The 144,179-nt window shown below is 42.6% G+C and overlaps 6 protein-coding genes across 12 annotated transcripts; 3 read left to right on the top strand and 3 right to left on the bottom strand.

The window, feature by feature from the left end:
* The first annotated feature begins 3,544 nt into the window (after positions 1–3,544).
* On the top strand, positions 3,545–11,875 carry LOC134864934 (syntaxin-10). The gene is made up of 9 exons (XM_063884279.1): positions 3,545–3,755; positions 4,394–4,469; positions 4,772–4,865; positions 5,445–5,539; positions 6,791–6,853; positions 6,943–7,044; positions 8,976–9,082; positions 9,226–9,320; positions 9,812–11,875. Exons 1-9 carry the CDS (start codon positions 3,721–3,723, stop codon positions 9,886–9,888), a joined length of 744 nt encoding a protein of 247 aa, XP_063740349.1. The 5' UTR covers positions 3,545–3,720; the 3' UTR covers positions 9,889–11,875.
* Positions 11,876–23,991: 12,116 nt separating this feature from the next.
* On the bottom strand, positions 23,992–40,957 carry nacc1b (nucleus accumbens associated 1, BEN and BTB (POZ) domain containing b). Of its 2 annotated transcripts, none has more exons than XM_063884369.1 (8): positions 40,554–40,957; positions 33,470–33,620; positions 31,853–32,095; positions 28,971–29,183; positions 27,649–28,126; positions 25,985–26,282; positions 24,757–24,854; positions 23,992–24,639 (listed from the first exon to the last, which is right to left on the bottom strand). In XM_063884369.1, the coding sequence occupies exons 2-8, from the start codon at positions 33,593–33,595 to the stop codon at positions 24,308–24,310; spliced, it is 1,788 nt and encodes a 595-aa protein (XP_063740439.1). In that variant the 5' UTR covers positions 33,596–33,620; positions 40,554–40,957; the 3' UTR covers positions 23,992–24,307. The 2 variants fall into 2 exon arrangements, with proteins under 2 accessions (XP_063740439.1, XP_063740440.1); XM_063884370.1 differs by having other exon boundaries at positions 27,649–28,123.
* Positions 40,958–45,894: 4,937 nt separating this feature from the next.
* Positions 45,895–55,256, top strand: trmt1 (tRNA methyltransferase 1). Its single transcript, XM_063882714.1, has 16 exons — positions 45,895–46,071; positions 47,047–47,403; positions 48,039–48,246; positions 49,999–50,186; positions 50,400–50,515; positions 50,668–50,780; positions 51,754–51,902; positions 52,032–52,115; positions 52,235–52,304; positions 52,662–52,796; positions 52,879–52,964; positions 53,059–53,167; positions 53,278–53,354; positions 53,496–53,615; positions 53,973–54,087; positions 54,970–55,256. The coding sequence occupies exons 2-16, from the start codon at positions 47,060–47,062 to the stop codon at positions 55,042–55,044; spliced, it is 1,989 nt and encodes a 662-aa protein (XP_063738784.1). The 5' UTR covers positions 45,895–46,071; positions 47,047–47,059; the 3' UTR covers positions 55,045–55,256.
* Positions 55,257–56,175: 919 nt separating this feature from the next.
* On the bottom strand, positions 56,176–70,356 carry man2b1 (mannosidase, alpha, class 2B, member 1). The gene is given in 25 exon segments (XM_063884587.1): positions 56,176–56,874; positions 57,818–57,920; positions 58,103–58,252; positions 58,478–58,702; positions 59,135–59,215; positions 59,551–59,638; positions 60,623–60,724; positions 60,814–60,932; positions 61,548–61,668; positions 61,775–61,872; positions 61,965–62,147; positions 62,581–62,697; positions 62,967–63,074; positions 63,175–63,281; positions 64,005–64,007; positions 64,368–64,388; positions 64,391–64,445; positions 64,806–64,926; positions 65,012–65,211; positions 66,287–66,432; positions 66,515–66,647; positions 66,960–67,153; positions 67,220–67,393; positions 68,500–68,602; positions 70,199–70,356. Coding segments are annotated over 25 exon segments (2,970 nt in total). The 5' UTR covers positions 70,319–70,356; the 3' UTR covers positions 56,176–56,776.
* A 954-nt stretch (positions 70,357–71,310) lies between these two features.
* On the bottom strand, positions 71,311–89,133 carry LOC134864168 (E3 ubiquitin/ISG15 ligase TRIM25-like). 6 transcript variants are annotated; one of them, XM_063882962.1, is made up of 13 exons: positions 88,734–89,132; positions 85,369–86,925; positions 85,166–85,265; positions 84,213–84,615; positions 82,472–82,849; positions 82,067–82,162; positions 81,265–81,345; positions 78,168–78,320; positions 77,107–77,266; positions 76,834–76,872; positions 76,317–76,361; positions 75,436–75,513; positions 71,311–74,504 (listed from the first exon to the last, which is right to left on the bottom strand). In XM_063882962.1, exons 4-13 carry the CDS (start codon positions 84,567–84,569, stop codon positions 73,945–73,947), a joined length of 1,947 nt encoding a protein of 648 aa, XP_063739032.1. In that variant the 5' UTR covers positions 84,570–84,615; positions 85,166–85,265; positions 85,369–86,925; positions 88,734–89,132; the 3' UTR covers positions 71,311–73,944. The 6 variants fall into 6 exon arrangements, with proteins under 6 accessions (XP_063739032.1, XP_063739033.1, XP_063739034.1 ...); XM_063882963.1 differs by having other exon boundaries at positions 86,730–86,925; XM_063882964.1 differs by having other exon boundaries at positions 75,436–75,510; positions 85,166–86,925; positions 88,734–89,133.
* On the top strand, positions 88,387–113,483 carry mfng (MFNG O-fucosylpeptide 3-beta-N-acetylglucosaminyltransferase). Its single transcript, XM_063882968.1, has 8 exons — positions 88,387–89,118; positions 97,621–97,666; positions 98,072–98,174; positions 102,222–102,375; positions 105,905–105,990; positions 107,880–108,045; positions 109,419–109,504; positions 112,554–113,483. The coding sequence occupies exons 1-8, from the start codon at positions 88,735–88,737 to the stop codon at positions 112,603–112,605; spliced, it is 1,077 nt and encodes a 358-aa protein (XP_063739038.1). The 5' UTR covers positions 88,387–88,734; the 3' UTR covers positions 112,606–113,483.
* Positions 113,484–144,179: the final 30,696 nt, after the last annotated feature.

Raw genomic sequence — 144,179 nt, 5'->3', positions numbered from 1 at the left:
TGTTCAGGTGTATATCAGTATGTAGAGTCTCTACTTTAAAGAGTCCTCTCCTGCTGATGTTCAGGTGTATATCAGTATGTAGAGTCTCTACTTTAAAGAGTCCTCTCCCGCTGATGTTCAGGTGTATATCAGTATGTAGTGTCTCTGCTTTAAAGAGTCCTCTCCTGCTGATGTTCAGGTGTATATCAGTATGTAGTGTCTCTACTTTAAAGAGTCCTCTCCTGCTGATGTTCAGGTGTATATCAGTATGTAGTGTACACAGGGACTTAAGTCTTTGCAGACACAAAAACCTATTTTAGAAACGACAGCAAGGGGAACCCCCGCCCCCAAAACAACCTTTAGGTAAAGAATGAAAATGCTTCCTCCACCCCTGTTGGTGAGGAAATGAGACTTTCAGAGTCTGTCATCTGGACAAATACTCTTCAATTAGTCAAACTATGATTGAGGAAAGAAGACAAATTGGCAGAAAAAGGTGCATTTCTAGAGAAACTAAAAAAAACAACACCAGATATTTAAAATCCTATGCTTTAAATAAAAGGTTGATGAACAGATGGATCAGAGTATATGATGCTATTTTTACAGTCACATGTCTGACTGCTACAGTGTGTGTGAGTGACATTTATAACACCGGCTGTAAATGTTCACAGGAGATGAAGGCAGGAAGTGCAGTGAGGGAGGAGGAGGGGAGGAAACAGGATGAGGACAGGAAGGAAGGAAGGAGCTGCTGACACATGGGAGGGAGAGGAAGCAGAGCCGTAAAGAGAGAACATACTGCAGGATTTGATGAATGTGCAGGATTGATTTTTTTCCCAGCAACACCCAGAACCACTCTGTGTATTAATGGGGATGCTTTATGTAATGAGATATAGTGTGGGGTGTGATTGTTCAACTCCTGTCAGTTTCCCATTTCCTCTGATTCACAAACTTTACATTCAAAAAGTTTAAAGGAAAGCCTGAGGGATGCATCAAATCGTATTCTTGGACAACTCATCATCACTGAACCCCGTCATGGTTGGCTGTGTGACAAAAAGTAAATGGTTGTCGACCAATCACAGGGTTGGTGGTTCGATCTCCAAAACATAGGTTATATGGAGAAAATGTGGAATAAGATTAAGATTATTTTACGCTTTGAGAATATTTCACTGTTTAATGAAAGGCTAAGTGTTTTGGTATTTAATTGCCCCACCACAATATAAACATGTCCATAACCACAGTTAAAAAACCTAGCGAAAGGTTTTAAATTCATTCAAATATTCTAGTCTATTTCAGGAGTTTGATAGGTAATGTAATTAAATGCACATATGTTGTAACTGTACGGTCATTAAAGCAGATTAAAATTGAACGTTACAGATGTCAATATCATGAAAAACAATCGTTCATTCATTAAGTCATCGTTGATTAAGTCAAGAATAAACTTCTACTGGTAATATCACATATTTTTGGAGCAAACCTTTTATTTTATACACTTTAAGGGGTTTGTATACAACACTGGAAGTGTATAAAACCCTCCTTTAGTCTCATTATGCATATTCTTTCACCATTAGATCATGCTCACAGCACCTGAGAAAACAATCTCAACATAACACGGATTTAGCAGCTGTTCTGCACATTTTTCAATCGTATTATATGAGCTTCTTGGGGGGAGATTTTGCACCGTTGTCAGAAAAGTGTACTTCAGAAGTTAAACTTTTTCGGTGTATGCTTTCAGGACCAGCTCCCCCCTCTGCTCCTACTGTGCTGCATCAAAGCTATATTTGGACAGTGTGTAAACAAACAGTTACAGCAGTGTGTTTCTCCCTCTCTGTGTAAACTGTTGTAGAGTCATTTACTACACACTCAGGCAGCGGGTGCAAACAGTAGATGTTACCGCGGCAACTAATCTCATACAGATGTGTTACAGGAACTCCTCTTCTGTCCTGACAAGCCCCAAGACCATTTCTCCAGACCTAGAGACAGATTATTTTTCCACAGTTGTTGGATTACTCTTTAACCCTCTTCAACATCAGACCATAATGAGCCAGCTACATCTGATTTATGAAGAGGGTTTGTAGACCAGTGGTGGAAATATTCACTCAATTACTGCACAGATTTCCCTTTTCTAAGCCTGCTTCTGCATGCAGGGTTCATTGAGTTACTTTACAAATGAAGATTTTTGCAAACAAAAAACGACAGAGAGAGAGACATAAAGAGAGAGAGAGAGACATAAAGAGAGAGAGAGAGACAGAGAGAGACATAAAGAGAGAAAGAGAGAGAGACATAAAGAGAGAGAGAGACAGACATAAAGAGAGAGAGACAGAGAGAGACATAAAGAGAGAAAGATAGAGAGAGACATAAAGAGAGAGAGAAAGACAGAGAGAGACATAAAGAGAGAGAAGGGGAGACATAAAGACAGAGAGAGAGACAGAGAGAGACATAAAGAGAGAGAGAGACATAAAGAGAGAAAGAGAGAGAGAGACATAAAGAGAGGGAGACATAAAGAGAGAAAGAGAGAGAGACATAAAGAGAGAAAGAGAGACATAAAGAGAGAGAGACAGACAGAGAGAGACATAAAGAGAGAAAGAGAGAGAGAGACATAAAGAGAGAGAGAGACATAAAGAGAGAGAGAGACATAAAGAGAGAGAGAGAGACAAAGAGAGAGAGACATAAAGAGAGAGAGAGAGACAAAGAGAGAGAGACATAAAGAGAGAGAGAGACAAAGAGAGAGAGAGACATAAAGAGAGAGAGAGACAAAGAGAGAGAGAGACATAAAGAGAGAGAGAAAAAATAAATAATAAAAAAACATGAAAATAATAAAAATTCCAAAAAATAAAAAACAAATATATTTTCAACATTTTAAATTAATTATTATTACAATAAAACGATTAAAAAAAGATATAAAGACATTTTAAATGAAATGTTTTTTTAAACAATTGTATTTAAACCTCGAAACCTCCTCTTCCTCCCCCTTTCAACACTATGTCTGCAAACATATATCTAGTGAAATAAGTAAATGAATTAATGTAGTAAAGCGACTTCCCATAGGGGTTAGAAGATGTATGCTTTACTTTATGACAGGGGAGTTATTTAATATCTTCGTTTCATAATTTGTCGGTGTTGCACTTTGTAGACTGTCCCTAAATACTCGACCCGCAGATAGAAGCTCGGAGGTCGGTGTGTGTCGGCTTTGTTTTTGAGAGAAATAAGAAATAAGCTGAACCTCCTCCTCTATCTTTCTACGGTTGTTATCAAACGTGGCTTGTGTGTTGGGAACGTTTTACGTTGGAGTGATTGATCCGTCAATATCTTTCAAAATAAACCGAACTATTGAATAGCCCCCTGTAAACGCTGGTCTTATCAGTATAGACTCTGAGAGGACATTCAATACTGTCTTTACTGTTTCTCTCTTGTAATTCCAACGATGTCTTAACATCTTGTTTGATCATCAAGTGTCGTTTGCTCTCTTTATACATCCATCCTTGAACAGACGAGGGCTTTTATTTTGAAATAACTCCCGGGAATTCCACCCCGCCCCTCGCGCCAATGATCCTCTGGCCATTTAGTATGTTGAAAACTAAAAAACAATGCAGTCACTTATCCATTTACTGGTTTAAGAAACAACAACAATTGAAACGAAGGTACATGGACCACTGTGTATTATGGTATTTTTAAAATAAATATAAAAATGCTCTTTCTACAGAACGCGCATGCGCATGCAGAGAACAGGAAATACGGCTCAGCATCATGTCGGTAGAAGACCCATTTTTCGTTGTGAAGGGGTAAGAAATGTTCAAATTAATACCTGTAACTCAACAAAACGCCAAGCTTACCCTTTTTATTACTTGCATATAGCTTAACTTGACAGCGGGTTTGTGTTTTCATTTAAATCAAAGTTTTATTAGCGAAGTTAAGGGTAATGCTAGCTGTAGCTAACTAGCAACAGAGCTACACGCTAATCAGTTTGTTTACGTTTGTTTAGACTAAAGAAGAATAGTGAGTAATCTTTGGGGTGTGTTTTTGTTACCTGGCTGTTAGTGAAAAGACGAAAGGAAGATGTGGGGTTGTTGTCAGGCAGTTTACAAAGAGCTGTGAAGTTAGAGAAGGATGCGAAGTGTTAGCTTCTGTTTGTTTTGGTTAAGAGGAGCAGGAGATCAGCCAGGTGTCTGAGAGGAGGATGAAGGACACTGCTAGTTCATACTGTAAATATGTCATGCATGCTTTGACTGTATGTGAATCTTCTTTAGTACACAGCAGAAGGACCTGTTCATCTTTAATGAATAATACTTCAACAAAATGATTATTAAATGTAACCCTGTGAAAAAGACAAACTGCTCTTTCTGTGTAAGAACAGATACAGAGCAGACATATGTAACACGTATAGTATTGTATCAGTAACTGTGTATGTGTGTGTGTTCAGAGAGGTGCAGAAGGCCCTCTCTCGTGCTCGGGGTCTGTTTGACAGATGGGAGGAACTTCTGCAGGAAGGGACTCAGGTGAGCCGCTCTCTCACACCTTTACAAAACTCCCTGACCTCAGGCTATGAAACACTGAGAGTCCTTCAGCCCTCCTTCCTAACATGTTTAACACACCGACAACCAGAGGGCAGGATCTACAGCCTGTGCATGTTCTTGTGTTATCTACTTATTCCTGCATTATTACATTGCTGTGCTTTAAAGGTCTCTTGGTATCTAAAATGTCTCATGATTCATTTACACCGTGCCCTCTTGATAGTACAGCATGATTGCAATATGAAGCACAAAAATAGTGAGTGTGTTTTGGTGTCTGTTGGTCCCAGGTCAGTCGTGATGAGCTCGACTGGAGCACCAATGAGCTGAGGAACTGTCTGAGGGCCATCGACTGGGACCTGGAGGACCTCAGTGAGACCATCAGTATCCTTTTCACTTTAAAGAAACTCTCTCCCCTTATTTACACGGCCCCCTATCTGCACCCTTATCTTTAAAACAACCAGCTGCTTTGTGTCACTCTCACCCTCTGCTCCCATTATCTCTACACTTATTTTAGACATTCATTAACCTTTAAACACCAGAACCACTTTTACAAACACGATAATAAAGACACTATTGATTTATCGTTGCAGACTGTCTTGTTATTGTCTCTTTTTATTATTAGTATGTCATTTTAAGGGATGAAAAAGATGCATTTTACTGCGATTTAATGTGCAACTGTACCTTTTTCTATACAATATATCACATTCTTATCAGAAAACTATCAGACATATTCAAGGTCCCTATCTGTAGTGACGACATAGTCTGCTTGTGACTGTAAATAAAGGTAGTCAGATTACATTATGGACAAACCTGTTATCAGTTTTGTCTTGTCAAACCGATTTTCTCCTCACTTTTAATTAGCTGCTGTTAAAACAAATTATATAAAAGTAAGTAGATGTAGGTGAGTGTGTATGTGTGTGTGTGTGTGTGTGTGTGTGTTCGGTCCTTAACTTGCCTCAGGCATCGTGGAGTCGAATCCGGGGAAGTTCAGACTGGGAGACAATGAGCTTCAGGAGAGGAGAGCCTTCGTGGAGCGCACCAAGAAATCTGTGCAGGTAAAACCCAAGTAATTTATCATGGTATATTTTTAAATGTTGAATGTGACATCTCATTTATTGGGATGTCAACACTAATACACTTTGTGATCTTTTGTCTGTGAGTATTGTAATTGTAATACTTCTACTAAAGTGTGACTCCTTCACATATATATTTTTAACTTTTGTTTTTCATTTATGTAATTCTAAAAGTCAACAACTTTCACAAAACCCTATTTCTGACGGATAAATCCACTGGACTGGTCACTATATATCCATATTGACCCATTTTCCTGCAGATAAATAATGAAGATACATCTCAATCCTTTAGAAAAAAGTAAACCCTTACATTGTTGGTCTAACAGAGAGCAATAATGTATATTTCTATTATAAAATGTAAGCCCTGAGTTCATCTTGGTCCCAATTCTTAAGTTCTTACATAATGGGATAAAGACGTTTCGATGGGTAATGTTTAAAAAAAAGGTGACCATGTTTGAACAGGGACAGTCACACACAGATTCCTTGGAAAGCCTCTGTTGTCGTTTTTATTTGAGCAACACAGGTTAAGAGAACAGGTCAGATTTGGAAGGTTAAAACACAACACTAAACAGGATTGTTCAAAATGCAATAAACCCTGCTGCTGCTGCTGCTGTTGCTGTTGTTGTTGTTGTTTATGAGCAATCAGGTCTCAGGTAAGAAGTAAAAGGACACTAGACTAAAAAGGCTCTTCTCTGAGAGCTAAAAGAAGCATCTACTCAAACATTTTTAAGAGTTTTAATTGATTTTTAAGGAATATTTGGGGATTTCTGTTGTGTTTTGTCAACTTAAGTGCTCTATGAAGCTCACGGGCTGTACGGGTCAAACATGAGTCGATGCTTTCATATCTGAAGCACAGAGTACTATGTGAATTAAATGTGTGTTTTTATGGAAAGGACACGTATAATTGACCACCCATCTGTACCTGTGGGCTGTTTTCCTCCTGAATAGATTCAGGCTGCCGGCCACATGGAAAATATGAGTCACTTTCTATTACCTCTCTTAATAGAGCTGAGCAGGAATCGAGTCATGAAGCCAAACAAAGGAGCTTTACCCAGAGCGCACAAAAGGCCTCATGGTATTTAGATTTGCTGCCTGGTGATTGTATTACTGCTGCACAAAATCTCATTAATAAATCCGCCTGCGCCGAGCCGGGATTTTAGAAATGATTTCCAGCTGTGATTGCGACACATTGTGGGGGGGAGAAATGTAAATAGTTGTCTTGTGTTTGTGCAGGAGATGAAGGATCATCTGTCCAGCCCTTCAGCTGTGGCTCAGGCTGAGAAGAAGAACAGAGAGGTTGGTCAAATCCAAACAAACTCAGATATTCTCTGTGTATTTGGTTTTTAGCTCTTCTAACCCCCCATGTGTTGTGTGTGTTTGTCCAGGCTCTGCTCACTACATCCGGTCAGGACAAGTCGACAGGACTGGAGGCTCATCTGGTGTCTGCAAACTCCAGATACATGCAGGAGCAACAGGAGCAGCAGCAGGTAAGGGGGGAGGGGGGGGGGGTATGTGGGTGCAATGCAAAAAAAAAAAGTAGGTTAGAGGAAGGAAATTAGTATTAGGACACAGAAGTGTGGCACAAGGATGACATATTTTTGAATGCTGACCCTGAAGGTAGCATCTACCTGGTTCCCATCCAATTAAATGGATTTTGGACTACAGTACGGTCACATGACTTCAGATCACCAGCACTAAGCTAAAGGCGGCTAATGTTGGGGTATAAAGGAACTACAGCACGGTCACATGACTTCAGATCACCACTGCTAAGCTAAAGGAGGCTAATGTTGGGGTATAAAGGAACTACAGCACGGTCACATGACTTCACGTCTCCACCGCTAAGCTAAAGGAGGCTAATGTTGGGCTATAAAGGAACTACAGCACGGTCACATGACTTCAGATCACCACTGCTAAGCTAAAGGAGGCTAATGTTGGGCTATAAAGGAACTACAGCACGGTCACATGACTTCACGTCACCACCGCTAAGCTAAAGGAGGCTAATGTTGGGCTATAAAAGAACTACAGCACGGTCACATGACTTCACGTCACCACCGCTAAGCTAAAGGTGGCTAATGTTGGGCTATAAAGGAACTACAGCACGGTCACATGACTTCAGGTCATCACCGCTAAGCTAAAGGAGGCTAATGTTGGGCTATAAAGGAACTACAGCACGGTCACATGACTTCAGGTCATCACCGCTAAGCTAAAGGAGGCTAATGTTGGGCTATAAAGGAACTACAGCATGGTCACATGACTTCACGTCGCCACCGCTAAGCTAAAGGAGGCTAATGTTGGGCGTGATGACGTTGAGTCGTCTCATTTAGACACTTGTTAGCAACGGCCATTTTTAAATCCACCAGTGGAGTATTTTATGTCCTAAAACAAAAAGTTAAAATCTCTTCAGACCTTATTTCAGGCTAACAACCCTAAACACACTCAGAAAAATCATTAACTTCAAGACCAGGGAACAGGAAGTGCTAGAATGCTGTCTCATTTATGGGTTCATGACTAACGCTTTTATAGGAAGAAACAAAAACAGGAAGAGATAAAATAAAGTTTTATTCAGAGAAAAGGGAAGTTTTTAGAGATGTCCCGCCCCTTAGCCTATCAGGTACAATGTGTTGGAGTGCTAGGCAGTAGAAGGGCGAGTGCTACATAGTGATTTCCCTAAAACCTTAAGAACAGGAAAGGGAAACCCTAAAGAGCCCAATGGGGTTCCTTTAAATTGTGTTGTGGGACTTTTTGCAGTTTTCAAACGGGACTTTTTATACACTGTCATACGAGAGCCTCCTGCCTGTCAGAGTGAAAGTGGAAAATGTTGCAGAGTGTTTTCATCAGCTGATGTAAACGGAAGATTTGATCAAAGAAACACAGCGTGAGAGAGAGAGGGATTCCCGCTGTTACGAAGTTAAGTCAGGTGTGTGTTTGACAGAGGATCCCGCAGTGAAGGAAGAGAGAGAGGATTAAATGGAGGGGTAAAGTTCAGCTTTAGTGTCAGAGTGTGTGAACTGCGGATGTCTATTTCCTGTCTGTGGTGTCAGGCGAAGAAAATATCCCTTTGCATCCTGTGGCAGGTTGTGGTTTCACTCAGAATTGAAGAACAAAAAACACCCTCTGTGAGAGCTGACATCACTGATTTACAGATAGAAGAGTGTGTTTCCATCAGGTTTAACAACAATATGGCCCTCTTAAGTTCATAAAAAGTGCTGAGTAGTCTATAAAACACACACGTTTGAGTGTTTTTAAGGGAAGAATAGACGGGAAATTACAGATCGACATACAAGTCAGGTTATTCACAAACAGTTTAAAAAGTACAGACAGTGGAGACAAATGGGACACCCTGATGAGGCATTTGAAGCTTAAAAATATATTACGTGTGTGTGTGCGTGTGTGTGCGTGTGTGTGTGTGCGTGTGCAGCTGATCATGCAGGAGCAGGATGAGCACCTGGAGTTGGTGACGGGCAGCATCAGAGTCCTCAAAGACATGTCGGGACGCATCGGGGATGAGCTGGATGAGCAGGCTGTGTGAGTGTATACACACACACACACAGACACAGACACACACACACACACACACACACACACACACACACACACACACACACACACTCTTGATAAAGAGTCTTTTATTCTGTACTTTAATAAGTGTTGCTCCTCTTGGTCTTCAGCATGTTGGGGGACTTTGGAGACGAGATGGACCAGACGTCTTCCCGGATGGACTCAGTCCTGAAGAAGCTGGAGAAGGTGTCTCACATGACCAGCAGTGAGTTCTCTCTACACACACTACTCTTTCATTAAATGAACCGTGATGCATTTGTGGTTTCGGGATCACTGTAAATACCTTCCTGAGAGATTTGAAAGCACGGTGTAGAAGCGATAAATAGAGCCTCACAAAGAACACACTGAAACCATGTTTTATTTATTCCTTTGTTTCTGCTGGGGAGCGTCATGAATAATTACCATGTTTTAGACCAAAAATGTAGAAAAGAAGGGATTCCAGTAAGATCTAGTGCCAATTTTGGAGCAGTTTTAGGCATTTGTTATTCATTGCAGGATAATACAGTGAGTTTCAGTTATTATTTGTAGGAAAATCAGGGATTAGTATTTATTTTTCATACCTTCTCTTGTCTAATCCATAGCCTACATAGAATAAAGTGTGTTGTTGCTTTAAAATAAGAAACAAACGTCTTAACTGTTGATGATTTAGTCACTATTCCCACTGTTTTGCTTTAATGACCTTTCTTTGTTCCTCAGGTCGGAGACAGTGGTGTGCCATCGGCGTGCTCGTCACCATCATGATCGTCGTCCTCATCCTCTTCTTCGCTCTCTGATGGCAGAGACCTCTGACCTCTCGGATACACTCCTCCCTGATAGGAAGGACAAGAAGGACAGAAATAAGAGGAAGGGTGTTTCCCTCCTCCTCCTCTTACTCCCCCATCATCCCTTCCTCTCCTCCCACTGAGGGGGAAACTGGTGACCTGTGACGATACCATCCTCCTCTCTGCTCTCAGTGATCTTAGTGGAATGGAAACAACTTGAGAAGGTGATTAACACCCTGGTGGTATTTCACATTGGTGCATTTCGGTTCTAATTGAGAATAACGGTACTTAATGGGGAGGGACAGGAAGCTGCTGCTGCCAGGTCAAAATACAAATCTGTTTAGTAAATTGAGATATTTTTATGTCAAGTACATCATGTTTTGAAATGAGGACTCTGTCCTAAAGCAGTACAATCAGTTTAGTGAACACCTTTGGCCCTGGCGGTAGGAAACAGCACTTACACACATCATTTTTAGTTCCTTTTTTATTGGAAAACTACAAAAAAAGTGTCTTGTGTTCGTCGTCATTCGTGAGCACCAAGTTTTTGTGGGCGGGGAGGAACATTTTCCAGAAAAGGAAAACAAAATCTGTCTTTTCTGAAACATTAATCTGGTGAGTTGTGATTCTTGGCAGCCAGAAAGTATTTTTAGACGGGGACGAATCAAGATGAATTAGCTGTTAAATCAATGAAGATGCCGTTCCTGCAGCGTGGGAGGTGGGGTTAGGGTTTTTCAGTGTTGCCTTAAATCTATTTTTATATATCGTGAAATGTGCAGTACGTTTATGTGCCTACGTGTGAATCAAGTACTAGTCATAATGCTAGAAATAAGTGACATTTTGCCCAGAATTGGAGAAATGAGATGCTGTCTGCTGGACTGGGAAGGTCCTTTTACTGTATCCAGTATACATCAGCTTCCTTAAAACTGATCAACATGTTTCACGCTTCAAATAAGCTGCTGTCTGCTGGACTGGGAAGGTCATTTGACTTCATATCCAGCAGAAAGCAGCTTCATCAATGATACTGATCACTATCCATGAGTCACTTCTGAAATGAGTTGCTGTCTGCTGGACTGGAAGCAGGAAATCATGCCAGTCCAGCAGACAGCATCTTAATTTAACAGCCTGATCAGCATATTTCAGTGAGTCATCTCTGAAATCAGCAGCAGTCAAAACCACAACATGTAGACTCATAGTAGCTCGAGGCGGCCCCTCCCTGAAACCAGACGCTCATGTTTTCTCACACACTTTCTCAGCTGACAGAAACGTTGTTACTTCCTGTCTGGATTAAGAAGGTGAAGGCTGGTCCTGCAGCACACGATTGGCTCAGGCTTTGTTCCTCTCAACCTTGGCTGGGAGCGAATGGGTTTGCTGTGTTTTATTGAAAAGCTTTAGCTAATGAGAGGAGGAACAGTTGCTGGGCAAGAAGCCTCGCAGGCAGCTCAGCTTTAGGCTCGCAGCGCCCTCTGCTGGACGCTGAGGGTCATGGTGGTTCTTTGTGTCATGTCAGGTAACTCTACCCACGCAAGGGTGTGTTGCAGTGCTGTACAATGCTTTCTGTAAGTGCACATTACTCCTGTACAAAGGCTTTATGCAGAAATGTACTTCTATATCCGGCTTGATTTATTTTACTTGTGTTTTTTTGCCTTAAATGAAATATAAGACGTTTAATGACATTTCGCTTGAAGCATTTCCTTTTTTTTTTACCAAAGCAGTCAGGGGTCAGATGCTCCTGGATTCAATGCAAGCTCTTGTAACCTTCATGTGTGTTTTTAATGTGCTTTTACATATTCAAGCCCCTTAAAGGCTTCAGAGGGTAAAATGTCTGCAGCATAAATGAAGCCTCATGTGGTTCCTGTTCATGAGTCACTCAGACCTCAGAGGGAAGAAGTCTGCAGGTAAAGGAGTCTTATGATGGAGGGATTTTTATTATATTTCCACGAGGATCAAGCTCTCTGTTTGCATTTGACTACATCTATATAAACTGTATGATACCGTTTCATCACGTCTCAGTGTTTTCTGTATGGGCTTCTTTCCACATCTGTCTAAAATCGAATCAAAAAAATGAATCCAAAAAGGATCTTCAATATTTATTGCATCTAGGCAGTGAAAAGTGAGACAAATATTCAATAATTTAGAAAATGTTATGAATATGTTTTGATGAATTTAAGACTCTTTCCACAAGCGAAGCCACCAACATCAAAACGAGTTCAGATGCATCTTAAGTCTTTTTTCTGACCTTTTTAAAGCACAAAATCACACGTTTTGATCAGATTTATAAAAATGTAATGAATCACCATCACTTTACGTTATCTAACATCTTTCCAAATCTTAAAAAAATCCATGTTTTTGTGACATATTCAATAATTTAGCAAATCTCTTGAATACGTTTCTCTGCATTTTAGACTCTTTTCAAAGGTCTGCTTTAAACGCCACAAATGGAGCAAAACAAGCGAAATTCCCTCCTGTTAAAAGTCATTTTTGAAGCACAAAATTGTACGTTTTTATCAGATTTTAAAGGATATGAACACTCAAAACGGGTGTCCAAAGTTTTTTCACCGAGGGCCACATACAGATAAATATACGGAGAGCTGGGCCACGTATAGAGGTGAATCTCGTCTCATAAGTTAAGTTATAAGTCAGCAAAACAAATCAAATGTAGGAGAATAATGTGGGATACTTTCAAATGGTCTAAGGAAAGAACAGCCTACATCCCGTCTGTCTTTAGGGGTTCATTCATTTTGTTGGCAGCTCATTCCTTAAAACAGAAGCCTCAGATTGCTGAGAATCAGAGTCAATATGAAGGTTACTTTTCAAGCTGGTTATAGAAAAGAGTTATTGGGGTTTTTGTTATCAACTAAGATTTATTAGAAAATAGTTAGAATTCTAAATGACTGAATTTATTTTAAATTGGGCTCATTAATATATCTGAACATATATATTGGAGAAGTACAATATAAGACAAGCAGAAGTTTAAATTGTGGGCCGTATTCCATTATACTTTTAGAATGTGCAGAGGGCCGATTACAAATGGCCTGCGGGCCGCATTTGGACACCCCTGACTTAAAAGGTGTACTTTTTAAAAACGTAGTAAATCACCATCGAATGCTTTTTGACGTGCTTTCTTTCTAAAGATTTAAAATCATGTTTATGCCAAATGACGGATTGAGAAAACTGAAGCTCATTTATTTTAGTTAAAGTAATCATGGACTTGTTTTATTGTAACGAGCTGAAGGTGGAACATGTCATAACGCTGTCCCTTAATGCCTTAAATAAGGATAACAACAAAACAATTCATAAAGAGTAAATAAATGCTGCTTTTACAACTCAATTGTGTTCTCCCTGGCAACTGTGCATTTGTGAAATTGCTCAGTTGGGTTTTATGTCTCATTAAACTCGTGAAAATAAAGTCAGTAAATGTGTTTTTTATTATTCAAATTGTTCCTCTGATCATTTAAATTTCAGGACTTGTTTAAGTGTTTTTTTAAAGAGACCACGTTGTGCTTTTGGGGGTTTCCCTTCCCTGTAATGTATAATATAGGTTTCAGTGCATGTAAATGGTCTGCAAAGGCTAACATCCCTGTGTTTCCTCCAGAGGGAGTTTCTCTCCCACAAGAGGGAGTTATGTATCGCTCTGTGGTTTATACTTTTGATGAAAGCTTCCAGCAGGTTGTGATTCTTAATTGAGAGGCACTCTTCAAAATGGAAACATCATTACTTCCTGTCCGGAGAGCAGAGGAGGCGACATCACTTTAGCTTCAGCTGTAATGAGCAGAGCGAGTCTCCGGCGGCTGCAGGGACTGAAGAGGCTCTGGAAATAAACAGTGAGAGGAGAGGTCCTGAGAACTCTGCAGGAACCCTACAGCCATAACAAGCTGTAGTGTTCCTGCTGATCTCCAGTCCTCTTCTGTCTGTGACAAACTTTCTGGGATTCTTCCACAAAAAAACAAAACCTATAAATGATCAAAATTAATTTCCTGTAGGAACCCTGTTTGAATCTAAATCAACCCCCCCCCCCCCTCCCTCCAGTTCTAAAGTCATACTATAGCATGTTGTGAAAAAAGTCAGCAAAAGTGATTGTATAGTATGTCATAAAATAGATAATAGAAAAGGAAATTCTAGAGCCACACTTTAATTAAACAAGACACCATTTAAAGGTTCCCTGCTGGGTGCATTCGGAGGTGTGAATAAGGAGCCCAGGCAGCGGTACGGTCAGTCCTGTTTGTTAAAAACATTTTATTAAGATATTCAGATTTTTCCTCATTTTTAATCAGTCTGGTTTTTCTCTTTACAGTAGTTAATGTGCAATAAGTCTTTATTACTGGGTCACAGTTAGGAATTCACAAAGTTATTGGCACTTGGAACACATGGGGGAAACACTGGCATGTACACGGGGCTGGGGGGGGGTGATTGGTTGGTTGGTTGGGGGGATGGGGTTAACACGGCAGGGCGCGGGGTCTGGTGTGTGTCGGGGTGAGGTCGGGTATTTTCTCTGACATCCGTCGAGCTACTGCATTGTTTTTTTTTAAATCCTCTTTTTGTCCAAAAAAGCTCTCGTGTTTTTATTTATTTTTCTGGGTTATGAAGGATAATAAAGAATAATACCTCATGCTGCGAGTGCACATCTAACAATCAAACTTCGATAGTGCTTCTATGTCATAATGTACAGTTTATATATTTATATATTTATAGTGAGAAAAACAGAAGAGTTCTGCAGAGGAAATCTCGCCCAACGACACCAGAGACAAGGAATAAAAAATAGTCATTCACGGCTGCTGTATGATCATATTTAAGCCCCTCCCCCCCGTTCTGTAGTATAACTCTGAGGTAAATCTGTTGATTCTCGCTGTGTATGTCCTGTTTTCTGTATAAACCCTGTGCTGGATGCATCCGATGATCCCGGAGCGCTCTGCTGAGGCTCCCGGGTTGAGTTCCTGAAAATCAAAAAGGAGTGTGTACCTGCTTTGTATCGGCGGCGGAGGAAAAGCTGCTCAGAGATCTGTGGCCTTATAGGTCTGCTATGGCTGCGAGCTCCCGAGGTAAACTGGTAAAACTGCATCAGTGACACGAAGACACACTCCGAGAGGTGTGTGTGAGCTTCTGTGTCTCAGAGGTTTGCCCGTTTTGTATCCATTTATACATATACAGTATATATATATATTTATATTTATTTATCTGTGAGTGTGTTGTCTCTGGTGTGTGGGGATCTGGGGAGAGTAAATGGTTCTGGATAAAAGACTACAGTCCTACAGGAAGAGAGGGGGGGGGGGGGGTGGAGGGGTGATGAGGTCACGCTGCAGCGCCGAGGAAGAGGAAGGGATGGAGAGGGAGAGATAAACGACGTGGATTCGGGATCTCCACTTCCCTCGCTCCTCCGATCTCAAGTGTAGCCAGTTTTTGCACAACACAAGTCGCGACATCCCTCCGGGTTTTCAGCAGGGTCCCTACACGAGAAGAATCCACCCTCCAAAAGTGTGGTAAAAAGAACGAATAGCTGCTGAACACACTGGGGCGTTTAGCAGCTAATAAGACAGATATTTCCCTCAGGAGTCGGTACAAACCGAGCCCCAAGGAGAGGGAGTAATGGACTCTGATACGTGGCCAAATGAATGCTTGTATTGATCTTTGCTGGATGTGCCCCGATGTTCCCAAAACATGAGCTGAAGTAGCTTGTTTGAGGGTGGATTTTTCTTATGATTGGATTCAAACATTTGATTTAAAAAAGGAAATATGACCGTCAACAAGATCATACACTTCTCCATGCAGTTCATATGACAATTACTTTTGACAGAGTTGACAGGACATTAAAGTCGTTCCTTCTTTGATTTTGACTCGAACGCCTGCCTGGTTATCAGCCGGAAGCAGTTTCTAAAGAGACAGCGACTTCCTGTCACACTGACACACTTGTGCTCGTTTGGATCTGAACTAATAAGAGAGTTGCAGGGATGACTTCATTTCGTAGGCCGACCCGGAAGTAAGCATCGCAGGGGCGCCGTTGCCAAAAACTAAGGGATTTTTCTGCTGATGTTGGGCTATAAAGGAACTACAGCACGGTCACGACTTCACGTCCCCACCGCTAAGCTAAAGGAGGCTAACGTTGGGCATGGTGGCGTTTAGTCGTCTCATTTAGACACTCGTTACCGCCGTTTCAGGCCAACAACCAAGAACACATTCAAATCTTCTCAAGACGGAAGGGGTAAAATGCTGACTCATTTCCGGTTTTTGGACTCATTCCTGCACCACTATTAAACTTTCTTAGCATTTTTTCTGGGATTCTTAAAAAAACAACATCCTAGAAATGATCAATTTCATTTCATGGAGGAACCCTGTTTGAATCTGAACTCCGACCCCTCACACACCTAAACTCCCCCCCTCCCCCCTTGGGGCACAACATCATCATCATCATCATCATCATCATCATCATCATCTACAGTAAACAAATGTCGTAAAGAGAGAGAGATAAGAGAAAACATACAAAATAAAAAAAGGGAATAATAGTACAACAAGATAAAAACAACAAAAATAAGGAACTTACAAAAAGAACCCTCACATTACATCTCTATTCCCCCCCCCCACACTAAAAGTCCACCAGCGTCCGGCCCACAGACAGGAAGTGACGTAGTGAGCGAGCTCAGAAAGGTGCAGAGGGCTCAGGCGCTCGCCCCAAGGTGCTTTTTAGTTTTAAAGATTATGTCTCTCTGTCACTGTGGTTCCTCTCTGTGGGTCGGCACTGAGATCAGGAGGGAGAACCGGACACGGATGGATGAGTCGAAGTTTAAAACGTCTGCGGATTTCTTTTTTTTTTGGGAGTCGGGTCAGCAACTTTCAATCTGCTGACAGCTTTATTTGGCATCTTGTCGGACATTTTTGTCGGGTCTTGTTTTTGTAATTATGAACAGCAGAAGCCTCCGGCGGCCGGCTGTTAAGGTGCTCCGATGAATACAGTGATCGAGACTCTTTCGGTACAATCGCGTAAGATCACCGTGTCGCCCCCCCTGGTGGTGACGGCAGGCACTGCAGCTACCGAGCCCCCCCTTCTCTGAGCTGCAGTAGCTACTTTAGGCCACCAGGGGGCGTCTAAACATAGAAAACATTCAAGCAGCAGTAGCTTATTCTTTGTGGAAAAGCTGGTCCGAGAACCAGGTCAAGTAATCTTACTTTGGGTCGATTTCTAATGGAAGTTAATGCGGAGAAACGTTTATCGTCACAAGACAAGAGGAAGATTTGATCCATGAAGAGATTTTTTTTGTAAACAGACATTCAGACTTGGAGTCTTAAAATGATGTGAGCCCGACAGCGTTTTGTCGCGTCGACCGTCCGTCCGTGTCTCTGCACTTCCTGACCCAGTTGCAGCACAGTAAAAACCAAAAATCTGGTCCAGCATTAAAAACCTCCAACCCCCCCCCTCCCCGTCCGCAGCATCACTCGTACAACAATCGCAATGCAAAAATATGTGGTTCTCTTTCTCTAAACTATTTTACAGCTAACCATGTCTCCTTCTCTTTTTGTCTTTTTCTTTTTTTAACACAACTTGGCAACTCTACGGGTGTTAATGTTGAATCATTATTAGTAGTAGCATTTGTCTCAAAATGTAAAAATAAGGACTACATTACACGACTAGCTGAAATGTAGAAAACATAAAACACAATAGCAACACAAAATGAAATTGTCAAACCATAAGAAATGTGTACAAAGCTCTTCTAGGAACGCGGCCAAAGTCGGATCGCTTTGAAAATAAAAAACAAATATGAAAAAATGCTCTGGCCCCGCTCAAGCTAAACTGTAAAAATGTGCTCAGGCATCCTGTCCTACGATGAGTGACGATATGCCACATAGAAGATATTTCTAGTACTGGATTTAGTTTCAGTCTTTGCTCTTTGCAGGCAGGAGTGATCAGAACTTCTCTATGAACATCAGCTTCTCCTCTTCGTACGAATTAGCTATCGGCTCTAGGCTATCCCTCTAAATCAGAGGAAATCAATCGCAGATACTAAAGAAAATATCCCTTTTGCTGTGCTCTTCGGAAGTTCACTCACTTCAACCCTAATGTCTCAAAACAATCCTCTTAAACACTCTGAACCAGTTCAAAGCACCGACACAGTGAGAGATCTGCACTAACCCTCAGAAACCACAACTTCTACAATCTTTGTGACAGAAAAACTGATAAAACCTTGAACTTCTTTCCTGATTTCCTGCCTCTCTTTAAGATTCAGATTTTAGACGGTAGAAAACAAACACTGTGGTCTGATAGGATTACTACAGTGGTTCCCTGCCTGCGAGACCCATGGGATTGTCAGATTTAATCCACATTATACACGCTTGCCTCTTATAGTTATGACATTCTGGATAAGTTATGAGGGCTTTATATCGTGTTAAATGTCTAAAACACAAAGGCAATTTCTACCAATTGCTCATCTTTTTTTGGACAATTATCAAAATCCAATCAATGAAATCAATTCAATCCAGATGAAGCATTTCATAATAACACAACTCGTATGAATTTCGGGACTTTTTTTTACTAGGTCTGGAAATAACGAGTGCCCTCTATGCTGACGACTCTGCGTCTTATATTTCTGACTTTCTCCTTACATTTTCCAAAATGTCCTCTTAGAAAAAGACGATGTCAACAAATTGCTTGTCTTCTTCAAGGCCCGTCTTAAGTTCAATTAATGATCACCAAAGACTGAGAAAAATAAGAACCATGTCGTCCTCTCAGCTCCTGTTTAAATCTTACCGTTTCTATATTTGTAATTATTCGCCAAGCGTACGTTTTTGGTCCATTCAGATTTACAGAAAATAACTTCTTGCACGATTGTCCTTTAAACTTGGGAGGAATGGTGAAGCATGGGCCAAGAAAAAACCCATTATTTTTAAAGTCCCTGTACGGGAAATGGCACCATTCAAGGGTGCACGTACAATGGACTGCATTCAGACCTGATTCTAATTTAGTAAGCGGTCACACGAAAGCACAAACCGTCGGGAACCACTGTAATACTAAACATGGTGTACACACACTATTAATATCTATCAGGGTTCATCCAAATTCTAAACAATCCATTGTTTTCCTGGTGTCCAACATCAAACACACAGCGACCGACAGCCAGACAAACTGACTTCCAACTCGGCCAAACCCCCCTCCCTCCAAATGTCTTCACATTATTATCATATCGCAGTGCTTAAAAACAGACAGTGGGGTAAAACGTTCAGCCAAATGTGTTTCTGGGACTGTCTTTCCACTCTTTTACAAATATTTAGTGCAATTTCAACTTCAAAACTCCTTTTAGAGACGTCCTTATTCCCCGTTATCGTCCCGGGGTCGTTTTGAGGGATTCAGGTAACTCTAATAGGGACCCCGCCCCTCTGCAAAATGCCATGCTGCATAAATAAATGAGCAGCCAGGTATTTAACTTGGTGGCACAGGGCCAGAGAGAGAGACGATCAACCCCTCCCTCTCCTCCCCCCCCCCCCTCCTCCTCCTCCTCCTCCTCCTCCTCTCCGTCATTAGCCTCTCACTCTTTGTCTGGATTGTGGCTTCGCTCATGTGACGGCAGACTGCCGCAATGCCTCATCTGTCCTGGGAGATTCTTAACAAACATCTCCTCCTCAGGAAGAATGAACCTCCTCCTCCTCCTCCTCCTCCTCCTGCTCCTGCTCAAGTCTGGGATGATTACAATTATTATTTAAAGCCCACTCGGTCACTTGGTTTAACAGTCTGCTCAATATTCGCCTCGTTTTTTTCCTGGGCGCTCATATTGACGTTTTGATTCGTGCAAGAACATAGTTTCCTCATTAACTCGTCTGATTATTAACAAGGTGCAGTAAACACAAAAATCACACAGTGTCCCATGAGAGGGGGCGGGCAGCACACACACACTCACACACACTCAAACAAACACACACGCATTCATTTGCCTGGTCAGATGTACCACTCATCTGCAAATATGCATGCATATTCCCACACATGCAGCTTCATGTTTGCCAATCGGTTGTTGTGTACACACACACACACACACACACACACACACACACACACACACACACACACACACACACACACACACACACACACACACACACACACACACACACACACACACACACACACACACACACACACACACACACACACACACACACACACACACACACACACACACACACACACACACACACACACACACACACACACACACACACACACACTGAAGAAAATGGAGTCGATTCAAATGAAGCAGCGGTGGATAGAAAATGGTTTACATAAGGAAGCAACAAGGGACTGACACTTTTTAGCTCCTTAGTGCGTGTGTGTGTGTGTGTGTGTTGGAGAGAGGGAAAGGGAGACAGTAAGGGAGGGCGGCAGGAATGCATACATACAGAGAGAGATGTATACAAAGACAAACAGGAACAGGCGAGGACAGACGGAGGGCATTAAAGGACATTTTAGGGGACGTCAGGTGATGTAGGTAAAAAAAAGTGTCCAGGCTGCAGCTGTCCCATGCAGGAGGACAGGGTGTGTGAGCAGGAAGAGAGAGAGAGGGGTGTTTAGGGAGGGAATAGACGTGATCTGTGAGAGCGGTTTAGCATTTAAATGGTTTATGTAAAAAGAAGCGTCCCAAAAACTGAAGAGGTGCAAATCATTCTGCACCTCATACTGCTCAGGATATGTGACTGCAGATGTGTGTGTGTGTGTGTGTGTGTGTGTGTGTGTGTGAGAGGAGAAAGAAGGTATGGCGCTCTGTGAAGCAGACAAAAACAAACAGCCACTCGTTTCAACCTCTCCGCAAATACCACCCACTCTCACATACATATACACTCTCACACACACAAACACACTCTCTCACACACAGACCTTGCAGAGCTGAGCACCCATACCACCCACACACACTGACAGACATGCGCAGTCTCAGCATAAAGCCAGACACACGTATGCAGCACATAGATCGAGACGCAGACACAGCCTGGCATGGGCATGCGCATTTTACACACACACACACACACACACACACACACAGTACCACTGTCAAAAGCTCTTTCGAGTGAGGCAGACATTAACATGCCATAAATGGAGATGGAGGGAAGCGAGAGGCAAGAAAAAAAAAAAGCTGCATACATACATTAATATGCGCACACACACACACACACACCCTTTACAAAACAGCTCCCCAAATCCACCACACACAAACACTCAAACTTGCACACACACAACAAACCCCCGCCCCCCAGGGAGACTGCCTGTCCTCCTCTTCCCTCTATCTTGAAATTTCTCTTTTAAGGCGGCGGTTTTAAACAAAGGAATACATTTTTTTTTAAACAAAACATGTGCAAACAGTCTCCTCTATCTCCCCCCCCCCATCCTTCCTCCCTTCCCTCCCCCCAAAATCCTTTCCTTCTGTCCTTCCTCCCTCATACTTCCTCTGTGGATGAACTTGGTTAAAGTCTCCACGGATCGTACCATGTGCTCCAGGAGAGAGGGTGGGGTCGCCTCGCCTCAGGACCAGCGTGTCTTTGACCGATAGCCTCGTTCTAAACAAACTTGATAAACATGTCAATATATATAAAAAACAAACAGTAAACATCACTCCTTAAAGGCCAGGATGTACAACGCATAACACCGGGTTCAGTTCAGGGAAGGTGAGACGACACCTTCAACAAGGTTTTGTTTTTTGGTTCTTCTTCGGGTGTTTCAGATTTTGTGTGTGTGTGTGTGTGGTGCCATGATGGCAATAAGGTGCTTACTTTCATTTCAAAAAGGGTTCAAAAAGGCCAAATATGCATAAAGAAATAGGATTATCGGTTGAGTAAGGGTCTAGTTTCATACAGACAAAGCTATACTATGTCTAGTCCTTTCATTTAAGAGGAAATCAAGATTATTACGCTTAAAAATAACTGTTTCGATTCGCTGTGAGGTTTTTCCGCAGTGGGAATTTCTTGCCAGTCCTGGCAGACATGCAGGTTAAACACACAGGAATTTAAAAGTCGGATTATCCTTCTAATTAAAACGCGTTCCTTTGTTAACCATCATGATGACTCCTCTGACTATAGGCTTTCTGCTGCCCCCTACAGCAGACACACACCTGATCCAACCTCCACTTCACAGGAAACACACTTTAGTTTGTGTTCAGTAATTGTTCGAGGAAATCTGATTTTCAGTTTCCACTTGGGAAAGACTGGGGTCTACATTTTGTACTCCGAGGTAACTCCCAAAAAAAGTCTCCATGACGTGTAAACAAATCAATATTTCCAAATATCTTTCAAGACTTTCCCAGGAACAAATTCTGATTCCAATCGGATCATTTTAGCTGTCAAACGGAGACAGAGCCACACATCTAGAGCTCCAGAGTGAGAGTCAGTGCCACCAAGAGAGACTCAAATCCAGTTGAATGTCGTTGCTTTAAACTCAAATGGCTGTTGTACATACATCAACCTTAAGCACCTCATTTTGGGACAAATGCAGTCCCTCTCCTGCAGTATTTATTCATTTTAAGACAAGATGTACAAAATTATAAACGAAGAGATATAATTAGAGGACTAAATCAAGATATCAGTGGCACTAAACTCAAAGTGAGTTCACCTGGAGCTTCTGGATTCAACGTTAGACAGAACGAGAGACACGAGCATCTCTCTCAGTGTGTGTGTGTGTTGTGGAGGTCAGTGTTTCTGTATTCTGAACACTTCCTTTCAACCACACAAAGTATGAAAGGAGAGTCAGACTTTCAGGGTTGTTTCTATGCCTACACGCCTGTGTGATTAGCATTATCCAGCAGCTCTCTCTCTGATGTCTCACTGAGAGCCGGGGGGGGCACTGACCTCTGAAGCCGACACACCGTTTCACTTTCTCCATCAGGTCCAATGAAAACAGTGAAGGTGTCACGTGTGACCACCATCATTTAGCGCAATTCCCCTTTAATTCCCATGATGCTCTGGTGTACTGTAGCTGATGCGGCTGACAGCGCCCAAATACGTATTAGCCAGTGTGTGTGTGTGTGTGTGTGAGCTCACCGCAGTGATGGGTGAATGAATCGACCAAGCGTGTGTGAAAACACACCGTCTGGCCTCCCCTCTCTCTCTCTCTCTCTGTTCTGCTGCAGCACACACACACAAAGCTGCATGGCACACACACACACACACACACAGAGCTGTATTCCTAGCAATGTAGCAATGCCTGAATTAGCACCTTTGTCCGTGCCAGGCAGCGGAGCCCGAGGAGCGTACTTCTGCTAATATTCAACGGGAAACAACTCAAGCACGAGCTAAAAACAAAAGAACAATGCTCCATCTTCACACACACACAAGCACACACACACACACACACACACACATACACAGAGTTCCCAAGCTCAAAGGTAGACACTCGCTTTTGGACATTCCTCGACTTTCCTTCAGACTTAAAAACCAAAACAGAAAGGGTGATTAAAAGAGATATAAATTGGATTTCAGCTCGGATATTTTTCTCTATTTTTTGTTGCCTTTTCTTAATTAAACACCGCCTCCTCTACTACTTCTCTCTCTGATACGTACAAAAAGCGTCGATTGTACTCATACCGCAGGAATAACAGTGCATTTATCACATGCAAACTCTTTGACAATCATCGGTAACAGGTGTCCTCTCCTCCAGGAGGCTCGGCAACACAATCACACGTTTATAAAAAAGAAAAATTAAGGATTTAAACGTAAAAAATGTAAACTGCTAATGGTCTTTTCTTAAGTTTTAGGGTTTTAAAAGTGAGGGAAAGGTTTTAGAGTCTAATCTTTCTGCTACCACACTCTTTTGGCAGGTAGGCCAGTTTCCCAGCATGCCCGGCGTGGGTTAAAGAGGTTTTGTGGGGCCGTGCAGGAGGTCGGGAAGATCATAAACTGTGCCAATATATAAATCAATATTCATTTCGACCTCTGACCTCATCAACCCCGTGCTCTTTAGAGACAAAATAAAGAAAAACCCCTCTGTACTCACTCAACCTCCCCCGACTCCACGCTGCGGTCCGGATGCTTCTCCGTACATTCAATATAAAAAACAACAGTGTTACCGGAGTTTGGGGATTCCTCCAAACTGGACTCCCCCACAACCCACCCTCCCTCCCACCCTCCCTCCCTCCCTCCCTCCCTAGGGAATGTCTGACTATGGTAAGAAAAAGGGCCTCAGGGACAGTACACACTTTTAAAAACATAAAAAAATAAAGGCTAAAAACAATCTGGAAAGGTGGCAGGGGGGGAGGGGGGGGGGGTTACCTCTTCTCTCTGCCACCTTTCTCTAAGTCTTTCCATCTCTCAAGGAAGGAGGGGACAACCCAAAGTGATGCATTCTGGGCCGTAGAGAGAGAGACAAACGAAGGAAAGCAGAACAAAGTGACCCGGGAGAAGAAGAAGTAGATCCCCCAAAAAAACAAATATGGCGACCGTCACGACTCCGCCCTCCGTCCGTCCGTCCGCCTGTCACTCAGAACAAAGTGCTGCCGTCTCCTCCCGCCACCTGCAGGCTGTCCGCTTGCGGGGCTCCGCCGCCCACCTCGTTGTGATTGGCTGCAGCCGCCGCCGCAGCGACCGCTTCCAGGGAGGCGGGGTCAAAGCCTTGCTCCGCCCCCAGCGCGTCGGCCTCCATCTTGACGCTGTCGGCCAGGAAGGCGGAGTAGGCGTCGCTGTCGGCCATCAGCAGCTTCAGCTTGGGGATCCAGCTCTTGCGGACGACGCGCCGGGCGTTGGTGCACATGTCGGCCGCGATGGCGTTCATCTCGCTCTCCTTGAAGCTCGGTGCAAAGTTCTGGCAGTAGACTGGAGACAGAGGAAAAGAGAAACAGACAAATAGTCAAAAAAGAAAGAAAGACGACTGCAAGGAAAAAGTGTGTGTGTGTGTGTGTGTGTGTGTGTGTGTAGCTCTCTGTGACTCACATTTGACAGCGTGCAGCACTCTGTTGTCCAGGGGTTTACGGCTGGGGTCGTTGGTTGAAGAGCGGATGCCGGTTCCACAGCTGTTAGCCAGAGTGCTCCTGAGCAAGGGACAAACAACAGATAGGAAGTATTACACAAGTCTGACACAGATTGGTTTTAAATGCTTCTTAAAGTTGCCCTTTTTGTGAGAACCGAAACACAGCAGTTCTTCAAAGTGCACATTATCAAAGCTCAGCAGGTTGTGAGGAGGATTGATTCAGAGCCAGATAAATTGACTCTCTGGAGTTCAGTGTGAGATTCACTGCCGCTCACACACTGCTGTCTGTGCCAGGGAGGGCTCTTCTGTTGGCATGTTGTTTCTGTGCGTTAGTCAGCAGATTTACAGGGAACTACTTTCTGGAACTTGGTAGAAGGTTACAGCACGGGGTGAGGAAGACGATATTACATGTTGGAGTGGATCAGAGTAAATCACATTGTCAAAATAAGGACAACTTCTATCAATGTGCCGTTAAAACGCTCTGAGGACAACACGTCTGCTTTAAAAAGAGGCCCTGTTATGCTCCTTGGGGTTTTCCTCATTCCTGCAGTGTGTTCTGTAGGTTTTAGTGCATGTAAATGGCCTGCAAAGGTTCAAATATATATGTGTCTCCTCCAAAGGAAGTTTCCCCCTGGCTGAAACGCCTCCATTGGACTGCTTTGTCTACTCCCGGAACATAGTGACATCACTATATAAAACTTGCGCTCCTATTGGGTAGCGCTCCAACACATTGTACATGACAGGCTAAGGGGCGGGACATGTCTAAGCGGCTGACCAATCACAACAGAGCCGGCCAGCTAACCAAACTGAGCATAATAAGAGCATATTTTTAACACCTTAGCATCCGAGTGAACAACCCAAAGTCGGAAGAACGAGCCTCCAAGTAAAAGCAGAAATACTCTGGACTTAAAATACTCCATAACAAGTCCAAGTCCTGATTTCAAAACGTTTCTTATTTTGAAAAACAGAAGCATAATGACCGTAATGTACTCATAATTAAAACTCAACGTACTTCACAGTATTATAATATCCTGTTTTTATTACCTACGCATAGAACACACCCAAGTCAAAAGGACATCTTCCCAAATCTGGAACTGGGACCTTCTGAGAAGCACTTGATGCACCATTTTTTCATTTTCTACCCCCCCACACTCTACACGTTAACACATCCGACTCGTGTTGACCACTGACCTGTCGAAGAAGGCGGCCAGCAGGCGCCGCAGCAGCACCTTGTGCCGGGTGCCGGCGCTGACGTGGCAGTTCATGAGCTGTGCGCGGGAGATGAAGACCGAGGTGCCGCTCACCAGCTCCAGCTTCTCTGCCGGGTCGCCCTCCTCGTACATCTTCGGGTGGCAGCGGTTCCCGATCTGGCTGATGAGCTCGGCGGGGAGAGAGGCCAGATCCTGCCGGGACCGTGCCCCTCTGCCCCCCCGCCCGCCGCCGGAGTCCGGGGCCAAGTCTGGGAGAGCCTCCACCCGCTCACCGACCACTGGGGAGGAGGATGGTGGATTTAAAAGGTATTCAAATGTAGGACTGGGTTACATTTGAGATTGTATTTCCTTGGTGCCAGAGTCTTAGAGTGGATACAAAAGCTTTCCCTGAGCATGTCAAATTGTTTCTCCCATTTTTTTAAATGAAACTCACATTCCCAAAGTAGTTTATATTCAAACAATGGGTTTAATTATTCTCTAAATATCATTATAGCTAATTAATGGTTAATTATATAAAGTGTTCTGGGTGAAATCTTGCAACTCCCAATGAAACAACTTCACTTTTTTGCAGATTAGCTCAAACTAAATGATTGTTATTAAAACAAAACAAAAAGACTTAGCCTCCTACCCAGAAGCCCTGTTAACTTTTCCATAATAAACTTCATCCAAGCTCTAATTTTAACCGTGACGTAGGTGAGATAATTCACAAGTGTGTGTAGAAGGGTGTGTAGCCTCTCTCTCTACACTCTGCATCGCGTGCTTCTTCGCCTCCATTCAAGCATTAAGAGACTTTAATGCACTGACTAAAGTGTTTTTATTCTCACTTTAGTCAGGTGGAATTAACAGAGTTTAAATCCATGGTGCAGTTCCAGGTCATTGGAGACTCGTGTGGATCCATGTTGAAGTAATAAGCAACTTATTTTTCCCATATTTTTAAATCAATCCAGAACCTAAGACTTTTTGACTTTGAGACCAACGAGGGGAAATGTTGTGGTGTAAAACTATTTTTGGATGGCTTGCTGATGACTTGGATTCCGGATTCCAAAGTAAAAGCTTGCACTGAACGTAGTTACTGCTGTTACCTTTTTTAAAGAACCAGCGGAAGGTAATATCTGTATCGTACACGTGTTCACATGGATAACAGTGGGACAAATACACCTCCATACATTCTCCTCAAACTCCTCCAGTCCTGAGAAATTCTGATAGACCAACATATAAACTCTCTACAGGAAGTGTTACAGATAAGAAGAGAAATACGTTCAGATCATGGCGTTCAATTTTTAAAGAGGACCAAATGTGTTTCATATTTTGCATTTGTGAAATATGCTGCATTCTGCAATTTGGATATTGCACGAGTAAATTAGAAACACTGAAACTGAGATTTCTGATCCTTTCTTTTACTCTCCTTTTTTCTGGAGAGGACGTAAAGAAACTCTGGATTTTTGTTTGTTTAAGGTGTAATATAGGACTCAGCAGCTTCAAGACATGAAGACACTATTATTTTCAGCTTCACTCTAATGCAGGAGTTTCACCGGAAAGTGGGCGGGGCTTAATTTAGACAGGAAGCGCCTCATGCCATATTTTTCTCGAACAACCCCTGGTAAAGACATATAATATGAGAGCTGGATGACCCTCAGGTCTCACCTGCCGCCCCGGCGTTCAGCATGCTGTACATGGTGTACATGTTGCAGATCTGCCGGTACTGCTCCTCGGCGCACTCGTCCACCACGTCGTCCTCTTCCTCGTCGTCGTGGTAACTGATTGGCGAGTCGCTGGTGTACATGCTCAGCGTGCCGGGGCTCGTGCCTTCGGGGGTCCCGCCGTTGTTGTTATTGTTGTTGTTATGGTTGTTGTGGTTACTGTTGATGACGGCTCCTCCCATCGAAGTGGCAACACCGCCGCCGCCCATCATGGCGGCATTGGCTGTAGGTCCGCGCCCAGATGCATCCTGGGTAGTGTGGTTGGAGGAGGAGGACGATGAGGAGGAGGAAGAGTAGCGAGCGGCCTTCCTCATGCCGCCTCCCCCGCCCCCTCCTGACCCCCCTCCGCTGTCACGGTTGCCCCCCTCCCAGAGCCGCTTGGCTACGGGGGTGCACACCACCGAGTAGGGAGAGCCCTCCTGCTGAGGAGAGGGAAACACAGGTTTATTTATCTGTACACAACACTTAATAAACAAAACACCAACAAAAGGTAAACAAACTATTTTAATAGTAAACAATGAAGAGATTAATCTAAGGTACGCAGAGACTTCCAGAGACCAACATGACAACACTATTCATTAAGGTTAACGCCCAACATTAGCCTCCTTTAGCTTAGCGGTGGAGACATGAAGTCATGTGACCGTGCTGTACTTCCTTTATAGCCCAACATTAGCGCCTTTAGCTTAGCGGTGGTGACGTGAAGTCATGTGACCGTGCTGTAGTTCCTTTATAGCCCAACATTAGCCTCCTTTAACTTAGCGGTGGAGACGTGAAGTCATGTGACCGTACTGTACTTCCTTTATAGCCCAACATTAGCGCCTTTAGCTTAGCGGTGGAGACGTGAAGTCATGTGACCGTGCTGTAGTTCCTTTATAGCCCAACATTAGCGCCTTTAGCCTAGCGGTGGAGACGTGAAATCATGTGACCGTGCTGTAGTTCCTTTATAGCCCAACATTAGCGCCTTTAGCTTAGCGGTGGAGACGTGAAGTCATGTGACCGTGCTGTAGTTCCTTTATAGCCCAACATTAGCGCCTTTAGCTTAGCGGTGGTGACGTGAAGTCATGTGACCGTGCTGTAGTTCCTTTATAGCCCAACATTAGCCTCCTTTAGCTTAGCGGTGGTGACGTGAAGTCATGTGACCGTGCTGTAGTTCCTTTAAAGCCCAACATTAGCCGCCTTTAGCTTAGCGGTGGTGACGTGAAGTCATGTGCACAAATTAATCAATGCAAGACTTGTCTTGATTCAGGATTTTTAGTGACGGCCTACCTGCTGTGGCTGGGGGGTGGGCTGCGGTGTGGAGGCCATCTGTTCTGTCTTCACCTTGGACACCAGCGGGAGGGGGGTCAAACAGGAGGTGGGTCTCCCAGCTGAAGGAGCAACACTGTTGCCTCCCATCGTCTGAGTGACGGGGCTCTGAGGCTCGGATGTTGCGGTCTCCTCGGTGTGGAGACCCTGGGAGTCACAGCTTGGAGAGGAGACCTGTGTGGGGAAGCGAGTTATCATGATACACAATGTACCACCACTTCATGTTCATGCAGGTTAGAAAATATATATAAAGGACTTGGATCACATAAAAAGCATCTACAGCATCGAGAATGGATACCATTTAGTTACTGGTATCAAATATCTTGTTATGTTTATAATCTTATATGCATTAAATGATCACATAGTTCTTTTTTCGTCTACAATTACTCTTAATTAAGCTGTAAAATTGCAGTTAACATCTATTTCTTCCCAAAATGTCATCACTTCATCATTTTATCCTACTGTACTTAGACATTCGTGCCCCCAAAAAGTGAGTCAACAGTGACCATTGACCATCAAATTAGTATTTATTCATCCTTAAGTCCACAAGGACATTGGTGCCAAACCTGAACAAACTCCCTCCAGGTATTCAGGGAAATGCGGCGGAAACTCGATGCCTCTGGACACGGCTAATTTTAGCTCATCTATTTTAGGTAAAGCTATTGGCTGCTTGTAACACTCAAATCTGTTTATCTTAAAGAGGAACCTATAGTGCTCCAGGTGTATATCAGTGTGTCTCCATGCTTCAAAAAGCTCTTTATTTTTCTCATACTGCCTGTGCTGCAGCTCCTCTTTTCACCCTCTGTCTGAAACCAGAGCCCAGTCTGCTCTGATTGGTTAGCTGGCCGGCTCTGTTGTTGTGATTGGTCAACAGCTTGGAGATGTGCTGGGAGTGTGTGCACTGGAGGGAACACAGGGGTTTTAGCCTTTGCAGAGCATTTACATGCACTAAAACCTATACAACACACTACAGGAGAGGTAAACCCCCCAAAAAGCACAACAGGGCCTCTTTAAATCTGGTTTTGTTGCGCCAACATAGATAAGAAATAGTCCTGCTTTTGGAACATGTCAGATTTTTAACATCAGAAGTATTTTCCCAATGATCCTTGGTGGCTCGCCAAATTGTCTGCCAAGAAGCCAAACTCTTAACACATCCTGAGTATACTGTAACTTAACATACTCCACGTAACACGTATCTGGTACCACACCCCCTCTGTGTCTGGAGGTGTGAAGAGTTACTTTATTTTACAAATCCGCTTTCCTCGTTAATATGTAGATTCATGCAGAGAGGCCATCCAAACCTAATCAGCTCATCTGCTACTACAGAGGGAACCTGTCATGGCAGTGCGAAGATTAATTATTTTCCAGTCACAAGAACGCGTCCACAAACACAGACGCCCCCACGACAACATAATGTCACACAACCGGTGCCTGGTTCATGTATACACATTATTCAACGGATACGCCAATAAAAACATTCCTATGTATTATTGCTTTAAAGAGTCTCTACTTTAAAGAGTCCTCTCCTGCTGATGTTCAGGTGTATATCAGTATGTAGAGTCTCTACTTTAAAGAGTCCTCTCCTGCTGATGTTCAGGTGTATATCAGTATGTAGAGTCTCTACTTTAAAGAGTCCTCTCCTGCTGATGTTCAGGTGTATATCAGTATGTAGTGTCTCTACTTTAAAGAGTCCTCTCCTGCTGATGTTCAGGTGTATATCAGTATGTAGAGTCTCTACTTTAAAGAGTCCTCTCCTGCTGATGTTCAGGTGTATATCAGTATGTAGTGTCTCTACTTTAAAGAGTCCTCTCCTGCTGATGTTCAGGTGTATATCAGTATGTAGTGTCTCTACTTTAAAGAGTCCTCTCCTGCTGATGTTCAGGTGTATATCAGTATGTAGTGTCTCTACTTTAAAGAGTCCTCTCCTGCTGATGTTCAGGTGTATATCAGTATGTAGCGTCTCTACTTTAAAGAGTCCTCTCCTGCTGATGTTCAGGTGTATATCAGTATGTAGAGTCTCTACTTTAAAGAGTCCTCTCCTGCTGATGATCAGGTGTATATCAGTATGTAGCATCTCTACTTTAAAGAGTCCTCTCCTGCTGATGTTCAGGTGTATATCAGTATGTAGTGTCTCTACTTTAAAGAGTCCTCTCCTGCTGATGTTCAGGTGTATATCAGTATGTAGAGTCTCTACTTTAAAGAGTCCTCTCCTGCTGATGTTCAGGTGTATATCAGTATGTAGTGTCTCTGCTTTAAAGAGTCCTCTCCTGCTGATGTTCAGGTGTATATCAGTATGTAGTGTCTCTACTTTAAAGAGTCCTCTCCTGCCGATGTTCAGGTGTATATCAGTATGTAGTGTCTCTACTTTAAAGAGTCCTCTCCTGCTGATGTTCAGGTGTATATCAGTATGTAGTGTCTCTACTTTAAAGAGTCCTCTCCTGCTGATGTTCAGGTGTATATCAGTATGTAGTGTCTCTACTTTAAAGAGTCCTCTCCTGCTGATGTTCAGGTGTATATCAGTATGTAGTGTCTCTACTTTAAAGAGTCCTCTCCTGCTGATGTTCAGGTGTATATCAGTATGTAGTGTCTCTACTTTAAAGAGTCCTCTCCTGCTGATGTTCAGGTGTATATCAGTATGTAGTGTCTCTACTTTAAAGAGTCCTCTCCTGCTGACGTTCAGGTGTTAGAATTAAGGTCCGGTTTAAAGCTGTTGCTGGTCAGTTTACACACACACACACACCCACACACTACGTCACAGCCACACACACATTATGGCGTTAGAGTAGAAGTGACTTTAAAAACAAGGTTTGGACAACACGAAGATCCTGTCAGTTTCTGGTTACCTTGAGAAAGAACTCTGTTCCTTTCTCCATGATCTGCTGGATCTGCAGGAAGCCGGCGGTGTACATGAGCAGGAACTGGTCTCCCACGTTCATGCTGAGGCGTCCCGTGTAGCAGAAGGCCAGGATCTGCTGGAAGCTCTGCGGCTGCACGGCGGGGGGCAGCTCCACCACTGAGCTCTTCCCCCCAGCGTTGAACAGGTCCCTGAAGTACGAGCTGCTGGCCGCCAGCACCGCACGGTGGGCCTGGGGGGTAAACACCAGCAGAGGGGAGTCAAGAGGGGGGGAAATAAGTAGTTTCTGAATGAAATGCTGTACACAATCACTGAGAAACATGCTCAAAGATCCTCTACCCTACAATACATCTAGGGTCTTACTCTGTGTTTAATTTCAAGATTGACTGGTGCACAACGGAGGGCTTTAGTCGGACTTTATTAAATCGCAGGACCCTGTATCTCTGAATTCATGGTTACAATTCATATTCGCTGTTCAGGACCTGGTAATATGTAACTAACGCCCGTTTGTCTAAGACCTATGATGTTGGCAATCTCCTGCAAACCCCATCCACATGTTCTGTCCGTCTTCAGCCTCTTGTCATTTAAAAGTGAATATCAATCAATCAAGAGTTCAGAAAACATAACGGACGTTGTTCAAACTAGAGTTTCCATTTAAAGATGATTGGTTATCATACTAGGTGGTTATTTTTTGGGGACATCACCTTGGACTTTGACAAACTAGGATGTTGTACTTACCCTACTTCCCTAAATCAAAAGAGACGTATTCATTAAATGGAAGACGACTACTACTAACGACTTGTACTTTTTGAAGTTAGAAAAATATCCGGGTTTCCCTGTATTGCTACGTAAATGCATTTGGGAAAACATGAATCCCATTTTGCCCCTTTTGATGAAATGTTTGCCCATTGGCGGGGTACCAACGTTGAGCTTTTCGTGGCATATTGTGCTTCCTGTGATATAGTCATTGCACTGGTCCATATCTGGATTAATTGGGAAGCCCTACATGCACTGTGATGGGGGTCCATTTAAATTGTTTGTGAGGCTTCATCTCCATCCTGTTTACCGGTACCAATTTTGCAGTAAAAAATAATTACTATTGATAAACTCTGTGATAAAACCAAATATCTGAATGGTAGCCGTACAAATTGAAACTGTATTGAACTGTGAGAGAGAGAGAGAGGGTGGCCGGAGGGTGAGCAGGAAATCTCTGAGACATTATTTAACGCGGCACTCGGCTCAGTTTGACCCGGGTCATATTTCCCTGTCCTAACAATAGATTCTCACCAAAATCTACTCGATATCTTCTCTGTGGAGCTAATTACGCCGTGCTGCAGGTTTAACTAACACTCCTCCAGGGCCAATGAACTATTGATAAAGTAAATACCAAAACTTCACAGGCAGGTTGTTTAAAGACAAGGAAGAATATCTGCAAAAAACATGAAGGAGACTTTCTTTTAAAAGGTCTTTCGTTCACAGTGTTGATAACAAATCTAAACGGGTCAAGTTCACAGGGATTTTAGCCTTTGCAGACCATTTACATGCACTAAAACCATGCAAAACCCCACCAATAATAATAGGGCTTCTCGAAAATAAGCGGTATTACCTTGAAGGCGTGTCCCTTGACCACGACGGAGACATCGCAGTAGAGGCCCTGCAGCCGCTGCTCGTTCAGACACTCCAGGATGTTGTTGCCAAAGTTTGGGATCGCCATCTGTAGCGTCTGAGCCATAACGCTCTGCCCAGCACCACAGGGTCTGCAGGAGGCACAGAGGTGGGGAGGGTTAGAGTACAAGTAACAGGACGGACATCAATCGAAGTACAGCTGCAACCATTGGTCGACTGACAGGAATGATAATGCCACCTTTTATGGAAATCCCAGTAATTATTTTAGGCAAAAATGGCCTTTTTAAACCTCTCCGAAATGTCCCACTTTTCACTGTTTTCTTGTCAATTAAAAGTGAAAACCAATCAATCAATTCCAATATAATTAAGTTTCTGAGTACAGAAAACATGTTCAAAGTAGAGTTTCAATCATAAGATAATTGGTTGAGGGAACAAAATGCAGAAAATGCAGTTTTTCTGCATTTTGTTGGATTATTATTATTATTATATCAAGTGCATATATTTGGGTTTTGGACTGACAAACAAGACTTTTAAAACACGTCACCTTGGACTTCGAGGAACTAGGACCTTTATCACAATTTAATTCACCAAACATACCAATTAATCCATACATTCAGTAAAAGCGCTGAAGAAAAACAACACTTATCCATATTTTTTGCCTAAAACCTTAATTATTACGTGAAAAACAACAATGTTGTATGGTTACTCATTTGGGCGTTCACAGAACAACTACAAGTGAGAGTTTCTGCTAAATAATCACCAAAAATGAGGATTTAATGACTAAGTTTGGAACGGCGAACAAAACGTTGGGTTAGTTCAGACTTAAAATATAATGGAGCTTTTGAAACCAGAACATTTTACAATTCCAAAAAATGTCTAGCCAGCTAAATATTTAGTAACAGGTATATATTCCAGAGCCCTACTAGAAACTAATTGGCAGCTTAATCAATGAATGTATGAATGATTGAAAGGTTATAAAAAAGGTTGTCGGGTACGTTTAGATTATTGAAGGGAGAGTGAAGAATGGGTAAATAGAGATATATTATAGAAGTAGGGAAAGCAGAGACCTTAGGAAGAGACGTATCATAAAAGTTCTGGGACAAAACTAAAGTAGGGAAAGAAGAACTAGAAGATTTTTCAAACGGCAAACCAGACAGAGCTGGGAAAGAGGAGCCAGACTTGAGTTTATGATGATTAATAAAGTAAGTATTTGGTAAACAACTTCCAAATGAAAGAGAATTCTGGGCCACCAGCGGCTGTTATATAAGCATCTTTTTTAAACCGTGTTTCATTACATCTAATTCACAGCTGATAAACCGTTTGCTGCTTCGTGGCCTACTTTGTTATTTTCTCGTCGCGCTCGCAGTCAAAACACCGTCTCTTACATAACTCGTCTTCCTCGGCACCGACAGAGACGCCTGTGATCAGAAGTGGAGGAACTGTCTGAGTTGTAACGGGAAAACAAACAAGGAGTCGGTGTCTGGCAGACTGGAGGCATCACTTTCCACTGGACCCTGTTTTTACGTCTATGAATGCACCAAATACACATAGAACTGCTTTAATGGTGCGTTTGATAGAGCAAACCAACCCAAAAACAGACCACTAAGAATAGGAAACTCAACAGCGGTGATTGGGTTCGTTCTTCCAAGTGGAGAAAGACTAAGCAAAAGGTCACAGAGGGGTCAGGTCAGTAGAACTCACATCCTTATTCATGACTTGGATCCAACACTAACTCAAGGTCTTTCTGAAGTGAAACCTCAGACTAACTTCTTGGCTTGGCACTTCAGGGAAACACAGGAAAACAAATCAGTCTTAAAGTGGCCATAGAATGCATCTATCTTATTTGGGGGCTCATTTAAATAATGATGGCGAGCTCTGCTCTGATTGGCTGGTTTACAAGGAGCAATCCATGGCTGCCTCAGAGCCCACAGAAGTAAGTGAAGTTAGCTAAACTGTGAGAGATGAACCATGGAGGCTATTGGCATCCAACCTCACATGTCTGAGCCTTTATCGGAAGAGGAAACCAAGGAATCTGAAGAACAGCCAGTTGGTCGGAGATTGGAGAGCCACGTCACGGAGTGGTGAGTGTTAGCGTTAGTGTTTCCAGCAGCTGGTGTATGTCACACACAGGGACTGTTGTAATTCGCCCGTTTTACCGCTGTGATATGCATATTCATGATGTGCACGTGAAGGAGGAAACATGGTGTTTGAGGTCCACGGTATGTCAGCTCAATGCACCGAACTCTCCTTATTCCACTCTGCCAAGGTGAATAGTTTTCTATTCCATGGCAGCTTTAAGTACTGTAAATACAGCAAAAGGTCACGTAGATATAATGTTGTTTTTTGTGTTTCCTTTGCCGTTCTTGGCCCTTCATAGTGTACATTTGACAGATACTCTTCAGATACAGAATATCTTTCACTGTCAATCTGTGTTCATTTGACTTTTTAGTACCGTTTTGTTTTTCCATTTTGAGACGTATGTACTTCCTGTTTATATTTGTTCCATTTCCTACCATTTGTTCTTGTTTAAATGCTGCTGTAACGAAGACCTTTCCCAATATAGGGATCAACTAATTAATTATATCTCATCTTTGATCCAACACACGAGACGAAGTCAAGGACTATCGAAAGAGAAACGTCAGACTAACTTCTTGCCGTCTCTTTGTGGGGCGATTTCAGGAAAACACAGAAAAATAAATCTACTGAAAATACCTCAAAACGTAACGAGAGGTCAGGTCCAAAGATAGAAGACAGATACTCTTCAGATATACAGAATATCTTTCACTGTCAGTCTGTGTTTATTTATTTGACACGTATATATTTCCTGTTTATCCCCGTCCTATTTCCTCCACTTTTCTTGTTTACATGCTGCTGTAATGAAGACATTTCCTAATATAGGGATCAATCAATTAATTATACCTTATCTTAACTTAGATCCAGCAATCAAGACTAATTCAAGGACTACCTGAAGTAAAACAGACGACTGAAACAATCCTAAGTACTGTATATCTATAGCCGGTCGCTTCACTGCTCCACCACACGGGCTGCAAATGATGACTCTTACTGTCAATTAATATCCATTATTTCATCAGATGGCATAATCAGAGCCCAATGCAAGCTCCAAAAACCCAACCTGTTTGCTGCCAAGAGCTGAGTGGTCATGACTTCAATTGTCCTTAGTACAAACACCATACAAAACAGTTTAGTAATGTACCATTATTTGTCCATAATAGACTTATCATTTCAACTTCATGCAGCACAGTGTTACTGATCAGGCCACAACAAAAACATTTGGCTAAACCCTGTCCCAATAATACACATATTAAATACAAATTAATAACTCCTTTCAATGCAATCGCTTAAACAATTGAGTGATGATGATAAACGGTGTGTGAAACCGCGCACCATCACTCTGATCTCGGTCAGGAAGAACTGTAACTTTGAGATCCAACCTCAAGCATTTCACGACTCATTGTGGTAGATATCCGATTCAGTAATTGATAGGTATCGCTTTTTGAGTCAACAAAATTGTGAATTACGAGACAGACAAAAAAAAAGAGAGCGATGACTAATGCTGAGTGAAATATATTTCTGTGTTGTCCGGCACTTTTTTGGCTGTTCAGCAAAGGAAGAGAGGCCGACTGCTCCCTGATCCGGCTTACGGCCATGAACTGCTTCCCCCTCAGAGGAAATCTTACACCAATTTCGTTGACAGGCTGCGCATAACTGTGTTGGACCTCACTGATTGGCTGACGGTCAAACTGTCCCCAGTATGCACCAAACCTAGAATACATTTCATTTAAAGTGACTACTACACATCACCTTTGCACCGTTGGTCATGCCTGCAAAAGTAATTTTGGGTTCAGTATCTTGCAAAAGAAGACTTCCACATGTTGACTGCATGGGCTTGGGATCTAACCCCTAAACATCCGATTGGTATATGACCATTTACCCCCTGATTGGTCGACGTAGACCCCCAAAAAACATCCAGGTTCAACTTGGATTTTAGTTTGAATTGGATCCACATCTGGTAAACACCAACCACTCAGAGCACAACTGGCCTCTCTGAGGGCCAAACAGTCTTTAACACCTACATGTGTGAGAACCATCACATAGTTCTAGTCAATATTCCTGCACCATTCGTGAAATATAACAGATAATTGCTCTCCACTCCTTCAACAGCTGCAACAAAGAGCTTCACAGGCAAGTAAAGAAGTACACTAAAAGCATTTTAGCACAGGAGGCAAATTCACACTGATACAGGACCCAGACTTCCAGAAGTTTCAGGGGAGTAAGAGATACAACGTTGAGGATAAAAGCACACCATTCATTTAGATGACCTTTATTAGAGCGGGGCAAAAAGCTCATATTACGGTATTTTTCTAAATGATAACGGTATATTACTGTATTTATCTTCCAATGATTGGAAATGTATACATTTTGGCCCACAACAAAAACCCTAATCAGTGGGGGCCGTCATGAGTCTGATGCGGTGAAGGATTCAGAATGCAAAATGTAAACCATTTCTATCGTGCAAACTTTGCGTACCACACAACAACAAAAGCACTGTTTGAAAATGTAAGCAAATCCCTCCTCTCCCTGAACCCGCAGCGTGCACATTTAAATGCTCCCCAGGGGAATCCTTTCACTGTCGCACCGCTCCAGCGTCCTTCGCTACTTCATCCAACGGTATATGAAAAATGCATATCATACGGTACAAAGCTCGCGGTATGAAACGGCGTGTCCCTATTGTTCATTATTATCTAAAGTAATAGTACATAAAGTAGGCCTGAAAGGATTGACATTGCAATTGTACTGTTTTATGATTGCCAATATTGATCATTTAGGAACCCTATTCTCATTTAATTGAAACGTATTAAAATGATCGTGATGTTGGTTGATGTTGGTAGCACGTGTATCAAAACTAAATCTATAGAATATGGTTTAATTGGGGCATCTCTGCAGCACAACAATACTCAAAATGGTCTTTCCACACACACTTTACTTTGCAATTAACAAATGCTAACCTGCTATATTGCTAACTCCTGCACTTAAGGAAACCCACTGGTCTATATTGCGATTTATATAACATTTAACTGAATGTGCAGCCCTAATCTGTAGTTGCATTCTCCATTTGAATCCAAACTCAGGTGCGTCTCATTGACCAACAATAAAAACATAGTGGTTGTACTGGGAATCTTCCAGGTGAGAATGTAAGCCAGCGTGCTCAGCAAAGCTTCCCTGGTTGACGATAAATAAAGATTTTTAAAAGGTGCATCAGCAGTCCTGAGCTCCGGCCTAACGCCTTCATGAGAGCAGCGCTGAGAATAAGAGAGTCATCAGCATTTAATCATCATTAATTGTTGGGTTTATAGCATCTCATTATCTTTGATAGATATCTGCATCGTTACAGGGGCAGTGGGTTATGGGTACGAGTCAATCATAAGTATTTAAAGCTAAATATTAATTCCCTTTTGTAATATATACAATGCTGGGCTAGTGCCTTCACAATGAAATCAACAGTGGTCATTAGATATTCAGGCGTTTTTCAGTTGAAATATGATTGCAAAAATGTTAATATTAATGGGCGCTAATTCTGTATTCACAATATCATCATGCCTAATTAATTGGGCTGCCAATTTGTGGACAGAAAAACAACTAAGACTGCAGACAGCTTATTGGACTGGAATCACTTTGTACAATTTGATCTGAATAACATTGGCATTTTTTCAAAACACACTTATCACCGAGTGTATAAATCACAGTTTGTTTTTCACTTCTTATTTTGTTTAAAATCAATGATGTTAAGAAATCAATATTACATTAACGTTATTAATGATCATCTAAAAGAGGATCTGGTATCGTCTACATTTCTTTTTTTTGGGGATGTTATCCAGGATTTGTTTACATACATTCCTCCAACTTCAATCAGTATATCGTTATCTGCACATTCATGTGGCTTTGTGCCGTATTAAAACAGGTTGCAGTACTTCAGGCTGATAAAAAAAGCAGCTGTCATAAGATTCATAGCTGCTGGATTTGACCTCTGCACTGGCTAGGAAGCTCTACGGCAGTAAAAATGCATGATTTACACTCCCTGCTCCCTTAAATCTGGCAAAGAGTGAGCATTTAAAACACCAAACTTCACACTGGAGATTCTCAGCGCCTAATCTCAGATGCATGTGTTTTTTTCCCAGGTGTTAAATATGTGCAATCATATGAATAATAAAAGCAGGCAGTTGTTAAAAGAAAGCATGCATGTGAAATAAACCTTCCCACAATAAGCTAAATGCGAAAAGAAGCAGCACTTGTGATGAAATCTTGAGTTGCTCAGGGGTGTTTTTGTAGCTTTCCCCGTTTCCTTTTCACCCGGGAGAAAAGCTTGCCTGATCTGATTTCAACACACTGTGGAGATGTCAACCGAGGACATCCTACCAGCCACCTTTTCCTCGTTACAGGTCAGCGAGGTCACAACAACTTCCAGGAAACATAAAGGGGAGTTCATTCACACCACTTGACCCTTGCACCCGCAGTCCCCATGTGCCCCATTAAACACTCTCCCTTAAATCTGTCTGTGTGTCTGAACTCTGCAACCCTTAAAGTTCAAATCCAGTGCCATAAACGCGAATTCCTTTTATGCAGACTATCCACATTGCTCCAGCTCACAACCACGTACGTCTGCTTGCTGGCATTAAATCCATCAAAACAACTATTGGAATCCTCGAACATGTGATATCAACATCAATCACAACCTCAGTTTCCTGGTTTACGGAGGTTAAAGGTGGCCTGTTAGCAAGTAGCAAGCTAAAGCTAAGGCTAACACTGGCATTAGTTGATACACTTTTAAATATTTAATCCACAAAAACGCCTTTAAATAAAGTTTTACACGTGCCAGCCTTAAGTGGAGTTCCCCTTGAAGACATTTAAGGCTGAATAGGTTTTATTTGCCGACACATGCATGCACCAAAAAGTGGCTACATCGTAGCCTCCCATGAGCTCGACTAAAGATACAAACTTGCAGAATAATTATTTATCCACATTAATTATATATTAATTAATCTCACGTGAAAAGATTAGAGATGTCTCGCCGGTAGTCGCCTCGGGAGAGGAGGGAAAGAGCAGCGGGGCAGCAGGGCAGTCACAGCGGGCAGACAGTGCTCGGTGCCCCGCCGTGTGCCAGCCTCGATGCCCGGTAGGATTTGGGAGTCCCGGGCCGGTGAGAGAGGGAAGGAGGGGGGCGGCGGAAAAGGGACAAAAAGAAACCTCTTTCTGGTATGCCAACCCGGGTTTCAACTCCTCTTAAAACAAGCACATTGTCCGAGATAACAGGGGCACCAAAATAGTCGCGGGGATAAAATATTTAGCGCCTCTTTCCGCGGTGTGGTATTCGTTTTTAGACCGAGTTCCCTTCCTCCTCCTCCGGACGAATGGCAGCCACCGAGACGGGACACGCGTTGTGGTTCCCCCCTTCTCCAAAATGTCGCGTATGCAAATAAATTATTAATTAATTCTCCATAAACGGGATTTTAGGGAAGCCACTTTAACATTTACGCGTGGTATTTATTTATGTTTCCAGTGGGGTCTGTAGCGGAGGGGCGGCGATACTGTACTCCATCTTTAGCCGACATCAACAGGTCATCCCGGGACACAAATGCGCTGTAACTGTGGGCGAGACGGACGGATGGATCCGGCATGGCGAGAGGGGAGAGGAGGGGGAAAGGGAAGGAAAGTAAAGGGGGTTGGCTGTAAAAAAATCTTAACCCCTTTAACGACAAGACACTGGAGAAGATGCAAATTGAGCATAGAAACCTGCCCCAACCTCCATAAAAATCCTAAGTTTAAAAAAAAGAAGAAAGTTCAGGAATGCAGGAGACACTTACAGAAGGGGGAAAGGGGGGGTACAGCCCCCGGCGACGAATGAGTGGAGTAGGTGAAGTGGTTAAAGTTTGTCCCCATGAGCCCATCCCCCATAGCACACAACTTTACCACCCCATCCTCTTAAAAAAAACAATAAAATAACAATGGCTTCAACACACCACTGCAGGGAAACACACCACCCCTCTATCCAAAATCACCCAGCCGAATTTAAGAAGGCATGCATGCAATGGGGGGCTCGGATAAACTGACCGACCCGTCTCACCGGAACATTTGTCCTCGGTGACCCGCCGTGCTCAACTCACCCCTCGGTTGTATTCCGGCTGTAGAGTGATTCAATGGAGGGCAGAAAATAAGCGGTGTAGTGTGTCCCTCCGCTCCGCTACAGGCAGCCATTCATTGTGACTGTAAGCTCTGAACCAGCAGCCCGAGCATGCACGCAATTCATGCACACACACACACACATACACACACACACACACACACACACACACACACACACACACACACACACACACACACACCACGCACACACACGCGCGCACACACACACATGCAGGCGAGAAAGAGAGCGCAGAGCCATCGAGGAGAAAGAGGAGGAGGAGGTGGGGGGGGGGGGGGGTCGCAGAGGATTTGGATTTTTTTTTAACACTCCCAGGGGTTGCAGGACTGATCGCAGAGAAACCGATTGGCTAGACAGACAGACAGGTAGACAGACAGACAGGTGGGGGGGGGGGGGGCTCTGCACCGTCTCATGACTTCTGGCAGTGCTGCACCTTACTGTAATTCTGTCACCAGTGGTGTGTGTGTTGAGTGAGAGGCGATATGGACTGATTTCAATCAAATGGGATGATTATAAATTGCTATATTTCCCCCAAAATACCATCTATAGTGACCAATGCCAATTATTAAAATGGCTAAAGGGAAATGTATGCTGAAAAACAAATGCTTTGTTGAGCATTGCTGAAAAAAACGTGGGCATGTAAACAAATTTTCTTTTTTCAGAGAAAGTTTACTTTTTGTGCACGTGGGAATTGTGTTTTGTCCAGTCACAACAAAGGTGACGAAACTGAAAGGATTTTTATTTTAAAAAATGATTATTATTATTTAAGCTACACATCATTTATTCAGTTTTTTTAAATTGGTTAATTTTCCTATTTTTTCATTTTGAATCCATTCCATAAAGGGGTTGCAATTATATTTTATTTTGGATCAAATCTATAGCAATAAATGTGATCAAATAATGCTTGTTTTTATTCTGGGTTATTTTTGTCATTTATTTTAATTAAATGGAATTAAAACTATAAGCCAAATTACAATTATTTTTGTCATTTTGGATTTATTCTAAAAACGGTTGATTTCATTTAGTTTTTTATTAAATTCAATTTTATTAATATTTTCTTAGTATTTATTTGATGTTATTTCTTTTTAAATTATTTTAAACATTTTTTATTTATTTTGGATCTATTTTAAAAGAGGCTTGAAATCGTATTTTATTTTTTTGTATTTTATTCATATTTAAATGATAGGTATTTTTTATAGAATTGATTGTATCATTCTTCATCATTATGTATTCATTTGTTTTGAATCCATCCTTTAACTCACAATCATATTTGCCTTTGTGTCTATCTAATGCAATCGATGTGTTCAGATGAAATTAGAGGAAGGGGATTACAGGGCTCCTCTGCAGGTAGACAGGCAGCGTCCCCAGCCGACCCGACTGTCTGAGCCCCACCCACCATCCAACCCCCCATCCACTCCCTCTCCACTCACCAGGGCTGTCCTCTCCCTTCGGGCGGCGGAACAGAACCGTCTCCCTCCTGACTGCTGCAGACCGAGGTGTCGCCGGTTCAAATCCCGTCCGTCTCACGGTGTGTTTGTGCGGCTAGACTCCGGGCAGGTGAGCCCTCCTCCTCCGGGGCCTGGAGGCGCTGCTCAGTGAATACTAAGCGGGATGAGACTGCATCAGGCTCGGGCTCTCACTGCTCGGCTCTCTCCCTCCCTGTCATGCCAAATACTATTAACTCTATAATTCTCCTGTGTCAGATGTATAGCGCCACGCTCTCTGGGCATTCATTGTCACAGCGCCCCCCCATCCAGATGTTCAGCCTGCACACACAGAGAGAGAGGAGCATTGTGTTTCACCCACTGTCATGCATGCCCTGTTTTATGGGGAAATGGAAACCATTAAATAACGTAGCGTGGTGGAGGATGACAGTAAATGTGAGATATTTGGATTCATAGCACTATTGCTGTTCTTGTATTTTGTGTGTAAACTTTCACATATATATTTAATATTCACAAATCTCTAAACAGTTTCACCATATTCTATTGTTCGTATACGTTATGTTACTTACATCCATATTAATCCTATCCTATTATGTTTCAATCTTATTCCTAATGCTGCTTTAACACCTTCATTTCCCTTCTTATTTTAAGATAAGATAAAATAAGATATGAATCCCTGTGGGGAAATTCAACAGTTATGCAGCAACAGACTGAAAAGAAAAACAGTACAGATTCACACAAGGATATGAAATGGTGAGTAACGGTTGTAAAACAAAAAGAATTAGCAATGAAGTTATCTCATCTTTTCTTTATATGAGGCAGATGTATAAAGTATTCAGATGTAACTATTCTAGATGTTCAGTCTGCACACAGAGAGAGATGAGCATTGTGTTTCACCCACTGTCATGCATGCTCTGTTTTATGGGGAAGTGGAAACTATTAAATAACACAGCGTGGTGGAGGAGGATGACAGTACATGTGAAATACTTGGATGGACTTGGACTAATTCACTTTCAGTGTAGGTCATGTATTTATATTTCTGATGCAATGGAAGGAGATTTAGCAATACCATTTTTTAGATACACAGAGATCAGGTGTCCTGTATCTTTGAAATGATTCCCTAACATGCAGTCAAAATGTGGCATGCATACAATTCTGAAGTGTGTATTTCATCACTGTTTAGCTGTCATAATCTTAATTCAAACACACTGCACCCTATAATAGGGACGAGTTTATAAACTGCTACAGTATGCCTCGTTAATATCAGCAAAATGACAAAAGGAATCCCAAAAGTAGATCACTTATTATGCACGTAAAAGATTGGCAGTAGATTGAGCTTTATCACCAATTATTGTCAGCTATATTTTAATGTAGCAGATCAAGTACATAAGAAATCAATATGGGCATTTATTGTCACAGCAGCCCAATCCAGATGTTCAGCCTGCACACAGAGAGAGAGGAGCATTGTGTTTCACCTGCTGTCATGCATGTCCTGCTTTATGGGGAAATGGAAACTATTAAATAACACAGCATGGTGGAGGAGGATGACAGTAAATGTGAAATGCTTGGATGCATATTGCTTTTCAGTGGAGGCTAGATCATGCATTTATATATATATTAAATGCAGGGCTTGCTGGGTATATGGTATTATAATTGCCTCTTTAATGTTAAATAGAAGTTGCAGTAAAACAAAGTTAAACACAAATAAAAAACTGTACAAAACATGACTAAATGACACCTATTGCAGGTTTCCATTTCTGCCATTCCCTATGCAATGTGCACACTTTTTCCATCGGCAAACACCTGGCCTCATATTTGCAATGTGTCCATTTTAAAGTAAATAAACAACTGAAGAATATCTAACGAATCAAACCTACATTTACTTTACTGTTCACACAATATAGCCTGAGCACTGACCTGCTTTGACCCTATTTTGGGTTATTTTGGTTAATCCATAAACTATGTTTAGCCTTGTCATCCGCATGCATCACGACCTCCAGGCACCGTGAGATTAAATTAGATTATTCATGAAAGCAGCCTGATGTGTTAACATGTGCACTGCTGTGGAGGAAAGTCAGTGTGTGCATGGAGCCGCTCCTTCCTGTCCTTACATTGCACCGTTCACTCTGCCGGAGGGAAGGGGAAAGGAAGGGATTTTTAAAAGCAATGTATTCCTTGGTGAAGATGATGAATAAATACACAAGGAATTACATACAGACAGAGATATGGATTGGGATAAAATGTGGTTAATTGGAAACACATATTTGATCAATAATTCAAGGATAACATATAGAGACATTTTTACTTCCAATGTGATTGTATGGATGCGGATGTTTTTTGCACAGATTAGGGATATTTTATTTTGATAAAAAAGGAATTTAGATTATTTTTTTTAACCAAAAATGTAAAAAGTTATAGTAGCACTATTAAAAACAATATGAATAAAAAGGCAAATACAACCAATTTTGTATTTAACAAATAAAACTGTATTTTATGTATTTTTTAATAACTTTAGGTTGATAGACAGATATACATTACTTTGTCACAGCATATTGACAGTCTATCTACAAGAATACAAAAAATAGAATAAAATGTCTTTTAATCTAACATATGTATATATTTTATATAATGTTTTTTTATTGTATTACTTTAAATGACAACCCCTGATGGGAAATTGTTTGTATACAAAATATATGATGTTCATGTTTTTTCTCCCCCCTTCGCTTTTTCAGACCGCACAGGCTTCCGTACAGACGCTCCAAAACATGGCGACCTCCATGTGCTAACGTGAGAGGAGCCAGGAGAGTAAACTGAAGCCGCGAAAAACTGAAACCTGTCTGCTCCTCTACATCCCTTCTACATACAACCCCCCCCTGGAACATTAGGAAAGCAGTGTCCGCGTGCAGGCGGGCGAAACAGGTAAATATGTTTACAAGAGTTAGCATTGTTAGCAAACGAGCTAATAACTTGGTAAGAAGTAGCCCAGTTATTTCTGGGTTAAAAAATAAAAAAATGCGTATTTCTTTCAGTCCTAAATATTTGTACTCCACTTGTTATTCTTGCGTTAAAAGATAAGGAGCTAAAGCTACAGACTACACACAGTAGTCTCATTTATTCCCTTGGTTTGATCTGCTAGTGATTGTTGTTTACTGATGGATTAGTTGACTGGTTCCTCACTAAATCATTCATAAACACATTTATTTCTTGGTTAAAAATGTAAAAAGTTGTATATCATTTAGCCATACATGTTGTTACTCCACATGGTATTGTTGTTGTGTTAAAATATAGAAGCTAAAGCTACAGATCCACACAGTAGTCTCAGTTATTCCCTTTCTTTACTCTCCTGCTGATGTTTGTTATTGATGGTTTGTTGACTAAATAATAACATTGTTTTACTGGAAACTGTTCTCTGAGTAATGTGAAGAAAATCTGCTTTATTTTAAATTAAATTGAATGTTTTATAGGGTATATTTTGATGCTAACACTTAAGCTAAATGTGCTTTTTACTCCACTACATTAACTTCAAAGCTGTATTTACTACATGCTTTACAGATTGACTTTGTTATCAGTCGAATACTTCTAACAGTGATCAAGTAAATCCTCACTAAATAATACAATTCTTAAAACGGAAAGTGTTCTCTGAGTAATCTGAAGATCTCTGTTTCATTTCAATGTATTTTTTTTAATGGATTAGTTGAATAACTTAAGAGAAATGAATTAAATCTATATTTATACCTGATCAGATGTTTATTCAATATTATACTTTAAATAACACTCCAGTGGTGACTGCATTTGAAATGACCCTGTAGAAGTAGCTAGTTCTGTGTTATTACTACCCTTTTTTTACTACCTACTTCCTACTTTTACATAATTCTGTCTTCTTCTTTTTCCCAGGCGGTTCACCTGGATGCTGGTGCTGACAGCTCGTTTTCTCCCCCTCATCACCTCCCATCATCCTCTCTGCTCCCTGTCAGCCAGGCGCACATTTCCGTGGATCTCCGGAAGAGCCGCTGCTGCCATCATCAGAGGACTGGGATCCATGGAGCCTCCGAAGACTTCCTCCGAGGTTCCCCCCACCACCAAACCTCCTCCTCCCACAGCGACTGACTCTGCAGCAGAGGAGGAAAAGGAAGTTCCTGTTGGACTGTTACCCGGGGAGACGGTAGTGAAGGAGGGCAAGGCGGCCATATTGTTTCCCAGTGCTAACGAGGTGTTCTACAACCCGGTGCAGGAGTTCAACAGAGACCTGACGTAAGCTTGCTCATTGGCTGCTTTGGCTTCACTATTGAGAAGTCATTAATACCTAACACTACAGTCTCTTTAAGAATATAAATACAGATATTTTAAAAATCAAATTCAGCTATACTTAATCATTTATATTTCATTGTCTGATTCAAACTCACCAAGATGTCCCTGTTGAAGTTACAGATGTAAAGAGAAAACACATGAATACGTCGTTTAAGTTCATAAGATGTTGCAAAATCCTAAACCCCCACACAAAAGCCTTTTTCAATTATGAATTTTAATATATTTTTGTATATCTGAGCCTCACAGATGGGTCTTTTTTCACTGGATTGGGTTAAAATGTGTACTGAACATCTAAGAAACCCCAGGGTTTAAACAATAACACAACAACAACCAACATGTTTTTAGGTCAACAGTCTTTTCCTAGTGTACATTATCTAAGTGTTTCATGCATTAACTACATCACCCTAAATGTGCCAGTCATGCAACTCACTCGCAACTGAAACGCAAAACACTCACAGATGCCCAATATTTGGATGAAAGTAAATGTCATCCACATTTATAAGCTCTGTTATTCACCATGTTATGATAAATTCAGTACACGATATAAGATGTAATGTCCTCCCCCCCCCCCCACCCAGATGTGCAGTGCTCACAGAGTATGCCAGAGAAGTGATGGCTCAGCGGGGGGTGAAGGTGGTGGTGCCGGGGGAGACGGAGAGGGTGGTGGTGTCTCTGTCGGAGGAGACGACGGAGGCCGACGTACAGATGGAGGCCGACGTTCAGACGGAGGAGAAAAACGGAGCGGAGCCTCCAACCGAAACTGCAAAAGTGGGGGAGAAATGTGAGGTACGCTGGTTTGATTTCTTTATTTATTTAAATTTGTATTTTTTTTATTAGTATTATTTTTGCCCAAAAAATCCCCTGAATAAATAAATTATTAATCTTTTCATAAATATTATTTTAGTTTTTGTCATTATTATTATTATTATTATTATTATTATTATTATTATTATTATTATTTTATTTTATTTTTAATATTATTATTATTTTATTTTATTTTTAATATTATTATTATTTTTATTTTTATTATTATTTTATTGTTAATATTATTATTATTTTATTTTATTTTAAATATTATTATTATTTTTATTTTTATTATTATTTTATTTTTAATATTATTATTATTTTTATTATTATTATTATTTTATTTTTAATATTCCCACTGAATAAATTAATTGAATTAAATAAAGAAAGGGTCCAGAATAGTCTTATAATTACAGTACCCATTTGATTAAATTAAAATCTGCCTAATGGTAATTTATGTCTTTGCTAAAAGTACATATTTTATTTATTAAATAAATGACTTTACATTTAGAAAGCTGGGATTTTTAAAGTTTTTTCAGTGTTTTTAATGAAGGTCTTAATTACTTTAATCATGCATGAAAAAAATGCTCATACAAAATATACAATTTATAATTATCTCATATGTTGCTGACTCTGCTAAGGAGTCCAATGGTTTAAAACCCCAGGATAGAATAAAGCTGTGGACGTAGCTTTCTCTGAACAGAGGGATATCTAATTTCAGTCGAATTAAAACTCTTAAAGTGCTTTAAATCAATTTATATAAAATCATTTAAAAGCAACTTATAACACTCCTTTTTAATTAAAATAAATGTCCACCAGGCTTTTGCATAGTTGCTAATTGGAGTCATAGTAAACATTATAGTAATAAACAAGTAGGTAAATATATTATTTATTCGATACATAAAATGCTTCGAGCCCAGAGCTCCTGACAGCTCGGTGGATGAGTCCCTCTGGGGTTTCCCGCGCTATAAATAGCCTCTGTAACTCCAGCGGTTTGGATAAGAGCTTTAATCAAATGACTTCTGTTAATGCAACACGAGGTAATTTCACACTCAGGTGACTCCACGCTGCAGAGAGAGGTAATCACACGAGTTTATTCAAGTCTGAGGGATTTAATTTATGGTGGAATCAAACATTTACTCACCGAGGTGCAAAAGATGTTCAGCATTTGTTGGGGATTCTAGTCATTTCAGGGTTTGGATGAATAAAAAGGCACTTGATTCAGTCCTCTAAACTTGTATTAAGAATTATTTTACATTTCTTAATACAAGTCCAAACAGTCAGAGGGTGGATCTTTCATTGGCATCATCCAGATCCAGTTAACGTGCATGTAATTGTTCTTTAATTTCATTCAATGTGCATTTAAAGGCATTAAAGTACTTAAATTGAACTTGCTTTTAGCTGTAGGAGCCTTTTTTAGGTTTCAATACACCAATTCTAGTCAAAGGTAAATGCTTCTTTGCTACTAACATTTCTGTATACTTAATCCTTTTTTTACCCACAAAAAAAGAATATCAGACAACAATCGTCTTGATTTAATGTCATAAAATATATCACATTCATGCCTCTCCTTCACTGATTGGAGAGGCATGAATGTCCAAAATGACTAGTTTGATGCTTTTATCTAAAAAAGAAAAGCCTCTTCAATGTGTCTGTGTTGTCTCTGCTGCCCCCTGGTGGCCAAAAAGTCAACCCCTGCAGCTTTAACCCCACTCCGCCCCCCCCTCCTCTCAGCGTGGTCTCCGAGTGCTGGAGGGTCTGGCGGCGTCCGGTCTGCGCTCGGTGCGTTTCGCTCTGGAGGTCCCCGGCCTGCGGAGCGTCACCGCCAACGACTTCTCCACCAAGGCCGCCGCGCTGATCGCCCGCAACGCCGAGTACAACGGGGTCCGACACCTGCTGAGCGCCAGCTGCAGGGACGCCAGGTACCACGGATTTTATAGTTTGACTCTGTGTCCATCTTATTGTTTTTTATAGGTTTATACTTCTTATTCCTGCACCATCGCACTGTTCATGAGTATATATGGTGCAGTTTCACGGAGACTTGAGGGTTTGATGGTCAACATGATGCTGCAGCTGTTGTGCACGTGACAAAAAAGCCTCTTTGAGATGACGTCTGACGTGGCTTTGTTCTGCAGCATGCTGATGTACGAGATGCGAGGGAAGAAGGAGCGCTACGACGTCATTGATCTGGATCCTTACGGGAGTCCTTCTGCCTTTCTGGACGCAGCTGTGCAGTCCGTCGGGGAGGGAGGTGAGACGCTCAATCACTCATCACGCCTCCTCTGCGGTTCATTTCCTGCTTCAAATACCAGCCTCTCATATTAACCGGCTTTCCCTCTCGTCGTGTGTGTGTGTGTGTGTGTGTGTGTGTCTTTCTGCTGACTCACTGTTTGTCTCTCTCAGGCCTGCTGTGTGTAACGTGTACCGACATGGCGGTGATGGCAGGAAACAGCGGGGAGACCTGCTACAGCAAATACGGCTCCGTCTCCATCAAAGCCAAATACTGCCACGAGATGGTACACACACGTACACACACACACGTACACACGTACACACGTACACACACACACACACATACACACACACGCTCAGACTTGTCACCTAATTTGCATTCATACATGTGATCATTCTGGCCTGAGGATAGACATTGGCAAACTGTATCCGTGTGTGTCTGTGTGTGTGTGTGTGTGTGTGTGTGTGTGTGTGTGTGTTTTTAATACAGTTACCATGGGACTTTCTCCTCACAAATATAGAGTACGAGTGAACTCCTCCACACTGATGACATGCTGCTGCTCTCGGCATCTTTAAACTCCAGACTCAGAGCGAGGCCCTCCTGTCGCCTGCAGCGCTCGGCAATATGCAAAGCAGAATTATGCAACACCTGAGGGCACTTAGAGTTTCAGAGAGCATTCCCCTACACACTGCTGGCAGAGAAGTCTGCAAAAACCAGCCGTGACTTTTTTTATAACAGAGCCAAACATCAACAGAGCGCAACAACGCGAGGCAAGCCAGTTACTTTTGATTTATTTCGAATGTGTAAAACAATAATCCCCCAAAAATAAGAATAAAATGAAACTTTAGAAAAAATATATTATTGACTTACAAATGAAATACAAACAAACCATCTACCTGATCACACATCCGAAAGGAGTGGGACACTTATTTAATCCCACCCCTTATTAACATTTTCATTTAATCCTTTCTTTTATCAATCAATCAATAAATAGATAGATAAATACATAAAAGGTGTAAATGGAAATCAAGAAAAGACAAAACAAATACAGTTTTATATATCTTACTACAAGGAGAGAGCTCATCACAGTCTTTTATTTTGAAAAGCTCCGTCCAAAAGCTAACAGCCGTGCCAGATGTACTCCCGTCAGCAGCAGTCTTCACGTCCCTGCGTCCTCTTTGCTCTCTCTGTTTTTTAACCCTGGGCAAATACTTTAATTGTTGTGTTTGTTGTTTGTTGTTGTTGACCTGCTGCAGGCGCTGCGTATCATCCTGCACAGTCTGGACCAGCGGGCGGGGGTGTACCAGCGCTACATCCAGCCCCTGCTCTGCGTCAGCGTGGACTTCTACATCCGGGTGTTTGTACGCGTGTTCACGGGACAGGCCACGGTCAAGAACTCTGCCAGGTACGCACACATTCACACACACACACACACACACACACACACACGATGACTGTACTGTAATTTGACCTTTAACAAAGGCCTGTGTCCAGCAGATAAACACACAGTCTAACCCCCCTTCCCGTGTCTCAGTAAGCAGGCTCTGGTCTACAACTGTGTGGGCTGCGGATCCTTCCACCTGCAGAGGATGGGCCGGAGAACCAGCAACGGGAAACAGTAAGAGGCTCACTCTGTCCCGACGACACTATGGGATGTTTCCCTCGAGCGTCAGTCATGCTCTGGAGTCACTTGTTCCTGCAGCAATGTGTAGTAAGAGGACTCTGCTCTGATTTCAGTGTGAAGTATTCCTCAGCCACCGGACCCCCAGTCGGACCGCACTGTGACATCTGTGGGCAGAGACATCAGGTAACACACTCTCTCTCTCTCTCTCACTCACTCACTCACCCACTCACTCACTCACTCACTCACTCACTCACTCACTCACTCACTCACTCACTCACTCACTCACTCACTCACTCACTCACTCACTCACTCACTCACTCACTCACTCACTCACTCACTCACTCACTCACTCACTCACTCACTCACTCACTCACTCACTCACTCACTCACTCACTCACTCACTCGTTAGCACGTCCGGTCCTTAGATCTACTCCTGATATATTCTGCTACCCGCTTACTTCTTGCTCCTCTATATTCCCAGAGTAAACACCTAACACATAATCTCACCCTCTGACCCCCCCTGTGTGTGTCCTCCTGCAGCTCGGGGGTCCCATCTGGGCCGAGCCCCTCCATGACGTTGCTTTCGTGCAGAAGGTTCTCGACGCCGTGTCGGTGAACCCGTCCAGATTTGGGACGTCCAAGCGGATCGAGGGCATGCTCAGTATGGTGACAGAGGTACTCACTCCCCCCTTTCTCCCCACTTATTGTTCTGGGGGGGGGGGCGGTGTTAACACTTCCTGTGCTTCCTTTGCTCCAGGAGCTGGAGGACGCTCCTCTCTATTACACTGTGGACAGTCTGAGCAGCACGATACACTGCAACACCCCCCCACTGCTGCAGTTCAGGTACACACACACACACACAGAGTAGACATACAGTAATGGGATTTCTCCATGTTTGGAAACGTCCCCCCTCTGAATCCTGCCTCTCTCTCTGCAGGTCGGCTCTCCTTCACGCCGGTCACAGGGTCTCTCTCTCTCACGCCTGCAAGAACGCCATCAAGACGACGGCGCCTCCCGCAGACATCTGGGACATCATGCGCTGCTGGGTAACAAATCAAATACCACAGATATTACTACCAGGTCTTGTGTTAGATTGAACTGGGTCCCCTGAATGCGTCATTTGTACTTACTCTTGTCTGATTGGTTGTTCTCTCAGGAGAAGTCCAATCCTGTGAAGAGAGAGAAGCTGTCAGAGACAAGCCCCGCCTTCAAGATCCTCTCCACTGAGCCCAGGTGAGACCCTGACACACACCTGAGAGGAGAGAGAGTTCATCAGGGAGGAAACGCAGAGACTCACCGGCCTCCTGGACTCCAAATGAGTAGCAAATTCCTTTAAACCTACTGCGTTTTATGTGTGTGTGTGTGTGTGTGTAGCTCAGAAGCCTGCTTCACAGTGAGGGAGGACGCCAACCCTCAGTCCCGTAAACGCCACCTGACCCGCTTCCAGGAGAATCCGCAGGCCTTCTGGGGGCCCAAAGCAAGAGCCAAGGCCGGGTAACACAGGCAGCACATCTCTCACACTCACACTCAGGTGTGAGGAGGGTCCTAATAGATCTGTACAGACTCGGAGATAAATCGATTGACAGAAAATAATCACCCAGTATTGTTGATTAATCATACGCTTATTTTTACATAATTGTTCAATATTTCTACGACCCAGAATTCATATAAATCAAATATTAATGTATGTTTATGGATGTTGATACTTTTGAACACCCTTTATTGGACACTTTAATATTGCTGATGTTTTCTTGGCGAATAGAACCCTTAAAATCACTGTGTATTCATCCCTTTGTTCCTGTTGTTTTTTCTCCTTCCCTCTCTAACCTCCTCTCCTCTCCTCCCCTCCAGTGGCAGTTTAACAACCAGTCTGCAGGACAAGAAGAAGAGGTGCCAGAACAAGAGGAAGAACCAGTCCACAGAGTCTGGAGAGCTCAAAAGCTTCCACTGCAAGAAGTTCAAACAGGTCGGTACTTTTTATATTCACTCAGTCTCTGTCCTGCATCATGTAGCTCCTGTAGGTTACCTTGGAGACCCTTCCTCTGGTCTATTTTCTTTGCAAAAACAAACTTAATGTGTATTATTCTTCCTAGAAAGGTCCGACTCATTTCCTAGAACAGCAGAGACAAACATGCATTAATGATTTATGAGTTATTCACTTATTCTCGGAAAGAAAGCAAAACAAACCTACCTGGTAAACACTTTCAGGAATGATCTGTAGGGTTAGTCAACTTTGCTCTCTTCCTATTTTTATCCCCAAGGCTTCATTTAACCAATTTGACTCTGAACATTTTAAAATTAGGAATTCATTTGAGACAAAAAGTGAAGAAAAACTATCCTACAGAAGCCCATATGGGACAAAATGAACGACACTTCCCAACTTTTTCATTTTAATACATGTATATTAGATCCTGGCTATACATCACTGATGAAGATGGGGTTAGAAATAGCTCAAAAAGTTGCTATCAAAAAAAACTAATTAATTAAAATGTATCAAATATTTTAGGAAAGGGATTTAAATCAATTATCTTTTAGGATTTGATTGACTTTTTTTTAATTTGCTGCATGTTTTATATTCTGTATTGCAGTCACATATCTCTCCCAATAACTCCAGCTGATTGAGGTGTTGTGGATCATCACATCAGTCATCATTCTGGCATCAGAAGTCTCTCAGAATTGCAAAGTGATTCAGTAACTTGATTAATAATTAGAAAGTTCAGTTTGGCCTGTCGCCACTCGCTGACTTCCTGCCAGAGAACTGAAGTGCTTTCTGCAGCTGCCAAAAACTACCGTCAGTATCTGTCATTGACTTTCTACTAATGGTGATATTTATGTATTTGTATTCCAGGGAACGTGCACAAACGGAGACAAATGCTGCTACTCTCACAACCTGGAGCCGACGAAAGAAGAGAAAATAGAATAAATCTGTCCTCAGTTTTTTTGTTTTTTTTAAGTCATTTTATTTCTGGAGCAGCTGGAGAGCGTGAGGCAATCAGCTGGAGTTTGATCTGCACGACAAACCATGAGACTGTTCGTACGCAGAGCATGAGGATGATCACTTCAGAGCTTTTTGTTTTTGGTTTTGGGATCTTTTGTTATTTGACAGTCCAATAAAGTCCTCATGCTGACTTTGAATCTGCTGTTGTTGTTGTTGTTTGTGGTAGAGTTTCCACAGGTGCATTGTGGGAATTCTGCCCTCGCTGCAGCAGAGGGGGGAGAAGTACTCAGATCTTGAGTAAAAGTACAAGTACTCAGGTCTTGTTCTTGAGTAAAGTAGAAGTACTCAGATCTTGTACTTGAGTAAAGTAGAAGTACTCAGATCTTGTACTTGAGTAAAGTAGAAGTACTCAGGTCTTGTACTTGAGTAAAGTAGAAGTACTCAGGTCTTGTACTTGAGTAAAGTAGAAGTACCAGAGTGTAGGAATACTCTGTCACAGTAAAAGTATTCTAAATGTTCCTCCAGTGAAAGTAGAAAGTACTCTCCTCTAAATGTACTTAAAGTAGTGACAGTAAAAGTAGTCATTGTTTGATTGGTCCATTTCAGAATAATATCTCTGATATGTTTTATAATGATTGATCATTAAAGTGTTCTCAGAGCTGGTAAAGGTGCAGCTAGTTTGAATGGCTTTGTATACTGCAGGGTAGCTGCTGGATTTACTGCAGGTGAACTACAGTCTGATTTATTCATCCTAATCTGCCTAGCAACTAAAGGGATTAAATACATGTAGTGGAGTAAAAGTACAAAGTAGTACTTGAGTAAATATACTTAGTTCCTTTACACCCTGCAGCAGTGTCTTTAACTCACTAATTCAAAGTAAATTAGAATTTGTCCCGAGGTAATCCAACCATTGTGCAAAGGAATTCTAATTGATCTTGCTCTACAGTTAAGATGTTTCTCAAACCACCTGCTGTTCAGCTTTTGGATTATTCAGTGAGCATTAAACTCAACTGCTTTAAAAACACCAATATTATCTGCTCTTACTTTAATATACTAAATATTCCTCGTAGGTAAAGAAAGTGTGGATGTGGAGCTGTGTAAATAATATGCAGGTCACACAGTAAGAATAACACTTTATTGTCAGCTGCTTTATAATCAATATAAAATCATGTTCAAATTATTTACAAATATTGGCACATAATGCAGAAATGTCTATAAGGATCTGAGTGCTGAAGAAAATTGGCAAAAAATCCATGAAAAAGTGACTTCTGAGAGGGATTTATTGGTATTGATGTGAGCAGTACGAAAGGCAGCTTCAGCAAATTCTGTGCATATATACTGAGTCTCTTAAAGGAGGAACAATTGAACTCATTCAGTGTCTCTAACTGGCAAATAATCAACCTGTTTCTGTGTTTGGACGGACATGAGTGTGGTCAAAAGCAATTCAAAATCCAAAAACCATCTTCAGATCTGCTGAATTTCTTTGTAAAAGGTGAATTTAAACCCCTAATCGTCACGTGTCTCTGGAACCCGTCACACGGTGGCTTTGATACAAATCTTGTCGCCGTTTTCCCATTTTAAATCCAGCTATCCTTTGTAAACAGAAACCCTTTTAATCATTGTGAAGTGTCTTCGCTCGAGGCCACAGGAGCTCATATTGATTGAAAGTGACTCACTCATTCATTTTGGTAAAATCGGAGGAGTAGTGGGATCTAGTCTATCTGACCCGGAGTAGGAAGGTCCGGATCTCCATCGGCCTCAGAGTCACCTCCCACACGGAGCGGTCCTGGAACTCCTTCAGCAGCGGCCTCTCACCTAAGAAACAGGGTGCAACATAAAGAAAGTAGTATGTAGTGTCTCTACTTTAAAGAGTCCTCTCCTGCTGATGTTCAGGTGTATATCAGTATGTAGAGTCTCTACTTTAAAGAGTCCTCTCCTGCTGATGTTCAGGTGTATATCAGTATGTAGTCTCTACTTTAAAGAGTCCTCTCCTGCTGATGTTCAGGTGTATATCAGTATGTAGAGTCTCTACTTTAAAGAGTCCTCTCCTGCTGATGTTCAGGTGTATATCAGTATGTAGAGTCTCTACTTTAAAGAGTCCTCTCCTGCTGATGTTCAGGTGTATATCAGTATGTAGAGTCTCTACTTTAAAGAGTCCTCTCCTGCTGATGTTCAGGTGTATATCAGTATGTAGAGTCTCTACTTTAAAGAGTCCTCTCCTGCTGATGTTCAGGTGTATATCAGTATGTAGTGTCTCTACTTTAAAGAGTCCTCTCCTGCTGATGTTCAGGTGTATATCAGTATGTAGAGTCTCTACTTTAAAGAGTCCTCTCCTGCTGATGTTCAGGTGTATATCAGTATGTAGAGTCTCTACTTTAAAGAGTCCTCTCCTGCTGATGTTCAGGTGTATATCAGTATGTAGTGTCTCTACTTTAAAGAGTCCTCTCCTGCTGATGTTCAGGTGTATATCAGTATGTAGAGTCTCTACTTTAAAGAGTCCTCTCCTGCTGATGTTCAGGTGTATATCAGTATGTAGAGTCTCTACTTTAAAGAGTCCTCTCCTGCTGATGTTCAGGTGTATATCAGTATGTAGTGTCTCTACTTTAAAGAGTCCTCTCCTGCTGATGTTCAGGTGTATATCCACAGCTGTTATATTAAGCAGTGGGGTGTTAAAGGGGCTCAGCAGGAATCCTTCTGTGAGAGAAAGGGAAGTAGGGAGGAGTATGAGAAACTCTTAATGTAATGGTGTAAGCTGTACCTGACTGCGGGGTCCAATCAAAGCGCTTCATCTCGTCTCTCCACTGATTGGCTGACAGACTCAGTTCAGACACGCCCAGCAGCTTCAGGGTGGAAAACATCTTCTACACACACATAAAAAAAGGGGCAGGATTAGCAGGTTTTTTGAGGATTAGTAATGATTTAAGTTTCAATTACGCTATTTCTTTATATTTCTTTACTTAAATAGTCAATTATGCATCAATTTAAAGTCTACAAAACACAGACAAGCTAAGGCAGGTGTGTGTGTCAGGTATGTGTGTGTTACCTGCAGGTTGACGGTGACAGGCTCTGCGTTCACTCGGCTCTCCCCGCTCTGGAACTGATGCTCCAGCCTGAGCAGCAGCGAGGCCTCGTCCCACTGAGTCAGAGTGAGCAGGTGAACAGGGAGGGGCAGCGCAGCCTGCAGCCCTGAGAACTACACACACACACACACACACACACACACACACACACACACACACACACACACACACACACACACACACACACACACACACACACACACACACACACACACACACACACACACACACACACACACACACACACACACAGTTAGAGTGGTGCAGGAATGAGTCAGTCTGAACAGAAACACACGTTACAGCTCACTCTTCACATGACCCCCCCCCTCTCCCCTCACCTCCAGCTGGGTGTCTGGGTGCAGCTCCCCGTCGGTGAAGCTGAGCAGCGGCTGCAGCACCACCTGCTGGGCCAGGGGCCGGTGAGCGTCTGCCGCGCAGGGGGGCCGCTGCAGGGACAGCAGGAGGCGGCCCCGCACCACCAGCCCCTCGGGGAAAATGTCCGAGATCTCGTTCAGAGGCTCGGCCACGCCGCGGACGTCATCGTACAGCAGCCGGCGGTGCAGCTGGGGGGGGGGGGGGGGGGAGTAATGTAGAGGTTAAAGGGGCTTTGAACTGTCTAATAAGCACAAATAACCATAAACTGCATTCAAACTAGACGAGATTTGAATGAAAAGAGACATTTTTTCTCCATCTATATTAGATATACACACTATTTATTATTAGTGGCTGCATTTGAGAATAAACGGTACTTCATTAATTCCCCTACGTTGCATTTTTAGCATTATTGTCTTTGTTTTATGTGCCATTATTTAGGAAGAGTGCATTAAGGGCGACATGGAGCACTGATCCTGCCATTTATCTGTATTTATGTTTCTTGGCTCTCCATTAAATACACCAAAGCAAACACATCGTATGTTTAAACCTACTTGGCAGTGTGTGTGTGTGTGTGTGTGTGTGTGTGTGTGTGTGTGTGTGTCTGTGTGTGTGTGTGTCACCATGATCTCCAGAGAGCCGTTGTGGAGGCTGCCCCCTCCCTGAGAGCGATCCGTCACCACAGTGAGTTGGTCCTCTTCATCCTGAACACAGAAGAGTGGAAACAGGAGTCGGACTTTAGGAAGCAAATAAAGATTTAGCATTCCGAAGTAAAAGGGATGGAGAACAGATCAGCACACAGCCACTCATCCAGAGAGGAGAGCCAAACGGCATACTTTGGACGAGAGCTTTCATTAAATGAAAGGTTATATTAACTTAAAAAAAGGTGACGAAAATAAAGAGATTTTGTACATTTTGTAAAGTCTGGATTTAAGAAACACGGTTCCATCTGTCCTCGTTTGTCTTTAAATGACAGCTGCTGACGCACATATTTTGTCCTAGCTTTTATTAACCAAATGAGCCCTTGGTTAACACACACCTTGATGAAAGCCCGGGAGTTGATGGGGTAATAGTTCCCGGCGATGGGCTCCGACTGCCTCAGGTTCCAGGTGGGCCGGAAGTCTTTCCTGCAGGACAAAGAACAACGTATACGATAAAGAAGTAAAATATAAACCCTGGTGGACGGGTCGTCCTCCAGCAGTGGTACCGAGTCTCTGCTGGTGGGCGGGTCGTCCTCCAGCAGTGGTACCGAGTCTCTGCTGGTGGGCGGGTCGTCCTCCAGCAGTGGTACCGAGTCTCTGCTGGTGGACGGACGGGTCATCCTCCAGCAGTGGTACCGAGTCTCTGCTGGTGGACGGGTCATCCTCAAGCAGTGGTACCGAGTCTCTGCTGGTGGACGGGTCGTCCTCCAGCAGTGGTAATGAGTCTCTGCTGGTGGATGGGTCGTCCTCCAGCAGTGGTACCGAATCTCTGCTGTTGGGCGGGTCATCCTCCAGCAGCGGTACCGAGTCTCTGCTGGTGGGTGGGTCGTCCTCCAGCAGCGGTACTGAGTCTCTGCTGGAGAACGACCCGCCCACCAGCAGTGGTACAGAGTCTCTGCTGGTGGACGGGTCATCCTCCAGCAGTGGTACTGAGTCTCTGCTGGTGGACGGGTCGTCCTCCAGCAGTGGTACCGAGTCTCTGCTGGTGGACGGGTCATCCTCCAGCAGTGGTACTGAGTCTCTGCTGGTGGACGGGTCGTCCTCCAGCAGTGGTACCGAGTCTCTGCTGGTGGACGGGTCGTCCTCCAGCAGTGGTACAGAGTCTCTGCTGGTGGACGGGTCATCCTCCAGCAGTGGTACCGCGTCTCTGCTGGTGGACGGGTCATCCTCCAGCAGTGGTACTGAGTCTCTGCTGGTGGGCGGGTCATCCTCCAGCAGTGGTACTGAGTCTCTGCTGGTGGGCGGGTTGTCCTCCAGCAGTGGTACTGAGTCTCTGCTGGTGGGCGGGTCGTCATCCAGCAGTGGTACTGAGTCTCTGCTGGTGGGCGGGTCGTCATCCAGCAGTGGTACTGAGTCTCTGCTGGTGGACGGGTCGACCTACAGCAGTGGTACTGAGTCTCTGCCGCTCACCTCCTCTGCAGCACCTCCCTGCCGTTGGAGTCGGTGTAGAAATACTCGGACGTTTTGATGCTGGTGTCGATACGAGTGATCACCTCCTTCCCCAGGTCATCCCTGAGGTCCAATAATACAGACAAAAACCCTTGAAATGCAGCTCATAAATCACATCCAGCACACTGTATGTGATAAGCTGATGAACGGACCCGATAGGCACTGGTCCCACGGTCCACTCCAGCTCCAGCTCCCGGCTGTCGGCGTGCAGACGGACCACCTGAGAGACCCAGGGAGAAAACACCTGCCGCACCTCCTGCACCACGGCCCCCTGAAACACCGATAAAAAGGATCAGCACTTCATATGTTTTACACACAACATCATGGTGTGTGTGAAAGCACATTTTAGGCACATTTTATGAAGGGTTTTTATTCTGTTTTCGAAACCATTAGGCAATAAACATACTGGAACAACTTGACCTTTATTTTTGGTGAAATACTAAATACTCTTTAATTTATTCTGTACATAGTTTTGTCTGACGTAAAAAAGCAGCTTTAAGATTTTCATTTATTAAAAAATGAAAGACTTCTTAAACCTCGTTGTTATTTATTGTGATGACCCTCCTATTGAGTTTATAATCACATTATTTGGACATATTGTTTTGTATTATATCACGTGGATGTGGTTTGGGATGAGACGTAACGGTACGGTTTGCGTCGTCGTTTTATTTACGATCGTTTTTATTATCCATGTTCCTCGAGGTTTATGAACCTCCATATTTGAAAATAAATAAATACAATTAGACCTTTAAGTTAAGAAAAGAATAAATAAATCGTGACACAATGCACAATGATTTAAACTCTAAAATAAATGTCTAAAACTAAAATAATGACCCTATGATTTTGGTTCAGAATAACTGAGGCGTAGTTTGACGAGCTGCTCCACCTGGATGCTCTCCGTCTTGGCGGTGCTGCTGACGATGAAGGGGGTGGAGGAGTTGGGTCTGAAGATGTAGGCGCCTGAAGGCTGGTCACTGTGGGTGTTATTACCGTCACTGGCGTTGTACCTGGACCACACACACACACACACACACACACACACACACACGAAAGAAACAGTAGGAAGGTCTCTAGGAGAAAACAGTTGCACAGAACCGTCTGCAGGTCCCTCACCAGTAGAAGTTCTGGGTCAGTTTGATGCTCTGTTTGGTCTCCAGGTTGCTGAGGCTGCTCAGGAGGCCGGTGTCCGGGTCAAAGGTCACTCGTAGGAACTGGAGAACATGGACACACACACACACTCAGTATTCAGAGGAGTGTTTTATCGTGCAAAAAAAAGTGTTAGAAAATACACAGCTCCACAGACCTGGTTCTGGATGGCGGTGGGGGCGCGGGGCCGGGGGGAGGCGGGTGGGGGTCCGTCCTGCAGCAGGGACACGGAGTAGGTGGTGAAGCCCAGAGGAGGAGCCTCCACCTGGAAGAGCAGCTCTCTGAGGGCGGAGCCTCGACTCCTCCTCACCTCCCGAGTGGAGGCGGACACCGCGAGCACCTGGACACACACACACACACACACACACACACACACACACACACACACACACACACACACACACACACACACACACACACACACACACACACACACACACACACACACACACACACACACACACACACACACACACACACACACACACACACACACACACACACACACACACACACACACACACACACACACACACACACACACACACACACACACCTTAGGGTGTTTTGATTTTCAGGGTGAAGAGTGACAGGAGATGCTGACAAGTCTTAAAGACAATCGAGTGATAGCAGATTGGAGGCTAACAGTGTGTCTCCATCATGTGTCTCTGATAATGTCACACACACACACACACACACACACACACACACACACACACACACACACACACACACACAGACACACAGACACAGACACACACACACACACATACCTGGCAGTCCACAGGTTTGCCTTTAGCGTCCGTCACTTCATACGATGTTCCGTTCACCGGCAGCCGGACTGGATAAGAGACGGGTCGAGCGAGGGGGTTGTACACATTCACTGAGAACTGAGGGAGAAAGAGGGAGAGGGAGAAAGAGCGAGAGAATATCAATGGAAATACTGATTAATAATATTGTAAATGTCCCCGCTGTGAGACCGATAAACAAATTCTGATTTATGAATATGTGTAGATATTACATATAGAGGTGACAATTATTTTAAATTCAAGGTGTACATTATAGTACAAACATGTGTTCTATGAATGGACTCTGTTAGTGATAGTGTGTGTGTGTGTGTGTGTGTGTGTGTGTGTGTGTGTGTGTGTGTGTGTGTCACCTTTTTGCTGGCCTCGGTGAGAGGACACACACTGATGTTGAGGTTGTCGCAGTATATCCGTTCAGCAGTCGATCCACTGAGAGCAGCCAGACTGTTGCTGACCAGAACCTGGGGGGAGGGGGTGGGGGATCGGACAGAGAGAGTCCTTCAGTATCATATCCAAAAATAATAACGGAGATTAAAAAGTTCTGACAGCAAGTGGAGTTACCTGACAGCGCTGCCAGCCATTAGCGAGCCTCCTAGCGTAGTCGTTAGCGACGTGCTGCTTCTCGGTGCCGGACACAGCGTCGTGGTGCTGAGCCACCGCCATCGCCTCTCTGCAGGGACAGGAAGACAGGAAGTGAGTCCTCTGCCTGCTCGACACTCACATTTATTATAGGGGGTGAGGGGTTGCACAACTTTAGTTAGGGACTATAGATTAAAAATAAGATTTATGCTAACAGTGTCTGATTCCTGAGGTCGAGATTTGGGACGAAGTTGATACCGTTTGTGGAAAATTAGTGAGCTTACAGCTAATTAAGGCATGAAAGCAGAGAAGTGTGTGTAAGATAATGGAGTTTTATATTTCATATCAGCTGATGCAATGCTATAAACACACACATGCTAATCTGAGACAAAAACTGGCATTCATACTTACAGATAATGCAAAAACGTACAAAAAACACTTTTACTAAAACGAGGTGTAATATTTTTACATTTTCAGTGACTTCAAAAATAGCATAGTTTTATTCAACCCAAAAAAAAAAGTTAGAGTTGCTGTCTTTATTTTTTGAGTAAACAAGGCAATTTGGAAAATAAATCGTACTAAAAACTGTGAAAGTCGTCATTTATGGGATTTTTCACAAAACAATGTTTGATTTGGTGTGTGGGATCACTGCCTATCAGTCGTAACATCCATGTTCTTTTGTAGAAAAAAAAATGGGAGATTAATCAATCAAATCAGGTAATAAGAAGACAAGAAAATACATTTTTACTTCAGTCGTTTTTTCCCCACCTGAAGACCTTAGATCCTCGTAGGATAGAATCGGAGGATGAAACCCTCTTCATTAGTCACATACATGCACACAGCAGAGCACACACAGTGAAATGTGTCCTCTCGGGGAGCAATGGGGAGAGGGGGATTGGAGGTGTCCGGTGCCTTGCTCAAGGGCACCACAGCAGGGCCCAGGAAGTGAACTGGGACCTCTCCAAGTAGCAGTCCACCTTCCATATTTCAAGTCTGTTCGGGGACTTGAACCGGCAACCCTACGATTCCCAGTCCAAGCCCCTACTGACTGAGCCACTGCTGACAAGTATTAAATTGACATCCTTAAAGTCGGGATAAATCTGGTGGACAATGTGACCTCTAACGGATTCCTTCACTCATGTTTTTCAGTAAGAAGTAATAAAGCAGAGTCTCACTCAGGGTCTGGCTGTCCCCCTCCCAAAGGGTCCCTTCCTGGAGCCCGGACCCCCGAGCACCTCCAGCTGGTTACATGTCTGAAACAGACAAAGACACACACTTATATGTAACATGTGAGACACTACTACATATAGATCCTGAGCTTTAAGGAGTGTTACCCTCTTACCATTTAATTTCCAAGACCTTCCTGCTCGTGCTTTTTGTGAAAAAGTTAAACCTCTATTAAATTCACAGGAAGATCTTTCAGCTGTACTCCAAATACTTTGAGGTTCTTATCAGAATCAGAACCCCTTTATTTGTCCCACAGAGGGTACATGTACAATAGTTACAGCAGGTAAAGAGCCAAAGACCACTTCATATCTCTCCAGAAGCATGCAACAAGCAGAATACACAGCAGTGAGTGATTTTTAAATCGGAGTCATTGTTCCTCTCTCTACCTGCAGGTTGCTGTTGCTGACCCTCTCGTATCGTTTCAGCGCCGGTCGGCTGGTGAAGTATCCGGTCCAGAAATCGTGAGCGGCGTCCGCGTACGGGAAGAAATCATCCGTCTTCAGAGCCCTGGGATAAGAACAGCACACAGGATCACTCTTTATGCCTTAAGGTTATAAATCCACCATTTCTATCCTCTCTAAGTGCTCTCTACCAGGTGCTGTTGGCTCGGTGCAGCTCCTGCAGGTAGCAGGACGGCGTGGAGTACAGCACGTTGACTTTTCCTCCGTTGGCCTGCTGCGCGTTGACGTAGCGGATCAGCTTGTCCAGGTTCTTGTACCACAGGTTGGCGTTCTCGTACTGGAAGTCCGAGCCCATGGTCATAATGATGTGGTTCGTCTTGTACACCAGTGACTGAGAGAGGAGGAATATACATTAGATTGAGCCGACCCTTTAACCCACAGCATCTCACAATAAGAGCAATACACCCGGAGAACACTGAATTTAATCAGCTTCAAATAAGCCAAACCGTTTTCAATTCTACAACCTTCTTTATTACTTTTGTTTTATTTCCCATTGTTTTGTTGCTCATTTCTGGGCTTTAGCTTGTTATTAATGAAGCTTGCAATACAAAAATACAGTCAATACATGTACAAGTCTTAAGTACCATAAATATAGAGTGTTTCTGTGAGCAAAGGTGTGAAAAAGGGAGGCTGTTTCAAATGTTATACTAAGCAGTGTGCGTGTTCACAAGAATATAGTTGAAAGAAAAGGATACACAGACACACAGTGAAAGGAGTCCATTCACGCAATATTTAAAAAACAATACTTTAAAAAAATAACATAATAATTGACAATAGAATTATGAACTATATATATTTTAAAATGCATTTTTTAAAGTTGAAAACAAGCGCAGCCTCCAGGAAAGGTCAACCTAATGCGGAAATGCCTTAACCCCGCAGTACCTCGAATGTCCAGCAGGCTGTCCCAATTCTTTTCACCTTTTGACCTTTTGATTTTCCTCTCAAGCTTTTTAAATAAAATATTAAAATCTATTTCTACAACATTTTCAAATTTAATCAACTTTCTTTTTTTTAATTATTTGCCCTTTTTTTTGTCTTCATTTGAAACTAGTTTTTCCAGATTGTTGCAAACGTTTCTCTCTGAAATGTTCGACGTATTCATTTCTTTACCTCCAAAATGTATTTTTTACTTTACTGTTTGTTTCTGACATTATTGAGACTTAAAAAATATATTTTCTTCTATAAAAATATTTTTTTCCTGCAGAAATTTCATTTTTGTACTCGTTGTTTTATTGTTTTTTTCGACCTTTTTAATAAAACACAAATAAATAATAAATCCTAAACATTCTTATATTCTTCCCACGGAGTGAGTACATCCTAAGTCAGATAGTATGAAAGTCTAAGCCCCTGATTTGTTACTTCAGTGATGGTGTAAAATGAGCGTTAAATAACGGTGTGCTTCTGACCTGACTGTTGGCGATGGCGACGAAGCGCTTCACCACGTCGTCCACGTTGTAGTCCTCCAGGTCGGGGTCGTCTCTGATTGGTGGATCATCACAGGACTGGTCCCAGCAGAAACCCGGAGGAGGGTTGTACCCGTTTGGGAGGATCCCTGTTTGGGGTGGGGTGAGAGAGAGAGGAGATTAACCCGAAATGACCAAACCCCAGATGGAAAAATGTAAACGTTGTGTTACCGGTGAAGAGGTCGGCCATGGGGGGGGTGAGGCTCTCGGAGGCCCTCCACAGCAACTCCTGCTCCCTCTTCTGCATCCTGAGAGATCGGTCCTGGTAGTCCAGACGGCCGAAGAAGAAGCCGTCATACCCCATCTGAAACACACACCAGCTGTGGATCTAAACAGTCGCGCTTTACTCCTGATCTAAGTTTCATTATTGCACATTTTTCTTATTATAAATGATCTTGTATCCATTATTTCACCCCCCGTCTTTTTTTATGAGTGATACAACACTGATATGAAAGCTGAAAGAAGCACACTGATATTAAAGGTCAGTGTTTCTTTAAGGCAGGCACAAAGGATAGAGGAACCAAAATGCACTGCAACCTTGATTCAAATAAAGAACTTCTTGGGGTAATGTACCCACTACATGTGTTCTGGTTTCACTGGGAGCCTTCAGATCTACCTGAGCGAACATGGAGGCGTGCTCCCGGGCGTGTCCGAAGGGGTCGATGTGCCAGGCCACCCGGGGGCGCCCGCAGCGACCGAACGTGTCGTTGAGGAAGCGCAGCCCCATGGTCATCTGGTCGATGACGGCGCTGTAGTGGGTGGTGGCTTCATCGCTCATGCACCAGCCGCCGTTCACAAACTCCAGACGCCCTGCAGGACGGGGGGGGGTTTGAAGTTATGACGCTCCTTCAGGGTAAAATTAAACGTCGTTCTTACCTTCGTCCACCAGCTGTCTGACCGTCTGCTGCATGCCGGAGCTCTGCTGCCTCCACCAGCGGTAGAAGAAAGCCGTCTCCACGTAGATGAACCTGCGGTCGGGGTTCTTCAGCAGCTGGTCCACCACCGAGTCCAGGATGTACTGCACCCCCGCATGCTGGATGTCGTTACGATCTGCACACGGGGAGACACACAAACACACACACGCAAATTTAGCAGTAGGGATCAGAGGTTTTTAGGATGAGTCACCCACATTTAGCTGAAGAAACACATCATTTATTTAACCTTTAAATACAAAAACACTCGCTTTCACTGCAGTATCTCTTCTGGTCTGATGGTTGGTAATACTGCAAGAGCTTTTATTCAACTAACATTGTTTTTTTAATAAACAAAACAGTCTTTAAATAGAGAAAAATGGGTTTTCAAAGGCCAAAGAAACCTCTCTTAATATGTTGTTCTGTCCACAACTCAAATATGTTAAGTACAATCTCAGCAGAGGAGTAAAGAAACCAGAAAACATTCATTAATATTTACATTTAAGGAGCTGGAATTAGATCATTTTGACTTTCTCTTTAAAAAAATAAATACCCAACCCATAGTAAACTAACTAAAAAAGTGTGCTGCTAATTGGATAGTTGACACCTAGGTAATTAATTCATATGTGCAGATATAAACATAAGGAAACTACTAAGTCAGTATTTTTAAATAAAAATGACCACACACACCTCGTCCCCTTCACCTCATTAAACCCCGGGTGTTTTATTAACAGCTCTCAAGGTCTCGGATGAGAAACAGCGGGTTGGAAAATCCTTCAGCTTCTGGAGGACAGTTAGTGTCCTGTCACATGACCTAACTCTGTAAACACACTTTATAGTGTCTGGCATCAGGTGTGTTTTATAGTGAGAGAGACAATCATCTGTCCGTCACCTGAGAGTGCTTCTGTAAAAAAGGCATTATCCAATCTTTATATGGATAGATAAGAGTGTGTGTGTGTGTGTGTGTGTGTGTGTGTGTGTGTGTGTGTTGAGGTAGATCGAGCACCTGGTAAGGATCCCTAGGGAGGTGTGCATGAGTCTCCATTTGCATCCATTAGTAATTCATTTTAACAGGGTTCTGAAGCGTCTGCACACTGGCGTTCTTAACTTCAACCTTTGAAAGAGGTTTCTTAAATGTTTGGTTTTAAAACTGTAAATGGATTTGCACACGTGTGACACTCAGAACCCTCTCCTCTCAGTTTCTACGTCCGCTGTGAGTCCCAGCCTCCCCAGAGCGCCACTGACCTCCGTAGAAGTACTGGTCCACGGTCTTCAGCCAGCCGACGTCATCGTGCGTGTGAGGGACCAGGTGCACGTTCAGCATGTCCTGCTTTGTGGCATGACAGGACTACACACACACACACACACACACACACACACACACACACACACACACACACACACACTAAAACACACTGAAGACACATCTACTGCTATTCTAAGGGAATGTACAGTAATTGGAAAGAAACTATTAATACATTTAAAGGACAAATACTTCCTCTTTCGGTTTAGATTGTTAATAAAAATGCAGTTCCTCAAACAAACGAACTTAGGAAACATCGTTGAGTAGAATAAAGGAAAAGGATTTACATAAAAAGCAACAGCAGTGGGATTTACTCACTCTATATTCTGCGGTCTTGTCTGTTTTTGATTTGTTTATTTCTGTATTATTGATGCCCCTGATCCTACTGATGTGTTGCTCAAAAACAAGATGTATTAATAAAAAATGACACTGGAGGGAATAGGTTTTTTTTTAAAGGGCCATATCTCCCAATATGAGCGGGTGGACGGTTATACAAGCGACACACTCTTTTTTTAATAAAATAAAGAAGCTATTTGGATTACAAAATAATGAACGCACTTAAATCTAGTAATATATTTTGTAGGGCGGTGGTGGCAAAAGTCCATAGGGGCTTGGCCTGGGAACTGGAAGGTCACCAGTTCAAGTCCCCGAAAGACCTAGTGCCACCGTGGTGTCCCTGAGCAAGACACTGGTTACCTACACTGCTCCCCGGGCGCCGTACATAATGGCAGCCCACTGCTCCTAACACTAGGATGGGTCAAATGCAGAGACCACATTTCGTTGTCCTAGTACTTGTACTCTGTGCAATGACAATAAAGTTGAATCTTATCTTATTTATTTATATATATCCTTTACATAAGAATAGAAGTACGTTTGGATTGAAGGCATTTTTTGTTTAAATTAGTTTTTGTAAGAAAAATGATTCTGTATTTTGAACAAAATACATATTTGGACAAACTATATAATAAATAAATAGTTCTGTAAATTAAGAAATAAAAGTCAGTTGATAATGAAACATATTAGCTAAAACAGAGCCAGATATTTTGGTCCAAAAAGAAAATGTATTCTGCCATCATGCGTCCAACATTTTAAAAGCTTGTTGAAGACTTTCCATTTTAATAAAGCCAAAGCTTAGAGCTTTAGATTTCTCTGTGTTTGTCTAGGAGTCCTACATTTTATGGTATTTTATGCTATTGTTTTACTGTTTTGTTGATTTTAATCTCGTTTTATTTCCATTTCAAGTTCTATTGTGTTTTTTTTATTGTGATTTTAACTTCATTTTAGACTGTCATCTATGTTTACTAATCTGTAAAGCCAACTGAGGCAAACACTCCAATAAAACAAACGTATTTTGACTGTATTTGACTCTTTTTGAACAACAAAAAATGAACCTAAAGAGCCAAAGTTATGCAGTTTAATGGATATAAAAACTAATGCTTAAAATGACTCTTTTATATTGAATTTCTATACCAACATAACACAGCAAATTGATGATTTTTGGAACAGAAGACCCTAACCCTGCAGCGGTACTGACCCCAAACAAGAAGGCGGATGAGAGAAACTGAAAGCAACAGGAAGTGTTCATCTTTAAGGAACTGTAATACAAAAACACAATAAGAAAACAGCACAAAAGTGTCTAACCTCATATCCGCAGGTTGGAGACTTCTCAGTTTCTTGTCCCAGAGGAAAAGTTAAAGCTCCAGAGAAGAAGAGGAAGAAGAAGAAGAAGAGGGAAGCCAGCTGCAGACATCTGCCCGCCATGTTGGGAAATGAACCTCTATCATGTGACTTCTGTTTATCTGAGCCGGGGTCACGTGACAAGACTTCTGCAAGGATAGGGAGGAGTTTCGTTCCCTCAGCTGAGACTGTAAGGCACCACCGACGAAGGGAAGGAACACTAGCAATGATGATTATCGGTACTATCTGCTGAATTACTTCATGTAAATAATCAGACGTGTTGCTGGAGTGATTACTGAGGAACTTCTGCCGATAAAAACCGAAAAACATTTAATTATCAAATCATTAAATCAATTCAAAGTTGATTTAAATAGCCAAATATCACATAACACTTTTGCTTCAGTGGGATTTATAGAATAATAAACATAGATGAAAGTGTAAAACAAAGTTAAAATGACAATAAAACTATAAGAATAACCTGAAAATACAAATAAAACGAGATAAAATACAACATGTAGAACTCAGGAGGACAATAGGGACATCTGAAACCGGCTCTAAGTATAGGCTTTATTAAAAAGGAAAGTCTTCAACAAGCTTTTAAAATGTTGAACACTGTCCAATTATATGTGCTTAATGATGGCTGAATATATGTTCTATTTTTGGACAGAAATGTCTGTTTTAGCTCCGCGTTAAATGTATCTTTCACTATCAACTGACATTTATATTTCTTAATTTACAAAAGTATTTATGTTGAAAGATAAGAATAACAATTAAATGATGAATTTTAATAAAATGATTTGCTCAAGAATTGTATGAAAGTTGGATTAATGTTATTTTTTAATGTTTCAAATATAAATGGGGAAAAGGAAAGTCCTCTACAAGTGAAATTCTGTTGTTTGTGGGCATTTTCATTTCTATTCAATTAAAAAAAGTTTTTAAAAAACGTGCGAGGAACTCTTTGCTCGTGCATGCATCGCTGACTTAAAAATATACCCTGACTTCCACTTTCTGCACATCAAAGCCCGTATTTATCTGTAGTGAAATCCTTGTTAACTTGCATTAACACATCCTCAGACTGCCGCTTCAGACCTCCATCAGTTTATTGCGAGGCCAAGATGGGAAGAAGTCACCTTGGAAAAAAGCCACACTCAAGACACTTACAACATATTCACGTTAAGATACCGAAGCACAGAGAGAGCACAGAGAGAGCACAGAGGGAGAACAGAGGGAGAACAGAGAGAGCACAGAGAGCACAGAGAGCACAGAGGGAGAAAACTGTACGGATCAGCACTTCAGTTGTGATACAGACTTCTGAAATAATGCACTTCATGGCAAAAAGAAACTTTGGATTGACCTGCTGGAGAAAATCAGGTTGGCAAATTCAGAAATACTTGCCTGATTTTAATCAAACTTGGTGAGAGAAAGAAACCATTGCATTTCAAAGCAGCCAGATACATGTATTATTTGTCATTTATGGAAACCACCTTGGGGTGCCCTTCTATTTCAGCCTAATATTCACGTGTGTTTCCCAACGTTAAAACTGAGATTCTACGTAGCTGTGTTGTTGTGTCTTTGGAGTTGCAATAGCTGATCCTTGGTTTTGATTGGTCACACAGTGCTCGGTGAAGTGATCCTAATACACACAAAAATGTAAACTTCAATTAGAAAAAAGGATGCTATCCCATAATCTAACAAGGAATGGCTACAGTATGGCATCCAAACAGATGAAAGGCACTTTGAAATCGTGTAACAATTAGCGCCACAACTGGATCATTGCTCCCCTCATGCTACAATCCCACAGAAACAGTGGCACACTCAGGTAATTCAAAGGTTCTGGTTTTGATATGTTTCCTTTTTCACCCCCATCTGATGTCAACTCATGCTTATGAACACATTAAATATGCAGCAAGTCAAGACTGAATGGATAACAGATGGTAATGACATTTGATTTGCTTGGTTTTAAGTGGATATGAGACAATGATAGGATTTGGAAGCTTGTAAAGCACACTACTCTGATAAATCCCAACTCCAAACCATGTTGTGTAGCTGTCTGTTGCTAAGTGTGTTAGCATAGTAGCGAGAGCCATGGGAATGATAGTACTTAACCATCTGCTGTTTCTGAATAGTTGTTGGAAATAAATCTCATTAGCATCTTAAAGTGTAGGAATGACGATCTGCGATGTGGACGTAGCTTTGAAGGAATAGTTTTGGGGAATTTACTCTAAATTGAACCATTCATTTACCAAATGAACATCATGCTGTATTGCAGAAGACTTTACAGTAGAGATTGAGACCCTTTACTCAGTAGAAAAATGTTAAATAAGATAATGAATCAAATTGAAAATAGGGTAATTTTCTTATAGACTTCCATCTTTCTGCAAGCAGACGTCGCCCCCTGCAGGAGATTAGAAGCATGCAGGTTTCAGGCAAATCCACAATGGCTTCAACTGATTTTAACCCTTAGGTCCAAAAACAAGCTCCCAACACCTCCAGAAGCTCACTCACTGGCAGGTCATGTTTTAGTTTGTTAAATCTCTACGCAGACTGTGCAGTAAAATGCTGATTTTCTGACCTTTAATGCAGATTGTAAAGGGGTATAACCTCTCTTATCCAACTCTTGGCATGAAAACTATTGCTTTAATAATGTCTTTTACTTTAAAGATGATAGTCATGACCCAACGATAAATATATCTGCTACAGTACGGCCTTTAATTTGACTAGATCTGGAGCTGAGGTCACTTACAGTAACAAAATCCTGTGAGGTGTGCCATGTTGCCTGGCAGTGAGGTCGATACAGAACAAAATCTAGCGCCGTATTCAAGTAGTAGCAGGAACTTAAACCTGTCAAGAGTCCTGTAGCTTGTAGTACACAAAGAATCCCATAAATTCATGTATTTACAACACATATTTAGTGTTTAGAAAACAATGAGGAACACAAACGGGCGTAAATACTTCTTAGCGTCTTTGTGTTATCATACCGAAGCAATGATGTCAAACACATGTTGGTGTGTTGATTGGCAAACAAATTCAGATTTCAACTCCTAAAAAGTGGATGTTTTGACAGGTCACGGTAGGAAAAGCACAAGAGTAAATAACAAAAGATTGCAGATTATTTTAAAGCACAGTTTCAGCGTCCTGATATGTTGCATGCTGGCTCGCCGTCACGGCTTACTGGGAAACTGGAACAGAACAGAGCCCTTTAAATGTCATGGAGATAATATTCCTGTGCTTTTCTTACTGTGAGTCATGATGTTGGGATGAAATATGCATATTTTAAAAGTGTAATCATTGCGTGCTCTATAAAGGGATCCAAAAAGAGTATTTTATAAACGCAGAAGGAGAGAATATGGAAAAAAGACATGAATGGAAAGAGAAATGGGATGCTACTTCCTGTTGCTACTTGTTTGAATGTTGACAGCCCTTCCTGACTGCTGTAGCTAACCCTCCTGTCGTGTTCGGGTCAAACCTGACAGATTTCTTCTTCCATCAATCATTAATCGGGTGATTTACATTTCATTGCTTCCCTTTCAGTGAATTTTGAGAGGTTGAGTCACCTATGAATGAATGGGTGACCCTAGATCATGCTCATCCAGAGACTACACACCCACATTGGCTACATTCAAACAGACCAGTCCAACACCAAAGTGAGGGTGGTCAAACCAACACGACAGGAGGGTCTTAAGCTCCTTGGTGAAGGAGGAGGGGCAAGGTTAGGCTGGGTTCCCACTGCCTCCTCCTCCTTCATGGGGGCAGATGATCAGGGTGGAGTCCAGGTCCAGGCGGAAGGCGGGGTAAAGCGGCTGAGAGAACGGGCAGCGAAAGGTGTGCAGCAGCACCACGGTGTCCGACACGCTGTAGAAGGACAGCACTCCTTTCTGCCGCTCCAGGAAGACGCCGATCCGGGGGCAGGGGGGGGCAGCCACCGTGGTTTTCCGGTTGTCGTGCCAGGCGGCGTATCCGCCGTGGGTGCACCGCAGCCGCCAAGAGTTCTCGTTGCGGCCCAGCAGGCAGGGCTTCCCGCCGCCTTTGCGTCCGATTCCGCGGTAGGTGACGCCGATGTCGACCCACCCGCCGCCCCTCCACTCCACCTCCCAGTAGCTGGCGCCGCCAAACTGGCCCTCCTTGCACAGGACCTGGGCTACGGAGTCGAAGCGCTGCTGGTGAGGGGGGTAGGATTGGGGCTCCTCGCCACAGTGGGCGCCCTTGGGACCCTCCAGGAGAACCAGAGTAGGGTGGGCAGTATCGGGGTCCAAGGATAGACGGCATGAAACTAGAGCGGAGGTAAAACAAGACATAACACTTTTTTAATCCCAATTTCAAACTTTTGATTAAAAAAAAGTGATCTCTTTTTTCTAAAACTTCAGATTTGTTTTTCGAAACTTTTTCCTAAAAATCTGAATTGTTTTCTAAGTTTCGACTTTTAAAAATGTCCCTCTATTTTCTACTTGTTCTAACTCCTTCATAACCATCTTCTTTTAAACATTCACACTTTGTTTTCCTTTTCTCTTTTCAAACTAACCCTAAAACCATTCTGACTCTTTCTTCAAAATGATCACCTCTTTCCTAAAAGATCTGACTTTTTTTCAAATGACTGGAATTTGTTCTAATTGTCGACTTTTAAAAATGTACGATTATTTTTTCATCTTCTTTTAAAATATGACACTTTTTGTCTCCCATTTTTTTCCTTCTGATTTTCTTTGGAATTCATTTTTTTTTACTAAATGCCGACGTTTAAAAATACACCTTTATTTTTATCCTGAATATTTGATTTCTTTGTTGCCTTTTTTACTTAAGGATCGTTACTTATGGAGTCAGGCACCAAAAACCGCCAAAAACATTGTGAAGCTAGTTGACAGTTTTGCACAGAGGGCAACCCTAATCCTCTCTGACCAAATGAATAATTAATGCGGGACAAGGCGACGGTGCGTTGTCCTCCTGTCAGCTGCCTGGTTCCCGTCGGGACGAGGCGCTGCTTTCAATAAAGAACCTGTCTGTCATAAATACACTATGATTGCCATCCATCATTGATAAAGATCCAGACAGGACTCTCAGATTCCTCTCATTATCTCCTGAGTTTGAAGCGTGGAGAGAAGAAAGAGGCAAGGGTGGAAAGAGCGTCAAAGAAGGAGACGAGATGGGGGACACTGAACAGGTGCATGAAGAAGGAAAGGAGAGAAGGGAAGGAGAGAAGGGGTACTTACATCTGAGGTAAGCTGCTCTCATCCTCTGATCAGCCGGCTGCAGAGACAGGGAGGACAGAGGGAAGGACACCGGCACTGCTGAGAGGAAGACACAGAGACAGTGTTTGTTAATACTTTTGTCCATACTGTGGAATGAAACACAAAGTTAGATAAAGACCAAAGACATTATGAGGGAGATAAGTGAGGAACAATACATGACAAAACAGGAAGTAAAAGCAGAGTGAGCCTCCACACAGAGGGAACCACTGAATCCAGTTAATGTGATATTTAGTAATGATTACAGCTTACCAAACAAACCTTACCAAGCATCTGTGCATGTAGCATTAGTCCCAGACAATACCGTCACTACATGTAGACCTTATTGTGAGCGGCGTCTTTTAAAAATGATTTAGGTATTTTTTGTTTTTGTGTATTTTGGTTCTCATTTTCACCCAAGAGATGGAGATTTCACCCTACATATGGTGGCTTTGTTATTAAAGGAATAGTTCTGCATGTTATTAACACTCTGAAAGACAATGAATGAGCCTTTCTCCCCCCAAAAATGCCAAGCTACTCCTTTAAGGTTGATACTTTTCGTTAATATTATTCAGTAATAACACCTCGATAGAGAATCAAACCAAGTCCCTACATGTAGAATTAGTTTGCAAGGAGCATGCTTTTTGATTTTGGGTGTTTTGTTTACGGAATAATGAAAATATCAGTGACTAGAAAGAGCAGTTTACGTCCTTTTTAGACCATTATCTGCAAAATCCTACATAAAGTTGCTTTATTATTAAAGGAGTAGTTTTAGGAAACATGCCTGGTAACTCTGCAGGAATCTGCTGTGTTAGTTAGCATGCACCCAAAGCCAGAGTCACCACAACCCCACATGTTGCACTTACCCCCTGCGGTGTGTTGCCCTGCAGATTGTGATGGTTTGGAGTTCCCTGCACAGGCACCCCCCCCAAATACAATAAATATGAATGTTTTTTATACATTCTTAACTCAAAAATACAGCAAAACAAAACAGGAAAACAAAGGTCCAAGCTGACAAAAACTAACATTTGATTGAAAACGACTGGTTTTACTCTAAAGGAATACAGACAACTCCATTGGTACCATAATGACTCAGCCGGTGTTACCTTGAATGGTCACGTTCATGGTGGACAAAGAAACTGAGCTGAACAGATCAGGATGAGGCAGAGCTGGATATGAGCCAGACTGTGCTCCGGCATCGCTCCTTCTTCCTCTTCCTCATGAATATTTAACTCGTCCACTGACCCTCACAGTGTTAGATGTCATGTCAAACCTTCAGCATTTTAAAAATGGGTCACCTCAGACCTGACACTGTCACTGAGGCTGTGTGTGCGTGTCAGTGTGTGTGCGTGTGTGTGTGTATCATGTGTCTATCCTGCTTACCTTTTACACACTGTCCTCCAGACATGTAGTTGTCATTAACTGGAAGAAAAACAACAACCAAGGCATGAATTGTGGTGCATCTGTGTGTTTAAATCCACTTTACTCATACTTAAACGTTGTATTAGTTATATTATATGCATAAATATTACATATCTACACTATAGCTTTGCATAGCACAATAAAGCACTTCAAATGACACTATTGTCCCCATGTCTGAGTGTTTTTAGAAGCATTTGGAGCGCTGTCTTCCCCCCTGCAGGTGGTCTGCTGTACCTGCGCGGCTGATCTTGTCCACCTCCTCCCTGCAGACCTCCTCCATGCGGCTGCGCAGATGGCACAGCGCTCTGCGGGCGCTGCTGAACCCCTCGGTGGGCATGCTGAGGGCTTGAGAGTGCCGACCGTTGGAGAGAGGGACGCACAGCAGAGGAGCCGCCTAGGTTTCAAACAGAAAGAGAGAGAGGGGAAAATCTAACTCCTTTATTCCACTGCTGACGCATCCAGCACCTCCTGCTCCATCCTTCCTCTGCAGGCTGATCTCTCTCTGGGGGATTCTTAATGCCTCCAGGATGCATTAGAGGTAATGGGCTCCCAGGATCTATTATGACTAGCTGCTTCTCCACTACATCAGACTGTAACACCACTGTTGAGACTGCTTTCGTACGTTCACCGACCTTTATAATGCTGCTTGTGCTACTTATCTCATGTCTGCACTGCCCCTTTGCTGTACCAATTAAAATGTCCCCGCTGAGGGCCTAAAAACTAGATGTATTATTCAGATCTGAACCAACAGCCCTACAAAGCTCCTTAGCTTTTCGTGAAGTATTGGATAACTCGATCACTTATTTAACCTAAAAACAACCTCAGAGATCCTTTTAGGTTCACACCGAGCGGACCGATCAGATTTGGCTTCCGTCTCCACAATGATTTACTAAAACGTGCAAGAGGAGTCCACATTTAGCCTCTCTGATCTTATACCCTGGAATAGCCAGCATGAAGACTGGATACTTGGATACTTGGATACCCTCCCCCCCCCCCCCGCTACAGTGCTTCTTGTATTTGGAACAGCAGAGAGCATCAGCGTCTGTACAGGATCGATAAAGCCACTAAGACATGCTGCATGTAATTTCATTTATCCATTTACCCTCCATAATCAGCTCTTTCCTTCAGACCAGAGTCTCTCAGCCTGGCTCTCAAACAGTCTGTGGAGAATGTCTTACATGGCCTCAAATACCTTGTGTAACAACAAGACATTCACTTTAGCATGTTTACCGTGACACAACATGCCCCGAGCCTCACTAAACACTGACCTCTCCTCCCCCCCGTCTCCCCCTCACCTGTAGGAAGTGTGTGTTGTCCTCAGTCTGCAGCAGCTGACAGATCTCCTGGTCTCTCCTCCTCAGCTCCTCCAGATCTTTTTCCAGCAGCTCCACGTCTCGCTCCGCCCGCCCCACCACCGTGCGCTCCTTCGTCTCCAGCCGCGCTCGAACCTGCGGCACACGGGAGGGCATTACGAATTCTGCTTAATGGCAAAAAAAACTTCCCAAAAAATAGTAGCATTGTTGGCATTGTTAGCACAACAAGAGCACCCAATAACCCCAGAGCGGTTACTTGTTTTACCTCTACAATGTATAATGTAGAAGCAGAACGGCATTGAGTTTAATTCCTAAAGCTCTGAAGGCTATTTCAGCTGCTTTTGAAAGCTGCTAGCTCTGGTGCTAACACTGACTTTAAGCAGAAGCATTGTTATCAAGCAAATTGCTATTGCTAGCCTTAATGCTAATGCGACCTGACCTTCAGCAGCGTTTTTATGACCTTGAACACAACTTTTGATCTCAGACAGAAAGACTGCTTATACAGTGGGGCAAAAAAGTATTTAGTCAGCCACCAATTGTGCAAATTCTCCCATTTCACAGGATGAGAGAGGCCTGTAATTTTTATCATAGGTACACTTCAACTATGAGAGACAGAATGAGAAAAGAAAATCCAGGAAATCACATTGTAGGATTTTTAATGAATTTATTTCAAATGATTGTGGAAAATAAGTATTTGGTCAATAACAAAAGTTCATCTCAATACTTTGTTATATACCCTTTGTTGGCAACGAGAGAGGTGAAACGTTTTCTGTAAGTCTTCACAAGGTTTCCACACACTGTTGCTGGTATTTTGGCCCATTCCTCCGTGCAGATCTCCTCTAAAGCAGTGATGTTTTGGGGCTGTCGCTGGGCAACACGGACTTTCAACTCCCTCCAAAGATTTTCTATGGGGTTGAGATCTGGAGACTGGCTAGGCCACTCCAGGACCTTGAAATGCTTCTTACGAAGCCACTCCTTCGTTGCCCTGGCGGTGTGTTTGGGATCATTGTCATGCTGAAAGACCCAGCCACGCTTCATCTTCAGTGCCCTTGCTGATGGAAGGAGGTTTTCACTCAAAATCTCACGATACATGGCCCCATTCATTCTTTCCTTTACACGGATCAGTCGTCCTGGTCCCTTTGCAGAAAAACAGCCCCAAAGCATGATGTTTCCACCCCCATGCTTCACAGTAGGTATGGTGTTCTTTGGATGCAACTCTGCATTCTTTCTCCTCCAAACACGACGAGTTGAGTTTTTACCAAAAAGTTCTATTTTGGTTTCATCTGACCATATGACATTCTCCCAATCCTCTTCTGGATCATCCAAATGCCCTCTAGCAAACTTCAGACGGGCCTGGACATGTACTGGCTTAAGCAGGGGGACACGTCTGGAACTGCAGGATTGAAGTCCCTGGCGGCGTAGTGTGTTACTGATGGTAGCCTCTGTTACTTTGGTCCCAGCTCTCTGCAGGTCATTCACTAGGTCCCCCCGTGTGGTTCTGGGATTTTTGCTCACCGTTCTTGTGATCATTTTGACCCCACAGGGTGAGATCTTGCGTGGAGCCCCAGATGGAGGGAGATTAGCAGTGGTCTTGTATGTCTTCCATTTTCTAATAATTGCTCCCACAGTTGATTTCTTCACACCAAGCTGCTTACCTATTGCAGATTCAGTTTTCCCAGCCTGGTGCAGGTCTACAATTTAGTCTCTGGTCTCCTTTGACAGCTCTTTGGTCTTGGCCATAGTGGAGTTTGGAGTATGACTGTTTGAGGTTGTGGACAGGTGTCTTTTATACTGATAACGAGTTCAAAAAGGTGCCATTAATACAGGTAACGAGTGGAGGACAGAGGAGCCTCTTAAAGAAGAAGTTACAGGTCTGTGAGAGCCAGAAATCTTGTTTGTTTGTAGGTGACCAAATACTTATTGTACCGAGGAATTTATAATAAATTCTTTAAAAATCCTACAATGTGATTTCCTGGATTTTTTTTCTCATTCTGTCTCTCATAGTTGAGGTATACCTATGATAAAAAATTATAGGCATCTCTCATCTTTTTAAATGGGAGAACTTGCACAATTGGTGGCTGACTAAATACTTTTTTGCCCCACTGTAGCTATGGCTCTGTAAAGTGAAGCGGCTGTCTTGCTCTTTCTTGTCTGCTAGTTCAGTGAGTTTTGGTCTTACAGTGATCGGACTTATACCAATGGAATCGTTGAAATCTCAGGTTTCATATGGTATGTGGTTTGTGCAGACAGCATGCAATACAATCGCCGTAGCTCACTCAGTGCTATGTAGCGTTGGCTCGTTTCGTTCAGTGCTGGTTTAGACGCTTGGTGTTGGAATTATGTTTAGTTTTGGTAAAAATGGTTAACATGGTCTGGTAGCTGAGTCTCTTCCTGTTCAGTAGGTATGCCACATCAATAGGTTGTTAATTGTTACCATGCCCTGAGACGCTGTTTCTTACAAGTAGCTGCGTCTGGGCTTAAGAGGTTAACTTGTTGTAAATGAAAAACCCTCTCTGTGTTTCTGCACAGTTCAGATAAAGTCAGTGTGCATACAGCCTGAAAGCTCGGTAGCGTAGCGTTGATAGCGTTAGCTTGCAACTTTGCCGAGGCTAGCAGTGTGCTTGCGGCTCAACGCCCACACCATCTCCACAATTCAGTGAAATGTCAGAACACAACCATCATTTGGGTTTTTGCTCCGGGGGAATAGTGGTAAAAATAAATGCAAGCCACTTGTTCTTCACATCGTCTTCCTGAGGTACGGCAAACAAAGAAAGTTTGGGTTCGCAGAGAAAGTGGCAGCTTCTCCTCGCCATGGCTCCTCTGCTCGGGTCGGCTTTACGGAGCGGCTCGCACTGCTATTGGCTTATTCAGTCACGTATCACGGTGAGGTCAGTGTGATACGGAACCGAACCAGGAAGTAAAGAAAGGAATCCAATCGAGGCGTTTCAGGCAGTTTTTGCAGACCTATTACATGCACACAAACATAAATAACACACTGCAGGAAAGGGAAAACCCCAACAAGCATAATATGGGACCTTTAAGTAAATTACAAAACTTTAAAGGACATCACACTCCTCACCTCTGCTTTGGTTTTCTCCAGACGGAGGGACATGTCTGCAAACACGGCTTCACTGTCCTCCAGAACAGCCGTCGCAGACACCTGAAACACACAGAGAGTAAACACTAAAGTAGTTAAGATGCTTGATATTGAAAGAATGTAATACTACTTTTTTTATATGGTCTTAGTTAATGTAACTGCAGAAAAATAAACAAATGAAGCCAAGTGTGCACACTTCATGGGGGTGTGATGGCAAATTAACCTCTGCCATTCTTGCGTTGGAGAAGATGTCTAACATGAAATAGAAGTCAAATTTCAGCCAGGTGTGAGAGAGAGCTGATGCAGTGTTTTTTTGAAGAAGCAGCCTCACACTGATGGAGCAGAGGAAGCTCAGGGGAGGAGAGGGTTCCTGGAAGTCAGAAGGAGCAGCTGCTACGTAAATGATTGGAAACTGGAGAGATAGAGTGTGTGTGATGCTTAGGGAGGAGTGTGTGTGTGTGTGTGTGTGTGCGTGTGTGTGTGAGATGTAAAGTCTATTTATACAACCCTGTATCTCACGTGCTTCACACAGCACAGATACTGCTCTATGTAAGTGCTGTATGTTGAAGTGGGAGAAAATGTCGAATAAAAATTAGATACAAATATTCATATAAACCTTCAAGTTCAATTAACAAAGTGCACGTCCGTCCGTCCAGGGAGAGTGATCCTCCTCTGTTGCTCCCGCTGGGTTTTGTAACATTGTGTGTGTGTGTGTGTGTGCGTGTGTGTGTGTGTGTGTGTGTGTGTGTGTGTGTGTGTGTGTGTGTGTGTGTGTGTGTCTCACCTTCAGGGAATCCAGGCTTTGTTGAAACTCCTCCAACTCTCGCTCTCCAGTTCGTGTCCTCACCTGAACCATCCTCTGAGCCTCCTGCAGCTGAAGCTAAACACACACACACACACACACACACACACTGTAAAATACTCTGTCACAGTAAAAGTATTCTAAATGTTCCTCCAGTGAAAGTAGAAAGTACTCTCCTCTAAATGTACTTAAAGTAGCGACAGTAAAAGTAGTCATTGTCTGATTGGTCCATTTCAGAATAATATCTCTGATATGTTTTATAATTATAACCTCTGAACTGTATTAGTAGAATTACAAAGTAATTAGCAGAAAATTAAAGTACCTCAAAATTGTACTTGTGATTGAGTAAATGTACTTAGTTACTTTACACCACCGCTGTCTGTGTACCTGTCTCCTGGCTCTCTGCGCCTCCACGTTGTGCACCTCCTCCTGGTCCGCCTCGCACAGCAGGCAGTCCCCGCTCCACTCCGCCGCGGCCTCCGCCTCCTCAGCGCCCCCTACAGGCTCCAGCCCGAGGCGGTGCTGCGCGCAGAGCCGCTGCGCCACGCTCTCCACCGCGGACACCAGCTTGTGCCGCCGCAGGGTGCCCACGTCCCGGTGCGGCAGGCCGTGCAGCTCACAGAAGGACGCCAGGCACACCAGGCAGGACTTCACCGCCCGCAGCCTGCTCTCCGCCGGGCAGAAGTCGCACGGCACGTCGCCGACTCCCCCCATGTAGAGCTCCGGCGCCGAGACCATTTCACTCATCTTCAGTTTGTCCACCACCTTCACGTAGGGATACCAGGAGCCAAGAACCCACATGTGGGACAAAGAGCAGAAGTGGACTGAAAAAACTGAAAGATTGACTTTAATTAAAGGTATTATGTCAACAGATTTCACACAACTGTATTAGGTTAGTTTAACAACAACAGTTTCAAGTTTAGATATTTGGTTCAACTTCATATTTTTGCTTTCAACTAATCTAACTTATGTCAAATCTGTTGACATAATTCATTTAATTAAAGTCGACTTTCACATTTTTTCCATGTGGTAGAAGTACTCAGAAGTAGCACAGTGTAGGAATACTCTGTTACAGTAAAAGTCCTGCATTCAAAATGTTCCTCCAGTAAAAGTAGAAGTACTCAGATCTTGTACTTGAGTAAAGTAGAAGTACTCAGGTCTTGTACTTGAGTAAAGTAGAAGTACTCAGATCTTGTACTTGAGTAAAGTAGAAGTACTCAGATCTTGTACTTGAGTAAAGTAGAAGTACTCAGATCTTGTACTTGAGTAAAGTAGAAGTACTCAGGTCTTGTACTTGAGTAAAGTAGAAGTACTCAGATCTTGTACTTGAGTAAAGTAGAAGTACTCAGATCTTGTACTTGAGTAAAGTAGAAGTACTCAGATCTTGTACTTGAGTAAAGTAGAAGTACTCAGATCTTGTACTTGAGTAAAGCAGAAGTACTCAGATCTTGTTCTTGAGTAAAGTAGAAGTACCAGAGTGTAGGAATACTCTGTCACAGTAAAAGTATTCTAAATGTTCCTCCAGTGAAAGTAGAAAGTACTCTCCTCTAAATGTACTTAAAGTAGCGACAGTAAAAGTAGTCATTGTCTGATTGGTCCATTTCAGAATAATATCTCTGATATGTTTTATAATGATTGATCATTAAAGTGTTCTCAGAGCTGGTAAAGGTGCAGCTAGTTTGAATGGCTTTGTATACTGCAGGGTAGCTGCTGGATTTACTGCAGGTGAACTAAAGTCTGATTTAAGGGATCATATTTACCATCATTAATCATAATCTGCCTAGCAACTAAAGGTATTGAATAGATGTAGTGGAGAGAAGTACACAGTAGCTGAACATGGAAATACTATAGTACAAGCACCTCAACATTGTACTTACTGTAAGAACTTGAGTACATGTACTTCCTACCAAACACGTCTGTATTTTATTTGCAATATTGCATAAATCCATTAATTCCAGACTATCTTTGATTGATTGACATCTGACACAGTTAATAGTGATAGCCCTTTCGTGCTTTCTAAATAACCATTGGATAAAAGCCAAGTTTCAGAGGTGCGTCCGTCAATGAAATGCGGAAAATCGTCTCAATTTATGGGACAAAAGATCAAAACCCAGGTCAGTCCCCTTACCTCCGCGAGCACGGTGTTCCTCCGCAGCACCGGGCGCGGGCTGAAGGTCTCGCGGCACTGCGGGCAGCTGAAGTGTCCGGACTCCGCCTGGTCCCAGTAGTTGTTGATGCAGGTCTTGCAGTAGGTGTGTCCGCAGGGGGTGGACACCGGCTCCTTCAGAATGTCCAGGCACACCGGGCACCGGAACTGGCTCTCCGTCACCGAGATGTTCGCCTGGGCCATGATGACTGGACAGGGAGCTCGGCAGACCCGGGGATACGGCTCCTGGTCCTCCGCCTGTTGAATCGTTGTTGTTTTTGGAGCAGCTGTTCCTTGTTGTTGAGAAGGGGCGGGGTCACGGTGCAGGAAACAGTGCATCCGCAGTGACACCGTGTTAGCTCTGCCCTCGAGTCTGTCTTACAGGCTACATCATTTTACAGAAATATGCATTAGTTTATAGTTAAACGCCTGGGATCATAACAATTGGATGGGAATCAAACAAATGCCATATTATAAATGCCATAGAAGTAATTATTGTAACCATATATTACACACAATGCAAATATTATCCTATTGCACAATATTTTGATATTTTTAACATGTCCTCTGGTTTGATTTGCCTAAACTTACTCCTTTTTTGTAACCCTTACTTAAGTCCTACAATTTCAGCCACCAAGTACTCAGATCTTGTACTGGAGTAAAAATAGAAGTACCAGAGTGTAGGAATACTCTGTTACAATTAACAGTCCTGCATTCAAATGTTCCTCGAGTAAAAGTACAAAAGTATTGGCATCAAAATCTACTCAGATCATTAATCCAAATCTGGAAAGAAACTAAAGGCATTAAATACATGTAGTGGAGTTAAAGTGCAAAGCAGCATTGAATGGAAGTACCTCAAAAGTGTACTTTACTACATTGCTTGAGTAAATCTACTTAGTTACTTCCCACCTCTGATTATATGAGATAAAGCAAACCTCTTTAAGAAAGCTGTTTATAGAAAGGTGAGAGCCACAGGGTGACGTCTCACAAGTTGAATGTGAACTCCAAGAGTCTACACCGCCCTCTGCTGACCATCTAGAATAAGAGAAGAGATGACTCCTGAGACAGAAATGCTGTGACCACATATTCAGTGACTATACATCATAATATTGGGAGGATTTAATCACGAAGGATGCACCTGTAAGTGTGAGTGTTTTCCATAAATGTAAAGACAAACACTGGGCAAAGAAGGTCCAATTAAAGCCATGTTGCATTATGGGAAGACGGACGATCAGGCTTCTGAAGCATGCCACTTTAACAGAGTTTGAAAATGCCTGTGTGGCTTGATTTGAAAAAGAAATCAATCGATTGCAAGTCTCCCGACAAGAAAGTACTTGATTGTGAAAGGACTTGAAGCAAGCCAAACTTTTCATAATTGTAATCATTATTTGTGAATGTTAATGAGCGATATCATCGGTTGTTTGCGGTGTATTTGGGATTCAATATTTTTCCTAATTACACTTCAACATGATGGGCATCGAACCACCGACCCTCTGATTGGCTGACACCCATTTACATCAACCCGCTGAGCCACAGAGCCGCCCTCCTGTCGCTCTGTGCCGGCTCTTTGAATTGAATTTCAGCCGGAGATTGAAGGTTGAGAGGGGGCTTTCAGCTACTTAAGCTTTGCTCTAACTGAGACATATCACTCTCTCTCGCTCTCTCTCACACACACATACACACTCACACACACACACCTGGCTGTGGAGTTAAGGGGTTTCCAATGTGAGGTTTAGTGTGTCAGAAGGACTCTGCATTAATGCTCTTTTACTTTCTTTTAATGCAAGTCTAGTCTAGTTTAATGTCGTCAAATCAATGCTTATACAGCCCTAAAGACTTAGGGAGATTTCCATCCCGTTTCCTTCACTATTTATACAATTGCTTTGCCATCTTAGACGGTTTTAAGCCTTTCTAACAGATGAACTTTAACATCACCTGGAGGGGAATATGTAAGAGTAAAGGATGTCATTACTTTAAAAAGTCTGTGTAATGTCCAACTGAGTCCGCTGACGTGAAACTGTAAGAAAACAAACATCCGATGTGGAAGAAGCAGGGTATGTTATTAAAAGACGCTAACAAAAATGTAGTTGAGAGACAAGCTCAGGATTTCTGTCTGTAAGGGCCGATGCTGATTAGACAAATTCGGGCCTCCTACACGCTTTACCCAAACGCCACCCTTCGTCTTTTCATCTTTCCAGGAAATAAAAATGCATCTGACATGGACAATCTCTTCTCTTTGAATAGAGATCTCCGGATAATGTGCAGACTGGATTCTCCAGTTCGTCTAAGAAAAAAGGCTTTAAAATACAGTCTCCTGCAGTCCTTGATCTAATGACTTCCTCACTTGCCATGTTTCCTCCAATGCCAGATCTTGAGTGCAGTCCAAGTCTCCGTCTGACTCTGAGCTCAGGGCATTTGGACAGACAAAGCCCTGAAAGGGGGTCTGGTCCCTCGACTCCCCCGGTCCCTTTGTTCAAAGTGGGGCTGTGATGTACTCACTGTTTTAGAAAGAGCCCTTTTCAGCGAGGCCGTAAGGCGATCCTGGGCCTTTCCTGGCCAGGGTGTGCCCCGGGCGTCTCTGGTTTACCTGCGGGACCAGGATGGGCGGGGGGCTGGTCCTCCCCGAGCCAGGTAGAAGTGCAGAGGGTGGGGAAGAGGAAAGCAGCTGGTCAGTACAGGAGAGAGAGAGAGAGACCTAGAGAAGGAAGGGGAGGGATGGAGGAATGGATGTAAGGCGAGAACGCTGAGAAAGGACAAATAAACAAAGGTGGCGATGAGGGTCTGAGGTGAATTAATTGTATCAAGCTCTTTCTCCCTTTGGTGACGGTCTCCAGAGATAGGGGACAGCAGACAATGGAAACAGTATTGGACTTCTACTGAGCAGCTTAGAGACCTGCAGATCTCTGAGAGTCAATCAGGGCAACATGCACATTTCTTAAGTGGTGCAGTAAGCCACAATGCAGTCAAAAAAGATAGATTTTTAATTATCAGCCAAATAAAAATGTGCTTTGATAAAACCCTATATTTCCAAAGCCCTTTTTTTGTTAAAGTTCACAGTGTTTAAGATGCAGCTGCAGCTCTGAGGAAGCTGTGACAGTGACTGTGAGTGCAGAAGAGGAAGGAAGAGGGTGGAGTCAGCTGTGGTTTGCTGTTTCTGTCTGAGTGAACACATGACAACAGGCTCAGGGGGCCGGGATAATATGTCGCCTGGTGTATGGCTTATGATTGATTCTCAGTTCTCTCTTTATATAAATGTGTGATTTTCAGAGTGGGATTGAGACTCCCTCTCGGTTTACGAGACGACAAGAACATCATTTTGTTTCCTCACATCTTAACTTTTTTCTGGGTTTTTAACTCATAATTCTTATTAAATAATCTAACAAATCTTATGAAGAACTCATGGTTGAAACAACTCATGGGAGTATGCAACCTGGGTATAGTCTTTGAGAGTAGAAGGGTGTGGAGTCAAGTCACATGACCTGGACTTGAGTCAGAATCAAGTAGCCATTTTAATGACCTTGACCTCAACTTTACAACATCAACATGGACTTTACTTGGTCATTGGTTCGGGATTATACCTTAGACTTGAATTTGGACTTGGTTGGTAATTGACTTCGGGACTTGATTTGATTTGGGACTTGTTTTTGGACTTTATTTGGGACCTGACTTTGATCTTGACTTGATGCGTGTCTTATGACTTTACTTTGGACTTGACCTTGAACCTGGTTCAGGACTTGTTTTGGGACTTGGCCTTCAACTTTATTTCAGACTTGACTTTGGACTTGACTCTGGACTTGTTTCGGGACTTCCCTCTGGACTTGATTTTGAACTTGACTCCTGACTTGACTCGAGACTTGACATGGGACATTGACTTGGGACTTGACTTGGGACTTGACTAGGCTCTTGAGGACAAACACTTAAACCTATGACTTGCAAAACAATTACCACCCCACCTGTTGTGAAATGACATTACATGGAAAGCTAAAAGGTTCATACAGCACTTAAGTTATTTGAACCACTTATTTTCATTTGAATATGCAATTTGAATTTAATACTTTCAAACAAAAGCCCATGTTGTAACCGGAAGTAGAAAAGTACGATCACTGTTGTGGTTTTATTTTGAAATCTAAAAGGAAGTCACACTATCGAGATTCAGTGCAGCTTGACTCGGTGACAATGGGGGGCAGAACTGAAACTGTGACAAGTCAAACTCATGCGAGTGGCGGTGACTTTTAGACAGAGAATAAGAGGAAACAACTCATGTCATGTAGCCTCTTTAAAACAGGCATTTGTTTGTTTGAAATGACTAGGATTATTTGTATTTTTGATAACATTCTACAGTAAATTAGCTGTTAATTAATGAGGAAGACTATTGATTATCAACAAGGAAGACGGAGAGGTGATGGAGGAACCGCTACATAACTACACCAGAAATGAGGATTTTAAATGAGAGGACCACCAAAATGTTTTCATGAATTACGGAATATAAAATAACATTTCTACCATGCAGACGAAGAGATGGATACGTCGGAGGTTGCCTGTCTTTATTTTCACCTTCTTCATCATCCTCTATGTGGATTTCCAATTACGCAGCAGCAGCCTCCCCAAACTCAGCGTGGCTCCCCCTCGGGTCCCCGATGCGCTCCACCGCTCTATCCAGCAGGCCACCTCCCCGACCAGGGACGCACAGAGCCCGGCTGGAAGCAACAGCAGCAGCAGCAGCAGCAGCGGGGAGCACGGAGGACACTCAACCTCTGAGGGCGCACATGTCACCCTGCCGGAATTAAAGCTGGGGGACATCTTCATCGCGGTGAAAACCACCGGGAGGTTCCACCAGACGCGCCTGGCGCTCCTGTTGCAGACTTGGATCTCTAGAACCAAAGCGCATGTGAGTGATTGTGTGTGTGTGTGTGTGTGTGTGTGTGTGTGAGGGTGTGTGTGTGCATGTGAGTGATTGTGTGTGTGTGTGTGTGAGGGTGTGTGTGTGTGTGTGTGTGTGTGTGCTACTCTGGGTTTGACAGACACCTTGCTGCCTGCTGCTGTCCATATGTCTTAATCAAAGCAAAATTGGTTTGTAAATATTGAAATATGTATAGATTCAAGAGGAGAGACAGTTTTATAGCTATATATTTCCACAGACAAAATATAATACAATATATTTGACCCATACTTTGCTGGAAGCCTTATGATGAAATGAAACAGACTCACTTCCTTCCTGTTTTGAAGTTGCAGTTGCATGATTGACTTGGCTGATAAAAGAGGAGCTAACTTCCGGAGTGGTTTGGTTGGTCGATGTCGAGCTGCAACATTTAGTCGACTAACCGATAACAACCATTCTGCCAAAGTGATTTTTAATGCAAAATATCAGGAAAAAAACTGTTTTCAAATTTGTCTTTCCTCTGTTTAATCAGGTTTAACTAATTTCTTCTTTTTTTTTACTATTATTATTTTTTTTGGACAAACTAAACAACCCATTTAACAACATCTCTTTGGGCTTTGAGAAACTGGGATGGATATTTTTTTATTTCTCTGTCATTCTGTAAACAAACTGTTACTGGCCACTGATTTAGTGTAAAAACCATAAAGATAAAAACGTATTAAACTCAAACATGCAAAAAGTAAACGTCAACAGCTTTCCCTTACATGCACCTGCAATATCAAGGGACGGAGATATATATTTCATGTTCAAAATTACAATTGTCATCACTATTTGAGGGTTCACTTTTGCTTAAAAACTCATTTCAAGGATTTGTCTTGCCGGTCGAGTGTCCGGAAATACTTTATTTTACCGGACAAGTTCGAAACTTACCGGTCATGTCTCAAAAACAGGTGTTACAAAAGCAACTATAATGTTAACACGTTTTTTCCCCCGCCCCCCGAAAGCTAGAGCCTGATTAAGCTCTGCTTCTTTGCTGGTAAAATATGCTGTTGTTGTTGTTGTTGTTGTTTGTGCCACAATAAGACAGCAACAGGTAGTCACGGTAGTCAGAATAGCTTCGGCTGCTATGCTACCATCACCCGTTTTATAGGCTACCAGAGAAACTTTCATAACAGCGTTGTGATGCCAAACAGCGTCAGTTCAGACTGAACCACATACACTGTATGCATCAGCTGCTCGTGTGACAGTCAGACGATGAACACTTCCCAGCGGCCGCTACGGTGAGCTAACGCCAGACTAAACGCCGGTAGACGAGCAGCACTGCAGCGGGCGGTAAATGCCGCTGAACCACATTAATAAACAATGAACCACGGTGCTCTGGAGAAAAGGAGAAGGTTCGAAAAGTAGTTCTTCAATTCAATCTGGCTTCGTGTGACAAAAGCAACACGATCATCGAGCCCACACGCAGTCCCCGACTGTTGTTGTTGTGAGCAGCGTTGGGGAGAAAATCAGCGAAGTTAACACTGACGTCATGACGCAGCACCAGTTCTCCATCCATCCATCCATTCACCCATCCATCCATCCATCCATCTTCTCCCACTTTTCCGTCAGGGTCGCGGAGGTAACAGCTCCAGCAGAGAGCCCCAAACTTTCCTTTCCCTGGCCACATCAAGCAGCTCTGACTGGGGGATTCCAAGGCTCGTGTGACAGTCAGACAGGCCAGCGAAGAGATATAACCCCTCCACCTGGTCCTAGGTCTACCCCTCAGTCTCTTCCCAGCTGGACGGGCCTGGAACACCTCCCTAGGGAGGCGCCCAGGTGGCATCCTCACTAGGTGCCCGAACCACCTCAACTGGCTCCTTTCAACACGAACGAGCAGCGGTTCTACTCCGAGTCCCTCCCGGATGACTGAACTTCTCACCTTATCCCTAAGGGAGATGCCAGCCACCCTGCGGAGAAATCCCATCTCGGCCGCTTGTATCCGTGATCTCGTTCTTTCGGTCATGACCCATCCTTCATGACCATAGGTGAGGGTAGGAACGAAGATGGCCCGGTAGACAGAGAGCTTTGCCTTTACCAAGTTCTGTAGCTGCCAAACACAAATGTCTAGGGATAGCCGACGTCACCAAAGTGTTGTATGAGCATTATTACCGTTTTTTAAAAACATTTTACCAGCTAAAAACCGGTAATTACCGGCAAACGGAAACCCTGCAACTGACAGAAGTGAGCTTTTGATGCTCAGTAAGAAAGTCTTTGCAATATTTGTTGTTTTGCCATCATTCAATTTCTTTTAACAGATCATCCCAAGATTTTTGAAATGCTTTTGGTATTATTCATTGCACAATTTCAGACAGCAGTGACCCATTGTTCTTCATCTTTTCTCTCAGTTTACACACACACACACACACACACACACACACACACACACACACACACACACACACACACACACACACACACACACACACACACACACACACACACAGTAGACTTGCTGGCATTTTAACTTGACCTCTCAGGGAGGCTTTGCCAACTTGAGTGGCTTATTAAAACAAAAAGCACACAATACTTTTCCAGTAACGGTATCTTGAAGTTCATCTGTGATCTGCAGAGGCTTGATTTTTCCAACCAGGCTGGTTATCTTCCAGAACAAGACAAGGGGGGAACATTGTGTTGTTGTCTCAGAAATAGTCATTATCTTATAAGGTTGACAGTACTGATACACAGACACAGCACAGGACGTACTCAGTAAGGAACAGAGAGCAATGTCTTTAATAAAGATACTGGTGCATCACATGCAAAATGAATGACCACTTTGTAACAAACACGTCTTTTCAAATGAATAGTTGACTTAATTTCCTTAAATTGTATGTTTGGGGGAAAGAAGCAGACTTTGTTTTCTTATTTGAAATGTGAGAAAGATACGAGCAGTGATCTTTAGAGGAAGCGTTCCTCTGCAGGCTTGTTGTTGATTTTAAATAAGAGGTCTGATTTTAACAGTTAAAGAGGAACATAGTGCGTTCCTCTTTAAAGGCAGCTCGCCTTTCACAGTTACTTCATCTTCCCTTTTCGAGAACAAACAACCACAAGAAAAAATATACATTGACAAACATAATGACACTCATCGATGCAAGTATAGACGAACCAAACCACACACACACACACACACACACACACACACACACACACACACACACACACACACACACACACACACACACACACACACACACACACACACACACACACTCAGGAAGCTGTGCAGGCAGGTTGTCTGGAGTGAGGGGAAGCAGCAGCTGTGTAGCAACTCTGTTAACAATGCTGAAACGGAAGCTAGTCGCAGAACAGGAAGTGCAGACGCAGATTGCGGAACAGAAAGGACCTCGTCTTACTTCCACCCACACTTACACACATATGTATTCGCACTCGCCCACAAACAAACACACGAACATCGCAAGTCTTTGTGGACTGGAACAGGGTGAAATGCATGTTCTAACCGGCTCCACAGCTGCCTTCAGCTTATCTGACTAAGGCCGGAAACAGGAGTGTTGCAACAGTCATCTTCCTCTCACAGCCATGTATTTGGTTTTCAACATGATACAGGGCCCCAGTACACATCTAGGTCCCCAGATCTCTTTTATTACAGCTCACTTGATTATGTTTAGCAAGTAGAATATTTAACACAGAGATAAAGGTTCCCCAAAGTTGGATTAGGGTTCACTGTCTGGGAACCATGAAGGTCAATTGGCAGCTGATAAGTGAACATTTTGGCACTGGGTTGGTAGAGGAAAATGTAAAGAATCCATCCATATTTCTTCAGATATTTTACTATAAAAGCCAGCTGATGTTAACCTGTTGATGGGGCTTAAGAAATCTCAGAGGGTCTCCAAAATCATGAGGGTTTATCCTCTGGAAACCATGAATGTCTATGCGAAATTGTGTTTCATTCTATCTTGCAAATGTTTAGATATGTTACAAGATCATTGACACCTTTGACCTGCGTTGTAAGAGGAAAAGCTAAGGAATCTAAAAAAGTCTTCCCTTATGATTTATCCTCTGGGAACCATGCATATCTGTACCTTCGTGGCAATCAATCCATATTTATTTAGACACTCACCAAGAGCTAACATTGTCAACGCGCTATTGGTGCTAGAGGAAACGTCAGGGGATCCGCAAAGCCATGAGGGGTTCATCCTCTGGAAACCACAAATATCATTGCACAATTGTGTGTCATTCTATCTTGCAGATGTTTAGATATTTCACAAGATAAGTAAAAACGTGGGGTTGTTGGAGGAAAACATAGGGAATCAACTTAAGTTATACATCGAATTCATCCTCTGGGCACCATGAATATCTGTGCCAAAAGTCAGGGCAGTATGTACATATTTAAAAGCCAAAAATGTCTAACTGCTGGTGGCGCTAGAAGTAAAGTCAGGGGGGTTCATCATCTGGGCACCATGATGAATATCTGTACACAACTTTATAGCAATATAGACATTTCATTCTGGAAGAAAGAGAAAGACTGACCTGATAAAAACAACGATTTCTGGTTCAGTATCAGCTGTTGTGCATCGAAGAAAAACAGGGTATTGTCTTGATGTCTCTGGTCGACCACATGCACATTTAACACGTCATGCACAACCTGGCAAAGGGCTGGAAAGATAGCCTACTACTAATCACAATGCATCTCAATTATTCCTCAGTGAACGAACAAAAGCGTGCAGCCGGCATGTTGTGGTTTTAGAGGAAGCTACATGCTGTTTCTATTTCAACACAGAGCTGGCTAGCTGTTTACCCTGTCTTATTATGCCAAGCAAGGGTAAATGTCTCCAGCTCCACATTAAACATATAGATGCAGAGAGGTAGCAATTTCCTCATCTATATCTTGTGGAGCAAGTGAGTAGGCATATTTCCCATTCCCTTAATACTCCTTTAACGCTTTAGCCAGACACTTCAATATATGATATGTTGTAAAAATGAACAGACATTAAACCTGTGCAAATAAAGTCTTTGGACTCTTGGGTTATTGGCTTTAATCCGCAAGCAACCCGATAAATCTGCATGAAATAATTAACAGATTTCCCACTCTTTGCTCAATTACTTTCATCCAAGATTGCTGAGAAAAATGTGATGCCAGATAATAAATCCTGACACCGCCAAAGAATCTCTGAAGCACTGATCAGAAACCATATCAAGACATACTGCAGTCTGTGCCACCAGGCTGTACACATCTAACTTAATGGCCCTTTAACGGCGTCAACACGTTGATTCAAGTCTGCCAGACCTCAGGAACATTTGCTCTCAAACTCTGTTGACGAGACGCGCCATGCCGACGGTCGGCCATTTTTGTTCCTCGCCGTGGGAAGACTGATTTCCGTTTAGGTAGTTTAGCTTCTTTGACAGAGATAGTGGAGGGGAAGTTTCAAACTCCTCCTCTTGGGATGGACAAAGGTAGAAATAGAAGGAACTTGGGTCGATCGATATCCTGCCCATAACAACAAGTGCACGTTACTGATGCATTATGGTTGAGACCATTTCTGCTTCTGCTAGGGGGGTGCAAGGAATAGTCCAAGTAGCTGGGGGAGTTTTATACAGCCTTTCAAGAGCATACCAAGGAGATAAGCCAAAGATGCAGTATAGTTGTTTAAGCACACAAACAGCTTTGCACATTTTAATTTAATTTAATTAATTTAATTTGCTTTTTAGTCATTAGAAAAGTTGGGTCACCGCGCAAAAATCCATCCTTTCTATGAGATGTGGTTGAAATCCCCGGAAATAACAGAAAGAGGATTGTTACTTCTTTGTCTAATTAATCCTAGATGTAGATATAGCTTTGATTCATTTTTGTTTTTGAATTGTTGACGTACTGGAGCATGTAGGGCATATGACCGTACATGTGTAAAGAACACTTGAAACAGTGAGCAGAGGCTTTCATACCTCAACTCAGAAGCAGTCTTTTGGGGCCTAGAGGCATCACATACTCCTAGATAACGATAATTCCACAAAAATTGGCTTTAAACCCCGGCACTCTTCCTGGCGCTGATCTACATTGGCGAAGGACGCTTGGGGATTGAATAGCTTGTTTAGCTGACCTAAACATGATCAACACCCGAGGCATTTTCCAAACACACCGGCAGACCAGCCGGATCAGACACCAGGTTGCGGGATAACCCAGCTAGCACCTGAGGCTTTCCCACTGTAGAGCAATGATGTAGGGAAATATAACCAGGATGAAAAAGCCTGAGGCTAAGCCAGCAACGGGAGATAAAACACTGCTGTGTGATCACATCTCGAAAGACTCTGTCCTGACATCCCAGATAGAGCTGTTGTGCAGGACAGAGAGGATTACATGGACTTTACTGTACTGTGGTTGTGACTCTCCAACGTCTGCAAAGACCACGTTGGTGTTTTAGGATCTGTTTTCTCTGCTGTTTCTTACATCTGTGATTTTGAGTCTTTTAGAGTATTGTAGTACTACTTGGTACAAGTGTTTGTCCATCGCTTTAAAGTCAAAACTGCTCCACAAATTGAAAATCTGCTCGAAAATTGTAGGCCAACCTTTTGGGAAATATATACCCTTAACAACATATTAGCATTGTCTCTGACCCTAGCCATGTCCTTAACAGCGTATATGAATTGTTAGCATCAAATCAGAGGTACAGAGTCCGTGATTTAGACTGAAGCACTCTTGTGTGGACCAGTCAGTCCTAAAAGTTTAATTCCAGGTCAAATAAAAAGGTCTCTTCAGTGATTGTTATGCTATGTTTAAGGTTCTTCTCCTTGTTTTTTGTCTTGCAAATGGAGTATGCAATATTTATTTGCCAAATAAAAACCAAATCTAGCGAAGAAAGTATCAAGAATATCTCATGGTAATCATTTATCCTTAATTCTTGATAAAGCTCAAGTCACCTTGTGCCCAGAGTGTAAAGAAGTCCTGACAATGAGAGTGTGAAAAGGTAACATGCATACTCCAACTCTTACACTGAGACATATAACCAAATATGTCAAGGTCTTAAGCTTAAAGTCTCACAAAGGTTGTAAAACAAGAAGTCATGTACACATCTGTATGAAACAGAAGCTCTATCGCCCCCTACTGGACAGATACAGAACGATTTCCAGCCACAATTTAATTTCTCCTCTCCCACTGTTAACTTTCTCAACTGTTGGACCTCTAAAAGTTTCTGAAATCAGAAGTCCTTCTAGAGTTTATTAAACCTACAGACCGCTCGCTTTTTAAAGAGGTGTTCCTGGATGATATTTCTCTAACCTGACCTGGTAATCCAGGGATTTCATTCAACAACCGGAGCTGCCTGACAAGCAGTCTGGAAGGCTTCTCTCTCTCACTGCATGTGTCATATTCACACACACACACACACACACACACACACACACACACACACACACACACACACACACACACACACACACACACACACACACACACACACACACACACACACACACACACACACACACACACACACACACACACACACACACACACACTAGGCTGACAGAAGTCTTGCATTTCTTCAATACATGTGCACACAAATGTGACTGAAATGATCTAAATACCTCTCCTCCCTGCCCTCCGCCTCACTTCCTACAACTGGGAGAGTTTATTTCTCTGTGCTTACTCGGTTTTAAATTCAGTATTTCATTATCTTCTTTCCTTTTCAATGATTAGTCTCAGTAGAGGACGTGTAACACAGTTCAGCCTGAGGAGCTGTCTGTTCTCATCCCCTGGTTTCCTCTGACCATAAAGATCTGTTTGTTTTGTTTCTAAGAGATGAAACTAATCCAGGATTCAAACTGGTTGTAGACTTGTGAAATGTTGGTGAATTCTTAAGAAAGGATGGAGGAGCTTTTGTTTAGACCACAAGAGGTCAGTGGTGTACTACAGAAATGTATTTCGAGTGAGTGTGTGTATCTATCTATGGTGTGAGGGCTGTAAGGACACATTTAAGGTGTGTGTGTGTGTGTGTGTGTGTGTGTGTGTGTGTGTGTGTGTGTGTGTGTGTGTGTGTGTGTGTGTGTGTGTGTGTGTGTGTGAGACACTGGAGACTTATTTGACTCATATATCTGCCAAATACCTAATTGACTCTGCTATTTGGTGCTCCCAGGACAATATTTGATCACAAATGTGTATGTGAGTGTCTGTGGTTGTGTTGGTGTGTGTGAATATGAGTGTGTGTGTGTGTGTGTGTGTGTGTGTGTGTGTGTGTGTGTGTGTGTGTGTCAGTGTGCAGTAACTCTTGTTTATAGCTCAAGGTGGGAACCCTTTTCCCCCCAAATTTGCTCCATTCAAAAAGATATGGATCGTGTGTGTGTGTGTGTGTGTGTGTGTGTGTGTGTGTGTGTGTGTGTGTGTGTGTGTGTGTGTGTGTGTGTGTGTGTGTGTGTGTGTGCGTGTGTGCTCCCAGAAGGATCTGTTACAGATGTGCAAAAGAAGAGAAACTTGATGAAAGCTGGAGGGAATTTATGGATCTTTCTCTGTGTGTTTTGGTCTAGACGTTCATCTTCACAGACACGGAGGATGAGGACTTGCGTTCAGAAGGTAAGAATCAAATCCAAATTAAAACACATTCTCAATTTAAGGTTTGGATTCAGATCTAAATATAATATACACGTGTGTACTTTAAGCCTTGGGCGACTAGTCCTCTTGGTTAACATTCAAAGCTTTGCAGAGCTGCTTGCATTTCTTATTCGGTTCTGACTGTCCTTCCCTCTCTTACTCTCTCCTCTCTTTCCCATGTATTGTCTCCTGCTCTCCTCTTTGTCAGCAGATTGCATGAACTCTGCCATCATTATCTTTCCAAAAGATCACATTCAGATTATAATGAGCTCATTAATTACCTGGTTAGAAAAGGTACTATACAGAATAAGCATGAATACCTTGAGTAAAATCATTTGGATCACCTGAGCAATGCAAAGGAATGAGCTCTCATCCTTCCTCTCCCAGGTTACAACATGGTGGTGACAGACTGCCAGTCGGATCACAGCCAGCAGGCTCTGTCCTGCAAGATGTCTGCCGAGTACGACGGCTTCATGGCCTCAGGCAAGAGGTGAGACATCCCTGTCTATCAGCCGGCCCACACTGGATTTAAAGATCGGATTAAGATAACAAACTTTAATGATCACCGCGGGGAAATCAGCCAGCAGTTGGGGAGAGGAGGAATTAAAGAGGTAGGCCGCTAAAGCGAATACACACAGGTGAGGATTACCACAGTCAGATTTATTATAGCATGCAGAGGGATCATTCATACAGTATGTGCAATACAGAAGAATTATCGTAGATATTTTACAAACACATTAATTGCACCAAATCTAGAGATCCAGAGCTAGCTGAGCATTTAGCAGCTCAGGGGTGATATGCCTTTTTAGAAGTTAGTGGAGACTAAGAAGGAGAGTGAATTTTGGGTACCACTTCACAATAAGACTACCATTATAATGGTTTCATAAAGGGTTTATAATTAGGTTGTAAACACTTTATTAATCATTAAGATTCATTTATAAACCAGTTCAACATAGTTTTCATACATCAACACAGGCTCACTATTTGACAAGATGACTAAGCCTTATATTGGCTCCCTAGCTTACTCCCTCTTCATCAGCCAGCATCCTTGCTATCTGTTGTTCACTGAGTTGATTCTCCCCCATCCATCTTAATGTTTCTTGGCATCTCTTAAGCTAAGTATAAGGCTTAGCAGTACAGATAAATGTGGGCTCACTATTTGGCAAGCAACCCGTCTCAGTTGCCCTGTTTATGTCTTGTCTTATAAAAGCTTATTAAGGATTGATAAAGTGTCCACAACCTAATTAATAAATGAATTACAAGCTATTTGTAAACCATTTATAAGGGTAGTCTGATTGTAAAGTGGTACCGAAGTTTGTACCAGATTGACAGAAACACAAATGCAAATGAATGCTAGTGTTTCTCTGTTCCTGATGGATGTGTAAGAAGGCACATGTTCATTAACAGATTGGACCAATTCAACTTAAGGGCTAATCAACTGAACCCCGAACAAGATGTTAAGAAATAACTCACAGGCACCACACTGCCCTAAAGTATTTGCTTCTTACTGTAAGTCTGTATTTTACTCTAGATTGAACTATAATTACACAATTATTCACTTGATGTTTCGAAGAAGACTTAAACCTAGCAATTGACACCATGAACTCATTAGTGAAATGTTTTCTAAGGCACTAAATCAAGTGAGATTTAGGGTCCTTTTCTCATAGACTTCTATCCAATCTGCCTTTTTTTTTTTCGCAACAGGTGGACGCACAACTGAACCCTGGACTAGATATTACACAGACATTCAAATGGGAGAACATTGTGATATTACCTGTCAATCACAGTAGCCCCGCCCTTAAGAATACCTTACATATTAGCATTTGTTTCACTTTTAATGGGATCATCATTTCCTAAATGACCATCCTGCTGTATTGACATACACTTTAACTTAACGACTGACTCCAAAAACTCATTAGGAAATGTTTGCTAAGCTAATAAATCAAGTGAGATGTCAGGTCATTTTCTAATAGACTTCTATACAATCTGCCTTTTTGTTGGAACAGGTGGATGCACAAGACCTTTTTATGTGAGCGAAATGTTAGAAGAAACTTTGATTAATGAAAGGGTAAAAAAAAAAACACTGTCATAAATGTTTAGGTTGTAAGACTAAAACATGGACACACACATATGGGATAATGCCGTGGTACTGAGCCTGTCAATCACAAAGTAGCCACGCCCTAAAGCATTTGCTCCTTTTTTTTGTGTATTTCACTCCAGATAAAACTACATTTTACAATAGCAACATCTCGCTGTATTGAAGAACATTTAAATCTAGCAATTGAGAACATAAGCCCATTGGGAACATGTGTACTGAGGTAATACATCAGGTTATAAGGTCCTTTTCTCATAGTTTTCTATACAACCAAACCTCTCGTTGTCGCCCCCTGCTGGACATCTAAGAGAATGCATGTTTACGGCACTTCATAATAGGCTTTAATTTTACTCCTAGAAGTTGTTGCTTGCTTGATGCAGGTTTCACTTAGCTCCTTTCCATGCAATCATGAGAGAAGCAGTACATTTAAAGTGTAATATCATTGTAGGGAATTATTTTCCTCACCTCACGACCTGACTTGAGGAAAATATAATGACCAATGTTTTGTTTTGTGGAAAACACAATGAGGCTCAGCAGCTTGTGTTTGGTGTGAGGCTTTGACTGATGTCTTGTCATTCAGATGGCAGAGATAGTGAAGTTTGGTGCCATGGCCCTCTTTGTTATTTGGACGAAATATGAAGTGAGGCTGTTTGGTTTGGAAGGAAGCCTTGTCGTGTTGTCGAGCATGCCAGAGGAAACAAGAGAGTTGTAGCAGAAGATCATTCATTTCTCATGATGCAATAAAAAATGTGTTTGGTTTGGAGTAAGGCCTTTACACGATGTCCACGTCATGAAGGGGGAAGAATGAATCAAATTTGTGGACAACAGGAAACCTAATTCTGTCTATCTGTGTTGTTTTGCTTTGATTTGACATGACTTCACGTCTCCACCGCTAAGCTAAAGGAGGCTAATGTTGGGCTATAAAGGAACTACAGCACGGTCACATGACTTCACGTCACCACCGCTAAGCTAAAGGAGGCTAATGTTGGGCTATAAAGGAACTACAGCACGGTCACATGACTTCACGTCTCCACCGCTAAGCTAAAGGAGGCTAATGTTGGGCTATAAAGGAACTACAGCACGGTCACATGACTTCAGGTCACCACCGCTAAGCTAAAGGTGGCTAATGTTGGGCTATAGAGGAATTACAGCACAGTCACATGACTTCACGTCTCCACCGCTAAGCTAAAGGTGGCTAATGTTGGGCTATAGAGGAACTACAGCGTGGTTACATGACTTCACGTCTCCACCGCTAAGCTAAAGGTGGCTAATGTTGGGCTATAGAGGAACTACAGCGTGGTTACATGACTTCACGTCTCCACCGCTAAGCTAAAGGCGGCTAATGTTGGGCTATAGAGGAACTACAGCACGGTTACATGACTTCACGTCTCCACCGCTAAGCTAAAGGAGGCTAATGTTGGGCTATAAAGGAACTACAGCACGGTCACATGACTTCACGTCTCCACCGCTAAGCTAAAGGCGGCTAATGTTGGGCGTGATGACGTTTAGTTGTTTCATTTAGACACTTGTTAGCAACCTCTGTTTATAAGTCCGCCAGTCGGGTATTTACTGACGGATTTTATATTGTAGAACAACAACCAAAGACACCTCAAAATAAACCATTGACTTCCAGACGAGGGAACAGTTTTAGGACTCTTCACTGCTTTTTAAACATACTTTTTTTGATTCACATCTTACCATTCTTAAATCTACCAAAGGGTCACAATCTCCCTTCAAACAACCATTTTTCATTATGTGACTTACTGTAAGTTCCCTACTTTGGGTGATGACACCTCAACAAGTTGTGTTATTAAAAGAAAGCAGTGGGGGCCGGGCAATTCTTACTTTGTGATGTTTGAAGGCTAAACAACAAGACATCCTGGGGCCTTAAGGCTGGTGAACAAACCAAATTCAGAAAATCGACTTCCCAATTTGGCCTTGGTGAAGGTCTGCTCTCTAAGTGCCATTATAGTTCAATTATGTTTGAGTCTAGTTGTTTTAGAATACATTCCACACAGGAAAGAAAACAAGATGTTTTGGAATAATTGCACAGCTCTAGTAACAAGTCATGTTGGAGTTTGGTTGAATCCAGGCAACATTTCTTTTGATAGATTTGAGGAAATATTTCTGTTGGTAGACTTTCATTTCTTCCTGTGAGCATACGGTAATTCAGTTTAGCATAATGCATGCATTCATATTAAAAAACCCAACTCAGGCAAAGAAAAACTGAATTTGATATCCCCCAAAATATGTTCCACTTGATGATCTCCTGTAGCAAATGTGCAGGTCGTAGTCGAGTTGTAATTGGATTTCTTCTGTGCAAGAATGAAACCAACAGGGATTTAAAAGTGTGTCGGAATCTTCTGATCCGACATCGACATCAGGAATAAAGAAGAGCACAGAAACCCACCTTTAAAGCATCTTCCCTCTGTTCTTCTTCAGGTGGTTTTGTCACGTGGATGATGATAACTACTTGAACCCGGAGGCCCTCCTCTCTCTGCTGTCGGCCTTCGCCCAGGACGGAGACATCTACGTGGGCAAGCCGAGCCTGGACAAGCCCATCACTGCTCACGAACTGCTGGAAGGAAATGCAACGGTACGATACCAACGGGTTTATCTAATGTCACATTCAGGGGGTCAGTGCTATGCTTTGAAGGACTTCAACATGTCAATTTGAGCCAGGAAGGTGGTGGTAAAGATGAGGAAACTAGGAATGACGTTTTTGGTCATAGCACCATCACCAAGACTTACAAATCCTGTCATAACTGACTTAAAACACCTTCCACTAGTCCCAAATGTTACGTAGTGATGTCACTTGGTCCTGGCGGTAAATGAGGAGGGGGTTTCAGGAGTGATTTTAGCCTTTGCAGACCATTTACATTACCTAAAACCTATATAACACACTACAGGAAAGGAAAAAATACCCAAAAAGCATCACAGGGCCTCTTCGAACTGTCCACTATATGAAGGGTTTTGCTTTGATTTGAGAGTCTATTTATTCCCAGTGTGCAGCATAAGGACAGAGTAAAGAAGACTACATGCATCAGAGGTCTGTCGAGGTGGGAGGGAAGAAATAAGTAAGCAGTAAAAGAAAGATTGAGTACGGTATTAGAGATGGAGGTAAAGCAGAGCAGCAGGAACACATAAATCCAAGGAGTGGTGTGAGAGAGAATAATGTATCTCAGAGGGGTCACCCTGCCTCACAGAGTTATCAACCCACATATATTAAATTCAGCGAGGGTTTCACAGTAGTTTTAGTGTGCTGTGGGGCAAAGGATGTGTCTGAAGCATATCAAATCCTGAGGAACAAGCTCTGGGGAATCTGTGACTACACCTAACTGACAGGGATTTTAGCCTTTGCAGACCATTTACATACACACAAACCTGTATACCTATGAAAACAGGAAGGGGAGAAGCCGGAAAAGCAGAATAGGGCCATAGAAGTTCATAATAACTAAGAGTACTGCTTGAAAAAACTACAAAGAGGACATTTGTTCTTGTTCCTTTTTTTGTTTCTTCTCCCTTTGATGCTCTACCAGGACTAAGTTGAGGTCTCAGTGAGGTCATGTTAACCGCTGCCATTTCAAAATCCATACTCACACTATCACCCCTCCCGCAGATCTACAGTATGCACGTTCAGAAGGAGGTATGGGACACGTTTAGCTCGGTGGCTTTTTTGTCCACATGGGAAAGGTTTTTCAGACCCAAGTGGACCAATGAGTGATTAGTGTCCCGTTGGAGATATTGATTGGCTGTAAAACACACACGCACGCACGCACGCACGCACGCACCACGCACGCACGCACACACACACACATACACACACACAAGCACACAAATAAGGAAGGCTCCCTGTGGATAAGAAGGTTGTCCTACTGCAGGAGGTTGGTAGTTTGTTTTACACATGCAGCTATTCCACTGTGTGTATGTGTGTGTGTGTGTGTGTGTGTGTGTGTGTGTGTGTGTGTGTGTGTGTGTGTGTGTGTGTGTGTGTGTGTGTGTGTCACTGAGTTCACATGCTTCTGAGTAGAAGTACGGGGCTGCTATTGAGTTAGAGTACTCTCTGAATAACACGTCGCTTGCTTTCTTTGGTTTTCCCTCCGCCCTTTTCAATCTTCCTCCATTCGTCGCAGTGACTCTCTCCACCTCCCTTATGCCACATTATCCGCTCTGATTGCACCAATTACACCGAAAAATACATCTTAATTTATCTTAGCTCGCTAACTCTCCCCATCTCTCCTCCCTTACCCCTTCTTCTTCTGTTCCCACCGCTCACGTAATTCCCACCCTTCAACAAAAGCGAATGTCAGGCTGACTCTCAGTATCCTCTTCTTCTCTCCCTACATCCCACAGACTATGCTTTCTCCATTTCCTGTCACTATTGTGCGGCTGAAAGGTGGATGAGTACAGTGGTCGACAGGTGCAAACGCGCTACAACGACCTAAAACATTTCCATTAACATGTTGCGGCTTCAGACTCAGCGTCTCTCTTTACTGTCCCCTGGTCTCCAGCTGTGTGCGACTCTGTTTAGTGTCCCCTGGTCTCCAACTGTGTGCGTCTCTCTTTAGTGTCCCCTGGTCTCCAGCTGTGTGCGTCTCTGTTTAGTGTCCCCTGGTCTCCAACTGTGTGCGTCTCTCTTATGTCCCCTGGTCTCCAGCTGTGTGCGTCTCTCTTTAGTGTCCCCTGGTCTCCAGCTGTGTGCGTCTCTGTTTAGTGTCCCCTGGTCTCCAGCTGTGTGCGTCTCTCTTTAGTGTCCCCTGGTGTCCAACTGTGTGCATCTCTCTTTAGTGTCCCCTGGTCTCCAGCTGTGTGCGTCTCTCGTTAGTGTCCCCTGGTCTCCAGCTGTGTGCGTCTCTCTTTAGTGTCCCCTGGTCTCCAGCTGTGTGCGTCTCTCTTTAGTGTCCCCTGGTCTCCAGCTGTGTGCGTCTCTCTTTAGTGTCCCCTGGTCTCCGTTGTGTTTGGAGCTTCTTGCAGCGTTTGGTTTGTGCAGCCTTTAGTAAACGCTGCTCATGTTTCCTCAAGCTGGTGAATGTTTTCTGGATGCTGCATGTGTTGAAGAGTTGCTGGAGATGTTTTGGCACATTAGTGTTTTTTTTATATCTGCATCGTTTCTTAAGCTGCAGCACGTTTCTCATAATGGAAATGTTTTGTTGTAGCGTGTTAGCACCTGTTAGCCGTGTTAGATGAGGACAGGAAGTAGGAAAAGAACGGAAAGGGTAGAAAAGGAATAACTTACCAATAAAGTAAGCATTCAAAGAGAAGGAACTACATAGGGAAAGGAAAGGGAGTAAAGGAAATTAAAGGATGGAACGGATTGTCCTTCGATATAATAAAGGATAAGACATAATGGAGGACGAATGGGAATGACATTGGTGCAACAATAGGACAGGAAATGGGAAAATAAAGAAAGGAAATGATCAGATGTTAGGAAAAAGAAAGCCGAAACAGTAAAGGAAAGGAATTGGTAGGGAATAAGCAAAAAGAAGGAACAAAGAAGGAGAAGTAATTGAACTACAGAGTGTAAAACAAAAGGGGAATGTTGGAACAGAATAAGGTGAAATGACGAGGGAAATTAAGGGAGCGTAACGAATGGAAAGGAAAGGAAACCCATTGTTACTAATTTGTTGTGTAATTACTGCCTGCCCCATAAACTCCGTCTGACTGCTGTGACTAACACACCCAAAGAGAGTTTACTGCTTTAAATAAAACACAAACAGCTGCTGGAGGAAAGGTGCAGATTCACTGATACATTCATATCAGGTGAAGAAAGAACAACAATCAATACAAGGCTGAAGGGAAGGAGACGAGGAAGCAGAACGCCTCAGATGTTTTGATCTATAACTGACATTTGTTTATTTGTCAGCGAAAGATTCCCATTACTACATACCGGTATATATTATGTATTTTCCATTTCAGGGATTTGTTTTTATTCCCGAGTGAAAATGGTGACTTGTTTCTGGATTGACGTGAGAAGTAACGAGACCTACAAAAAGATAAACAGACGCAAAAGTAAACGTAAAAAGCTCTAATGGCTCTCAGCCATTTCCGCTTCCGTCCTTCGTTGTTTCCTAAATATGCATATATGTATCTGTAAATATGTGTGTGTGCTTGTTTTGTGCCCTTAGAGAGAAGTGAGGTTCTGGTTCGCTACAGGAGGAGCCGGATTCTGTCTGAGTCGGAGGCTGGCGGAGAAGATGGCTCCATGGGCGAGGTAATAGAAGACATACTTTTATTAATCCCTTACAGGGAAATTGCTTTCTCTACTCTGTTGTGTTGACACACATTAAACACACAGAGGAAATACATGCACACACAACCACATGCAGAGGTGGCAGAGCAGAGAGGCAGCCAGGTACCCGGCGCCAAGGGAGCAGATAGAGGTTAGGTGCGTTGCTGAAGGGCACCTCGGCAGTGGCCTAGGAGGAGAACTGGCACCTCTCCAGCTACCAGCTCACTCCATATTTTTTTTTGGTCCGATCGGGACGTGAACCGGCGACCCTTTGGTCTCAAGACCAAGTCCCTACTGACTGAGCCACTGCCGCCAAATAACAATAACAGCCTGATGCTCCATATGTTGTCTTCATAAGGACCAAATGTCCAGACTACTCTTAAACAGAGACTCTATAGTAAAATATTAGAGGCCCTATTATGCTTTTTGGGGTTTCCCCCTCTCCTTTAGTGTGTTCTATAGGTTTTAGTGCATGTAAATGGTCTGCAAAGGCTAAAATCCCTGTGTTCTCTCCAGAGGAAGTTTCTCTCCCACACCCTGTCCTGCCTGAAACACCACTATTGGACTCCTTTGTTTACTCCCAGAACAAATTGACATCACTACGGAACACTCACGCTCCTATTGGCTAGCGCTCCAACAGATTGTACGTGATAGGTTAAGGGGCGGGACATCTCTAAGCCAGGCAGTGTGAGACAAAGAAGGAGCATTTTGAACATTACAGGATGGAAACATGTCACAGTAGAGGCCCAACATTTAAAATGAGCATATAAAGGCCCCTTTAAAGATGCAGGTTCCATAATTTCCCTCAAATAAGGTTTTATAAGAAATCTCTGATCCTTTTAAAGTGTTATACACGTAGTTCATTAAATGCACAATGAATGTAATCATCCTTTTCCAAAATGTATGAAAGCTTAAAATCAACCGCAAGAGACTTGTGTGAAACCGGTTATCCATCACAACGAACCCTTAATCTCCCTTATTTCTTATGTACATGTATTACTGTCAACAAGTTAAATGTCATGCAATACATAACCTTAAAGGCCTCCTGCAAGGTGCAAACTTTTAAAGTCCAAGTTTCCTGCAAACACTTGAACACACCACCGTTTTCCAAACACTTCTCTGGGTTTACGAGCAGCGTCACATTGACCAAACTGAATAAAGCTGACTAAAGGTCACGCTGATGAAACCCCAGTCTGAAGGAAGTTTCAGCTCTCTGCAAGTTTGTGTTTATTCTGCTTCCAAAGATCGGAGGAATAATGGCCGCCGCGGGCCTGAAGCAGGAGGAATCAATCTGAGGATGTACAATGTTCTTTGGAAAAGGTCAGCACTAAAGTACATGCAATAAATAGTTAGTGGGCCAAAACATGTTAATGTGCAACGTTATCCTTCTGGGCTGAAAGACGGGCAGTTTTATATTCTGGAAAACTTCTCCCATCTTGGATGTTGTTACGATACAAAATGCTGCATTTACAAACTCCTCTCCCGTTTTGGTTTTTAGACCCCCTCGATGTCGCCCATATTCACGAATGCATTTTTTCAATAAGAAATCTGCAACCAATCAGATGTCTCCTTTATGTGCAAGCAACCACGTGAGCGCGTCCCCAAGGGTTATACGCCTTAACAACATAGCATTACGTCCATCATTCTGAAATCTATTTCAGCGTGGCGTCCCAGATCTGAACTAACCTTACCGACGTTATCCCATCAAACAATCACAAATCTCCATTTTTAATCTGATAAATAATCAAAATGTATGTTTTTAAGACTGGAGAATTCAAGCCACCTCTAATATCCTAATAGTTGCTAAAAAAAAAGCACTCATTTGCAATATCTGTGCTCATTTTCTTGACATTTGTCCGTGTGTATTTCAGCGGCTCGCGGTTCGAGCAGACGTCGGCGACGATCCGTCTCCCTGACGACTGCACGGTGGGCTTCATCGTGGAGAAGAGGCTCGGCGTCTCCATGGTCCACTGTCCGTTATTCCACTCTCACCTGGAGAACCTGCTGCTCATCAGCCACAGGAGCATACCGCACCAGGTGAGTAACAGATCAGGCATCGACCTATAGGGAGAAATAAATCTCAACTCAAATGATGTTTTCAACTTTTGGTCACATTTTTTTTCTCATGTGGACTTTTACTAAAGAGCAAGACCTGAGTACTTCTACTTTACTCAAGAACAAGATCTGAGTACTTCTACTTTTACTAAAGTACAAAACCTGAGTACTTCTACTTTACTCAAGAACAAGATCTGAGTACTTCTACTTTACTCAAGAACAAGATCTGAGTACTTCTACTTTTACTCAAGAACAAGATCTGAGTACTTCTACTTTTACTCAAGTACAAAACCTGAGTACTTCTACTTTACTCAAGTACAAGACCTGAGTACTTCTACTTTACTCAAGAACAAGACCTGAGTACTTCTACTTTACTCAAGTACAAGATCTGAGTACTTCTACTTTACTCAAGTACAAGATCTGAGTACTCCTACTTTACTCAAGAACAAGATCTGAGTACTTCTACTTTTACTAAAGTACAAAACCTGAGTACTTCTACTTTACTCAAGAACAAGATCTGAGTACTTCTACTTTTACTCAAGAACAAGATCTGAGTACTTCTACTTTACTCAAGTACAAGATCTGAGTACTCCTACTTTACTCAAGAACAAGATCTGAGTACTTCTACTTTTACTAAAGTACAAAACCTGAGTACTTCTACTTTACTCAAGAACAAGATCTGAGTACTTCTACTTTTACTCAAGAACAAGATCTGAGTACTTCTACTTTACTCAAGTACAAGATCTGAGTACTTCTACTTTACTCAAGAACAAGATCTGAGTACTTCTACTTTTACTAAAGTACAAAACCTGAGTACTTCTACTTTACTCAAGAACAAGACCTGAGTACTTCTACTTTTACTCAAGTACAAAACCTGAGTACTTCTACTTTACTCAAGTACAAGACCTGAGTACTTCTACTTTACTCAAGAACAAGACCTGAGTACTTCTACTTTACTCAAGTACAAGATCTGAGTACTTCTACTTTACTCAAGTACAAGATCTGAGTACTTCTACTTTACTCAAGTACAAGATCTGAGTACTTCTACTTTACTCAAGTACAAGACCTGAGTACTTCTACTTTACTCAAGTACAAGACCTGAGTACTTCTACTTTACTCAAGTACAAGACCTGAGTACTTCTACTTTACTCAAGAACAAGATCTGAGTACTTCTACTTTTACTAAAGTACAAGACCTGAGTACTTCTACTTTACTCAAAAACAAGACCTGAGTACTTCTACCAACTCTGCTTGATACCATCTATTGTGTGTGTGTGTGTGTGTGTGTGTGTGTGTGTGTGTGTGTGTGTGTGTGTGTGTGTGTGTGTGTGTGTGTGTGTGTGTGTGTCTCCACAGGTGACACTGAGCTATGGGATGTTTGAGAACAAGATGAACAGCATCGAGGTGAAGGGAAGCTTCTCTAAAGAGGAAGACCCCTCCAGGTTTGTCGGTCACTCCTTGAATCTATCGTCTGTTCTGCTGGATGATACTTTACTAAATGAACACCATGCTGTGCTGAAGGAGACCTGAAACGAGAAATCAAAACAATATCCTCGTAGAGATAAGGTCAGAAATGCAGAATGTATTATAGTCTCTAAAAAGTTCCAGGATCCAAACAATCATTTATTCTTTCTTCCACAACTTATTTTGCTCCCATTTTAATTTAGAAACTTTGTCCGAGTTTCTTAAGATTTAAGAGAAACTGTTAACAGAGAAACGGTCTCCTTGCCGGGGGGTAGAAAGCATAAAGCAGCCTAAATATTCCAGTGTTACGATATTACTGTCTGACGTATTCGTTAGACGCTTCTGCCAGGCTATTTATAGCTGCCTCTCTCCTTTGGTGGATCATCTGTATCACCGGCTGCTGAGAGGACGGCACAAAGTCACAGTAACTTATTGTCCCCAGAACCCCCACTTCACATGCATTATATATGGACTGGGAATTAATTGCAGAACTATTTCTTACTTTTACTTAAGAGGCCCTATTATGCGATGCCTCCAGACGGAGTTTCTCTCCCACAACTCTCGCTCTTATTCTGGCTAGTGCTCCAAGACGTTATACGTGATAGAGCCGGCCAGCTAACCAATCAGAGCAGACTGGGCTCTGGTTTCAGACAGAGGGTGAAAAGAGGTGCTGCAGCACAGACAGTATGAGAAACATAAAGAGCAGGAGAGGACTCTTTAAAGTAGAGACACTACATACTGATATACACCTGAACATCAGCAGGAGAGGACTCTTTAAAGTAGAGACACTACATACTGATATACACCTGAACATCAGCAGGAGAGGACTCTTTAAAGTAGAGACACTACATACTGATATACACCTGAACATCAGCAGGAGAGGACTCTTTAAAGTAGAGACTCTACATACTGATATACACCTGAACATCAGCAGGAGAGGACTCTTTAAAGTAGAGACACTACATACTGATATACACCTGAACATCAGCAGGAGAGGACTCTTTAAAGTAGAGACTCTACATACTGATATACACCTGAACATCAGCAGGAGAGGACTCTTTAAAGTAGAGACTCTACATACTGATACATCAGCAGGAGAGGACTCTTTAAAGTAGAGACTCTACATACTGATATACACCTGAACATCAGCAGGAGAGGACTCTTTAAAGCAGAGACTCTAAATACTGATATACACCTGAACATCAGCAGGAGAGGACTCTTTAAAGTAGAGACACTACATACTGATATACACCTGAACATCAGCAGGAGAGGACTCTTTAAAGTAGAGACACTACATACTGATATACACCTGAACATCAGCAGGAGAGGACTCTTTAAAGTAGTAGACTCTACATACTGATATACACCTGAACATCAGCAGGAGAGGACTCTTTAAAGTAGAGACACTACATACTGATATACACCTGAACATCAGCAGGAGAGGACTCTTTAAAGTAGAGACTCTACATACTGATATACACCTGAACATCAGCAGGAGAGGACTCTTTAAAGTAGAGACTCTACATACTGATGTACACCTGAACATCAGCAGGAGAGGACTCTTTAAAGCAGAGACACTACATACTGATATACACCTGAACATCAGCAGGAGAGTACTCTTTAAAGTAGAGACACTACATACTGATATACACCTGAACATCAGCAGGAGAGGACTCTTTAAGTCTAATTTTGCCGGACTCCTGCCTACTTCAATCAGATTCCCCTCTCTATCATTTCCATTTTGCGGAATAAGAGAACTTACGTAATAAATCAGAAAATGTTGAAAAAACTTGAATATCTTGAAATACTTTTTTGTGTGCAAGAAAGTTGCCGTATATCTAAAAGCAAAAATGGAACAAAGTGCAACAGAAACAGATTTTACCACCAATAAACTCTGACGTACGTGAAGCATGAGGCTTCCACTGGACCTTCTGTTTCGCTGTAGAGACGGATTATAACGACAGATAAAAGACCTGCTCCTCATCGCCCCTCAGAGATCTGATGTTACTCTACCGATACAAACAGAAACATCATATCATTTGTATATAATAATATATACTATTATTGAGCCCTCTCCTTTTGCAGTTGGGAACAAGCATTCATTAGCATTTTTTGGGGCGGTCAATTATCTCCGAAATGTGTGTTACATTGGGATGGACAACCCACCTTTCTAGGCTCAATGCAGACGCTTATCTAAATAAAGCTCCTCTGTCGACAGACTTTATTTATTAGTAAGGTGATTTCCGGTTAAAAATATAGTTCTACTGGCGGCAGATGTGGCTCAGCGGGTCGATGGCCACCAATCGGAGAGTCGGTGCAATCCCTAAGCTAATGTCAAAGTGTCCTTGGCAAAAAAACAAACCCCAAATTGCTCCCAATGGCATTTCACAACAGTGTGCGAATGTCTCACCTGAGACTCAGTGGCACCTTGAACGTATAGCAGCCTCTGAACGAATGAATGTGTGTATGGAAAAGTGCTTTGAAGAGTCGCAAAGATAAGCCTTTACTGATCCCCGAAAAGAAATGCAGGTGGAATAAGATTCAAACACAGGATGGCACAGCCAAGAGTTAACGCAATAACATATCAACAATAGAATGTCCCTTTACATCCAGACAGATATGAGTCATTTTGCACATGAACATATATATAAAGGTCTTTGTGAGACTGAAGTAGGTTCATATGGTGCAAATCATATGGTGCTAAGACTGGAAAAGCCCTGTATAAATCCGTCCTTTTAGCACATGCAGTCCATACCTCCTACTACTACTTAAAAAACATCATCACAATGCCATTGATTCGATTCTGATCCGGTTCCTTTATAACATCTCTTCCCCCGCCAAAAAAAGAGGAAGACATCCATCATAAACTATTGCAAAAATCACATCTGGATTCATACACCCAGCCACCGTTTAAAAAACAAATAGACGCGACATACTTTAAGACATTAACATACAGGGCATAAAGCAGGACTGTACCAAGCCTCACTACAGATCCAGCCCACCTTTCATCCTTTCTGTCCTCTGCAGGTTTAAGACCGTCCACTGCAAGCTCTATCCTTTCACCAGCTGGTGTCCTTGAACTCATCAGAGAAAAACTCCCAACTTTCAAACGCACGGGGGAAATCATCGCTAATCCAGCTGGGAATCGTCGGGAAATTGAATTTGATGGAGCAACTTGAGATGCAGAATTGAAGACTCTTAGAAATGAGAGATGATCCTCGGACAGAACTCTGGTTTTTCTGAACATGCTTTTAAAAAGATCACATGGACACTTGTGGACTTACAAGAAAGGATCTTCACAATGGACTGATCCTCTGTGAGATACAAACACACAGGTTTATGGAGAAAATGGTCAGCAGAGTTTTACTGGATCTCCATTTTTATTGTTTGTTTAAATAAAAAATAAATTGTACATCTTTAGTAAACTGTACTCACATTTCTATGGTTAAAATTACATTTCGATATTCAGTTTGTTTCACTTTTCCTTAACGATCATCAACATTTTACATTTTGCGATGGTTTAAACTACACACAGACTGAAGCTACATCCCCTGAAGTGCCGTCAGGATGTGCATGGGTATATTTACTGAATTTATTTGAGCTTTTATTGAGTTTTTGTTGGCCTTGTCTTGTCTTTTTTGTGCTCCGATAAACAGTAAATGTATTAAATTCAGTGCAATTTCCTAAGCAACTAAAGCTACTAGCTGTCGTCGGCATTTTCTATCAGGAATTGCTTTAATTACAAGAGATGTGACTTAGCCCAGGTGTGTGTGTGTGTGTGTGTGTGTGTGTGTGTGTGTGTGTGTGAGTGTGTGTGTTCCTCCCACCCCTCCATCTGTCTCACTGTTTACTCAGTCATGTCCATATTGGCTGTGCTGTCTCCTTCAAGGCCGTTGCTGAAAGTAAAATTAACTTCCACTCTCATTTTTAACCTCGATTAAAGAGAACCACAAACTACTGAAAGCACACAGAAGATCACAGCTGACACTCTTGCTCCCCCTCACCCCCAATAACAACAACGGAGCGATAACCAGAGGACGGGAAATATTGGACATTTCAGATCCATAACAACAGAAGTCAAAATAATACCATTTTTTATTTGGAGGCTTTTTTTCTGCACACAAAAAGTCAGAATTTGGAAATTTCTGAAAAAAGCCATGATGTTGCACGACGTCAAATGGACCCATAGTTGTTAATATGTAAAATAATAACGGACAGCAAGGTCTAAACTGAAATATAACTCCATAACACCAAAAAGCAATTAAGGTCAATTAAGACGTCTAAGAAAAATGGTTCTGAAATAACACAGGTTTGACGACTGACTGAAATGAAACAGGGAAATTCATGTTGAAGGGAATATGTAAATATGTGTATTATGATAATTGTGTCCGTACTGATCTCTTTTGTTTGCTAGCTGAATATTACATGAGAGTAAACTGACGAGATAGAAAAACAAATGAATAACAAACAAGGAGAACAGTTTAACAGTCAGACGGGAGCACGGTTGGTGATTGGCTGTCGAAATCATTGCAAATGTAGTCCGTTAACCTAAAGAGTGACGCCTACAATCTGCCTTTCATATGCAGATGGGGAACTAAGAGAGAGACAGAGAGTAACGTAGGTAGGTCTTCCTTACTGGGCTTCATTAGATCACGAACGAGCAGACAGAGTGAGAATGATTGACGCACAAACAGGTAAATTCAAAACCACGACACACACACATCAGCAGGCTCAACGTCATGCAGGTCAGACAGATCAGGTCCAGGGCGGGAATACAAATCTCACAATGACATGCTCACAACCTGAATGTGAGTGTGGGAATACACGGAGGCGGAGGCGGTGTGCAAGAGAGATGACACTCCTGCAGACGGCCCGCGGGTCCTGCTTGTTTGCTGTGAATTGAGATGTGATGAATACAAATACGCTGCTGCAGGCGTCTGGGGGGCGACCTTGTGTGAAGTGGATGGAGAGTTGTTGAGAGTGCGAAGGAATGACTGTGTGGCCCTGACACATCTCAGCGACAATACCGAGCCACACATTTGGAGTAAATAACACGAGGGCTGAAAGCGAGGCGACAGCTTGCTGCTGATGTAAAATCAATTTTCTTGCAGTGGTTACAGAGCAAACTTTTATATATTCACACTTTTCAAAGGGGAGAGGAAGGTGCTGAAGAGTGTTTACACAGTGTGTGACTGAATGAACATGTGTTTCCCTGGTGTTGGAAAATGTAGAGGATGTTTTACACAACCGTTGGTGCATGAATAGCCTGAATGTCTGTTATACTGCACTAACAACAACAATCTCTTACAGGGAGACATCTGGCCGTTCATTTGAAGCTCTAAAATTCAAAATACATAACGAGAAAAGCTGTAAGCTGTGGAAGTATCTAATTAATGTTGATATACCAAATACAAACAGCAGTGGTTGGCTTTACTACCGTTATTAATAAGTAAAAGAAGCATCAAATGAGCATTAAGGAAAATGAGAGCAGTCACTGTGGTATTTTAAGCCTCAATCTAAGATCTGTGTTATCCTTCTGACAGATACGAAGTTATGTCTCTAATTCTGTCGGTGTGAGTTCATAATACTTCTCTTTTAGCTTTTAGCTTTCTGCTGATGGGCAGATGAAACCAAAGCAGGTTTACTGACCGACAGTTTGCAACTCTTAATGTGTGAAACTGTACAGACATGCATTGTTGATGGTGTTTTAGAGCCCTTAAAACATGTATCTCGTGGAAGCATTTCACCTATTTATTGCACAAGTTGACACAGTTAAATGGCACTTACATCTGTTGGAATGGGATTAGTTGACTCTGAATACAAATACAACTCCCAGGAATGATCAGGGAACCCGTACGTGTTGTAGTTCTCCAGATTGAATACACTCCCACCAAACCCTGGCTCTCTGCTTTCTCTATGTATTGAAGGTTGCACGAAAGATGGCAGAAGAAAGGTAGTTAAACACTCTCGAAAAATGCTGACAGTTGCCTGGTTTGCTTTGGCCACAGGTCAGTGAGTCCACTTATGATGGATTACCCCCTAAAGGCGTGCACGATGCAACAGATAACGATTAGAAAGTCCAATGGAGCCGTTTACCGAGTACCTACAGCAGTCTCATTCGACTCCATTTAAAGTTTCAAAAGTCTGATTAAAGTTTGTGTCTCTGAAACAACCACAAACCAATTTCTTGTGATCATACCTAATCATGGGAAATGTCTGGAGATAACACATCCTGATCCTGGTTTCTGCCTTAATGTTTCCTGTTTCATTTTGAAATGTTTTCCCTCCTTGTCGTCTTGTCCTGTCTTTAGTTTCCCTCCTATCTGATTGTCTCATTGTGATCACCTGTCCTGCACTTGTGTTTCTCCTCCCTTCACCAGCTGTGTCTTGTCTGGTGATTACCCTTGTGTATTTAGTCCTGGTTCCCCTTTTGTTTCTTGTCCCGTCTTTCATGTCCTGGATTTCCCTGGTCTTCCCTCTCTTGTCCTCCTGCGTCCTTTGGTTTGTCATAGTTTACATTTCTTCTTCTCTGTTTTGTTGTACCTTGCCTGCGTCCCCAGTTTTTGTGTTTTGTTAACAGCTTTTATTTAATAAAACTCACTTTTATCTCGAACCCCCCATACCTGCCTCCCCTTGTTTCACTGCATTTGGGTCCTGTTACCATAACCGTGACACTTTGTTTTATGATTCGATGCACCACATTATTTTTTGATGTTCAGGAAATCTGTTCAGGCGTTTTGAACTGATTATTGGCTGCTATCGCCTCTGCATATTGAAGCTCTCACTTCTGTTTGTCCTTATTTGATTGTTTGTCTGTTTGTACGTGGGATATCAGTGGTGACGGATGAGTACAAACCTTCATCCTACAGGTTTTCTTAGAGGATGAACGTGTTCTTAGGACTGCCTTTATCTGTTAACAGCAACTTAGACAACATATATGATCATAATGCACATATTAATCTGGCAAACTGTGCAACCTTTAGTATACACTGTGCATGTACATCTCTCATATGCATTTGCACAGACAGGGAGCTCATCCAAGTGTGAGAAAATGATATTTCCCTCCTCCTCCTCCTCCCCTGTGTTTGTCTGTTCCCTGTGCAGCAGATTTATGAGTCCAGCTGTATATAAACCGGGCTAACTGTGGCTGCAGAGGACCAGGTCAATTGGAGGCAGAGTATTACGGCTGTCAGAGGAGCGCTCTCTGCCGTCTCCTCGGTCCATCATATTAAATCGACATGGCCTTGTAAAGGATAGCCGGGCAGAGAGAAGAAATTGATGGCGGAGGCTGCGATGAGAGGATAAACGATTTTAAAGGCTTGTGGTGTGTCAGTCCAAGATCAAGAAGGAAATGAATGGAATACAGAAACCTCCCTTTGAATTAAGGATGAGATGGACTGCTTTTACTTAAAGTAGCCCATCTCCTCCCTCCTTCCCTACATCCCTTCATGATCCCTTACTTCATCCCTTCATCACTTCAAACCCTTCATACCTCCCTCCGTTCCTACATAACTTTGTTCATTTCCTCCGTCCTTCCCTTCCTTCCTTCGTCCAATGTATTCCTCCCTCCCAACATCCGTTTCTCCCTTCATCCCTTCATTCCTCTGTTCCTACATCCTTGCTTTCCTCCCTCAACACATTCCTTTCATCCCTTCCTTTATCCAGTCATCCTTCATCACTTTAAAACCTTCATCCCTCCCTTCCTAAATCACTACCTCCCTCCATCCCTCCAACCCTTCGTCCCTCCCTCCCTCCCTCCCTACATCCCTTCATCCCTCCTTTCTTCCTTCATTCATCCATTCCACCCTCCCTTTATCCCCTCAATCTACCATCCTCCCTTACTCCCTCCCTTCATCCCTGCCTCCTTTATCCAACCATCCTTCCTGCTCTACATCCCTTTATCCCTCCCTCCAATCCTTCAACCAGTCATCCCTACCTTCCTCCCTTCAACCCCCCCCCCCCCCCCTCGTGTAATGGCATGTTGTGGCATGATCCTTTCTAGTGAATTACTAGATATTCCAAGGTCTGATGAATTGCTCCTTGCTATATTTACAGGTCATGTTGTATTGATAATACTTGTGATTGTGCAGCAAATCTCGATTCAATGTAATTTATTTGGCTGAAAGCCGACAAACAAAAGCCTCACATATTTAAATATTGATATAAAAATGATCTTCATCTCTCTTCCAGTTTTTTCAGTCCTATTGAAAGAAGCTTTAATGGCGCTGATGTAAAATATCAGCAGATATATGATCTGTTTGTTTGCTATCTGCCATGTCTGCCTCTGATGTGTGTCTCCTTCTGTCCTCAGCCTCCTGCTGTTAAAATCTCTCGTGATTTCTCAGAGTCAGTCTATTTATTCTCCATTATATTTTCCACATCTCCGCCCCCCCCACTCTTATCCCAAACCTCCTTTTTTTCTCCCTCTTTGTTTTCGTGTTTCCATCTTTTATTTTCAGCTTCAGTTGTCTCATCGCTTACTTCCTCTTTCCTTCCATATCTCCGCCTCGGTCTTTGCCGCTTAATGGGAAGACGTCAGAGATGGCAGGTGTGACTCTGCTGCCACGATTTCTGCTTTTGTGTGACAGAGGGCAGATGTGGGAACATGTTTACTGCTATGAATGTCTTCACATGTAATGGATTTATGTGATAAAATAAGGATCTCAGTCACAGTGAGATAAGCAGACATCCAACGGACTCCAGGAGGTCAATTCATCCGGACAAGATTAAGTGCAGCTGTGAAACCACAATGTGACTTTTTCCCACTTTGGTGTCGGAATGAACGAACCAAACAACATGTAAAGTGTTAATAAGTGAGCTTTAGAGGCGCTGGTTGGTGTTTTTTGTGAGAGAAAGCACCCTATTTCCCTTCTTTATGCTAAGGTAAGCTAACCGGATGCTGGTGGTAGCTTAGCATCACCATACAGACACAGGAATGGTACTAATCTAAATGTAACTTCATTCCATGAGTGCATATTTCACACTGGCCTGCTTTCAGCTATTTTTCTTGGCCTGCTTTGAGATTTATTTTTTTGTTACCTCTGCATACAAAAATAAAGTAGTCAATATGTGCATGCCAAATATTACAGTCACGTAATTACTTATTACGGACTCAAAGTGAATGATTTGGGACTCTAGATATGCTAAGTGTCTGTCTTTATGCTAGGCGAAGCTAACCTGACACTGGTGGTAGCTAGGTCTTACAGGACTGATATGACCGCAGTGTTGAACTCAGTCTTACTTAAGCAAGAATGCCAACGAGCAACCTCTCAAAGTGTCAAACTGTTCCTTTAATTCATTATTTTGTCCTGCTTTTGGCCCAAATAAATCTGTTCATGTACAATTACTAAACGTTGGGTACAGAAATGTGAATTTTGCGGGTAGAAAATGACACATGGAGACATTATGACTTGTTAACGAGCCAAAAATGAACCCTGAGATATGACTTTAGGGCAAATGATAACAGATAACTCACCTTTAAATCGGTTAAGGATATTTAGAAGTTTAAATCATTTCTGTTTAAGCAGGATGCTTGTGGCAGCATTGACAAAGTGGGTCTAAAAAGGTCAACGGCGTTACAATCCCCTTGTTCCCGGCACCCTTCCTTCACTAGAAAATTGCTGACAGTTGCCCCGTTTGCTTTGGCCACAGGTCAGTGAGTCCACTTATGATGGATTACTCCACAAATGTCTGTATGTAAAGGCATGCACGATGCAACAGATAACGATTAGAAAATGCTCTGACGGGACTGATGTAGGACAGAAAGGTACTGTGTCCCAATTAAAGGCAGGGATCCTTTGAACATTTTTACTTCAATTATATCATTAACGGTCAACAAGGCCTGCCCTTTATGAAAGGATCCAAGAAATGTTGCCCAGAAATTCAGCTTTCCTTCGCCTGAGCAGCGTTGCTAATTAGTTAGCAACCTTGGTGCTTTGAGGTGAGGCCTTTCATAATGCAATAATGATTGAAAAGAAGCAAAGCAACACCTGTGTGGAGGTTAAAAAACAGAAAGATTGGTGGGTGAAGGTGCAGGCAAAGGAAGGAGGGTGCTGTTGGGAAATGGAGTCCCTGTCACAGATGGCGAGGGTTGCCGGGAGAATTCTCGGTGCCATTATGAAAACACAACAAAGCACTCTCCAGCTGTGAGTGGCACCAAGGGTACCGCCAACAGCCACCGAGAGGCAGCAGCCTGCCAACAAACCTCCACTAATGAATGGAAAAGCTGGATTCATAGGCACAAGGGAATGTAGATGGGGAGCGGCATGGCCTCTTCCTGCATTACACGCTCGTCTGCATTATCAAGCGGTCATGGCGAGGCTTTATGTGATCCCTGGTTTAGATAGATTCGCAGACTGATCACCAGTGACGGGAGGGAAATGGAGGGAGTGGATTCCTGGAGAATTCATCTGCGGCACCGTTGGAAATGAGGGAGGCGACGAAAAGGTGCAAAGTGACAGAAACAGAGTCATGCAGGAAAATGGAAAAATAACACAAGGGGTGGAAATTATGAGGCTGAAACAAGAGGCAGGAAACCAAGCAAACAACATCTAGGTTAGGGTTTATTTGTCCACATTTTTCTACTTCTGTCTTACAATTTCTGTTGACTTGTCGTGTCAATCATGCCTCTCCTTTCCTTACAAACCAGAACAATGTTCAAGCTGTGATGGTGTGTGTTTTGTATGTCTGTGTTATCATAGAGTACGTATCCTCTCCACACCCCATTTAGCAGTGAGAGGCAGGCAGAGTATTCGCCACCCAAGTCAATTTCAGATTCCATTTCAGCTCAAATTAACCGAGGAGCAGGAGGAGACTGTAATACAAAACACTAGGATTCTGCCGGATTTTCAAGGATTAGCCTCTCCGCCGGTGATTTGCTCCTGCTGCTCCTACCTGAGTGGTGCTTGTCCAGAGAGAGATGGATTTACAGTGTAGTGTTGGCAACCACAATTACTCTGTTAACCACAGATTGTTTATAAAAAGTGGACATGATGGAGTGGTGCAGAATTGAGTCCTAAAACCGGAAATTAGTCTGAAATTTTGCATTTCTGCAATCCCTCGTCTCGAAGACAATTGTTGATTTATATATTTGTTGGGCAACCAGTGCCTTTATTGAAGTGACAGTGTTGAGAGCGGGAGATAGAGGGGAAGAAATGCTGCAAATGGATTCGAACCTGGGTCCACCACATGAGGAGCCCCAGAACATGGGCCACCATCTCTACGCCAGCTCTACTCTACCCACTGAGCTACACAGCGGCCCAGTTGTTTATTTTTTGAGTAATGTTTTACTAGATGTCTGAAATAAGTTCTGCGCTCAACCCAAGCATAAGAGATGTTCACGTTTTGTCCTACTACATAACATACGCCAATAAATACCCCAGTTGTTAACGTATGAAGCTTTTATATTTCTAAACAAAGTTAGATGCTAACAAATGAGACTACTGAAACATTAGCCGCATTTAGCTTAGCTTAGCTGTGGTGATGCTTTATGTTCATTCATTTGTAGATATTTTCCTGCTGAACAGAACGTGTAAATATTAGAAGCGTTTGTTTGCCATAGATTTTATTTACTCCAATATTCCAAAAGCCAATGGAAAAATCCCATTGGCTTTTGTCAAGGGAGTCCATGCGATGCTACCTTCTGGGTCGGCCTATAAAAATACATCATCACAGTGATGATCAATGCCCGTGACCACAGTCATTTGTTTGATCTTTGAAGTTGACCTAAGCTGCCCTTGCATTTATCAGCCAGTTCAGCAACACCCCCCGCCTCACAAGATCCCTAAAATCAAAGGTTGATGATTTGGAAACTCTCCATGATGCAAGATGCTCTGACAGTGAGTCGGGGAACCAGCAAGGCTTCCCTCCAAGAGGCTGAGATCAGTTCTGAGACCGCTTCAATTATAAAGGACACTTCAGGGTGCAGGCAGCCAGTCCTTGCAGATTTATCTCCCAGCTGAGGCACACACGTCTAAATGGGTTTCCACGTTCAGACTGCTCTTTTTGAGGGTTTGTTTGTGCCCCGATCTGATTGGCAAACATTTCTTAAAGAATGAACAGACTGTACCCCAAAACACATATATCCATGAATCAACTCCGGTTTAGTTGCTGGTGAAGAAGATCAGACAGAAGATCTGCGCCAGATTTCAGTTTTTGTTTTTGATTTTCAAATGTTTTATTCAAACAAAGATGTAGGTCACCAGAATATGAAAGACTTTAATCACGCAGATGTTCTGTTTTTAATGGATTTATCATCAGATCCAGTCTAACTGTGAGGAGAAAACCTAGACAGAAGTTCCAGTGCCAAGTGATTGCCACCATTCTTTGTTTGCTTGTACGTCAACAATTCCCATCTGGTTTGTTTAATCCGTACAAAATGCTCAGTCCAAAAACAACTAGTTGTGATTTTAGGGTGGGAGGTTTTTAATCAATCCAACCAATTACAAACTCCAGATCATCACCACTTTTGTACAAGGTAAACAAAGAAGATACAGCGTGATCATTTCTGAGCTTTTGAGGCTTTAGCAGAAGGGTTTCGTAAACATTTGAGGAGTGTTAATTCTAAGCTAGGCTAATTGCCGTCTGGCTGTACTTCATATTTATAGTTCAGGCATCATTGTGATGCTGCATTGATATCCAAGCCTCATAATTTCCTCCAATCAGTCGCAATTGCAATATCAGGCATTAAGTATTGTTCTCAAAGTGCTTGTCTGTGCCACATTAATGCAGAATTCATATTATATTATTGATGGAACAGCTAAACCCCATTCAGAAAACAAGCATGTTAAAAAAGCCCCTTTATTTTTAAGGTTGTCGTCTCTTTGTGTTTGGTGTGAACACAGAAATGTTAAAGCTGCCATGGAATAGAAAACTGTATTCACCTTGGCAGAGTTGAAGGAGAGTTCGGTGCATTGAGCTGACATACCGTGAACCTCAAACACCGTTGTTTCCTCCTTCACGTGCACATCCTGAATATGCATATCACAGCGGTAAAACAGGCGAATTACAACAATCCCTGTGTGTGACGTCACACACGGTAGTCCAGCCCCGACATCTGCATACACCAGCTGCTGGAAACACTGACGCTAACACTCACCACTCCGTAACGCTGCTCTCCAATCTCCGACCAACTGGCTGTTCTTCAGATTCATCGGTTCCTCATCCGATAAAGGCTCACACAGGTACGGTTGGATGCCAATAGCCTCCATGGTTCATCTCTCACAGTTTAGCTAACTTCACTTACTTCTGTAGGCTCTGAGGCAGCCATGGGTCGCTCCTTGTAAACCAGCCAATCAGAGCAGAGCTCGTCATCATTATTTAAATGAGCCCCCAAATAAGGCAATTCAGCTCGTTTCATTCTGGGATCAAACCATAGGGCCTGTAAATGGGCCTGTGAAACCGCATCTGGATATTGTTTGGGTCAACCAAAGTGATATACCTTCTTTGTAGACATCAGAGAACAATTTAAAATACCAGACAGATGCTTTCTATGGCACCTTTAACATGACACATGGTCTGTATCTTTAAAAACTACCAGAACATGGACAGTGGATGCATGCACTCAGGTTGACCTGCTCCATATCAACAAAGCTAAGTCTCACATGTGAATGAAAAGGAGGTGGGCTTTTCTCTAAGGCACTACTTCTGCATGAATAAACCTCCCAGACATGAATTCATAGAGTATAACCGGCAGTGGTATGAACATGCATGAGCACGCACAGACTGGCAAACAAGATGGCAGGTGGCGGAGCAGCAAGTTAGTGAGGCACGACGCATACAGAAACACCCAGAAATCCCTCTCCCCTTTCACACAAAGCTTCCCTCACCATGCATACAATCCCCACCATCTCTCCACATCACTTTGCATCGTCTGTTCCCATAATCGCTCTTGACATTTCTTCGTTTTCCCGCGGGCTTGTGCTACGTTCCCACAGATGCTAGCGTCATCCTCGGATATCCCGGCTATCCGGATCCAGTGCTCTGCAGTTCGCTCACGTCTTCCGTTCTTGGAGCCACAATCCATATATCCGCTCCATGTGCGCCTGTGGGAAAATGTTTTGAGGATGGTCCTTGGATGACTAATGGGGTTTGGGGTCAGGCAGGTCTGTCCCTCCCTGCTGTCCATCTGGCTGAGAGACACTCTATTAAGATGTCGCCGTGTTTCCAAAGAATATGAAATATGTTTTTCAGGGTCACATGCCATAAAAATAATGTTGGAAAATACAATATGCCGCCGTCTGCGAGAGGCGATACGGTTTATTGCCCTATAGCTCACAGTTACAAACTGCATCTGAGAACTTTATATGGTTGTTCATCAATACACACACAGAGTGATTAAAATTACTGCACAGCCTCGACCTTCTTCGAAACAGAAACACAAAAAGACTTTTCAGGCAGTGTTTGTTTCAACCAGATATTACAGAGCACATACTGACATACTTTTTCCACTGTTGCACGAAGAGTGTGAACCCACTTCTTCGAGTAAGTGAACATCAAAGCAATTTTACTTATTTAGGATTAAAGCCCTAAAAGATTCAACCCCTTAACCCCTGTTTCATATCGACAGCGAATGGGGGTTTCTTTTACTTAAGACTCTAGCCATTCCTTACCCTTAACCCTAATCCTAACCCTAAATCTAACCCTGTAACGAAGAGGACAAAGGTCCCTAAACCAGGTGTACTTTGAGCCAAAAGACCAAACCAAACCATTGGAAACAGACACAGCCTGTCTTTCTGTAGAGCATCAGATCACAGCACCTCTTTTCAAGTGAGTTGACATCAAAGCAGGCAAGTGAGAGCTAAATCCAACACAGTCTTTATATTTTAAATTCTATGGATCAATGTTTTAGTACGCCTTATTTATTCATACATTTCAGTTGTCAGAATTTAACATCCGACACCATTGTGTTTCATACTGACAGGGAGCGCTCTTTATTTTGTGGAAAGCTGGCTCCTTCTTGCTACAAAAGAAAAAGGAAGTTTAAACAAAAGTTGCCCAAAACAATCATTTATTTATAGCCTCCAAACTGGTCACAAACAACAATGTTCAAACCGAGGCGTGCTGTTGTGATGCACGGGGCCTGGCAGTGAGAGTGGGACTGTTCTGCAGCCCTCTTCAATAAGCTGGAGTCAGGTGCCACAGGTGGGTCTCAGCTGTACTGATTACCGGAGCTGACTCCGCCTCCAGACTCTCCAGGGTCACCAATATGGTCAAATATAACCATTATCAGAATCAATATGGCAAATATCTACTCACGCTGACGTCCCTTAACCCAGTTTTCTTTTTGCCAACTAAACTATTAAAAATCAGATCAGAAAACAAACATATTTTGCTGGTAGATTTGGAGGAGTTTTCAATAGGAGGGAACTTTTATTTTATACATCTTTTTAATAAATAAATGGAGAATATAAAATAGACAAAAGTTGGTCTAAATTTCTAAATATCCTAAAGATGTTTGTAACCTTTTGAAAGAAGAAAAAAAAACAACTGGGTGAAAACCCACAAACACAAACGCTATGGACATGATCTGAAGTTTACTCATCGTTTCTGTATTTCATCAAATTCAATGAGTGGACTTCAAACTCGCACGTTGTGTGATCCAGAACTCCCCGCCATGCACTGTATTACCAAACCACTTCTAATTGATGGCTAATCGTTTTTCACGTGGAAGTTATTTGGAAAACCTTTTGTACCTTGTCATTTAGTCAGCAGATTGTGTAGCGGATAAATTACTACTTGGCACCGCTGAAAGCTATCAAAGACTCTTAGAGACACGATGCAAAGGGCTGATTAAAAATGGACCCAGGGATGCATTTGGTCGTAGTTTGGACACCCCTGAGTTAAAGCATCAAATGTGTCCTTCATTGAACCCAGTTAATTCACATTGATGAGGCTCAGGCTGCCAATCTACACCACTACGTCGTAGAGCTCTGCTGCTGTAGCACATTTTTATTTTTCCTGTGTAATTTGTTACCGTGTTGAGGGCATTTTATGAAGCTCACACTCATTTCCACTTAGCTGCATCCAAATGTGATCCATTTCTGGTGGCACCGCTATTGTGAAAGGCTTCATTTTTTCCCCCTTTCCATTCTATAAAGCACGGATATATTCTGATTCATGGATCATAATGCATTGGGCTCTGCTCTTCTGCAGGGTTGGAAATGTAGAGAATGGAGTAGGTTGCATGCTGGGATGAATCCGTGGTGTATGAATAACATCTGCGTGTGAGTGAATAGATGAAAGCGGACATGTGATTAGAGCCCAGGTAATGGAACGGTCGGGTCAGTTCGGGTTCCCGTTTAGAGTTAATTAAGGAAAGAAAGAGTGAAATACACATCATGAATACAACCCGACACTCTTGAATATGTATTATTTTATGAAAGCATTTGAGGTTAATAAAGAGGATGCAGGTAATAGATGAAATACTAATTGGAATAAATTCCAATTCATGGTATATAGAACACACATCGTTCAATCAGGAAAATCTACATTATTTATGAACACATTATTTCTATACACCTTTCATCCAATCATATTTAAAACTTGTTTATGTATACAAGCCAAGAGGCCCACATGTGCTATGATGGGGTGTTTCCTCTCCTGTAGTGTGTTATAAGTTTTGGTGCATGTAAATGGTCTGCAAAGGCTAAAATCCCAATGTTCCCAGTCCCAGAGGGAGTTTCTCCAAATTGTGCACTCACACACACACACACACACACACACACACACACACACACACACACACACACACACACACACACACACACACACACACACACAACACAGACGTACACTCGCTGTGCCGTCAATCTCTTTTCCGTCAGAAACGAAAAAGACAAACATAACCAGGGACTGAGTTCCACAGTCTACTAATCTCTGGGCGAGAGACATAGAGCGAGACTGAGAGCGTGGACAGAGAGAGAGAGAGAGCGAGAGTCTCACCGCTCGTCTCGCCTCGCTGCTGTTACCATGACGACCGGCGGGACCCAGGAGCGACGAGTTTGAGATTCTCCTCGTCTTCCTCCCCTCTCTCCCCTCTCTTGCCTCCCGCTCTTCTTAAGTCTGCCTTTCCCCTTGACCCTCCCTCCTCTTCCACTCACCCCCTGCTGTGCTCTCTCTTCAGCTCCCCCTTCATTTTTCTCACTTTATCAAACATCCAGTATTACTTCCCTCTCATTCTATTGCTCTTCATCACCACATTATACCTCCCTTTCCCTTTCTTCCTAATGTCCTACTTATCCTCTTCTCTCTCCTTTATCTATCCCCCCCCCCTCCCCGCTCTGATCCCTGGCGTCTGAATGCATTTTTGAATTTGCTTCACTAGCAGGACCTTAATCCACTCCAATATTGGCAATGAAAGTTAAATCAGAACTGAATCACCAGAAGGTTGAGGGTTCAATCCCAGCCCGTGCAGTCAACATGTGGATGTATCCTTGGGCAAAATGTGGTGTCTGTGAGTGTGTGTGTGTGTTAGCTTCCCTAGAGCAAGTGGTGCTGCTCTGCATGAATGACGCGTGAAATGGTGAATGACTCGTGGGATGTGAAGTGCTTTGAGCTGTCGAAGAGACCTGATGAGGAGCTCTATGGGCACAGAACATTTACGTTGACTTTCATACGCCGTAGTCCAAGAAAAAAACTACAAGTGTACAACTTAATAAATATCATGAAGGCCTGTTGCCCCTTTAGACGTCTTCATAAGGACGAGGCCGGGTAAATAGATGGGTTAATCCATCCTAGTGTTAGGAGCAGTGGGCTGCCATTATGTACGGCGCCCGGGGAGCAGTGTAGGTAACCAGTGTCTTGCTCAAGTGCCACCGTGGTGTCCCTGTTTGCAGCTGGGACTCTGATCCAGGAGGAAATACGTTTGCCTTAAACATAATTAAGACTGCAGTTGAGTTGTATGGGTATGACGTAGTTTGGTAGTTTGAGGAATTCGAAGGTGGTTTATTTCTTGAAGACAGTCTCAAACTTAATGGTGAGAAGGTGGGAACTCATACCTTTTCTCCCTTCTTCACTTCATCCTCTTTCTTCGCACCTTCCTTCGTATTCCTGTCTGCCTCTCCCCTTATCTCCCTCCACTCTTTTTAATGACTCTCTTTATACTCCCTCAATGCTCCTCAAAGCCCATCTGTCCACCTCTACTTCCACTGCTTCTCCTTTATACCCCTCCTTCCTTCCTTCCTTCCTTCCTTCCTTCCTTCCTTCCTTCCTTCCTTCCTTCCTTCCTTCCTTCCTCCTCCTTCCTCTCCTCCCTCCCCTCCTTCTTCTTCTTCTTGTTCTTGTTGTTCTTGTTCTTGTTCTTCTTCATTTCCATGTTTCATCCACCCAGTTTCTCACACAGGTTCCCTATCCACAAATTGAAGCACATTTCATCCACAGAAGAATGCACAATGACCCTTTAAACGTCAAGGCTTCCCCAGGTCTTCTACCGCTTTGTGTGTTTCATTAGAGTGTGTGTGGGATTATAGTACAACAGCAAGCCTCTAGGTTATACAAGTGTTCATTCCAAGACAAAATTAGGCAATTTGAAAACAAGGAACAGTTTTTTGAATATCCACATGTCACTTTTTCCTCCTTTAATGTTTGCTTTCAGTCTTTGTCTTTCATGTTCCGACGGTTCCTCTCTTTGAGCCCGAGGAGGAGCTGCTCCCCACAGGGTTTATTCTGACATGTTCACCCACTGTTCTTCCCTTTAATGCTGTTCCTGTTGCGTTTTCCTCCCTTTTGTTGCTGCATCCCTCATTCTGCTTCAATTCGGCTTTATTAGAGACTTGACTTCTTCTTTTCCTACTCCCTTATCTCCCCCACCTCCCTCTGAGGCTGCAAAGCACCTTTTTATCTCGTCATTGAAGTTCCTCGCAGTGGTAAGTCAAAAGAGACTCGGCTTGCTGTGTGGTTTTTTAAATCTTTCGTCACTCGTACCAAAGGTTGGACTTTTCTTTTGGAAGTTTCTGAAGTTCTCTGGCTCTGAGGGTTATTCACGCAGTGTGTGTTGAAGGTATGTGCTTTTGATAACTCCTATGACTTAAATCGTAACCTTCTCACACTAACATAGGGTCGGATGTGTAGGTGTCTTTGCAGATGATATGCAAACTTTTAATCAACAGCGTTATCACCAAAGGCCACTGTTTGGTTTTAGATGCTTCTTATCTGTTCCCGCTGTGATACAAATAAAGGAAACACAGATCAAATGTTTCCTTTCAAAGTCCCAAAATACAGAGGGATTAGACTTCTGACTGCAGTCTTCCTCTCAGGTAGTATAAGGTAACAACCTCTATTAGAAAAGAACCCCTTATGTGGTCCAAGAATTAAAACTCAACATTTCTTAGCTAATGACTTGACTATACCTCAGGGAGATTACTCTATGGTGGCCGACAGGTGCAAACGCCTTACAGCCCAAAACCGCATAGATGCTGTTGAAGCAACGCCTATTCCTTTACCTCTTTGTCGTTCAGGTACGTTCTCATGGCGTTTAACGTGCTGGAGTCTGGAGAACTTCTGTAACACTCCATCCACGTTCTTTGAAACGAGTGTCACAACGGATAACTTTTTACTGCAAACCAACCATCAACCAAATACTGAACCTATGCTGAAGTTGTTGTAAACCGACCCTGAGAAAGGAGGTGACTCTGTTCATGGTTGGCCTTGTCACAAGGGTCTTCAGAAGGAAGTAATTGCCAGAAGCACTAACACCTGAGAACATACTGACTACCTACCAATCCCAGCTGATTAGCTAGCTGTTTACATGTGTTTTATTCACATTAGCCATCTGTAAAGCACCTCTTGTGATCTTTGAATTCGATGTGTTTGGCCTACTTTGCTTAATTTGCCACCACCACAATGCAGACCCTGATAAGTGGTAAATAGATGGTTGGATGGATACTGTAGGATTACTGAACAATCACTATAATCATGACTCGATAATGTCTGTCTCTCTCAGCCGTGAAGAAAGGACAAAATGCTCTCTCGTTTGTATGATGCATTTAAGTGTCACTCTATAGCTCACTTACGAACACACTTCTTCTCTCAGTAGCAAAGATGCACAGCAATGTCATTTAGTTGGTGCATGAAAGATGTCAGAATGTTCCAAAGGATAAAAAAACGATCGTTTACACTTCAAAAAAGCTCCATTACCCGATATGAATCTTCAAAACTCACATGAGAAATGAGTCCCGTGTTTTAATAGTTAGCTCATAAATTAAACATAAAGACAATCCCAAACCCGGAAACGTTCGCTACACTAAGGTTTTAAGTTACAGATGGTTAGTACGGGTCCCCAGCAAATAGAAGCTGCCGGATACTAACCTGCATATGTTGGGCAATTTGCACAATTAGCATAAGTTGCGTTAATTAGCATTATAGCCGACAGTGTATGGACAATAGTTCAGAGATGGCTCGGCTCATTTGGACAACCTTAGAGTCGTTTTTGGGGGGTTAATAAGGATGCTGAGTCCATTTCTGATAATTGCAGGCTTCAAAATTGAAGTTGGAACGAGAAAGTGGCCATCATCTTACTCCTGGTGGGCCGATTGTCTTACTTTTGGGTCCAGTCTCAACTGGAATCCAATGCAGTTTCTCAGCATGGGATTTAGCTGCTTGATAAAAACGTTCATAAATGTTGTTTTCGAATTCAAAGAACAACTGAAACTAGACAACCCTGTTCACAACATAAATCTGTGCAAAGATTCACGTACGGATTATACTTTGATTTGCGTGAAATGGATGTATTTCAAAACGTATGTCAATAGTAAGCTATGTGTATGTCGTTGCAGACCAAGGTTGTGAAGATCAGGCGTTAATACTGCAAACATTTGATGTGAATGCACTTGATGTGTATTCATTATTGCTGTTATTCACAGGATTGATGAGTGAAAGTGGTTTTACATTTGACTGTCTGTCAGAAAACAAAGACACATGGAAACGGTGCTGTCCCTGTTGGCATGGTTAAAAGCTCAAGACTTAATTTCCCTGCCGTCCCCTGATGAAAATTATCATATCACCACACTTTGTCCAGCACCTGAAGGACACATAATTAGGGATTTCATTTCTCTATTTCTGTCATACACCCTCACACGTTCACACACACAGTTTACATGTGTAAGGCCATTAGCGATAAACTGTCAACCACTTCTAAGCGCACAGCTGGTGACGGATGTTAAATGCGTATCAATACTCTCTCTGTGAGTGCCGGGGAGCGTGACAGCAGGGCCGGGGAGGCTCTCACCGGGGATAAAGCACCGAGTTAAATAAAGAAACCTTCAGTGTAGACTACGGCAGCTCATCGTCACTCACTGTGTGCTGAGAGTCAGTGAGAATCTTGACTGTATAGAGCACCTCTGAAGGCCGCACGGTGGATTCCACCGCCACGCCGCGTCAGCATTAATGGGCCCTGAGAGTCCTCGACGCTGCAGCTCCTGTGAAAGCACATAAAACATTTCACTTCACTTAAGCTGTGGGGGCAGAGGTGTGTAAAAATAGACGGTGGCCTCACGAGACGGGTGGGTGATGAAATTAAAAGAATCGTTTGCATATATACATGATTTATATGGTAGGCTTTTTACTGAGCTCTTTTTTTAATGACCAAATACTTTGATTCCATGACACGAAACATTCAAAATAAAGAGACTGATACTGTGAGGAATATTACATCAGATGTTATAAGAACATACATACACCTGCTGACGTTCAGGTGTATATCAGTATGTAGTGTCTCTACTTTAAAGAGTCCTCTCCTGCTGATGTTCAGGTGTATACCAGTATGTAGAGTCTCTACTTTAAAGAGTCCTCTCCTGCTAATGTTCAGGTGTATATCAGTATGTAGAGTCTCTACTTTAAAGAGTCCTCTCCTGCTGATGTTCAGGTGTATATCAGTATGTAGAGTCTCTACTTTAAAGAGTCCTCTCCTGCTGATGTTCAGGTGTATACCAGTATGTAGTGTCTCTACTTTAAAGAGTCCTCTTCTGCTGATGTTCAGGTGTATATCAGTATGTAGTGTCTCTACTTTAAAGAGTCCTCTCCTGCTGATGTTCAAGTGTATATCAGTATGTAGTGTCTCTACTTTAAAGAGTCCTCTCCTGCTGATGTTCAGGTGTATATCAGTATGTAGTGTCTCTACTTTAAAGAGTCCTCTCCTGCTGATGTTCAGGTGTATATCAGTATGTAGTGTCTCTACTTTAAAGAGTCCTCTCCTGCTGATGTTCAGGTGTATATCAGTATGTAGAGTCTCTACTTTAAAGAGTCCTCTCCTGCTAATGTTCAGGTGTATACCAGTATGTAGTGTCCCTACTTTAAAGAGTCCTCTCCTGCTAATGTTCAGGTGTATATCAGTATGTAGAGTCTCTACTTTAAAGAGTCCTCTCCTGCTGATGTTCAGGTGTATATCAGTATGTAGTGTCTCTACTTTAAAGAGTCCTCTCCTGCTGATGTTCAGGTGTATATCAGTATGTAGTGTCTCTCCTTTAAAGAGTCCTCTCCTGCTGATGTTCAGGTGTATACCAGTATGTAGAGTCTCTACTTTAAAGAGTCCTCTCCTGCTGATGTTCAGGTGTATATCAGTATGTAGTGTCTCTACTTTAAAGAGTCCTCTCCTGCTGATGTTCAGGTGTATATCAGTATGTAGTGTCTCTACTTTAAAGAGTCCTCTCCTGCTGATGTTCAGGTGTATATCAGTATGTAGTGTCTCTCCTTTAAAGAGTCCTCTCCTGCTGATGTTCAGGTGTATACCAGTATGTAGAGTCTCTACTTTAAAGAGTCCTCTCCTGCTGATGTTCAGGTGTATATCAGTATGTAGTGTCTCTACTTTAAAGAGTCCTCTCCTGCTGATGTTCAGGTGTATATCAGTATGTAGTGTCTCTACTTTAAAGAGTCCTCTCCTGCTGATGTTCAGGTGTATATCAGTATGTAGAGTCTCTACTTTAAAGAGTCCTCTCCTGCTGATGTTCAGGTGTATATCAGTATGTAGAGTCTCTACTTTAAAGAGTCCTCTCCTGCTGATGTTCAGGTGTATATCAGTATGTAGCGTCTCTTTATTTTTCTCATACTGCCTGTGCTGCGGCACCTCTTTTCACCCTCTGTCTGAAACCAGAGCCCAGTCTGCTCTGATTGGCTAGCTCTGTTGTGATTGGTCAATCTGTTTAACCACCAAACTCCTCCTTAGAAAGACATATTTGCGAAGGTTTGATACGACACAAAAAGTTTATTGCGCTCCTTTTGACTAAATTTTTTCCTTGTCAGCAGGAGCAGAGCAATATTTGGACAGCTCCCGGCCTGAGCTGATTGGTTGATTCATGGCTTTGAGGCTTAGTAATTGGATGATGACAGTGGGGTGGAACACTAGAGGGCTGTGATTGATGACTGGCACTGCCTCGATCTGCTGTACCTAAGATGTATGTGCGGATTGTTTTTGTGTGTGTGTGTGTGTGTGTGTGTGTGTGTGTGTGTGTGTGTGTGTGTGTGTGTGTGTGTGTGTGTGTGTGTGTGTGTGTGTGTGTGTGTGTGTGTGTGTGTGTGTGTGTGTAAATATCTCAGGGAATGGCAGCCCAACCAGAAGGTGTATCTGGGAAAATACTTTAGGGAATGAGGAGTCTTTTTTCACACCCGACTGCATAAGTGTTACATGCCCCTGTGCATCTGCGTGTCTGCATATTTTGACCTGAGTTAGGGTGTGTGTGTTTGGGTGTGTGTGTGTGTCTGTCTCTGCAGGAGGCCGACATGAAAGACGTTTCCGCCACAGTTATGCAGGTCTAGCTTTGATTGACAGGTCGTGTCAAACCCATGCCTCCACAAACAGAGTCCCTGCTCCCAGTGGAATGAAGGAAAGGGAGATGAAGCTGAGCAGAAGAAACGCTTTACAGACAAATATAGTTGAAGAAATGTAATACTGCAGCTGGAAATGGCAAGAAATAGCAGTCTGCATACAAGCACCTCTATGGAGACACAGAAGAAAAGCACAATAAAGGAATGAAGCACAAAGAAGAGCAGTTTCGTCCACAAAATTGGTATAAATGTACAGACCAGGAAGAAAGGCAAGTTATAGCACATTTCAACACAAGCCAAATCACTGCACACCGTCTCCATGAAGTTGGTTAGTTATGTGTGTGAGTTCAGCGGCTGAGAGCAGAGTGATAAGCAAAGCCCGAGGTCATCCATCCCAAAAAATGTCAATAACAGACAAGCAGCCTCAGGAGGAAGAGCAGAGAGCCATGATGGAGCCAACGCTTTGACCATGTGTCCTATGGGTGATTTGAAACATCTGACACCCAGCTTTGGGCAGAAAGGAAGATTTGCTCCCCTTAAAAAAGTGCTTCTATGCTCGGGGTATTTTGAAAGGCCAGGTTATTATTATATAAGTTGTTATCTAGGACAAAACAGCCAAATTTAAGCATGCATCTTATTGGAGGCTGGACTGCAACCCTTAAAAGGTACATCTAAATATACAAGTTATGTTAACCCACATAATGCACCTGCTCAAGGAAGCTAACACTGGGTAACTATTTAGGAGTAAATACTTAAATAATGACCATTATGATTGGACAGAAAGGCATGATTGACTAACTTGGTACTTCTGTGGTAAGACCCACATCTAAGTATCAAAGATAAACGGCACTGTGCAAACATCCTCAATTCAAAAATAACACTTCATGTTTTCTTATAGCAAACCAAGGATCCACAAACACACACATCTTCTATTATCTCCCCCCCCCCCACCATCTTCACATTATGGTCTATGTGTGCAGCAGTTTTTATGCATTTACAGTAAATGAATAATCCTTAACTTCCTGTAAGTTCAGCTACAATAACAACAATATTACCACTTGAAGTCACTACATTCTCAAATCTATAAAATGGATGGTGTTGTATTGGAAACGTACTCCCCCCCCGTGTCTGAACACCTGCTCAGTTTCACCTTGATCAGGTTTACTCTAATGGGCTCACAAGACAAATGGAGTCCCCTTCTTCGCTGTATCGAACCAGAATGGCGGCACACCTGTGTGGATTCAATTTCCCCAGCCTCTCGGCTCCAATAGCTCAGCGCCGGGACGGCAGCGACAAATAACATTGGGAAGCTGCTACAGATGTGACACCGGCAAAATGATGATGGTGCTGACCAGAGCACGATAATTGGGAGCTGTTATCTGTGACTGGGTGGCTATTGACTGCATTAGCAGATGGATTAGCAACAGCGCTGCCGAGGTAATGAGACTTCATCGGTTGTGATTTAGACTGAAGATCATGACACTAAAGGACAACCTGTTGTCATGTTGAAGTCCGTGCACACACACACATGCATGCTCCTAGAATATTCTTTCTGTGCCTGAATGAGTTTTGGAAAAAGTAAAAAAGAAGACATGGAAAACGAGGCAAAGAGGACAGGGAGAAGATTCTGTTCAAACAGTAGACCTTTAAGGAAAGAGTGAGGCACAATTACACGGAAAATGTGCAAAAAGAAGACAAGAAAGAAGTGAGAAGGACTGTAAGGAAAATGTCAGAAACGTCGACAGGGTAAAAGGTGAGAAGACGATAGGGACAGTACTCTTGGACATTTAAAAAAAAGTGAGATAATACAACAGAAAAGAGAACGAAAAGTTGACCGGGGAAAGAGAGGAAGGTTCACGCTCATGATGAGGGACGATATAGAAGAAAGTGCACAAGAAGGCACTGGGACGCCGGGGACAAAGTGAGAAAAGAGGAAATTAAAGGAGAGGGCTGGCCCTTTGAGAGGAGTGAGGAAAGACTACAGGTAAAAAGGGAGAACAATTCATAGATTGTTTGTCTTCAAGGTCAACTGTACATTTTTTATTCTCTGATGTTGGTTTATTCTTTTTTCTATTTGGAGATGTTTATATTTTAGAAGTGTTTGTTTCTACTCTTTTAATTTATGATTATTTGCACTGCCTAGTTTTGTTTTATGCTGCTGCTTTGTGATCCGTAAAGCACATCTTATCTTCTTAAAAGACGACAGAGTAAAAGCGCATAAAGAAGAGAAGTAGAAAGGGAGAAAACTCAACAAGACAAACGTGAGAGAGGACGACAGGAGGGCCGTTATGAAAGAAAAGACAAAAGAAGACGAGAGTCAGAAAAGCGAAAAAGGCTTGGTAAAAGACGACAGCGGCTCTTATGAAAAACATGAGGAGACATGACAGACAGAAAGTGCGAAAAGATGACCAGAAAAAACATAAAGAAAAATGAGAGAGGACGACAGGGTGAAAAGAAGACAAGTCATAAAAGCTAAAGTTGGAAAACACTGGCTCTTAGGAAAGACATGAGGAGAGATGACAGACAGAAAGTGCGAAAAGAAGAACATTTCAAAATGTGACACGAACAAAGGGAAAGAAGGCAAGACCCTTTTGGAAAAAAACTAAGTAAGAAAAGACAGCAGGGATAAAGGGTGAAAAGAGGACAAAGCCAGCCCTTTTGGTCGTAGTTCACTAAGAAGGACTCTGTTCGGATTGAAAGTCTATCTGTTTCATTCATTATCAAATCAGGAGGTGGTCAGGTGCAGCGTCCTGCGGATGGTGTTCAGAGGTGTACGATGGAGTCTGAGGCAGCGCTAATAAACACCTGAGGGATTACATTTCCCAGCCTGCATGACCTCAGAGATCCTGGAGGAACAGTCGGAGGAAATGACTGAGAAGAAGACGACGCCTTGGCTGGAAGATTGACCGGCTGCTGCTCCCCCCTGATGAGGATAAATGGGCAGGAAATGAACGGATCGATCGATGGAACTTTGCAATTGAACAAGCATTGGTTTGTTCATGGTCCCCAGAGGATGAAGACTTTGATGCATCACCAGCAGGTCATCTTTTCATCTATTACTGATTCAAACAAATACATGCAAAATGAAGAAAATGCCCTCCACTCTCAGAGTGTGTTTAGTGCTAATCAAGTGCAGACAGCTGCCTGCTCGTCTGTCACTCAGAAGCACTTTAAATCTGTTGAGAGGGACCGGCTTCCTGTTCATGTTGCAGCTGGTTCCAAGCAAATGAAGCCACAGAACTAAACAACTTTTCCCCAAGTCAGTGTGGACTTCAGTAAAAACCAATCCTTGGAGCGAAGCCGATGAGTTCTTGTACTTTTTACAGGATATAAATCCATAGATAAGGTGAACGAACACTAAGACTTGCCTTACATTAACCTTATTTATCCTTGTAGCAACAATATGCCGATCGTTTATGCTAAAGGTAGTCAGGGCAGACTATCCAACACAAGCATACAAGGGTTTTAAGGTTTGGTATCCATCTCATCCTGGTAGATGGTTCCCAAAGAGTGAAGGGATTTAGAAAATGCACGCACAACATCAACGGATCACAACATCTTGGGGATGGGATTTATCCGCAGATGTTTTGGTTCAAAGTGAGACTCTTTCAGTTTTTGAGTCAGGCCTGCAACAGAGGTGAGGCTTAATGAAATGTCTTTCTTCCACGGATGTAAGGAGTTGATGATTAGTCGCGGTCCCGACCGGTAAGATAAGAGGAGTGATGAGTCCAAAGTCAAAAAAAGGGGGCAATGAAACTTTCGGAATCGCCAGCATACAGTCATAAATCAGCAAAGCAAATAGACCTTTGGTTAAAGTAGTGTGTGAGATTATCTTTGGACAGACAGTAAGATTGATTCTTGAACACACACTCACACAAGCTTACACACAGCCAACAAATGACCTCCCTACAGGCTTTTGCACCGGGAGACATAATGATCTCTGGTTTTCTTCACCAATCAATGCTTTCCCACATTATTTCTTCCGTGTACCTTTTATTTAAAGACCAAATACAAGGACACAATTATTCCTTTCATCAGTGTCCCAGCTTCCACTGACACTGGTCCCAGTTCATCTGTCTGTTTGACTGGGAAAAAGAAAAAGCCATTCCTCTGAGATGTAAGAAAGGCAATGGAGTCTGATTAACACGTCCCAACAGGGGGACGCTTTGTTTGCTCAAAAATCATCCTGCTCTTCGTGGAATGGGAGTGTTCATCAGGAGGGGGATTGCAGCTCAGGGGAGACTGACAGCCGTTAAGAAACCAGACAAGCTAATTATCATCAATCAACAGGCCTGTTTTCAGCCTTCAATCACAAACACTCACAGCTGAACAGGTTGCAAATGAGATCGTTTACAGTGAACCTGTTTGACATGTAATCAGTTATGGCACCAAGCAGAATGCTCAGCTTAATAATAACTTGGCAATTTAAGAGCTAAATGTTTAAAAAAACAAACAAATTCATTCTTATTGCCTGAAATTAAACGAACAGTTTGAAAAGCTCAATTGTTGGCACAAATGGTCCATTATGAAAACCAATATCATACCCAACATATCTAACAGCCTTTATTGGTTGAACAGGTTGAAACAAGCGATGATCTGTTTCTTTTGCGACCCTAAAACAGATGTTTTCCATTAAAAAACAAATGGCAAAATTAAGATTCTACCTGAGAGGACACAAAACCTGACGTGTGGAGTTCTTCCCGGGTCCAAAAATGAGTTCCTAAACCTAAAAAGACCCGGCGATGGAGGACCATGATCCAAAACAGAAACCGGAGCCTTTCAGACCCCAGAAATGTCAGATCCAGACTCACAGACCTGATCGGCACCAATTTGTTCTACTGATTTCTATTGACAAGTTCATTCAGAAGTTATCAAAACTAAAATGTCTGACGTTAGGAGCTTCTCCTATTTGCCTGGCCATGACACTTATAAGCCATCCTTGCTAAGGAAGTTTGTAGAATTCATCTTGGATTGTTCTCGTTATCGCTGAGGAAGTTCATCTAACGACCACTAGATGGAAGCTCTAGGAAAAATGTTGGGAGTAATGAGGGGCAAATTCCACATTTTCTCTTGGGAGGCGGTCAGACTTCTTTACTCAAGTGATTACGAGCTGACCTCACGTTGATGTGTGTGTTTGGGACGGTTATAAAGATGAGCGGGCTTCTTGCTTGAGAAGTTGATGATTCGATTGGCAGAGGTCAACTCCTCAACTCCTCAACTCCTACACCCGATTTACTCAAATTAGGATTCTCTCACCTCGTTAACGACTTACTTTGGTAAGGAGTAAATCAAGGTACATGAAAGCCTGAATAACATCACATACCAGCACAGTTTACCCAAGAGTTATCCTCATTTTGGACCGTTCTACATCTCATATTTCAGATCAGATGTCCAACTTACTGTAACCTATCCAGGTAATATGTAAAGCAAGACTTTGACAGATGTTGGCATTGGATGTGCATATTTCTTATATATTTGAACACATATTCTATGGTATAACTATCCCATATCAACATTCTTTTCGGTGGTTAATAATGGAACAGAATTAACAGCCCAGATATGAAACTGTTTGACTGTCACAGGTGATGTTACTGCACTGTTTAAAGCATCCCACCATTAAGCACCAAAATCTAAAAAGCTCTTTCTGTGCTTCTCCACTAATGAGTTCTTCGAAAGCTCTCAAACTCATAGAGTCGTAGCACTGTTAATTTATATTTCTAATTATACCATCTCCATAATTAATCCAATATGCGGTCTAATGAATTTATGCACATGTGAACAAATGACGGATGATTACTCCAATGGTTTGTGGACGCTAGTGTCCTCAAACAATCACAATTTATTCCATTTGGCAAACAACAAATTGCAGAAATGTGCTATGATACGGAGCGTGTGCAGCAACTTGTGATTCTTTCAACGAATACATAATGAAAAGCGTGAATGAAGAGGCAACACAGTGTGAATATCTGAGCTTTAAGGAGGGGGGGGGGGGCGTCAGTCATTGCGAAGAAGGATGAGCCAAATAGGGCTGTCGTCTGGGCGCTTTGATGTAGAGTGGGAACACCACACACACACACACACACACACACACACACACACACACACACACACACACACACACACACACACACACACACACACACACACACTACCCTGGGGAAGTCGTGTTTATTTCCTACATTCTCGTCTTCCCTTGCTTGCTGATGCCAAATCAACGCGCTGAATAAATCTGCTTCTCGCGGACCAGCTCACATTCAGTTGTCTCCATGTTTGCATCACATCTGTTCTCTTCTGCATGCTCTGTAACACCGTTTATCATGTTGCACAGGAGGTACCCAACATCTGCACATCAGTAAACACAGGTGTGGTCATAGTGTAAATGCAAAACCTAGAAGAATATCAATACCCTATGTGCTAAAATAATTGTGTTTTTGGTGAGAAATGTGGATGATCAACACAGATTTGACTCTAAAAAATGAATTATTTCCAAGTGAAATTTCCCTCGACATGCAGCTCTTCTACATTGCAGTTTCAGATCAGAATACAAGGAGATATTTTGATAAGAGGCAATGTGTGATGGATGTGCAGAGTGCTCGTAGCACCGGGTGCTTAATGAAATCAATCGCTTTATATTCCAGATGAATGCTTATCTTATTGAGATAGAAATGAAAACAATAATAATACATTGGTTCCCAAACTACTGAAGATAAAGGATTGCTATTAATGTAGGATTATGTTTGCCTTACATCATTTTGATATCTCAGTTATGAAATGCCCACAATGCATCTGGGCATCTAAGTGATGTATTAATGTACTTTTTGAGCCAATGAACATCCTCCTACCACATTCTGATGTAGACAATGCTTTCATCCCACGTTCACTCCTCAGCTAATCCTATCACTTCCACCTCTATTCCCACAAGCCAATCACAGCGCATCGTTTTACCTTTAAATCTGCTCCCCCCCCCCCCCCACTCCTCACAGCTGTCACAGGTGACTTTGCAGCCCTCCTCCACCCCTTCCACCTCCCGTTCCTCTGAATCCAGGATCCACGTCCAGCTTAAACCACTCCTCTTCAGACCGACCTCCAACAATCCCTTCACACCGCCACCACCACCACTGTCTAGACCCCGTTGGGGGGTTATCGGCTCGGGTTTCCCCCTTCCGAATGATACTCCAGCACAACTGGGTCTAATCGCCAAACAGCATTCCATTCATCTGTGTATTCGTGGCAATAAATATATATTGTTACATCAAAACAAGACTCTCCTGATAGAGCTGACTCATTAATAAATCCAGTGTAGGAACCAGAAAACTAAGCAAGACGTTTGAGGCACTCAAGTCTGTTTTGTATTCCAGAAATACATATTATTGGTTACCTGAAGCAATGAGAGCCAATATTAGAATTGGTGGTTAACATCAGTGTGTGCAATCTGTTTGAATTGTTGATGAGAAAACCTGGGATTTGGTTTCAGCCCATTCAATATTTCCACACCATTAATCAACGTCAAACATTTGCAGGTCTTTGCTCTGCCGATGGATCGTGATTTATCTGAAGCAGCCTTACTGAGTCTGAAACAAGTCCCCACAGTAAGCGAGAGAAATGCCACCAGTATCATTAAATAATCCACTGCACTCGCCGAGGACAAATTAAAATGGCGGTCATACGTTCACCCGTGCTGCAGTTAGTCAGTGATAACTGTCTCAGGGTGGAGGAGGGACACATTACGTTTTATTACCCACTAACACAGAAATGCTCGGTGGAAATGGGTTTTATAACTGCCAACAAAACAGGAGCAAATTCTACTTTTTAAATTGGTTACTGTCTCTGAAGAGAAGTACCTGAAGACTGAATACTTCCAAACCAAGGAGAGATGTTTGTGGTGTTTAAGAACTGAGCATCCTCACCTCATGTTAGAAAGATGGCTCCAATGGACCAATAGTGTTGTGGAAACAGGTAACTGTGTCACGGTGGACCAAATGCAGGAGACAGGTAGACTTAACAGACACAATACCTTTCATTTTAGGTGTTTTAGGCAAGGCAAAGCAAGACTCTGACAATGACTTAAAGAAATAGGAAAAAAGTTTTAAAGAGAGAAGTCACAATTCTGCAAAAAAGTAATAATTATTGTTTTTGTAATTTTGAGGAAAAGTCACTATTATGAGAGAAAAGTCAGATTCTGAAAAAAGTCATCATTTTGAAAAATTGTCAGAAGTCTGAAAAAGTTAAAATTCTGAGAAAAAAATATTAATAATATTTAGTTTTGAAAAATAAATCTGAGAAAATGTTTAATCCTGAAAAAAGTAAAATAATAATTCAGAAAAAAAACAATTAAAAGTCATTTTTGTAAATAAAGTCATAGCTCTGAAAAATGTTCAAGTTCTGAAAGTAATTTATAGTTCAGAAAATAAATTCTGACAAAATACATCATTTTTTTGAAAAATCCCAAATTATGAGAAAAGAAGTCATAGCTCTGAAAATTCAGATTCTGAACGAAAGTCATCAAAAATAGTGAAAAGTTGCGGGAAAAAGTGACTGATTCGAAAAAAAGTCAAGACAAGAAATATGCTGAGGTGAGGTTGACCCTAGTGGCCCTAATCCTCTTTGTTCAGGTTAAAGGTTGGGTTCCAATGTTTCCGCCCCTAGAGGCTAACAAATGATAGACGCTGCTTTAAAGCGGGGCAGCACACAGGCCTCAGTACGCCTTTGATAATGTTCTTCTTCCACGCTGTCCCAAGGGACCAAAATCACAGTGAAAGTAAGCCTTCAAATGAGTACACAAAAAGCACTAACTTTCAGGGTGTCACCTCTCTGAGGAGTTCTGTGTGTGGCACTCAGTTTTACAAAACAAAAGGTGAAGATGGAGTTGTGTGACGAATGCAAAAAGAGCTTGAGAGAAAAGTCAATTTACAATAGGGGTAGCGTGCGGCCGCCGCGCCGTTTCAGACACTGTCAGACAATCTGACAAGCACAGTGTTTTCATATACTGAGGCTTAAAGGCCTTCGCCCTCACCTACCTCAGGTACCAGATATACACAATAGTTGTTACACGGAGTCTACACAGGAGTCGTGGCGTGAGCAGCATGTTAGCAGAGAGAGCAGCAGCAGCTTAATGCTCAGTGTGTCTGCACAGGAACAGTACCGAGTGCAGGTCAGTCACACTTTTGCACCATTCAGAGCCCAATTGGAAATGCCGTTTCATATGTAGAATGGAAGAAAACACACTCTGTGGCTCAGGAGGTAGAAGGTAATTCTCAAATCAAGTCAGGTCAGTGCTTCAATCCCCAGCCCCTGCAGTCAACACGTGTTCCTGGTCAGGATACATAACCCCAAATGGTGTTAATGCATGATTGTTGGTCTACCTGACATCCTCTGCCTTGAGGGGGCCACAAAGACTTGAAAAGCTCTATCAAATGCAGTCTAATTCCTTGCAGTATTAAAGTGTGACTTGAGTAGACAGCTAGATTCAAATAAAGGGGTATCTGTTCTGTCTTTTCAGACACACAAGTTGAAAAGCTATTGTGTCGACATGCTTTTAGTAAAGAAACCCAAGTGCAGGGTCATCCCAAACACCATTAGAGAAGCTTACCTACTAAAGACCCAAGACAGAGAACATTGCACATGCATTACAGAGGCACTTCTGATTTGTTTGAGCTTTCAATGATTCGCTAATGCAACGTTAATAGGAGAGAGTGCATCACAAGCAACACAACAAGTATGGGTAGTAGGTCATAAATAACTGCTGCTTGGATTTATAGTGAGCTACTTCGATACACGTTTATATGTCTGTATGTAATTAAAATGTTCTGCTGGCCACACTCCGTGGTTACGGCCATCCGTCACCTCATGTTCCCCCGAGCTGCTGGGAGTTTAAAGTGTGCTAACATTGAACCCAGCACTGTCGGAAATCCTGCCCTGAATAAAAGCTTTTCACCACAATTAATATGAAACCAGAACCGCCATGCATTATTGATGGCGATGGTCAATAGCAAAAGCCCTTTTTTATAAAACACCTAATGGTTCTGCTGGTAATGCTCCTGCAGCCCGTCTCTGGTGATTACCACAGGAAGCAAAGTCATGCTGTTTCCCTTTAGAGCTTCTCAATGCAGCGCATGCAGGACTACGATCAGGACTCAATTGTTCTGTCGGTTGATTTGAGAGTGTGTTTTCTGACCACACACTTTGATCTATGAACTGAGCATGACCCTACCATGCAGCACATCTTTACCACCTTACATGTCATACAGGTTTGTTCTCAGTCTGCGATGAAACGTGTGTAGACGTTCTGCTGACCTGACATCAACGGGGAGCTCGTTCCACCATTCAAGAGCTAAGGTAGCAAACAGGTGTGTCCTTGTTGAGGGGTCCCAGGTTCCAACTGGTGGACCCAGGAACTTGTGGAGAGGTTTTTTATCGCCCCAAAACAAAAGACTCCTGTGCAGCCAGAACTCACAGGTTTTAAGTTAAGCTGCATGCTATCTTTAAGGTATCAGCCAACTGAAACATTGGTTTAATATAGTATAGAGTATAAGCCGAGCATAGAGTATATGGTGAAGTTATTTGTGCTACTATTGATTTCTAACACTGCACTGTAACTTTAAATCCTGTGTTTAATAGTTCAGTTTTCCTTTAATTGACTTTTTAAAGATTGTTATTTTTGATGCTTTTTAACAAAATATGTCCAGTGCTTTCAAACTGTTCTGTATAAATAAACGTCCTCTGCTTTTATTTTAACTAGACTAACCTTCAACAGTATCTGTGCACTTTGTGTGTGTTGTTGGAGGTTGTCTTTAAGAATAACAACACAAAGAGAATCTAACAGAGTGTCAGATCCCAATCTCTACCTCCAAAGAGCCTCCTGTGTATGGAAACCTTTGAGCTCAAGGGCCAAGAAGTCCT

This window comes from Eleginops maclovinus, chromosome 5 (genome assembly GCF_036324505.1).
Source record: "Eleginops maclovinus isolate JMC-PN-2008 ecotype Puerto Natales chromosome 5, JC_Emac_rtc_rv5, whole genome shotgun sequence".
Taxonomy (NCBI): Eukaryota; Metazoa; Chordata; class Actinopteri; order Perciformes; family Eleginopidae; genus Eleginops; species Eleginops maclovinus.
Note: the sequence above shows the minus strand (reverse complement) of the source record. Positions and strands in the feature narration are given on the sequence as shown.

Coding starts and splice junctions, on each gene's coding strand:
- LOC134864934 (XM_063884279.1), top strand. CDS start 3,721: ATGTCGGTAGAAGACCCATTTTTCGTTGTGAAGGG. Junction 4,470..4,771: donor TTCTGCAGGAAGGGACTCAG/GTGAGCCGCTCT, acceptor TGTTGGTCCCAG/GTCAGTCGTGATGAGCTCGA. Junction 5,540..6,790: donor GCACCAAGAAATCTGTGCAG/GTAAAACCCAAG, acceptor GTGTTTGTGCAG/GAGATGAAGGATCATCTGTC.
- mfng (XM_063882968.1), top strand. CDS start 88,735: ATGCAGACGAAGAGATGGATACGTCGGAGGTTGCCTGTCTTTATTTTC. Junction 102,376..105,904: donor TGCTGGAAGGAAATGCAACG/GTACGATACCAA, acceptor TTGTGCCCTTAG/AGAGAAGTGAGGTTCTGGTT. Junction 109,505..112,553: donor AAAGAGGAAGACCCCTCCAG/GTTTGTCGGTCA, acceptor TGTCCTCTGCAG/GTTTAAGACCGTCCACTGCA.
- trmt1 (XM_063882714.1), top strand. CDS start 47,060: ATGCTGGTGCTGACAGCTCGTTTTCTCCCCCTCATCACCTCCCATCAT. Junction 51,903..52,031: donor ACGGTCAAGAACTCTGCCAG/GTACGCACACAT, acceptor CCCGTGTCTCAG/TAAGCAGGCTCTGGTCTACA. Junction 52,116..52,234: donor AGAACCAGCAACGGGAAACA/GTAAGAGGCTCA, acceptor CTCTGATTTCAG/TGTGAAGTATTCCTCAGCCA.
- nacc1b (XM_063884369.1), bottom strand. CDS start 33,595: ATGGCTCAGACGCTACAGATGGCGATCCCAAACTTTGGCAACAACATC. Junction 24,855..25,984: donor CTGGCCGCCTTCTTCGACAG/GTCAGTGGTCAA, acceptor TCCCTTGCTCAG/GAGCACTCTGGCTAACAGCT. Junction 24,640..24,756: donor AGTGCTGCACGCTGTCAAAT/GTGAGTCACAGA, acceptor CTCTGTCTCCAG/TCTACTGCCAGAACTTTGCA.
- LOC134864168 (XM_063882961.1), bottom strand. CDS start 84,569: ATGCACTGTTTCCTGCACCGTGACCCCGCCCCTTCTCAACAACAAGGA. Junction 76,873..77,106: donor GGACAAGATCAGCCGCGCAG/GTACAGCAGACC, acceptor TTTTTCTTCCAG/TTAATGACAACTACATGTCT. Junction 76,362..76,833: donor TGGAGGACAGTGTGTAAAAG/GTAAGCAGGATA, acceptor GTGCCTGTGCAG/GGAACTCCAAACCATCACAA.